The sequence below is a fragment of the Tenrec ecaudatus genome, chromosome 2 (assembly GCF_050624435.1).
Source record: "Tenrec ecaudatus isolate mTenEca1 chromosome 2, mTenEca1.hap1, whole genome shotgun sequence".
Classification (NCBI taxonomy): domain Eukaryota; kingdom Metazoa; phylum Chordata; class Mammalia; order Afrosoricida; family Tenrecidae; genus Tenrec; species Tenrec ecaudatus.
In genome coordinates this window covers 130905101-131026910 of record NC_134531.1, presented here as the reverse complement: position 1 = coordinate 131026910, position 121810 = coordinate 130905101, and the positions used below count along the sequence as shown (strand labels likewise).

The following is a 121810-nucleotide window of genomic DNA, read 5'->3' as shown; positions in this document are numbered from 1 at the left end:
CAAAGAGGTCAAACCCGGGCCCAAGGATGACTAAGGCTAGGCTGCCATCATGAATCTAGGGTCTGCCCATCTTGTCACATGTATACTCCTAGACCTTCCCATTCCTATGGGCACACCCCTAGCTCATCCCCTTCCTGTCCTGCTTATGCCTATCATACATCCCCTTCCTGTGATGTGTGGTTACCTGTAATCATGTCTCCCTAATGAGATATAACCCTTGGTTAGCAATAAAGTTGGGGCTCTCTCCTGCTCTCAGACCCAGGGGCTCTGCTGCTCTCGCTCCCAGGGCTCTTTCCTTCCCTCGTGGCTGGGCTCCCCCCTCAAGGACCACCAATGGTGCTGAGGTGAGCATGCTATCATGAATTGCGTCTGACTCCATTATTTGACTCTCTCCCCGACCTCTCATGCTCTCTATGACTTTACTATACTCTTTACTTATTATCTGTACAATTGTGCCTACCGGATCTGTGATGATTTGTGGGCGACCTTCCTCACCCCACACACCATCAGCTTTCTTCACCGCATTTGCCCATGCACACAGAGATGATTTTTAGTTCTTTGATGTCTGATAACTGGTCCCTCTGCACCTTGTGGCCAGACAGGCTGGTGTGCTTCTTCCATGTGGGTTTTGATGCTTCTCAGCTAGATGGCCGCTTGTTTATCCCCAAGCTTTTAAGATCCCAGATGCCACATCCCTTGATAGCTGGGCACCATTAGCTTTCTTCACCACATTTGTTCATGCACACATTGGTTTTCAGAGATCGTATCAGGAAAGTGGACACCCACTGATATGATTTTTAGTTCTTTGATGTCTGATAACTGGTCCCTTCTACACCTGTGATCAGCCACGCTGGTGTGCTTTTTCCACGTGGGCTTTGATGCTTCTCAGCTAAATGGCCACTTGTTTACCTTCAAGCCTTTAATACCCCAAACGCTATATCTTCCTATAGCCGGGCACCGTCAGCTTTCTTCACCACATTTGCTTATGCACACATTTTTCTTCAGCAATTGTGCTGGGAAGGTGTGCATCCTGGAATGCCAATGTAATAGAACAACATGTTCTTGCATTGAGTAAGTGCTTGAGTGGAGGCCCAATGTCCATCTGCTGCCTCAATACAAAACCTAAAAATATATGCACATCTGTTTCCCCACACTCTTATATAAATATATTTACATATGTACATTCCAGTCTTTAGACCTCTATAAATACCCTTTGTCATCTAGTTCTTTCCTCTATTTCCTTTTACTTTCCTCTTGTCCCACTCCTGTTTTTAGTTTTTAACTCATTTGGAACATCCTTGAATCCCAGTGTGGTACAAGTTGTTTAATAGTTCAAGGTTTTAAAAATTATTATTAATTGGGAGTTAATACATACATCATTCCATAGTTATGTCAAGTAGAATTATATAATTGCTACCACAATCAGTTTCCAGACATTCTTTTTTCTACATGGACTCCTTGACATTGTCTCCCTTGTACCCAAATAGTTGAAGGTTAGAGTTTACCCAGAGGTGCCTGGGAAGATAGGTCTGGTGGTCTGCTTCCCAAATCTCACCTCCTGGGAAGACATTTGCACCCCCATCCTGCTCTGGACCACAAGGGGTTCCCGTGAGTCAAAACACATGCAGTGGCTGTTGTTGTTAACGGTTTGCTTTCCTCTACATGAATCTTCCCCTTAATCCTCAACTCAAGTTGGATGAACACATTTTACTCGCTCCCCTGAGGCTGCTTCTCCCATTTCCCCTGGAGCTGGTTCCGACTTTGCGGTTGGCATGCGCACTGTTGTAGCAATACTGGAAGGATGCAGGCAATTCTTGTGATTTTTCAGATGTATTCAATGTGTGGCTCTGGAGCCCTATGAATAGCATCTGTGTGACCTACAGAAAGCAGTCGACCCTCTCTGCATTTCATTTCCCCCTCTGCTGTAGGGGGTCAAGAGCCCTGGCGGCACCGTGGGTACCACGTGTTGGACTGCAAACTGCAGGGTCAGCAGTTTGAAAGCACCTGCCGCTCCCTGGGAGAAAGATCAGGCGTCTTACTCCTATGAAGAGTTAGCAGTCTCACAACCTACACGAGCAATTCTGTCCTGTCGTAGACGGTCGCTTTGAGTCAGAATTAATTCTATAGCAGGGACTTTGGTTTTTTGTTAATGTGGGAGGTCTGTCTTTGGGCTCTTTTTGCAAGTCACAGAAGGAACAATTCTATATTGGCGAAGACGGGGTGTAGTCAGAAGCTGGCTGGCCAGACCCAATTCAAATCCCTACCACTGGCTGCCCAGGGCTGACCTCTGCCGGCTCCCTTTGGCCCTGCTCAGCACCATCTACATGGCAGTGGCTTGTTTTACGTTTTGAGGGGGGAGGGCAGGAGCAGAAGGTCTGATCAGGAGGTACTCATTCCCCCTCCCCTCTCTGCTAGCCCTTGGTTGGCACTGTTAGTTCCTCTCCCATGGCTTGTGTGCTCTCATGAGATTCTGCATACATCACTCCTTTCTGTGCCCTTTCCTCTGCCAGGCGAAATGGCCTTCTTGTCACGCTGCCTGTGCGCCTCATCTTTCCTCGCTGCGTCCTTACGGTCAGAGGGCTAGATGGCAGAAAATAACCAGCTGCCCTGTCCGGGCACCAATTCAAGGATGACTCTTAAAAATTCCAGTGCCAGAGAGGAAGCAGACAATGGCCTAGCACAGGTCATTTACCTTCCTCCGGCGTGGGGAGTGCAGGACATCAGGACTGATTAACCTAATGCCGACACTAAGGGAGGATAATGCTCCGAAAGGAAATTAGAGTGAGTGCTTGGCTGGTCACAGAAAGGTCAGTGGTTCGAATCCACCAGCCCCTCAGCAGGAGAAAGATGCGACAGTCCTTCTGCAAAGATTACAACCTTGAACATCATACAGGGCTTTTGTTGTGGTTATTTTAATGAAACGTCAAACAGCAAACTTATTGCCATCAGGTTGGTTCTCCCTCATTGTGAGGTTTCCAAGATGAAATAAATCTTCACGGCAGTAGAAAGCCTTATCTTTCTCCCACAAACCAGCTGGTGGCTGGCAGCCCACGGTGTAACTCAGCACCCACCAGGACTTACCTGGCTAAGGAAAACCGATGCTGGTCAGCCCAACTTTCCACTCTCAGAGAATGGCAGTAATACCTGCCGCCCTCAGTTGTAAATGCTAAGGAGGAAAAATCATGAACGTATCATGGAATTACAAAAACCTGCTCAAGGATGTAGAACATGTTGGTTATTGGCCCAACCCACGGGAGTTGCTTTCTTCTTAATCATTTTATTGAGGGCTCTTACAGGTCTTATCAAAATCCACACACCCATTGTGTCATACACATTTGTACATATGTTGCCATGATCCTTTCCAAAATATTTTCTTTCTACTTGAGGCCTTGGTATCAGCTCCTCATTTTTTCCTTCATCCCCACTCTCCCACCCTCATGAACCCTTGATAAATTTTAAATGATTATTTCCATATACATCATATGCATGTGAAAGTTGGACATTGACTAAGAAAGGACAAAGAAGAATGGATGTATTTGATGGTGCTGGTGAAGAAGATTGAGAGTACCATGGACTTCCCAAAGAAGAAACAAATCTATCTTAGAAGGAAATACAGCCAGCACACTCTTTAGAGGCAAGGATGGCGAGCCTTTGTCTCATCTCCTTTGGACGTGTCAGGAGACAGCAGTTCCTGGAGGACATCATGGTTGGTAAAGTAGGCAGTGAGAAAGAGGAAGCCCTTCAACCACATGGACTGATGCAGTGGCTGTATCGATGGGTTCAAACGTAAGGGCGGTTGTGAGGCTGCGCAGGCCCGGGCACAGGCAGTGGTTCCTTCTGTTGTCCACGGGGGTGCTGTACGTCGGAGCCCACTCAGTAGCTCCTAACAACAACAACAACAACAACTGTTCTTTGTTTTTTCTGCATTCGCTTTGCAGTTCAAGGCATTTTATTTATTTTCCTACAGGCACATTTTAAACACTTAAAAATGGTTTTGAAAAAGTGAGTTCTTTGCATTTTTGAATTGGAATTGTACATATCAACAAATTTTGGAAAAATACTTTTATTATATTGAGATGTAAGCTATCTAGGTATAGAGTATGTCTTTGGTTTATTGTGGTTCCTAGAACAATTTTACAGTTTGCTTCAGCATTATCTGCGCACAATTTTCTGTTACACTTGTTCCTCTATGCAGGATTTAGTACTGATGAGAAATAGAATTTCCCTGTTTGTGCGGACAGGCTTGTTGCAGGTAGCACTCCTTTCCCAAGGCTGATGCGATGTGGACTCGGGCTGCCAGCTCCCACAGCTGCCCGGTTGCTTCCAGGGCCACGGCCGGTTCTGCAGCCAGGTTGGGATGGCGATGCTCGTAGACTCTCTTTGAGGTGCCGCCCTTCAGATGCCCTGGCGGTCTCAGCAAACACCAGAGTGTTGCAGGGCAGGGAGTTGTGTGCTGACGTTTTGGTGTCCAGGAGGTCACCGTGGAAAAAGTTTTGTTTCCTCAAGCCGATGTGCTGAGCTCACTGCCCCACTTTGCGGAGCAGCTTCGTGTTCCCACACTGTTGGGCTGCTCCCCAAACCCCCACCCCCCGGAGTTTTCATTGAGGACTTTTGATGGGTGAAACCCTCCAAAATGTTAAAAAGAAAAAGGATTTCGTTACAGTTGCAGATTAGTGTTGTTGTTTTGTTGTTTTTCTTTCAGTTTCTTCTTTTAAATTGAGAACGGTGATTAACTGGTTTTAATTCCGGTCTTTTTCCTGTCTCTCTGAGGGAGGGTGCGTGCGCACCACTCCCGGGCGCCTCTTATTAGTTCCAAGTACCCTTCCCTGTGCGCCCAGAGTCCAGGCGTGATCACAGCGCGTCACGGAGGAACCAAAAGGCCTAACTAACCAGTTGCCTTCACCTCCAACCCCTGGAGACACATGTGTCTCAGAGCAGAACTGCTCTGTAAGGTTTGCAGGGCCTGATTTCTCAGAAGTAGGTATTCAGGCCTATCTTTTGCGGCATCTCTGGATAGAAATACAAACATAGGGTCTTCTCTGCACTAGAAGCAGCTCGCCTACTACTGCCCCTCATCCCCTAAAAATGTACGCCTGCGCCAAATGCGTCTCCACCCCTTTCCTGGTCAGGAGCACCTCCCAGCGGCTGAGCCAACCACTATCTGCGCTGGTGCGGAAAACGCGAGACACTGACAGAGGAGCGCTTCAGCAGCTGGACAGCCCCACGTTCCCTGACCTCACTCATCCCTAGGGGCAGCTTCCAAACCAGCACCCTCTCAAGGGACATGGACACAGCCGCCAAGTTCATTGGGACTGGGGCTGCCACAGTTGGAGTGGCAGGCTCTGGAGCTGGCATTGGGACTGGTTTGGGAGCTTCATCTTTGGTGATGCCAGGGACCCTTCTCTGAAGCAGCAGCTCTTCTCCTACACCATCCTGGGCTTCACCCTCTCGGAGGCCGTGGGGCTTTTCTGCCTGATGGTGGCCTTCCTCATCCTCTTCGCCATGTGAAGGAGCCTGCTTCACTTCCCAGAGTTCTCTGTCCCACGTCTCCTCTGCCCTGTATGTTGCTTTCCCTGCACCTCCCCAGGCAGCTCGGGGAAAGAAATTGGCTCAGGGTTTGACAGAGGGAAGACAAATAAATACTGTATTAATAATAATAAAAAAGAAATATAAACTTAGTTATCTCTCATGCCAATCCAACAAAGTAGGTGCTACTATTCATATTAATTCTATTAGTGAAGTACCGAAGCTATCTAACTTGCCAAGTCACGCAGCTCATAAGTGATGGACCATTTGAACCCAGTCCAATCTTTCTCTCTTACCCACCTACCCACCCACCCACCCACTGACTCACTGCCATTGAGTTGATTTGTTTTCTGCTTTTCAACATTGCAACAAGGTTCTTGGTAATATTTTCCTTTGTATAATTACCGATCCATCTCTGTCTTCCTCCCCCTAAGGATATCCTCCTAGTCTCATTTTGGTTCTAATCAATTAGGCAAGTTTAAAATCCCCCCGTAGAAAAGCTTAGACTGTCTACCTACCAGAGTGAAGCAGTGAATAGCCTTCCAGGAAGGAGCCCGGTGGCATAGTGATTATATGTTCAGTGTTCAAAACTGCCAGCCTCCCTCAGGACAAGGACGGGGCTTTCCAGTCTCAGAAATCCACAGGGGCAATTCTACTCTGTTCTAAAGGACCACTATGGGTCAGCATCACCGTGAGATGGCAGTGAAATAAATGGTCTTAGCTTTATTTAAGATGTTTGAGCTTCTCTCACAGAGACTCTAAAAAATAGAGGGCAAACAAGAGAGTTTATTCTCTCACTTAACAGCCCAGGGTTGACTTACTAACTCCCTGGCCCCTAAAACTTAGGTTTCCTCCATTGTGGTTCCACTTAGTCAAAGATGGCTCACTACAGGACAACTTAGTCCATTGGCATGCATGATTCATAAAGATAATATTCTACATCTGGGGCAGTGGTTCTCAACCTTCCTAATGCAGTGGCCCTTAATATAGTTCCTCATGTTGTGGCGACCCCCCAACCATAACATTATTTTTGTTGCAACTTCATAACTGTAATTTTTCTACTGTTATGAATCAGGTGGCCCCTGTGAAAGGGTCGTTCGACACCCCCCAAAGGGGTCACGACCCACAGGTTGAGAACCGCTGATCTGGGGTCTTAGAAGTTTGCCTGTAGCTACCTAAGAGACAGCTATTGACCTCTACTCATAAGAAGCAAATGAGAACGAAGGGAACCAAAGGCTCAAGAAGAAGCTGCACTAACGGCTCACATGAATCATGACCTTTTCTTACTGAGCACCCTGTCTAACACACTTACTGAGACCAAAGAACAAGGTGCCTTGATACGGCTACTGACAGTTCTGATACAATAGAAGATCTTGAGTGGAATGGAAGAAAAATGTAGTATAAATGTAGAATAAAACTAAAAAAATGGTGACGCTTACTTAACTCAGAGATGAGAAGACCCCCTGAAGTTTGTGCTTTAAGATAATCTTTGAGCTTAATAGCTGAAGCTATTTCTAAGGTTACTTTTCAGGCCAATAGTACATTGTTTATGAAATAAACAGTATTACCTGTGAGTAACGGGCTCCCTTTAAACAACTAGATGAGACCAAACAGCGTTGACTCAGAATCCACGAGGAGAAGGCAAGGAGGGGAAGGAAAACTAGATCCAGGGAAACAGAACCAGCAGAATGTAAGTAATTGTTAGATCTCTCTGGAGATAGAGTTCTATCTCGGTCCTTGGCTCCACGTGAGAAAAAAATTCATGTTGAAGCCTGGTTCGTGATCCAAGTGCGTTTTATGAGAGAAGAAGTTTCAGGTTTACACGGCACCCATAGGTCTCCTCCCGACCACACAGCCTGGCGGAGACTGCTCAGCGTCACGTAGACCAAGTTCTCCTTCCCTGCAACTCTATGTTAGATCTTTCCCTCTGGACTCTAGGCTCCTGCCTTTTCAAGGATTCCACAGGGAGGCATGGTGGATGACCCCTGATCGACCCCATTGGCTGAATTGAATTCACCTGGCCCAGGTGGGCCGATCCAGGTTTAGTGCCCACCCATGCCCACTGGTGGGAAACCTGAGCCTCGGAGCATGTGCAGTGCGCCGCTCTTTGTTCCCGTGTTTGGCTCTCTGGGCATGTGTTAACGGACATTCCCATCCCTGCGCTAATCTGCCTAACACAATGAAAATGCTGATATGTTATAAAAATGTTTACCATCCTCATGGGATGAAATCTGTATAAAACTTTAAAAATGGAAATCTAGTTCACTATGTAAGCTTTCACCTAAAACAATAAAAAGTATATGTGGGGCGAGGAGGGTCCCTCACAAATCATCACAGGTCCGGTAGGCACAATTGTACAGCGATAATAAGTAAAGATAATAGTAAAGGTATAGAGAGCATGAGAGATAGAAGAGAAATATTGAAATGAATGGAGTCAGACACAATTTACGCTCACCTCAGCCCCGCTTGTTGGTCCACGTGGAGGGAGAGAGATATATTTAATGCTAACCCAGGCTTTCTTATTCTCTGGGGACATGTAAGCCCCCTAATTACAGGTGAGGACCCATGTCACAGGAAGGGGCTGTGCTAGGGAATACAGTAATGGGAGGGGGTGTTCTAGGGGTATCTATGCAATAGGAAGAGGAGGGATCGGGGGTACACATGTGGCAAGATGGGCGGATTCTAGATTTAGGATGGCAACTTAACTATGGATGTCACAGAGCCGGTCTGACTTGTTCCCTGGCTCAACTGATAGAGACCATTATCGGTAGGGTGTGAACGCTTGGTCGCAAGCCTCAGGGAGAAATAGTTCATTGTCCCCAGCAGCAGGGGAGGCCTACCCTGTAGTCTGACCTTAGGGAGGATGTCTGTAAGAATCTGACCTCCCCCCACAAGTATATATTTTAAAAGTACCATCATGCCCACATTTCAGTTGGTAGTTAGAGGAGGGCACAACCCTTCCACTCAGTTGTGTGACCAAGAAGCCTCATATGTCACCTCTACTCATGTTACATTGACAGAACGTAGTCATGTATCTTATAGAGTCTAATGAGAGACTGATAAACAAAAAGACTTAATTTTGGGGTGACCAATCACAAGTGGGGAGTTCAAGTACGCTGAAAGGGTACAGAATGGATAGTTTAGCAACACCAACATCCTTCACATAGTGTTTGTTAAGACTACCTCCCTGCCAGCCCCAGTGTTTGGTATATTCCCTGTCACAGGTCAGTTCACCTGTTTACATTAGCTGACATTCTATTAATTAAAATTTTATGTTGATTCTGTGATTATTTCCCAGGGCTAAAGTAAGTCATTCATCACTTTAGTTAAAAAATAGAAATAGCCAGTTTATGAAATCAGTCTGAGTAACATTCAAATTTGGTTAGGGACCAGTGAGAAGCCAGCAGGCAGATTGAGAAGAGTAGGTACCTGGGAACGGTAATGCCAATGACAAAGATGCGGGAAACAGAAAAGGGGCAGGTGACAGGACGATGAGTGTCCCTTAGCATCATCTCTGCCCCATTCCCTACTCTCCAGAATGTGGACTCAATAGATCACGTCATGGTTATTGGAAGACCTGGTTTTGAATCCAAGCTCTGGGAATCTTTCCTAAGCCTCAACACCCCCTCTGGAAAATGGTGATGATCTTACCTGCCAGACCGCCCTACCCGACATTATTGTAGCGTGCAGATGAAATGCTAAAGGGGAACATTTTCTGTGTAAAATATTTTGGGATTGACCTCAAGAGCTGCGCAACTGAACCTCGCTCTGCGGGTGATCGGCACCTGCACGCCCTTTCAGATCGTGTGACTTTTAGCTGTTAACATTGCCCGAGCCGAATGAGGACCCCTTTCCTCTCCATAAGACCCTGGGGGCGGGCTGCTAACGGCAAGATCAGCAGTTCAAAACCATTAGGGAGGAAGATGAGGCTTTCTACTCCAGGAAAGTGTTACTCTAGTTTTGTCCTGTCCCACAGGGTTGCCACGCGGTGGCATCGACTCCATGGCAGTGCGTGCGTGCGCAGACATCCAGCATGAAGCCCGGGTGGAGAGTTAGCAGAGGGGCCTTGACTCACGTTCTCGTTCTCCGCCTGCATGTGGGAGAAGGAGCTGGGCATGTTCTGTGTCCTCCCGGAAGGGTCCATTTGGGGGGCACAAGTGATCCATTGCTTCAACTTTTGGGGGCCTGTGTTGTGAGAGGATGCAACTTGTTCTCTTGTGTCCTGCACACCGGGAGAATCAGATGTTCCTTTTACCCTCCCTCTGCAGCTGGACTGTCAGAGATGCAGCAGAGCGTCCCAGGAAGAATCCAGACGCCTCCGTGCAGTTTCCCTGCCCTGCCCCAACGGAACCAGGCATCATTGCTGCAAGGTTCAGTCCAGACAACAGATGTCCTACAACAGGGCGACGAAGTGACTGTTACCTCCTGAAATGGAAAAGAACTTCTGAAGACAGAGGGGAAAAAAGGGAAATTCTCTGCCGGCTTCTGGGCCTTAGAACCTGTGGCAATGGCTCTTCCTAAGTTTTGTTCGCATAGTTTGCCCTGTGCAAGCAGTCAGACAAGGTCAAGTTGTCTTTCCCTCCATCTTGCCCTGCCTGCCACCTCCACTGCCAGCTTCATGGCAAATCCTTCTAGTGCTTCCTGTGAGCACCGGGAGGCACCGTGCCACCTGGTTTCCACAGCATTGAAGGACTAACTCAAGGTCTCACCACCTCCTCTTCTCCATGAGAAAAGCCCAGGACCACACTGGCTTATCCTTCCCGGGAATCCCAAGCCACAGAGGGCACCGGCCCTTAACCATTTAGATTTTACAATCCGCACACCTCTCGGGCTAAATAGCTGGAGTTATCGAAGTCATACAGTTCTGGGTCTTTATAAATAATCTCCTCAGCTGGCTAGCTTTTTGTCACCCGACTGGATTTTCCCCTGAAAGATGCTCCCTTCAAAGTCAGTGAAAGCTTAATAGTTCCCTCAGATTTGCCTCAACAACTTGAATGGCTAGTATTTTTAGCAACATTCGGAAACAAAAAGAGCTTTCTAAAAACCTGTACAAGCTATTCCCTCCAGCGGAGGATTCCTGGCCGAGTGTCAGCTTCTCATCGGGGAACTGGGGGTCCCACTGCTCGCAGCACTGCGCCAACAGCTACGTCATCTCTGCAGGAAATGGGCTGCAGGGCTATTTCTGGAGAGACTAGGTCTCCTGGTTTCTTGTTTTCTCTCATTCTTGTGTCTGCCCCTTAACCACTGTCAGGAAGCTTCCAGAAAGCACTTCATGACCACCTCCACCTTAAAGTAATATTGATTCTTCCTTGGCCTTGAAGTCACAATGCATCTGTGTTATTTTTTTTCATTAACAAAAGTTTATTGGGGGCTCTTACAGCTCATTTGTTTTAATCGTTTTAGTAGGGGTTCATGCAACTCTTATCACAATCCATACATACATCAATTGTACATTCATTCATTGCCCTCATCATTTTCAAAGCATTTGCTCTCCACTTAAGCCCTTGGGGTCAGGTCCCCTCCCTCATGAGCCCTTGATAATTTATAAATTATTATTTTGTCATATCTTGCCCTGTCCGACGTCTCCCTTCACCCACTTTTCAGCTGTCCGTCCCCCAGGGAGGTCACATATAGATCCTTGTAATCGGTTCCCCCTTTCTAACCCACTCTCTCTCTACCCTCCCAGTATCGCCACTCAGAGCCCTGGTCCTGAAGGTATCATCTGCCCTGAATTCCCTGTGCCTCCAGCTCCTATCTGCATCAGTGTACATCCTCTGGTCTAGCCAGATTTGCAAGGTAGAGTTCGGATCATGATAGTGGCAGGGGGAGAGGGGAAGGAAGCATTTAGGAACTAGAGAAAAGCTATATTCTTCATCGGTGCTACATCGCACCCTGACTGATTAATCTCCTCCCCTAGACTCCTCTTCAAGGGGATCTCCAGTGGCCGACAAATGGGCTTTGGGTCTCCACTCTGCACGTCCCCCTTCATTCACTATGATAAGATTTTTTTTGTTCTGATGATGCCATATACCTGATCCCTTCAACACCTTGTGATCGCACAGGCTGGTGTGCTTCTTCCATGTGGGCTTTGTTGCTTCTGAGCTAGATGGCCGCTTATTTACCTTCAAGCCTTTAAGACCCCAGATGCTATACCTTTTGATAGCCAGGCACCATCAGCTTCCTTCGTCACATTTGCTTATGCACCCATTTGTCCTCAGTGATCATATCATGGAGGTGTGCACCCAATGATATGATTTTTTGTCCTTTGATGCCTGATAACTGATCCCTTTGGCACCTTGTGATCACACAGGCTGGTGTGTTCTTCCATGTGGGCTTTGTTGCTTCTGAGCTAGATGGCCACTTGTTTATCTTCAAGCCTTTAAGACCCCAGACGCTATATCTTTTGATAGCTGGGCACCATCAGCTGTCTTCACCACATTTGCTTATTCACCCGCTTTGTCTTCAGTGGGTGTGTTGGGAGGGTGAGCATCATAGAATGCCAATTTAATAGAAGAAAGTATTCTTGCATTGAGGGAGTACAAGAGTGGAGGCCCAATGTCCTTCTGCCACCTTAATACTAAACCTATAAATAATAAGCACATACATCTATTTCCCCATCCTCATATATGTATTTGCATATGTACACGTCTTTGTCTAGACCTCTGTAAATTCCCTTTGCCTCCCAGCTCTTTCCTCCATTTCCCTTGACTTTCCTCCTGTCCCACTGTCATGCTCAGTCCCCACCTGGGTTTCAGCAATTACTCTTGGTTACATTACCCTTGATTATGTCCTACCAGGCCTCCCACACCCACATCACCTCCCATTTGGATCACTTGTTGTTCCCTTCTCCCTGGGTTTGCTAACACCACTTCCTTTCCCCACCTCCCCCTATCCCATGTTTCCCCCAGAACTGTTGGTCCCATTGTTTTCTCCTCCAGATTGTTCATCCAGCCTATCTTACTTAGATAGACCTGAGTAGATAATAACATGCATAAAAACAAGACAGAGCAAAACCAAGCAACAATATACAACAAAACAACAACAACAAACCACTGACAAAGAACAAAGCAAAACACAACAAGAAAGAAAAGCTTGTAGTTAGTTCAAGGATTGTTTGTTGGCCTTTAGGAGCGTTTTCCAGTCCGATTTGATGGGGTACCACTCCCTGGCCCCAAAGTCTACCTTCAGCATTCCCTGGGGACCTTCCTGCTTCATTCCCTTGCTGTTCTGCTGCACTCCCCCAGTGCTTTGGCTCGGTGTGGCGGAATCAGGTGGGGCACAATCCCCACACTGTGTCTCCCGTGCTGTTCCCCATAGGGCCATGGGTCAGTGAGGGGCGTCATGTCTCATAGTGGGGCATCTGAGTTATTTTAATGCCCTTATCTATTGCTCAAGGAGAGCTTGGTGCGGGCAAAAGCCTTGTCCAGCTCACCTGTTTCTCTAGGGTCCAGCAGAATTCTAATGGAATCAGTGAACATCTGATGAAGAAAGAAATCAATGATGCTGTAATAGTCAGATAATTTTATGTCAACTTGAAGATGTATCAAAGTGTAAGGGGGACAGTGTCCAACCTGTCAGTCAGATCACAGATTGATGGAGCCTCCTTGTGGGCATGGCCTTCTAATAAGGAGGGCCTCAGGAACCCACCCTCTCTGCCTTTCCCTTCCTGCTTGCTGAGAGTTGTTATGTTTGCACCGCCCTGGGATCCACGCCACTCTGGACTCACTGGCCTGTGCATCTTCCCGCAGTCTGCATCAGTTCAGGTGGCCGTGTGAGTCTGAAGAGGGATGTAAGGACTAGTATCAGACATGCATTTGAGTTGGTCTGGCTGTTATGTTTTCTTGATGTGTAATTACTTCATGATATATAAAGCTCTTTCTTACACTTAAATGAGTGTGTCTGCACTTGTTTCTCTAGTCAACCCAGCCTAACACAGAGGCTTTGGCGAGGAGTCCACTTCTTTTTGTATGTTTGGTAGAATTTGGCTGTGATAGAGGCCGCTCATTTCCCACATAGCATCCATCCCCCCCTCACAGTGACTCACGATGCTTGTACACATATTCCCTTAGTGCCTCTGTTAAGTGATTGTGTGCATTCAGGTGATTGTCCTACAAAGTGATCCATGTCACAGAGTGAAACTGCTCTGTGGAAGTGAGAATGCCTTAGAATCAAGGGTGGCAAGGTTTTGTCTCACATACTCTGGGCATGTGATCAGGAGGGAGCAGTCCTTGGTAAAAGTAGAGGTCAGCGAAAAAATGGAAGCCCCTCCGTGCAGTAGATTTACACAAGGACTGGAACAATGTTTTCATGCATAACACGAATTATGAGGGCGGCACAGGCCCAGGCAGTGTTTCCTTCTGTTGTTCATAGAATTACTGTGAGTGGAAACGGACGTAACAGCACTCAGCAACAATGACAACAGCAGGATTTTCACAGCTGTAATTCATGCTAAACCGAGCCCCACTGTCTTGCTGGAGTGGCAAGTGCTTTGCTTAATCTTGTCACTCTCAGAATGAATATTTAAAAAAAAATTCATGACTCTTTGTTGTTGCCTCTCTTTTGAAGTTAGAAGGGATTCCACCTCTACTTGAGGGCCAGAGCTCGTTCACAATACCTGTGTTGGAATGGGGACACGCCTGTATAGACAAGGAGAGCAAGCAGGAAGTCAGACAGACTATCCCAAGCTAGGTTGTTCTAGAACAGGGCTTCTTAGCTTTTCCCATTCTGGACCCCTTTGTGCCTGAGAAATTTGAAATATGGCAAACATTGCCAGAAGCACCTTGAACTCATGTGTTTGATTTTGAACTAGGTTTTGGTCACTAGGTGTTCAGAAACCTTTCATGGCTGCCTTTTGTCCTCCCTCCCGATGCTCAGTTCCATGTCAGGAAGCTTTGCTCTAGGGAAACTTTTATTCTGCCAAGGCCCATTTGGATATTTATAACATCATTTATGGGCCGTAAAAAATTATCAACTTAGTAATTAGCTTGTTCGGTTCAGAGAAACATTTAATCAATTCACCCCTAAGGTGATGGCTGGGACTGCTTCCCTGTGGTGAGGTGCGTGTCCTTGGCCGGCATGACGCATTTCCGGGTCTTACACAGCCTTGGGCTGGAAGTTCCCTGCCTGCTCTAAATCAAGGTCCCCAAATTTATTTGGCCCACTGCCCTCTTCAGAAACAAAACAAAAGAAGCAAACTTACTCAGCAACCCCTTGAAAATGCAAACCTTTGGTACTACAGCTCATAGTCCTGGATAAAGTAGATGCACCTGCTTTTGCAGCCTCCTGGGGCGTCCCAGTAACCCCACCCCCACCCCAAGGCACCATATCATCTGCTGTGGGAAACATGATGCGCTAGCTTTGGTGTGTGAATAAGATTGTGTGTGTGTGTGTGTGTGTGTGTGCGTGCGCTTAGTATGAGTTGTCTATCTGTGAGCATTAGTTTTGTGTGCAGTTAATGAACCTGGCTTGATGTTTTCAGGGAAAAGAACAGATTTGACTGAGAAAAACTTATTTTTTGGCCAATTTATTTCCCTTGCTCCAACAAGTTGGTTTTGGGCATCTCACAAGATCAGAACACATCATGAGAAGTAGAAAACTATATGAAAAGAAAGGTCGAAAGAGCCTATAAGGCAGTGATTCTCAACCTTCCTAATGTGCGACCCTTTAATGCAGGTCCTCAAGTGGTGGTGACCCCAACTATAAAATTATTTTCGTTGCTACTTCATAACTGTAATTTTGCTACTGTTATGAAGTCTAATGTAACTATTTGATAGGCAGGATATATTTTCATTGTTACAAATTGAACATAATGTGATTAATCACAAAACAACATGTAATTATATATTGTGAACTATTTATTTCTAATTACAAATAAATGAAATTTTATCTTGAAGCATGGTGTAGCATGGGTAACAGTTTTAATATAGCAACAGTAAAGTACATTGCTACATTTTGTGACAGTATGCATAAAAAGCCAACGTCAGTGTGAAGGTTGAGACAGCTTCTTTCTCACTGGATCAGAAATTCTCCGGGCAGTCTTCGCAAGAGCACAAGCAAGAACATCTTCCACAAAGAGTCTACTTCTGTATTTAGACTCAAGAACCAACAAGCTGGAAAACCCTGTTTCACAAAGATATGTTGCTGGAAATGAAAGAAGAAGGCACAACACAGTCTCAGACAGAACAGGATATGTCTGCAAACACTTGATCCAGAATTTTGTAACTGACATTGTAGAGAAATTAGTTTTCACTGCATCTCTGTTAATAAGTTCAATGAACTCCTTTTGTGCCATCTCAGGAACATTTTCAGCTTTGACTGTGACTGGGCTTCTGGCAAGTGCAAATGGGGTGTCAGGTACATTTGGAAAGTACGATGAAATGTCGTCTGCAAGCGAGTGTCCTTTCACTGCATTTATCATTGCAATCCTTCGGTCTGGTTCAATGTCATGTTCCTCAAAGAAAGCAGACAAAGCAGGCAACGTGTATATTTTATTTTCACCCTTTTTTTTTTTGCCACAGCTGAAGTTTCATTTGGAATGATCGAATCTTTTCAGACAGATCGAGGCATGTTGCATTTGGTCCTTGCGGTGATAAATTTAACCCATTGAAGATGGCAAAGATGTCAACCAAGTAAGCTATTTTCTACAGTTCACTTTTATCGCTGAAAAATGCTTTGAAAAGACAAAAAGAAAAGAAAGTGCTTCGAACTGTGGTCTTGCTTTCTGATTAAAAAACGTTTTGAGTTCACCACGAAGCTAAAGAACACATTTTAAAATGTTTCCTCTCGACAACTATCTCACTTCAGTGTGAGACAGGAGAGCATTATTCGGTGCATCCAACTTGCTGCGCGGTTGTGAAAGCAGTGCTCGCCTTTACGAAACTGACAGAACTTATGATGCTTTGCATTACTTCTTGTAACTCTTGTGGCAGCATCTTCGTTGCTAATATTTGCTGATGAGTCATATAGTGAGTTCCGATGACTTTTGGTGACTCATTCCGTACCAAACGTTGAAATCCAGATGGACATCCCAGCATAGCTGGAGCACCATCTCTGCAAACACCACAAACCTTTCCCCAAGAGACCTTATGTTCTTTCAGAGATGAACCAACTGTGTCAAATACACAACGTGCAGTAGTTGTCGTTTCAAGAGATTTGCAAAAAGAAACTCATCTTTAAAGTCGCCATCATTAATATACCTCAGGTAAATCAGAAACTGTGAACAGTTTGCAACGTCTGTAGATTCATTAAACTGAATGCTAAATACTGGAAGTGGAGCAGATTTAATTTCCTGGGTTACCTGATCAAGAATATCAGCAGACATGTCATCTATTTTTCTGCTGACAGTGTCGTTAGATAAGGAAATTGCACTTCATTTAGCAACAAATTCGTCTCTGATCATAACTCGAACAATGGCCGCTGGCAACAGTAAATCCTCAGCAATGGTGTGAGGTTTCAAAGCTCTGGCGATTCTGAGTGCCACCAAATAATAAGCTTCAACGGCTGATGCGTTTTGTTTGTGGTACTTGCCACCAGTTTCAAGTCTGGCTTTCTTGAGTCCATCAGCTTTGCTTCTAAAATAGTTGGTATCCTTGCCGGCAAGGCTCGGATGCTTGCTATCAGAATGGCGTTTTAGTTTGTTTGGCTTCATAGATTCGCCCGATAGAACTTCACAACAAATAACACATTGCAGTTTCTCAATTCCAGCTGTAATTATCGATGTAAAACCAAAATGTAAAAACCTCACTATATTTTCTTTTCTTAATGGTCTTCTCTACATGATCCATTGTCATCAGATGGTTTGCTAATGAAAATAATATATAACAATAATTTTAATAATACAAAAGATGATACCTGGCATAGTTCAGTCAATACAGTTAAAGTTTCCTATGAGTTACCATTGTGTTGTTGTTTTTGACATACCTGTTACTGTCACAAGGGGGCAGTATTCACAGCAACCACAGTTGAATATAGAAAGACTGATCAGCATCCAGATTAAATTCCCATTATATATATATATATATATATATATATATATATATATATATATATATTTGCAGTATATGATTTTACAGTATATGATTTTACATTCACTCAGTTATCATAGTTCATGAAGTGTCGTTTTACCTCCAATACTGTTGCTTTCAACACAGCAGCTGCTCTCTACACAGTAGCTGTTCTCTACACGTGTGACTGGTTTGCATGAGTACATTATGGCGCCAACCCTGTCACATACACCTATATTTGTATGGGGTGCATTTGATGGGGTTGGTGCGATGACATCATCATGATGCCAGGTACTCCTATGTGGGCGTATCTGCATGTGGGCAGACCCCCATGCAGATGGATAGAGGAGTGGTGTTTCGGTTCCTAAGACCATCGGAAATGTGTTTTCCGATGGTCTTAGGCAACCTGTGTGAAAGGGTCATTTGACCCCCAAAGTGGCCACGATGCACAGGTTGAGACCTGCGGATCTAGATCCTGAGAGCTGATTTGGAGCACCTGGGTGCCTCCCAGTTCTGTGTTTCTATAATGTGGTGGTTTCAAGGACTGCTGCCCCTGGTTTGGAGATAGAAGCATTTCCTCATCTTGGGAGAAGCTCTCTGTTCACGGTGGACTGCAGATATGCACTGCTGAGTTCCACCAAGGGGAATTTCAGGTTTGGAAATGTGCTCAAGGATCCCTCTGTAGACATTTTTGCTCATCCTCTGTGGTGATGATGGTTTGCTTTAGACCTGCTCTTGCCACAAATAAAACTGGAATAGGCCTGCCTGCTATGCAAGCAAAGCAACATCTTGTCCTGGGGCTAAAGAGAAACCTGGGATGGGTGAAAGGAAACAAGATGTGATACTAACTGTGGCAGTTACATAATCCCCTGTCCACTTGTGAAGGGGTGGAGTCTAGCCTGTCAATCAGGTCCTTGACAGTGAGGCCTCTGCATTGGCATGGCCTTCTCCTGAGGATTCTGGGAGCTCCTGTCTTCCTCTCTGGAGGCGAGACACACACATTCTCTCTGCTTCCTCTCCCTTCAAGACATTCCTGTTGACAAGCCACGTGGAGACCCACTGATGGAGCCAGAGCCCTGCAGCTAGAGGAGTCATGTGGAGACACACGCCAGCACTGAGATGCTTCTGTCACCACTGGGTCTACAAAACCTTCCACCCACTGGTCTATGTCGATCTTCCTGCATTTGGCATGCTTGTATGTGCTGCATGAGTCTGATGTGGAATTGATAGATTGGTATCGGACACTTGGGCTAATAGTGGACTTATGAACTTGATCTAGACTGGACTGGGATGTTTTCTTAATGTACAATTACTCTTTGATATAAAGCTCTGTCTGACACACACATGGGTGTCTCTAGATTTGTTTCTCTAGTCTACCCGGACTAACACACTGGCATAATGGCCGCTCCTTCCTATTTCCTTTTCTGCTTGGTTTCATGGATTTTGCTGTGTCTGCTGCATGACTCTTAGGTTATCAGAGTTCTTGGGAAAGAGTATGACCAGGGTACGTAGTATTTATAATATTTTAAGGTGAGTATCTAAAGATAACCTGGTTTTTCAGAGAGTTGACTTAACAAAAAACGGGGGGTAGGGGTGGGAAACCCCAAACCTAAAACACACTGCTATTGAGTAGAAGCCGGCTAACTCATTGAGACTCTATAAGAGAGGGGTGAACTGCCTCTGCGAGTTCCCCAAACTAACTTTTTATGGGAAACAAGGCTGGTGACCTTGCAGATTACAGCACAATGAGTATCTAACAGCCTGGAAGATTTAGTGCATAGCTAGAAACTGGAAGTCACTTCAAATGAAATGTTGGCATTCTGGAAGTGGATGGGCTGACGCCTCGTGCTGAGAAGCCAGGTTCACCTTTTGCAGAGACCTTGGATTATTTCCTCAGTTTATGGATGGTGACTTTGGTCGTTTACACTGTAAAGAACCACAAATGTCCCAGCCAGAAACTTGTGAAGCACCTTAAATATAAGCATGTTATTTTCTTCTGTTGTTTACTCCCGTGGGGGAAGGGTGCTGGACTCTTAAACCTCCTACTAGAGCTTTCAATGCAGGAGATTTGAGGTTGGTTTCAGGATCTGCCTCGGCAAACATCCACTACACTCTGATTTTGTGGCAGCAGTTACTTGGAATATAAGAACTGTGGTGGTGCACTAGTTTCCCATTGGACTGCGATCCTCATGGTGGGCAGTTCAAAACTACCAGCAGCTCCTTTGGAGACTGAGCTTTCTACTCCTATAAATGGTTACAGTACCGGGAAACCCATAGGGGGGTCGCTATGAGATAGCATGGACCAAATGGCAGTGGGTTTGGTGCGTGTGTGTGTGTGTTTGGTTATTACTTGGAATACAGTTTTTTGGGTCTTTTTATGGTGGTGGTGGTGGTGGTTGGGTGGTGGGGGAGGGGGCCAGGGCAGAAGACCAATGACTTTGAGCCAGTGCAGTAAGTGTAAAGGAATTGACTTCAAAACCAAATGTATGGCTATCACAGTGATCCTATAGGACAGGTTTGAATGGCCCCTGTGGGTTTCCAAGACAGCAGGAGTAGAAAGTCTCATTTTCCTACCTTTGAGCAGCTGCTGTCTTTGCAGGCAGCAGCCCAATGCATAACAAGTATGCCACCAGGGCTTCTGAGGCATTGACAGGAAGAACCAAATTAAGGTGCTTAGCTTCTGACTGGGTTCATGGTCCTGGAACTATCAGAGCCACAATGAGGTAGCAAGGTTATCTCCAGGGCCAGAGTAAAGGAGGAGAGTCACGTGTCTGTGACAGCTTGAAAGGCAGGTGAAATGTCTTAAGCACCTTTGAAAAGAAGCAATTATAACTTCATACGCTTCACCCTTAAGCGGTATGTGTATCTTCATGGATTCAATTAGGATCTCATTAGGGAATTGCCTAATTAAATATGCCATTTGGTGATCCGTTCATTTGGGTGTTGAGTATAACATAAATAAGATCAAGATGGAATAAAAGATGGTTTATGGGATTCACGGAATGAAGCCCTGGCAGGAGAAAGACGAGGCTGTCTGCTCCTGTACAAATTCACAGCCTTGGAGGCCCTCAGTGGGTTTGCTCTCAAGTAGAATCAGCTTTCTGACAGTGGGTTTTGATTCGGGGATTCTCAATGAGGCCTCGTGGCACAGCTGCTAACCAAAAGGTTGACAGTCGGTACCTACTAGTTGGCCATCATGGGAAACCTCAGCAGATGGTTTTATTCTGTCTTACAGGGTTTCCATGAGTCAGAATTGATGGCAAGCGGTTTGGAATTTTGAGAGAGGGGCTTCTACATATTTGCTGAAAATCAAGTTTTCCCAGAGGAGACACTTCGAACCTTGTTGGTGACACATATCCTCTGACCAGGATTGGGATTCTAGAGGTGCATATGACTATAAACATGGGGAGACAGAATAGTGTGAAGTCAGTCCTGTCTGGTAGATTCTGGTTGTGGGCCTCCAGGAAGTTATCGAAGCTGGCTGCCGCAAGGACTATTGGGGAAGTTGGATGCATGGCATGGGAGCAAAGTATTTTGTTCTTTAGAAACGTTACCAAAATTTACCCGTGTCAGGAATTCTTTCATATCTAAAAGCCTGAAGGTATCTAGACAAAGGAGTATTACAGTATTAATTTGGAAACAGAGAAGTCCTTGTTTTATCCAGAAGGCCGTGTGCTTGGTTCTAAGCATCCCCCTCAATAGCAAGTGCGGTCATGGGGAATACGGACTTGGAGGAGACTCAAATGGAAAGCTGATGGCCTTCCACACAGTTTGATCCAAACCATTGTGATGACTCATCTCATGGAAAACAAGTGCCCGCTGTGTTAATGCAGTCTTACAGGGAGCTTGAAAGAGTTTGTGGAAAAATTCAGTTCACTGTTGAGTCCATGCTTCCATGAACCTTTTGAAGCGCTTTTGTATTTTCATGCCATTTTATGGTTTTAAACACTTTACTGTTTTTCTTACTTTATATTATCATTTCCTCAGATGATATTTAGTAAATTTTTACTGCCATTTAGGTCCCATATGAAAAGGGATGATGTGGGATTAATTCACTAATTGGTGTTGACACAACCCTTTGCCTTTGAATGCATTCTGATACACAGTGACCTTATACAGGGTTTCTAAAGTTATACATTTGTACCAGGGCAAGTAGCCTTAATTTTCTCCTGAGGAGCCACTGGTGGACTTGAACTGCCAATCCTGCAGTTACTTAACTGCACCACCATGACTGTTCAGTGCTGACAGAAAACAAAACACCAAAACCAAACTCCCTATTATTGAGCCAATTCTAACTCACAGGCACCTACAGGTGAGAGTAGAACTTCCTATGTGGGTTTCCTGGAACTTTAAATCTTTTTTTTTGGGGGGGGGAGAGGGGGGACTGTAAATCTTTACTGGAGTAGAAAGCCTCATCTTTCTCCTGATAAGCAGCTGGGGGGTTCACACTACCGCCCTTGTGTTTAGCAGCCCAGGGCATCACCCACTACCCACCAGGGCTCCTTGGTATGGACAGAAGAGGGTCTCACAACCTCATGGCCATCTACGTATTGCCAACTCATAGTGACCCTGCAGAACAGGGTGGGACTGCCCCGTGGGTTTCCTAGACTACAGCTCTGTATGGGAGTGGAAAGCCTCGTCTTTCTCCTCACAAGCTGCTGGTGATTTCTGAACTGTTGATCTTGTAGGTAACCACTGTGCCCGGAGGGCACCAGACAGAAAAGGAGAGTTATTCTAAAAGAAAAAAGAGTTGGCTCAAAATCTCCCATTTTTGATGCAAAGGGCTTAAGTGGAGAGCAAATGCTTTGAAAATGATTAGGGCAAAGAATGTACAGATGTGCTTTATACAATTGATGTATGTATATGTATGGATTGTGATAAGAGTTGTATGAGCCCCTAATAAAATGTAAAAAAAAAAAAGGAAAAAAATCTCCCATTTTTTTTACCAAGACAAAAATTCTGAAATATTGTAGAGTGCAATCTACAAAAGAAAACATAAAAAAGACTACAATAAATATCAGAAATAATAGTCAGAATGAATCTCAGGATAGAGAACGTCGCTATCAGCAGGGCATGAACCCTGGGCTACATAAGATGAAGGCAAGATTGAGGAACACATTTTAAAACCTGCTTTGCCAAACCCACTATCAATCAAGTCAGAAGACGGCAGGAGAAAAGTAAAGCTAGGTTTCATATTTCTTTTTTCTTTAATAGCTTTCTTATTGTAAATGGGGTAAAATTTACAGTGAAGATCGACTTCCCATTCAACAATTCATACTTCATTTCACGTGATTGATTGCAGTCTCCACGGAGTCCCATCCCTTAGATCCGTTCTTCTTTGCTCTGCTGCCAGTTTCCACTCTTCCTCTTCCTCTACCCTCTGAACTTTGACCTTGGGTAAATGCTGCCCTTTGCTTTCAAATGCCTGATTATTTTAAGGCGAGCATGCCTCACTAGTGTTACTGTTCCCCCCACAGTCCTGTCTGTTGTTTGGCTGAAAGCTGAACTATGGGGGCGATAAACTCTGATCTCAGAAGTCTGAATTTACTCACATATAAAGAGCTTCCACAACTGAATTGAAAATTGGCCAATGCATTTGAAGACATAACTGAGTGAAAAATAAATACCAGCAGCTCTCACACCAATTACATTCAACATTATCTTGAGCCTTGGGGTGCAGTGGTTACACATTGGGCTGCAATATGCATCACTGCCAGTTGAAACCCCCCAGCAGTTGTACAGAAGATTGGGCTTTCTACTCCCGTAGACAGTGATGGGCTCCGAATCCCACAGGGGCATCGCCAAGAGTCAGCGTCGTCGTGATGGCAATGAGTTTCTTTTCTGGTTTATCCACAATAATCAATTTCAGGATAAAGAGTGGCTAATGAAAACTACAAGATGATAGTGTTTGCCTCTTAGATGATCTAAGATACAAATTCTGGTTCTATGCTTCATTAATGAGGCGGTGAGGGCATATAGGCAATCATGTAAATTGCTGACAGATCTAACATGATATGAACTTTGCAGAGCTCTGTATACATTTTATGTCAAAAAATATTTTATTAAAAATCTCTGGAAGACAATTAGAAAATATATGCTTAAATTATAAATGTCTACTACTCACTAAAATGTCTATGTCTAATAATGTATCCAACAGAGGTACTTGAATTCATGTGCAATAACCAATATTTCATTGCAGCACTGCTTCTACAAACAAAGGACTACTCCAGATGACTATTGAATTCATCTCACCTTTGGAGACCTGTTTTTCCAGCATTTGCACTTTTAAATTAATTATTATTCCCAACGTTAAAGAGAAGATTCAGACCTTTGTTGAGTCCAAATGTATTATGATTTTATTATAAACTTCAATAAAAATTTCATTCTGAATGCAGGATCAATGCCATCAGGAACCTGCAAGCCAGACCTGCCTTGAGCTGAATTTCATGGTAGAGAAAATAGCGCCAGGGGAGAGCATCAGTATCTTATCCTGCTCACTGATCAGATCAAAAGGTGTAAAATACAATGAAAATATCTCGTAATGTTTCCCAAGAGTTGAAAAACAATGATAATAAAAGGAGTTCACGCTGGCCCACAGCTTGTTCAATTCTCTTACCAAGATTGCCAGGAGGCTCTGCACACGGGTGTTGTCTGAACCTGGTCGGAGACCAATTTACTGGGCTTAGCACACTAGGTCATTGTTGGACTGGAAGCTGCAGGTAAAAGCCACCTTGTGTTTTATTACCAAGTTAATCCCCTTCTCCCCTTATTTAATTTTCTTTACTCCAGGGTGACTCTTAGATTTACACAGTATTTTATTCTGTTCAGCAGCCATTCTGCGTTGATTGTGCAATCAGTACTTTGCCTTCAATTTTCTTCTCTCAGTAAATTACTTCTCTGGAACAACTTCCTGGCAAATAAATTGGGTCACAGTATGCTTGTCTGTAGCACTGACAGCTCATCATCTCCCACCCAAGGTTACACAGATCAACCATGCCAGAGAGCAAACATGATCATGTGACTGTTGTCCTTATTGATCTTAGCTGAAAGCAAAGCATAGCAGAAAGGTGTTTACCTGGGTCTTTGTGACTATGCAGAAGCATTCTACTGTGTGGAGCCTAACAAGCAGTGGATAACATCGCAACGACTAGAATTTTCAGAACATGTCATCGTATTTATGTGGAACCTGCGCCTGTCACAGTCCAAGAGACAGTGGTCAAATAGAACAAGATAGTGCTGCTTGGTTTAAAATCAGAACAGGGGAGAGTCGGGGCTGGATTCTTTTACAAATCCTTATTCTGTATGCTGAGAAAATAATTTGAGAAGCTGGACTAGGCGAATACAAACGTGGCATCAGGTTTGGAAGAGGGCTTATTAACCATCTGTGATCTGCAGATGACACAAGTTCACTTGCTGTAAGAGAAAAAACCAAACCAAGTTCACTGCCATGGAGTCAGTGTCAACTCGTAGTGACTCGATAGGTCAGAACAGACCTGCCCCTGCCAGAGGAGAGGACTTGGAACATTTACCGAGGAAGACAATGGCCTTCAGCATGGATGCCATCTCACCGTAAAGGAAACTACAGTCCTTACAGGATAACAAAGAGATTGAAGTTGCCAAGGATTTCAGTTTACGTGGACCTGTAAGGAACACACTTAGAAGCAGTAGTCAAGAAATTGACTGACACGTCACCTTGGGCAAATCTGTTAAAAATGATCTCTTTAAAGTGTTAAAGAGTTTTAAAAAAAGTCACTTTGAGACTAAGATGAGTCACACCGAAGCCACAGTATTTTTAATTGCCTCACGCGCATGTGAAAGTCGGACAATAAATAAGAAATACCAAAGAAGAATGTATGCCTTCCAATTATGGGGTTGGTGAAGAAGATTGAATTTATCATAAACTGCCAAAAGAGCAAACAAATCTGTCTTGGCAGAAGTACAACCAGAATGTCCCTTAGAAGGTAGGATGGCAAGACTTAGTCGTTTTTACTTTGGACATGGGGTCAGGGGACACCAGTCCCTGGAAAACGAGGAAGACCCCTAACGAGATGGAGCCCCACAGTGGCTGCAACCTTGAGCTCCAGCATGGCACGGTGGTGAGGGTGTGCAAGCCTAGGAAGTGCTTCGTCCTGTTCTGCCTGGAGTCGCTACAAGTCAGACTGACTCATGGCAATCACCTGACAACAGTGTTGGTCTTTTTTCTTAGTTTAGCAAAAAATGACCTGGTTTCTTTCTTTTTATCATTTTATTAGGGGTTCATATAACTCTTATCACAATCCATCTTTACATCAATTGTGTAAAGCACATTTGTACATATGTTGCCATCATCCTTCTCAAAATACCTGCTTTCCTTTCAAAATACCTGCCCACGGTATCAGCTCCTCATTTTTCCCCTTTCTCCCCCCTTCCCCTGAACCCTTGATAATTTAGAAATTGTTATTATTTTGTCATATCTTACACCATCCGATGTCTCCCTCACCCACTTCTCAGCTGTCCGTCCCCCAGGGAGGAGGTAATATGTAGACTTTGTAATCTGTACTCCCTTTCTCCCTCACCTTCCCTCCACCCTCCCGATATCACCACTCACACCATTGGTCCTGAAGGGATCATCTGTCCTGGATTCCCTATATTTCTAGTTCCTGTCTGTGCCAGTGAACATCCTCCGGTCCAGCCGGATATGTAAGGTAGAATTGGGGTCATGATAGGCGGAGGGAAGGAAGCATTCAAGAACTAGAGGAAAATTGTATATTTCATTGTTCCTACACTGTACCCTGACTGGCTAGTCTCTTCACCGAAGCCCTTCTGCAAGAGGATGTCCTATTTCCCACAGATGGGCCCTGGATCCCCAATGGCCTAATTTTTTTTAGATGTATTGTTTTTTTTAAAAAATGTTTTATTAGGGGCTCATACAACTCTTATCACAGTCCATACATATACATACATCAATTGTATAAAGCACATCTGTACATTCTTTGCCCTAATCATTTTCTTTTCTTTCTTTCTTTCTTTTTTTACATTTTATTAGGAACTCATACAACTCTTATCACAATCCATATAATACATACATCAATTGTATAAAGCACATCCATACATTCCCCGCCCCAATCATTCTCAAAGCATTTGCTCTCCACTTAAGCCCTTTGCATCAGGTCCTCTTTTTTTTTCCCCTCCCTCCCCGCTCCCCCCTCACTCATATGCCCTTTGTAATTTATACATCGTTATTTTGTCATATCTTGCTCTATCCGGAGTCTCCCTTCCCGCCCTTCTCTGCCGTCCCTCTCCCAGGGATGAGGTCACATGTGGATCCCTGTAATCAGTTCCCCCTTTCCAACCCACTCACCCTACACTCTCCCAGCATTGCCCCTCACACCCTTGGTCCTGAAGGTATCATCCACCCTGGATTCCCTGTACCTCCAGCCCTCATATGTACCAGTGTACAACCTCTGCCCTATCCAGTCCTGCAAGGTAGAATTCAGATCATGGTAGTTGGGGGGAGGAAGCATCCAGGATCTGGGGGAAAGCTGTGCTCTTCGTCGGTACTACCTTGCACCCTGACTGACCCATCTCTTCTCCTAAACCCCTCTATGAGGGGATCTCCATGTCCTAATTTTTTATGGGAGACTTTAACCCTTGAATGGAAAGTTTCCACAACCCTGAAAATGTGTAGTGAAGGAAATTTAAATTGCTTGTTCATCATGGTTGTCTTTGAAAATAGTCAATGTAAATATTTAACACCAAGAAATCTAGGTGTGATAAGTAGGTTTATTGTGTCAAGCAGGCCAATAGGAACATGTGGGATTAATAAATTCGAAGTTTGATTGGAGAGCAAAGAGATAAATGGCCCGGAAAGGCCTGCCCCCCTCCCCCCTCCGCCCCCCGGCCTCTCTCTTGCTCTCTGGTGATCCGACCAGCTTGTGGCTGCTTTAGCTATTTCTTTGCCTCAACTTGTGAGCTATACTACCTGTATGACAGCTAACCCATAGATTGTATAGCTAGGGCTTGAGGCTCCTTCAAGACCTGCTTCACCACATTGCTGGTGTGTACATCGCTTGAGCTTGAGGCTGGTGGATCCTGTTGTCTTGCATTGCTTGAGTTCAATATCCCATCCGGGCTTGCTTCACTGAGTTCCTGAGCTGCTGACTGATGGTGACCCACCCTGCTGTTTGCTGCCTGTGGGCGGACTCTGTCTGCACTGCCTGAGGGAAGACTGAGCAGTCTGCTTCCTTGACCTTGGGCCCTGCCGCCCTCATGTTCCATGGAAGTGAGTTGAACTGAGAGCTCTGTACTATACTGTGTGGACTAATTACCTGCTATATTTCTTTGTGCTGTTTAAATCTATCTATCTATCTATCTATCTATCTATCTATCTATCTATCTATCTATCTATCTATCTATCTATCTATCTATCATCTCCACAACACATGGAACTGTATTAAAGGGCTATAGCATTAGGAAGGTTGAGAACCACTGCTCTAGAGAACCCTGCCTAACACACTAGGGAAGATTTTCACACTCCTTGGACTGTTAGCTGACTTTGACTGTTTTCCTTACTGAACATTCACCAGATGAATAGTAAGCTCAGTGCTGAAGTGGAGACAGACTGGGAACTGTGAATATTTAATCTTTTTTTGAAGTGTGACTGCAAGGGTCAGTGCCCTTGTGCTGTGTTCAATCTAAAAGACCTCTTTTGAATCCTGAATTTTAAGTATGGGATAAATGTGGGTTATTATGAAGTTTTGTTCTTAATTTCAATACACGAATGTCATTGTTACTGTTGAGTGCTTAAACCAGCTGCAACAGAGCCCCATATGTTAACATTTCCCTTTGGACCAGTTGACCATTTGGTAAACCCCCACCACTATGGAGAGGAAAGTGATTTGTCTTCTTTGGAATAGATACATATTCTAGATATGGATCCACTTTCTCTGTCCATATGCTTTGGTGTCATTCATTTGGATGGCAAAGTCACTTCACACTATACTATACTGTTTCTTATCAAGGAACTCATTTCACAGCCAAAAATGTCTAACAGTGGGATGGAATTTATGAAACTGGTCTTACACATACTACCCATTACACAGAAGATGCTGGCTTAATAACAGAACAAAAGAATGCCTACTAACAACTCCATTAGACTGCTATTTGGATAAGCATCTTCAAAGCATGAGGGTCTCCCTTCCAGGATGCAGCAGATGCTGTGTTAGTCTGGGTTGACTAGTGAAACAAATCCAGAAACATTCATATATATGTAAGAGAGAACTTTTTATCAAGAAGTGATTATACATCAATAAAACATCCCAGCCTAGCCCAGGTCAAGTCCATAAGTTCTAGATTAGCCCAGAAGTCTGATATTAGCCCACGAATTCCTCTTCAGACTCATGCAGCACATGCAATGATGTTGAATGCAGGAAGAACTCAGGCTGGTGGGTGGAAAGTCCTGTGGGTCCAATGGCAATGGATGCATCTCCAGGGCTCTGGTTGCCATCAGTGTGGCTAGTCAACAGGAATGTGAGGCAAGAGAGAGTGTATGTCCCGCCTCCAGGGAGGAAGACTGGAGTTCCCAGAATCCTCAGGAGAAGGCCATGCCCATACAGAGGCATCATTGGCAATGACCTATTTGAGAGGCTAGACTCCACCCCTTTGCTCAAATTGACAGGAGATTGTGTAGCCGCCACAGGTACTATGAATAAGCAAGTAGCACGTGTTCACCTCTCCATCCGCTTTGGAGGGAGTAGTAGCCCGTTTGCGGAGTTCTTGCTTTCTGTGCCTCCATTTCTACTAACGGGGAGATTTTAATTCCCAAAGAAGGAGTGCTTTCATAAGGCACAGCAAAACATGCTTCCACTGAATGGGAAGAGTGCCAAATATGCATTTTTAACTACTGTTTTACTTAAAAAACCATTTTATTGGAGGCTCGTACAGTTCTTTTTTTTTTTTTTTTGAGGTAGTCAATAGCAGAGTTTATATGCAAATCACCCACCTCACCTTTCTGAGTCAAGATTGTGGTCAATGTCAAGTATGGAAATAGCAACCGACACCACGGTGTGGTGTTCTGCCCAAAGGAAGTCCAATTGTTTTCTGAAGTAGAATTTCCGTGGTCAGCCCAGGTCCTGGGCTTGTGGTTCCACCTAGGATGTTCGGAGATTAATACTGAAAACCACGCTTTGTCTGGATATCATCAAGAATCTGTTGTAGCTCTTCATCTTCAAACCGCCCTTCCAAGCTTGGTATCAGGGCCTTGGACTCCTCAGCAGTCTCTGGACAAAGATTAGCCAAACACGCCAATTCAAACTTTATGAAGCTTTTTCTGGAGCAACAAGCTGCGGACGCTAGCAATGGTTTCTCTGTTTTTGAAGCGACTGAAGCGGGCTGTGTAGTTTAACGTCTTCCTGAAGACTTCTGAGAGCTCCTGCTCGTCTTCTGCACTCTCGTTCTGCTGCTTTCGATGCTCTAGAAGCATATGGACTTCTGAATTGAGAAGGGTCTCCGCTGTTTCAAACTCTTTGGGAAAGATCAACTGCGAGGCGTCTTCCTCCACATCGCCAGCCCGCGAGTCGCCGCTGCCGCCCGCCGCCATCGCGGCACCGAGCTCCCTCGTACAGTTCTTATTATAATCCATACATACATCCATTTTGTCAAGCACATTTGTACATTTGTTGCCATCATCATTCTCAAAACATTTGCTTTCTACTTGAGCCCTTGATATCAACTCCTTATTTCCCCCTTCCTTCCCTGCTCCCCTCTCCCTCATGAACCCTTGATAATGTCAATTATTATTATTTTGTCATATCTTACGCTGTCCGACGTCTCCCTTCACCCACTTTTCTGTTGTGCATCCTCCAGGGAGGAGGTTATATGTAGATCCTTATAATTGGTTCCCCCTTTATCCCCCACCTTCCCTCCACCCTCCAGGTATCGCCACTCTCACTACTGATACCACTAAACTAGCAGACAATAAAAAATGACAGCAAAACCCGAAAGCAAACAAAAAACCAAGCAAACAATAAAAAGAAAGGAAGAGAAAAGAAAGGAAGATAAGATCCCTGATAATTCACTAAAAGTAAATCAGGAATAAAGATTTGGATCAATCTACTAGGACTGACACCATGGCTGCAACAACGGGCACAGAGTGGGCAGAGTTGGTTCTACTGTGCCTGAAGTCGCTGCGAGTCGGAACCAACTCAACAACACTGCGCAACAACGAGCTACAGAATTGTAACCGGCTGAGGTTCTGTCTGAGGACAAAGGCACCAAGGAGGAAGGAATCGGAAACTTACTATAAAAATGTTTTTGTGAACATATCCAGAAAGGAGGATGATAGCACTTTTGTATATTTTCTCCCTGGCTTAAAAAAAATCATTTTATTAGGGGCCCACACAACTCTTATCACAATCCATACATACATAATTGTGTAAAGCACATTTGTACATTCATTGCCCTCATCATTCTCAAAACATTTGCTCTCCACTTAAGCCCCTGGAATCAGGTCCTCATTTTTACCCCTCCCTCCCCGCTCCCCTCTCCCTTATGAACCCTTGATAATTTATAAATTACTAATTTGTCATATCTTGCCCTGTCTGGCGTCTCCCTTCACCCACTTTTCTTTTGGCCGTCCCCCAGGGAGGAGGTCACATGTAGATCCTTATAATTGGTTCCCTCTTTCCAACTCACTTTTCCTCTACCCTCCGATTATTGCCACTACACCACTGGTCCTGAAGGGATCATCTGCCCTGGATACCCTGTGTTTCCAGTTCCTATCTGTGCCAGTGTACATCCTCTGGTCTAGCCAGATTTGTAAGGTAGAATTGGGATTATGAGAGTGGGGGAGGAGGAAGCATTGAGAAACTAGAGGAAAGTTGTATTTTTCATTGTTGCTACATCGCACCCTGACTGGCTCGTCTCCTCCCGGAGACCTTTCTATAACTCCGCACTCCCCTCTAATTCATTATTGTAAGATTTTTTGTTCTGATAATGCCTGACACCTGTGATTGCACAGGCTGGTGTGATGGAGCCATGTAAGGAGGGCCGTGTCTCATGTCATGTATCTGTCTAGGACAGTGCGCAAACGTCTGTCCTAACTGGTTCTCATAATCTGCTTCCTCACTGCAGACAGTAAGGAATTTGGGGAACAGCTGCCTACAGTGTTCCATGAGATCAGTAAACAGGAGCAGGACGCCCTGAGATACAGAAGTCTATCAAGGCGATGAGAAATTCAAGCGTGGGAAGAGCCAACTTCTCTGGGAACACTGCCAGTATTTAGTAGATAAAAATAAAGCACTGCGGGCCATGAAGGCTGCAGTTTGTACCGTCTCTGTCTGTGTCTATTTTGTGCTGCAGTCCTGTATTGTCTCTCTGTGTGTGCATGTGTGTTATGTTCTTTGTTCATTTTCCCTACTCAGAAACTGCGGTACTGGTGTGCTTCTTCCATGTGGGCTTTGTTGCTTCTCAACTAGATGACCGCTTGTTTACCTTTAAGCCTTTAAGACCCCAGATGCTATACCTTTTGATAGCCGGGCACCATCAGCTTTCTTCGCCACATTTGCTTATGCACCCGTTTGTTCTCAGCGATCGTATCATGGAGGTGAGCACAGAATGATATGATTTTTGTTCTTTGATGCCTGATAACTGATCCCTTCGGCACCTCGTGATCACACAGGCTTGTGTGCTTTTTCCATGTGGGCTTTGTTGCTTTCTCCCTTGCTTTTTACATGAGTGTGCGTGCATTCATGCATATATGGTATATGACGGCGTGACTCTCTTAAAGATGGATACAATGAGTTGAGGGATTTAAGGTCTTGGCATTTTCAAGAAAGGGTGAAAATGTCTTTCTTTGTATGAAGGCAAGTAGACAGAAACATAAAATTGAATATTGAGAAAAGATTCCTAATTACATCCTAATTATATCTGTATTAGTCCACTTTCCACTGCACTTTGATACAAAGGCTATTTGTATGCCTGGTCAGTGGTCAGAGGGAATTCATAGGAACCTTAATCCAAGTGGGGACCCTGCAAATGGATTTTGAGCTTCCATTGTCTTCCAAAGCCTTCTGCGAACTGGGTGCTTAGAATTTGTTTTAGTCTGACTAAACTAGGGAAACAAAGCCACAGAAACTCATATGTATAAGAGAGGGTTTTATATAAATGGTAAGTGAACATTAAGAAAGTATCCCAACCAGTGCTGTCCAAGCCCACAAGTCTAACATTAACCCATATATCTGACACCAATTCACAACGTCCTCCTTCATCTCACAAAACATACGCAATGACACCAACTGCAGGAGGAAAGCTGAATTAGTGAACATGTAGGCATTTCAGCACTGGCAGGGATCTCCACACGGCTGCTCCAGCACCCAGGGCTGCATTGGGGTAGATACATGTGCTTCTCCTTTGGGATGTCTTGCAGGAAGTGAGTCTTGCCAGCTGAAGCAAGGAACTGGCTAAGGCAGCTGCACCCTGGTCTGACCACCAGAAAGCAAGAGACCTGAGAACTAGAAAGGTAAGGCTCACTGAGCCATTTATCCCTCTGTCCTGGCCAGGTTGGCACAATAAACCTTAACTATCTTAGAATTTAAGCTGTGACAACACTTCTTGGATTGTGTCACACAGGGTGGTGTGGTTCACAATTCTTGATATCGATATTTTCCTGGTGTAAGATTTTTATTTCTGTTCAAGATGGAGTAATGGGCTGAATTGATCCTCTAATGTGAAGCAACAGAAAAGTCCAGACAAAACTTATAACAAAATAATTTTTAAGGCTGTAGAAATCAAGTGATGAAAGACAGTGATTCCCCAGAAAAGGGGAACAAAGGAGGTGAACATTATCCAGCTTCCTGCCATGAGAGAGTTTTCAGGGAAGGAGAGTCCAGGAAGATGGCAGGTGGTCTTCTTGAGCTGCAGAAATGGAGCTGGAGTAAAGCAAGGAGGCTAGAGTTTGCAGAGGTAAGTGCTAGAGTGAGAGAGAACTTATGTTTTGAAAAACACGAAGATAATAAGAATGCAAGCAAAACACAGCAACATTGTTTTTCCAAATCACATATCTCTGTAAGGACTTTTATCTAGAATCTGTAGGTTTAGATATTGTGGTAGTGACATAATCTGTTGTCAATTTGAGACTTAAGAGTGAAGGGGTGGAGTTTAGCCTGTCAGTGAGGTTGCAGCTTGATGACCTCATTTGGAGGCACTAAGGAGATTAATAGCTGGCTGGAGGAGGGTCACAGGCTCACTCCCTGTGAGACATTCCTGCATACAATACTCATGGAGCGATACTGATGGCAGCCAGAGCCTTGGAGTTGGAGGAGCCACGCGGGGACCCCTGTCAGCGGTGCAATACTTCCACTGCTACTGGAGCCACAAGACTTTCCACCCAGTGACATGTGATCTTCCTGCATTCGGCTTCATTGCATGTGTTGCATAAGTCTGAAGAGCAATTTACAGACAGGTACTGGACATATGGGCTAATATCGGATTTATGGACTTGATCTGAACTGAGCTAGGATGTTTTCATAATGTACAATTACTCTTTGTATAAAGCTCTTTCTTATACACATATAAGTGTCTATGAATTTGCTTCTCTAGTCTACTCAGACTAACACAGATACAGAATCTATATAAATCTTAAAGATCAATAATAAGAAAATAAGTTAATAAAAGTAGATGAGGAAGATTGTAAAGGGATTACTTCTGGGAGTGGTGGCTAGATTTGATGTGCCCCTTAATAAGGGTGTCAAAAGTTGAAAAACAAACATAAATCAAGATGTTAAAATTATGTAGTTGATAAAACTGCACAAATATTCCCTGTAGCAGCAAACAAAGTCACTTCCCTCCTATTGTCTGAGATGGCATTCTCAATAAAGTAGCTTTCATCTTTCTGAAATAGCTTTATTGAAACACAGTCAGCATATCATACTATTCAGAGTCATATTAAGAAGAGTTGTGTAGTCATCACCACAATAGTAGCTTTCATCTTTGACAAGCAGTGGCCAACCCTAGGGCACACGGAAGACCTCTGTTACTTCCTACTGTCGTATTGTGCATCGGGTCCCTATGGGTCTAAACTGACCTGGTGGCACTTAACAACAACAACCAGGAGCCCTGTTGGTGTCCTGGTTTCCTGTTGGGCAGCGACGTGCATCATTGGTAGTTTGAAACCACCAGTGGCTCCGTGGAAGAAAGACTGGACTTTCTATTCTCGTGAGTCGTTACAGTCTTGGAAATCCACAGCACTTCCCCATGAGTCAGCAGCCATTCCATGGCAGTAAGTCTGGAAATGTTTGGGGAGAACAACAAACCCTGTAGCCATGTGTATGCAGGCAGGACAGAACAGAGTTCAGAGTCATGACTCTGAAATGGAAGAGGAGAGAAGGCAGGATGGGATCCTTAGTTGGTCAGTGCTGAGGATGAGGGGCAGGGGCAGAGTCTACACTGTTTGAGTCAGAGATCTTTGACTATTTTATGATACTGTTAAAAGGGGGGAAAGGAACAAAAATATGTGTACTTACATACAATTGAAAAACTATAAGAACATTTAGTCTAGGTTCAAACAGCAACAGAACAAACAACATTCTGAATACATATGGTAGCTTTCTGGACACTGGTGATGCCCGGTGCCATGGCTAAAAATAGGTGCCAGGTGGCAGAGCAGAGGAGCATGCGCTTTGTGTGTGTGTGTGTATGGCAGGATTTGCATCATGGTTCCAGAAAGAACACTGAAAGTGAGTCTTTCTGGTGGAATTCTTAAAGACTTAAGGAGAATGGGCGTGTAGCTCACTAATGCCAATTAAGGTAGTGGTTTTGTCTGTGGACAGCAAGAGCCATCTTTTCATCCCCACTTTCTGCATATTGTGTACAGCGTAGTACCATATAGATGAATTATTCTTAGGGTGGGTGCTGTGTATATACATTGGTTAAAACATAAAATTGTTAGTTGTCCTCAAGTCTTTACATTTTCAAAGTAGTAAAGGGCTTGGCTACTGCACCCCACAAAGAAGCATTGTTGACCCGGTGATTAAAGGAGGCTTCATTTAATGCCTCTCATTTTTTTTTGTTTTTTGGGTGAGGCATGCACTTGGGAAATTATCATTATTTGGAGTAGGTTTCAGAGAGCAGGAGGGGGAGCAGAATATTACTACACTACTCTTTCTTCTTTTTTTTTCTAGAGGATCAGCTTGTGACACAAAATAACAGCATCGTGATTATTGATCTGCGGAATTTGGGATGTCACAACAGACCGGACCCCAGTGACCTTCTGGGACTCCATGCACTCTTGTTTGTCTTTGTAAGTTAGTTTTGTAGCTTAGTTGGAATTTATGATGAATTAACCTGCCTTTGTTGTTTATTTTTAGAAGTTAGAGATTAAGGTAACTTTTATTGAAATGATTTTAGTGATTAAAGTGATTCTTAGTAAATCAAGTGGATTAAGAATTATTAAGCTTTAACCACTTTAGTATGTTTTTTCTTAGTTTCCTTCATGGTGAAAATTCAATCAAGTAATTAGTTTGTAATTTTAGGCCAGAGAATAGGAACGTTTTTTCTTTTTAAAAAATTTGTTTATTTATTTATTTTAGGAACTTAAAAAAAAAGTTAGATTCAAGCTTGTTCTTTTTAAAAGGTAAGAGAAATCGACCCATAGCGCTGTCACCAGTGAGCATGTTGACACTGAGCAGTGGAGCAGAAAGAAGACATGATGTTTACTAATCAATAGCCTGCAAGTTAGGTACAAGATTATGAATGGTCCTTTCCCAACTTTGTTATAAGATTATTGAGGCTCCTTTAATAATGTATAAAATCCCCTCGATTCTCTATTGGAGGAGACAGTTATTTTGTTGGACTGGGTCCATTCTGTCTCCTTGGATATTGATATACAATAAAATTCCCACTCGGCCTCCCATACCTGTCTCGTGCTTTGGTGTAGCTGTGGCTGACAGACTAAATTACTTGCATTGTGTGGACCTTTTGACTTAAAAAAAAATGCTTACAAGAGAAAATTCACGTGTGCTATTTATAACAGGAGAACCAGGAAAGCAGCACTGGAGTTTCACCATTATTGATATACAACAATCAACATAATAACATACAAGAAGTCACTATTAAGACAACAATTTTTAAAAAGATCCTGGCTCCTTGACTTCATGAGTAGAAACAGGATAAGCTGTGTAATGTAAGAAAAAGGCACCTTAACATTGTGTCTGGGATGGTTTCAACGAGCTGAAACTGGAATACCTGAGCATACTTTAGTGCAGTGGTTCTCAACCTGCGGGTCACGACCCCTGTGGGGGTCGAACAACCCTTTCACAGGGGTCGCCTGATTCATAACAGTAGTAAAATTATAGTTATGAAGTAGCAATGAAATTACTTTATGGTTGTGGGGGTCACCGCAACATGAGAAACTATTAAAGGGTCATGGCATTAGGAAGGTTGAGAACCACTGCTTGAGAGCATTATGGAATCTAGGAAGGAAGGTATCTTAAATATTTACAAAGCTTGAAAAGTCAATAATTGCCTTTCTGGTTTATGTTAGACTGGTAATTTCTATTCAACAAAAATGGTACGTATTTAATATCTCAGAAGATTGACCCTCTGCTAAGAATTTTATTTAATCCTGGGAAATGGAACTTTCAGGAGCCCTGGTGGCATTGTGGGGTAGGCATTAGATTATTAGCTGCAGGGCTCTGGTTCAAACCCACCGATTGCTCCTTGGGAGAGGGATGATGCAGTACTGCCCCATATACATTTATAGTTCTAAAATCCCTACATAGTTTGCTCTGAGCCATGTGGGAAATCACACTTAACACCTATTGCCATTGAGTCGATTTAGATTTGTAGCAACCCTATAGGACAAAGAATTGCTCCAGAAAGTTCTCCAGGTTTGACTGAGGCAGAATGGCATGTCTTTCTTTCACAGAGCAGGCTGCTCTGTCTGCATGGGCCAACCTTGGATTAGCAGAGGAGGGTTTAACCATTGCACCACAGGACTTCTTTTTACGTATTCAATCATATTAAAGTATCAGATTGTATAGAAAGAGCATTGTGATCCCCCTACCCCGATTCTAGACTGTTACAATTCAAGGCACACAGTAAACTTTGCCATTATTTTGGCCATTCAGCATCTGAACCGCCTTCCTCTTAGTGATTTCTCCCTCCTTTTGTGTTTAGGACGTAACCCAAAGCCAAACCCACTACCATCAGGATGATTCTGCCTCATACCTGGCCCTGTAGGACCTTCTGGGATTCCAAAGCTGTAAATTTTGTTGAAGCTGTTTCATTTCCTCCTTGGAGTGGCGGTTGCATTTGAACGCTTTACCTTGAAGTTAGCAACCCAACACGTGTCCTACTAACCCACCCAGGCTCCTTGTCTGGGAAGAAGAGGCACACAATCCCAGACACTTGTCCTATGCTTCTTGATAGTAAACATGCAGACATATGAACTGAACTTCATCATTCTGATCCACCAGTGACAGCTTTCTACTTTGGAGCCAGTAATAAAATCAAATATCCCCCAAAACAGAGCCCCTAGAAATGATAGCATTGGCTCACTCTATAATTTAGCTGTAGTGGTGACTGTAAAGTGCTGGTGTTAGATCTGATTCCCTACGGAAAGTCACCTTGTATCTTTTAAATTAACCCATCCGATATAAAAATAGACAGAAAGAACCACTGTTCTTACAGAAAAGTATGTATATAAAATACCCAAGTGCACATATACATATCGTTTTTATAAAAGAGGAATTGTATGAGGGTAAGCAAAAGTGTATTGTCATTTGAAAGAGGACTTAAAAGATCACCTGTTGATACCCCCCTTTATTTCGAGCAAAGAAGAATGAACTCAGACATACATAGAACAATTAGTCCAATGTGTGAAAGGACATACCAACCTAAGTCTCCATGATCCTGGAAGCAAAAGTACCTGATGGTGCCTAGCTGCCACAACCCGCTGCTCTGGGAGGGATCCCGTTAGAAGGTGCTGGATGGAGTGGGAGAAGACGTGGAACAAAACTCAAATAATAAAAACGATCGGGCTTACTGATCAGATAGAAACTGCTGAACCCCGGACAGTACGCCCCTCAGTCAGTCTTCAGGCCTGGAGCTGAACGCATCAGCATGACTCGGTTTTCAGCCAAACAGACAGGACTGTAAGCGGAACAGCAACATTAGGGAGGTAAGGATTCCTTAGAAAAATCGACTATTTGAGACGTAAAGGCCACCATTTACCCAAAGACAAGTTCAATGGGTAAGGGAAAAAGGAGGAATGAAAACAAGACACACAAGGAGGAAGTTGGATAAGTTATGTTACGTTGTGTGATTGCAATCAATGCGATGAAACAAAATGTGAATAAATTATTGAATAGAAAACAGATTTGCTCTGTAAACTTTCAACTAATTTACCATAAAGTTTAAAAAATAAACAGTTGGGGGAGGGAGGGTAAAAAGAGGATCTGATTCCAAGGCCTCAAATAGAAAGTAAATGTTTAGAAAATGATGATGGCAACATATGCACAAATATGCTTGATACAATTGATGTACAGAATGTTAAAAGGGCTGTAAGAGCCCATGACTAGAGTTCCGGTTCCCAACATGCATAGTTTATTTCAGATAAAACCTACGTAAACATGTCTGTGATCAACGAATGGCGGAAGACAGGTTCGCTCTATGATACACCTATCTTGGCATCAGTAGCGTGCCTTGGAAAAAAGCGCAAACCAAACAGTGGCTTCTGAGTTCTCTGCCGTCAGATCAGTTCAAGGCAGAGAGGTTGGCACAGGTGTTAATGGCAACTGTGTTTTGGGAGTTCGAAATCTTAATAGATTTTCTTGAAAGACACAGGATGAATACGGCAGTTTATTAAGGAGACATTCTTAAGAAATTTAAAAACTGTATTGGTAAGCAAAAGGCCAGCAAAGTCTGTCAATGATTCTTTTTTCTACAGCAATGTAGGTAAAAGGACCGCAAATTTAGAAAACACAGTGTTAGCAGAGCGGACATTTATTAAGGGCTAGTGGTACATCAAGCACTGTTCTTCAAGACTGAACTCTGAGAATTTCTTTGGGAATCTTATCCTATCCACCCCATAGCCCTGAGCTTGCTTCTTCAGATTTCCTTGTGTTCCCAACATGCTAAGAACATGTAAGAAGAACAAGATTTGAGTCCATCGAGGAAGAGTGTTGGATTCTTTGCGGGGTGGGGTGGGAGTGTGTGGATAATGCAAACGCTGCCTTGCGAAGTGCACGGATCTAGGCAAAGGAGACGCTGAGAAACCAGAGCTTCACGGTTGTTCCTTTTGTTGGATTCAGATGTCTTTGATTTTGTGGCATTCTTTTTGGCTCCCTCTCACATGTAATTTATGTCCTCATGTTCTTTGAAAATGTTTCTAGCTAGCTATAGCATTGAACAATAGCCCAGCTAATATTTAGATTCTCTTACTATTTTGTTTTCATACCACCGCATAGCTAATTGGTTTTGCTATTTATACTCTGTATGTCAAGAATATTTAATACCAAAGATTATGGCATGTAAGTCCTTGGCCTTATGTCTGATTATTGCTGTAGGCTAATCTCCTAGTGGAAGACCACTGATTCAGGAAATGAGAAATTTTAAAGTTCTTTATGTAGTTGTAAAATTTGTTCTCCAGAGGTGGTACCCTATCTTGAGCTTCTTGAAATGGGCTTTGAATATCAAACATTGATATAAAATTTATAACATTTGAATGCCAGACACGACGATGTTTTAGAAATGAACCTGGCACCTATTAACACGACTGTACTCATTGACTGACATGGTTATGTGCTTTTGAAACATTAAAACAGTTTACCCTTACGTTTACATGTTTGTAAATACTTCCAGGGAAGAGGGGATGTCCAAATATCTTGCTTAAGATCACACAGCTTGTGCAACATGGACCCAAGAAGCAAACACCGGCTTCCTGATTTCAAAGTTCATGTTCTCCTCATCGTACCATTCTGTGTCAAGAGTCTCAATCATGCTTGAGCCTTGAAGTGAATATGTGGTGGGAGAGCAGGCTGAAGAGTTGGAAGTAGTAGGGAGCAGGTGTTGCATCTTAGTTAAAAGGACTACACACGTTAAAAAGAATTACAAACTGACAAAACACAGCGCTCGCAGGGCATTTTATCCAATGAGCATTTATTAAAAGCTGGTGGTGCACCAGGCACAGTTTTTGCTTACTAGGCTAAAAAATAAAAAATGATGTAACCAACTCAGTTATTAGCTTATCTGATTAAACAAATTACATTTCATAGAAATGATCACAAATTGCATCGCAGATGGAAAACAGAGTATCCTTTTAGACTTATAGATTAATAAGAACCCAGATGGTAAATAGAAATTAGCAAACCACCATTTACATCTTTATTTTCGGCAGCAAAGGAGAGAAACATGCTTATCATTGTGCTGAAATGGATTTCAGCATTCAATATAGACACCCTGTTTTAAAACTGCTAACGTGGCCCACCTATAATTTTAAAAAAATCAATATTTTTTGTCCTTTATTAACTCACTATGATATTTTTTTTGGTATAAAGATTAGTTTTGGTTTCAACATACGTTTAATTCCGTATCTCAGTCCCCTGAGTCACAGATTCCTGACCTGGGGTGGGTGAGAATCACTCTTAAGTAGTCAGAAGACTAAGACAAAACCAAACCAAACGGGCATAGTTTAATTCACTGATATTCTAGCCAATACTGAATTAAGAAGTTAAGATACAGAGACAAGTTAAACCAGAAAATAACAGCAGGTGGGGGAAAAAAAAGGGTAGAAGTTATTTGTTTGAAGCAAGCCTGCCCATTAGCGTCACCTACAGCATTTCCTTTAAAGGTTCTTAACAGGTACATGAAATGCCCCTTAATCTGAAGGTTAGTTATGAGGGGGTTCGACAGAGAAAACCCCCAAACCAAAGCCCCTGCCACCGAGTCACTTCCAACTCCTAGCGACACTCCAGGGCAGAGTAGGGCTGTTCTTCAGGTTTCTGAGACTGTAACTGCTCTGGGAATGACCGCCTCATCTTTCTCTCAAGGAGCTCCTAGGTGGCTGGAACCCCTCTCAGCTTGTGGTTAGCAGCCAACCCTTAGGCCAGGGCACCGTCAAGGCTCCAGGGGAGGAAACAAAGGGTGGCAGAGACGGAAAATGCACGGAGTGGAATATGTACGTACGTTGTCACCTACGCTGTTATTGCTGAAGCATCATCACCCATAATAATCTACCGGGACGTTCTGGGACACTTCCAGAAAGTGCATTCTTCGGGCAGCAGCAGTGTCTTCGGAGTGAAGGTCCACATTTATTGCACAGGAACCAAGATTATTCTTCTTCCCCCTCTTCCTGAGCTGGAGACCTCCACGTGGCTTTGGGTTCCTGTTCATGGGCTCCTCTGACCAGCAGGGGGCACTCCACCAGAACGCCTCAGGAAGCACCTTCTTCAAGGGGAAGTGTGAGGTATTGTGTTGGCCTAAGCAACAAGGTTGTTCAGTCCCCATTCTCAAGCAGCTTTTGTAAGTTGTGTTGTATCTTGAAATAATAAAAGAGAAGCTCCTATTAGTAAGTGGAACGGGTTAGAATCACATACAAAGTTGGAACCCACTCATCAGGAACCAACATGAACCACTTCTCTGCAATGCTCACAATTAACATGTTCTGCCTTGAAGAACAAGTTACCACAGCCACTGCCATCAACAGGTGCCATCTCATAGCACCTAGCAAGTACTGTAACCCGTCACCCCCCTGTCGGCTTGTTGTACTATGATGGCTTGCGGGTTGATGTGAAGCTGGAACCCATTCCATTGGTATTTTTAATACCAGCAAGGTCAGCAATAGCTGACAGGTTTCAGAAGAACTTGCAGATATGACACATCAGGAAAAAAGGCCCAGGTTACATACTTCTGAAAATGAGCCCATGAAAACTGTCTGCGTTTGGATATTATTTCTAATCTTTGGATCACAATGGCTGGTGTCTTTCTTCCTTGTGGGCTTCCTTGATGCCTCACTAGATGGCTGCTTGTTTGAAGACAAGCCTTTAAGACCCCAGGTGCTATTCTGGATAGCTGAGCATCATCTAGTTTCTTTATCACACTTTGCTATCACACCCATCTTTTCAGTGATCTCTTCATGAGGGCAAGCATCAAACAGGATCATGTCATAAGAGCTAATTGTTCTAAGATTGGGGCTAGAATGACGTGGAAATATATCCATGTATCAACGGTTAATATGTCTCTCATTTACTTAGACACATTATTGTTATTTTATGTTAGAAAACATGACCAATCATTTCCCTGTGGTAAAAATTAATTCTATTGATAGTGTCACCAATTTAGCCAATAGTATAACGTTTAAAACACAGTCGAGAAAAGGAAATTATACAAGTATAGGCTGGCTATGAACCACAGTACTTGAATTGCTAACTTGTCCAGATTAACCTCTTAAGTGACTGGACACGATTTGAATTAAAAAAATGGGGGTTGGTGATAGGGCAAAACTTTCAGTAATGTTCACTGTCAGGGGCCGAATGATGTATACCAGTTTAATACAGATCATAAAAAAGCACGGTGGGCATTGAAATAGTTAGTCTATGACTGTATATTAGTCACCACCCACAGGGCACCCTCAAAGCAGGAGATCTGGACCAAAGCCCAATGACTACCAGTTCTATACCCTTTGAAGTAAAGCCCAGTTCATGTTGTGAGGCGTCCACATGGGGTCTTTCTGGTGTGGCCTACGAAGAATGTTATGCACCACAACGAAGAGAGTCTCAAGTCACAGTACAGCACGTGGCCTGGATTACCAAGGGCTGCATAGAAACTAGGTAAAAAGTGTCCAGGAATATTCTCCTCCTTGGGTTCTATATAAGTATTGTTAGGCAATTTTTCCCAATGGGAGGATGCTCCTACCCATTTTCCTACCAACAGAAGTGTACTCTGCCTTGTGTTCATGAAGCATCGATCACACCCTCTATGTGTACATTTGAAAAACCACGTTGACCTCAGCTGGGGTGAAATTGGAGCTTAAACTGTGAACACCTGGTTTTCAGAGGCTATGGACGAGATGGGAAGCGAAAATCCATTTGCAGGGTCCACACACAGATTAAGCCTCTGGCGAATCCGCCTAGGGACACAGTCCAGAGATGTGAACAGCCTTGTCAGCAGAGAGCACTGTGAAGTCACTTAGGGTGGTTGTAGTTAGTTTAACCTGTAGCTTCTTCTCATTTTATCTCCCTATGACCCATCTTGTTGTATTTAGTCTTTTAAAAATTTTATTAAAAGATCATTTTATTGGTGGCTCTTCCAGCTCTTATAACAATCTATACATCAACTGCATCAAGCATATTCCTACATAGGTTGCCATCATTATTTTCTAGACAATTACTCTCTATTGAGCCTTTGGTATCAGTTCTTCTCCCCCCGCCCTCCCCCGCCTCATGACCCCTTGATAAATTATATATTATTTTTGTTTTCATATCTTACCCCGACCGCCGTCTCCCTTCCCACACAGTTTCTGTTGTTCATCTCCCTGGAGGAGTGCGTGTGTGGTGTGTGGTTATGTGTTGATCATTAAGATCAGTTACCCCTTCCAACCCTCCTCTCCACACCTTCCCCCTACCTTTCTGGTGTCGCTAATCGCAATCCTGTTCCTGGAACTCTTATTTGCACCTGTTTACATGCTCCGGCCTAGCCCGCAGGGAAAAGCAGGACTGGGGTCATGATAGTGGGGGATGAGGAAGTCTCAAGGAACCAGAGGAGTATTGTGTGTTTCATCGGTGCTATACTGCACCCCAATTGACTCATCCCTTGCCTGTGACCCCTCTGTAAGGGGATGTTCCATTGCCTACAGATAGATGGGCTTTGGGTCTCTGCTCCAATCCCCTTTCTCAACAATGTGCTTTTTTGTTTTAAAGTTGTTTTAGTTTTGTTAAAAAAAAAAAAAAGGTGAAGAAATCTCCGTGAATTAAGTCTCTGGTGGATCCCCTCTGCCCATAGCCAGTGGCATAAATAGCCTTGACAGTAATGCCGAGTGCATCGGAAAGTGGATTACTTAAGGTGTAGGTAGGTTAAAAATTAACATCTTATCATTTGATCTCCCATTTGACCTATTTAGTTTCGCTCTAGTTTTTAACATTTTCTAACGTTCTTTTTTATTGAGGTTTTTTGCTTAACTTTGTAATTATTGTTAGTTTTTTTAGGCTATGCTTCTCTTTATATAAAATCCAGCATAGATACATCTATGAAGACAGTAACTGGATTAACGTTTTTTGGGGGGTATACGGGAGGTGAGGTCGTAGGGACATGGGAGGCTATTAACAAGGAGCACATAAAACCAAGAAAATGTTTTAAAATCATGCTGTTGATTGTATAACTCTTCTACATTTAACGGAATCAGTGAATTATATGATATGCGGATCAAGTGCCAATAAATCATTTTTTAAAAAAGAAAATAGATTAAATTTTTGGGAATCAGCTGAAAAGAAACAAACAAAGAAATGTACGGTGGAGCACAACAGACTGGCTAGCTTGGTTGGCTTACCCTGGATGCATCATCAAGGGGGAGCAATTGGTAAGATGGGGAGCCAGCAAGGGCAGGGGGCACTCTCAGTGAGGAAGACAGGCACCTGAGTTGTCATGAGGGAGTCGAGCATACCAGAGGTTAGGAGACTATGTGCAATTCACAAGTTTTTAGGGCTTCAGCATCTGCATTTTGGCCCCAAGTCTATTCTTTAATCGATCCCGATTTGGGACGAAGGTGGTCTTTGCTTGCTGAGCAGCTGGGCTCTGTCAAACTGTGCATCAGACTTGTCCAGCTGTCTGCCTGTTCTGAATAAGCCCTTCCGTTTTCTGTTCCTTCAGTATAATATGCGATGTCCTGCTTTGGTCCCCAGCCATTGTACATCAAGAGCAGTCGCCACCTGTCTGTCAGTTGGTGGAGGTATGGGATGTAACCCAAGAAGAAGGCACCCATGTGCTTCCAACCCAAAGGATACTATTTGTGAGTCAGACTGAACAGATTTGAAAATTAATACCAACCCATTCTGGAGGCTAGCATGAAAGCCAAACAGTTGTAAGCATCTCATAAAACAAAACCAAAGATGCTTGCCCTTAACTTCTACTTTCTCTAGGTTGATTTTAAATTTAAAGTGGAAAAGGTTTTCAAGTTTGCCCATAGACACGATTCAATATGGATTCCTTCATGACTTGGTTTAGAACCAAAGTTTGCGAATACCTTGGTTCTCACTATTTCTGCTGTTAGATGCCAGGTAGCATTTACTGCAGCAAGACCAAGATAACTGTACTCATTTGTATTTCATGTGTCTTCCCAATTCAACTACGCTAATATGTTCCGCTTCCGGCTGAGTTGATTTTGACTCATGATGGCGATCCCACGTGTGCTAGGCTAACACTCTGCTTGAAAGGGGGTTTTAATGGCTGTTTTTTGGAAGCTGGTCATCAGGTATTTCTTCTGACCACCTCTAGGGGGACTCAAATTTCCAATTAGTTAGCAGCTGAGCACACTCCCCATTGGCAACAGCAGGCTTTGCACTCTCCGGTAAAGTTACTAAATTCTGGGCGTTTGTGGTAGCAGTTCCAACTGAACAGATGAGTCACTGAACTTGGCCTTAAGGAGTAGGGTAAAAACAAAGCGGTTGTCAACTGTGAAGGAACAGACTTTGAAAGGAGAGGAAAATGAGGCATGCATTGCAGTATCACTTTGGGGACATTTATGGCTCGTTATCTCCTTCACCTTCCTGACCCTCAATTGACCTTTTAAAAGTGACACAAGTGTGAGGATAAGCATGCCAAAGTGCCCTGTCCTCTCAGAGGCAAAGGTGCATCAGTACTCGGATCAACAAGGACTGTGACTGCATTCTGGGAAGCAGTACATCAGAGGGCGTCCAAGGACAACTATGGAATCAGACCTGGCTCAAACTTCAGGTCCAACTTTCTAGGAGTGTCACTGTGAGCAAGATAACTGATTCGGTTTCCAGATCGGATTCGACTTCCACTGACCAACCATGGGTGCGATCAAGATTGCGTGCCATATTTTATGTACGGCAAAAATCAGCCTGATTTGAGTTAGGATTGGTTGGGTCAGTGGGTTTGAATCCACTCCCTCCTCTCTCCCAACACTGAGCCCCAGGGTCTGTGGCTGGCTGCCACTTGTGATTATGATACAGAAATGCTTCTAACTAAGGAAGCAAAGAGTGACCAACCAGAACATCTATTTCAAGGAAATGAGATTAAAACCTCGTTCTTAGTGGGGAAAAAAAAAATCTGTTTCTTATAAGGGGATGAATTCATGCTTTCCTGTGAGACACTTGGGTTTGATTCCCCGCCAAGGGCAACCATCATCTGTCAGTGGAAGCTCGAATGTTGCTACGAGACTGAACAGGTTTCACTGAGCTTCCAACCTAAAGCAGATGAGGAAGAAAAGCCAGGCAATCTCCTTCCAAAGATCAGCCAATGAAAACCCTGTGGAGCACATGGGGCCACGCTCATTGTAGATGGGGTAGTCAGGAGTTAGGGACCACCTTGGTGGCATCTAACAATATTTAATTATTTATAATAAATATTTTATTATATGTATTAAAATATATTTATTATATAACTCTCTAGTCCGAGCATTTAGAGTGCCACCAGCACGCCGCAGGCATTTGAGTGTGCAAGCCTTGGCCTAGGCCAAAGGTCAGGCATTACTGCTATTGTCTCCATGCACAAGAAGCCCATCAATCACCTTTTCCAATTTCATGATGTTAGTTGTAAGCTCTTGGCAAAGGACCTCCACATTTAAGGGCATGTGTGACCCCAGGCCAGATGGTGCTGTCTGTCTGTAAAAACAAAGAAGAGAAGTTATCATGGGCAGCAAGGGCAAAGGAAGAAGCAGACGGAATACATTTAAAATGTATTTGAACAGAAAACCAGGATGTAACAGAAGACAGGTCACTTGCTAACACCAGAGAGCTCTGTACTAATCCACGCACTCCAGGTTCAATGTTAAGGGGACTAGTTCTTTTGATTCTTTAAAATCATTTTATTGGGGGCTCGTACAACTCTCATCACAATCCATCCATCCATCCATTGTGTCAAGCACATTTGTACATTTGTTGTCATCCTCATTCTCAAAACATTTTCTTTCTACATGGGCCCTTTGTATCAGCTCCTCATTTCGCCCCCTCCTTCCCCACCCTCCCTCTCTCCCGAGTCCTTGATAATGTATAAATTATTATTAGTTTGTCATGTCTCACACTGTCCGACGTCTCCCTTCACCCACTTTTCTGTTGGCCCTGACGCTATTTTCATTTAAGTGAGCATGTTGGTAGCCGGGCTTCCAAACGAAAATCACACAGTTATTCCGAAGCACATGGTTTCCGAGAAGCCTTTTACCAGCCATTAACATCCTCTCTTTCCCCAGTGTAGTACACATTTGCAAACATTATTGCTCTTCTCTATCATACACAGATTTCTTTCATTACACAAAAAAACCTTCAGAACGTTTAGGAATATTTTAATTTAATTCATCAATATTCTATTGAGGGTGACGTGTCTGTAGCTGCTTCTTCAAAACTTTCCCTACAAATATAACTTCCTCTGGCTTAGAACCCCAAGATTGTGTTAGTTGGATGATTTTATGTCACCTAGGCCCTCGTGGCTAGGGGTAGAGACAACCCTGTCAATCAAGTAGTAGCTTGATGAAACCTCCTTGGGGTTGGGGCTGGCCTTTTGTATGAGAGTGAGGGATTTTGGGAACCGTGCTCTCTCTGTCACTTTGCCTGACCCATGGGCTTCAATCTAGACTAGACTTACCTGCTTCTACAACTGTGTGAGTCATTTTCTTGCTATATATTTATCTCTTTATGTGTGAGTGTGTCTATCCATCATCTATCTATCTATCTATCTATCTATCTATCTATCTATCTATCTATCTATCTATCTATCTATCATCTATCTACCTACCACTGGTTTTGTATCTCTAGAAAACCTAACATAAATGGTATTAAACAGCGTCTCTCAAAGTGTGGTCTTCAGTCTAGCACCATCAATTAACACCTTGGAACTTGATAGAAATGTACCTCAGATCTACTGAATCAGAAACTGAAACTCTAGGGCCCAGTAATCTGTTTTAACAGCCCTTCCAATTTGAGAAACACTGCAAGACTGGGAAGTCCAGGATCTTTGGAGTCACATGGATCTGCATTTGAATCTTGATTCTATTCCAAGGTATAAGACATTACAATAATTTCTTCTCTAAGCATGTTTTTTCAGTTGTAAAATACAATAATAGCCATTTTACACAATTACGATGAAGTATATTATAATGAGGCAAGATTTTATGTATCCATGTGTGTATGTATCCATTCCAACCCAAGTCATAGCACATGACAGATACTGTGTAAATAAACATCTTTACCTTGAGAATCTGGGATAAAAGTATGCTTTCTCATGTGGGGCAATTTATTTCATTTCAATTTTTAGACAATATGCCCACATCCTCATGTAAGTGGATTTAAAGGAAAGAGCTCATGTGTGAATAGATTTGTTTATATCAGACATGTTAGACATTGTTGGGCTTTACTTTTAATATTAACACAATTTTTTTAAAGTACGTACTCTAAGAAATTGAATTAAAAAATGACTACTGTACATTTATTACAATTGACAAATCAATGCAGATACATGAATAATTAAAGTCTATCATTTACTTATGGTACATAAATTATATATAAATGCTGCTCTAAAAATTGATGTGCATCAAAAGATTATTAAGAAAATAACTATCATGAAATATCTTCACAGGCACAACCAATAAATTACTGGTCATGAGAATTTTCATAGTGATCAATTATTTTGCAAATAAATAAGTTAAAGTAAAGAATGAAAAATGATAAAATATGCGGCGTTGCTGGAATTTCTTTTCAAGGAATGTCTTTACTAAGTGCCATTTTTCTATGATACACATGTCTATTTGAATAAATTTTTATCAAAGGTCATGACGAAGTCTTAGGACAGCAGAGCAAGATCATACAGTCAAGGCCTGCTTCTTGCCGTAATACTGGCAACGCTTTTGCAACCCAAGAAATGCGCAGGGCAGGGTCACGTCGTTCCTTCCTTGTACCCTCCCCCCTCTGGAACTCTCTGCATGGGTCCTTAACAAAATGTCTCCTACAGAACCTGCCCTCAAGGAAAGTTGGCTAAGGACCATGCTAAATTCAGGTCAAATCATGCTGATCTGCGTAGGCGGGAAATGATAGCACCGAGCGATTGGCTTACTCAGTATCAGGGGCGTTCGCAAGGCAGGCCAGCGATCCCAGCTGCTCTTCCAGAGTTTTAATTCTGTAACTCATGTAGATGGTCGAGATGAGGAGTGCACAGATACTGGGCGGGCACAAGAAAGAAGACTGTCTCAGGGTGTTACTGACCAGCACCTGAAGCTAACACAACAAGCTCAGAGCCACTGACGTGACTTGGAAGCAAGGCATTTTCTAAAATAACTGAAATTTTAAAAGGTCTCCTTTCAAAGCTTGCTGTCACAAAGCGAGGAGGGGACTTAACATCCTCTAGCCCAAATCCTTCATTTTATAAGCAATGGCCATTCTAATAGGATTGTTCAAGGTCAGACCCACGTTTGAATACCAAGCTGGTATTTCTCCTCGAGGGGGCTGCCTCTCTCTACTAGACGGGCAGCCTGGTTCTCTCGTGATGCACAAACATCCTGTTTTATTTGGAAAGTGGGACTTTGCTCTTGGAACGGCTCAGAACGGGGTCACACTGTTTTCAGAAGAATATCTGGTTATAGACCAGAAGCTGATGTGGAAGCTTACCAAATCGGTGCCTAAGTTCTCAGGAAAAGGAACGACATTTTAAAGTTACGGCCTCTCTCTATCCAAGGGGCATGTGATAGGAAGTAACAAGGAAAAAGTGTCTCATAATTCACAGTGCTATTTCCCAACTAACAGTATCAACTTAGAACTTCTGCTGGATTTGGCTTTATCAGTTTTCTTTTCCACCCTGCCTTCTCACTGCCTTCTTCGATGAGAGGGGCGTGAATAAGAAAATGTAACCTGTTTTCAAAGGGAAGCGCCCAAGTGGGAGACAAAAACTGTCACAGAAACTATGCGAATCACATTAGAGACATGTGCGATTTGCCATGTCCCTTGGCAACATTTATTCCTTTAAGAGAATTGAGTCATGCAAGTCACCCTTGGTCAATTCATTTACTTACACAACGGTATAAACTATAAGAATGTAGTGGATGGGCAGACATTTCGGAGACTTCACTCTGTGTAATATTCCAATGCTTTCTGACTGACCTGCTGGATACACAAACAGTTATAAAACCACAACACACCCACGCATCCAGCAGTACTCTTGTAAAGAAGAGGCACTTAAAAGAGACATCCCCAGGTAAGGAAAATCAGAAGAAGTATTAACTAAAAGCTTCCAACTAGCCAATAATGACAATTATAATTTTTTAGCCAATAATGGCAATTATTTCTCTATTCATCTAGTAAACATTTACTGAGAATCTTCTTTGTGCCAAGCAGTGTGTTGGAGTCAATGGTGAACAATATAGACATCATTCTTGTTCTCGTATTATTATAACTGATGGCTAATTATTAGGATAATTAGGAAGTAGGAAACAATTCAATACTCTTTGAGTTTTATCAGTAACTTTTGAATTATAATCTCAGAGTATTTGTGGCAGTTCCATAATTTCATGCCAACTTGAAGCTATATAAAAGTGGAGGGGTGGTTTCAATCTATCAATCAGGTCACCGGCTGATGGTGGCTCCTTGTGGGGGTGGCCTTCTCATAAGGAGGCCTGGGGAAACCTCCCCTTCTCTTTCTGCCTTCACCTTCTTGTTCACTGACCCTGATTACTACCAGAGTCCTGGGAAGTTACCACCACCATTGGATCTACCCAACTTTGCACCCACCAACCTGTGCTATTCCTGCAGTCTGCAGCATTGCTTGTGACTCTGAAAAGGGACTTACTTGTGGACTTGAGTTGGAGTGGGCTGGGATGTTTTCTGGATTTAGAATTACTTCTTGATATAAAGCTCTTTCTTACACACAGATGAGCGTCACTGGATTTGTTTCTCTAGTCAACGCAGCTTAACACAGTATACAAACAGTAAAGAGACTCCCCGAAGGTTATCCACATTTGCATATCCACCTTTAAGGGTTGGATACTGTTTGCTGAATGAATACATAAGCTAATTTGCCAAAATCTAAGCCAGGAAGGCAATCAGATACTGAACCATTAGGACCCATAAGTTTACAAACAGATATCCAGAAATAAAACAGAACACCACCACCAAAAACATTCCAGTTCCTTTTACCATGTAGAGTTGGATTCTTTGCTTTTCCTTCAGGCATTCTGTTCCCATGGGCATCTGCTCGAGCTGGTTTTGTTTCCCCTTTGGAGACATTCAGAACCGTCCGGGACTCTGTCAAATGGAAATCTACGAAGGCAAAACAGAGCTAGGTAAGCCTTCTCACATAGCCTCGAACCAAATCAATTCTTTAATATGTTATCATGCCTGACAATAGAAATAGGTATTCTTAAAGATGGATTGCAGTGTTTGGGCGTTGAAAACCAATGCTCAAGCAAATAATCGATCAATAATATAAGGTTAGTCTGTACCCCACTGCTTTACAGGGGTGATTTAACTATTCCAATTATTCCCATTACTTACATAAAAGGTAAGGGAATATATATTATTTATATATAAATATGTATATGTATAAATATATATTTCTCCCAACCACTTTAATATTTAAGAGACAGCTGTTAAGTGTACATAAAGAGAAATAGATTTTCACCACATAAGTACATCCTTACCCTTGAGCATTTAACTTATTGTCTCCAGTTTTCTTTCCCAAATGGTAATTAATTAGTTAAGTGCTTGTTTGTTCTGTTCATTTGCTTTAAAAGGGATAGATTGGGGATGTTTTGTGGAGGATTAAGTTTTATTCAAAATACAATGCTTTCCAGACCTTGAGAGTTCTCTGATTCAGGAGTCTGAGAGCCAGAACTGCTGTATCCTTCTATGTCCTTCCTTCTTTGTTGAAACACTCCATCCAAATCTGAGAATTCGTCATTGAAATCCTGAAGAGGGACAGTGAAAAGAAAAGAGGCCAATGATCCCATAGCACACAGTCAGACTTCTGGAATCTCCGGCGTTTCCACTTGGAGCATCCGGACCCCTAAGGTGCAGGAAAGAATTATCCCATCCGAGTGAGTTTGTTAGACATGTTATCAGAAGAACCCAGCCCCTGGAAAAGGACATGCTTGGTACAGTGGAAAAGAACTCAGTGAGGTGGATGGACACAATGACCGCCACAATGGGACCCAACACAACACCACTGTGAGCATGGCGCAGGACAGGGCAGTGTTTCGTTCTCTTGTACATAAGGTTGCTTTAAGACTGAGCCCATTCAACACCAAACAGCATCAACAATAACTTGGTTCCTCCCAACTGATGACTTAGTACAGGAAAATGATGAAAACTGTGTAAGGGGGACACTTGCCCGAGAAGGAAAACAAAAATATTTTTGATTGAAATGTGTTTTAGAAAGTGGCAAGAGGTATCAGCGAAGTGCACCCTTATGGAGTAGAGCAGCTCGTGTGATCCAAGGATTGTACATAATAAAACCCCAAGACCACAGGAGGAGAAATAATTCTGAGCATCTGGTTTGCAGATGGTGACAGATGACAGTGAAAGTCCCGAACCCATTTGATGAGAGTGTGTCCACTCAGATTCAGCTCCCATTGCATTCCCTCAGCATCCTGAGGAACGATGCCAACAGTCTTGCCCTCACACACAGTGCGCTGGCGAGTGTGTTGCTGAAGAGATCATTACAAAATAGCTCACAGCCATCGAGTCGATTCTGACTCAGAGCAGTCCTATAGGACAGGGTGGAACTGCCATGTTATCATTTGTTTTTCCCTTTCAACCCATTTTCACTTGTTCCAGTTCCTGTCATCTTCTGCTTTCTCTTAGACTGAAGCTTTTCTGTGGTTGAGATTCTTTCCCCCTTGATTTTCTCTGTCTGAAATCCAGGATAGGTAAATCTATAAAGACAATAACTAGATTAATAGTTTCTTAGGGTTATGGCAGGGAAGGTTGGCAGGTAATGGGGGGCTAATAATAATGAACATAAGAATGAAGAAAATGTTCCAAAATCAATTGTGGTGATGACTGTCCACATTTTTTTAAAGACCATTTAAGCCATTGAATTGTCTGGTATGTGAATTACATGTCAATAAAAAGAAAAGAAGAAAAAGTGGTACGATTGCACCCTATCAGCAATGGGAAACTAATGACACCTCATAAGACAAGGCAAATTCTATTGAGTTCCGGTTCTCACAGGGTTCCTTAGAGGTATGTACACTGAAAGTGAGACTTTCTGGGAAGTTAGAATTTTGTCAATGGTGAGAAATTTGTTTAAAAGAACAACTGAAAAAATTGGAATGTCGGTGAATGAAGCTTCGATTGAACAGCCAACGAGAAAATACTGCTGTTGGCAATACCAGGAAAGAGTGGACAGAAACCTCTTAATGCAACTTGGGGTACGCAGGCAGGGAGAAAGGAATTCCTAAAAATGAGGACAGTTTAAATGAAAACTGACAACAGAAGAGGGAAAATGACTAGCAAATTACACTTGGAAAGTTTTAACCTTTTTTTCCCTCAAACAAGAGGAACAGAAAGTAAAAGAGAGTCGGTGTTATCATAGTTACTTGATAGGAGGAGCTTGAGGGGTGGCGGGGGGTGGGGGGGCGGAGGCAGACGGGCTTCCCTTTGCAAGCTGCTGGTTCGCAAACCGCTTAAGTACTAAAGCGACCCAGCAGTGTCATTGCAGAGCCCCGGCGAAGGTGCTGAGAGTCGGAACTCTTCACAATGTCGTTAACTTCCAAACGAAGGGATCATCCTGTTCACAAATGACTCACTTTCCCCTTGAACTAGCTGGCGTTTGGTCATTTCAATTTCAGCCAAGAATTGATAGGGGAAGGAAACATGAACGACTAAAGCCTCTTCCATACAGTAAGAATATTACGCACGCGCCTGTCACATTATGAGGCAGCATGCAGACCACTACACATATGATTGCATGTTATCCTCGTAGCTCTGCGGGGGGGTGGGGGGTGTTGGGCGTTTTCTTGGGTGAAGAAACAGAAGCCGCTAAAGGACATCATCAGCTGAGCGGAGACCAGAGTTGAAACTAGGATTTGAAGGCAGATTTAAAAAGGAAGACGACTCACCACTGAAACCATTTTAAAGTATATAATTCAATGATACTTAGCATATTCACAGTGCTGTACATGCTTCACTACAATCTGATTCTGGAACATTTCCTTAACCCAGAAAGAAGCTCCATTCCCACCAGCAGTCACTCCCCGCTGCCCGTTCGCAGGCCTGACAATGACCCATCTGCTTTCTGTCCTCATGGATGTGCCTGTTTTGGACATTCTATACAAATGGAAACATACAATCTAAGAAGGCGGCGTTCTGAGTCTAGTTTTGTTTTTACTTCGAATGCCTCCATTGTTCATCTATGTTGCAGCGTGTATTTCATTCCTTTCATGGACGAACAGTGTTCCACTGTCTATACGTATCATGCAGTGTTTGTCTTCCGTCAACTGATAGAAATTAGGGTTATTAACACTATTATGAATAATGGTACTATATACATTCCTGCATAAGTCTTGTTTAAACATATGTTTTAAATCCCATTGTTTTAAAAACAAAAATTTTTTGGTTGAATCCCATGACTTTTAAACAACCCTGAAAAGGCCTCTAAATATTGAAACTATGGGCTTGTTCTCTTTCATCATTATTGAGTAATAATCATTTAAATAATTATGACCAAGACTCTCTTGCTCAAACATAGAACACTGCACGTACACATCGTATGTAAACCAGGAGAGCTACTTCCCACCAGAAACATACTCCACATCGACAAAGGAAGAGAATTCAGGGTTCAGTCCCCCTTTCCTTTGGACAGCAGAGCCTTTTTCTTTTATAGTTATTTCTGGGTCTGCGCACATTCTCTGGGGAGCTCTCTGTCTTTGCAGGCTGGAACTAGTGTTGATTTTGCTGGTATGTGTACCAGCATGCACTAGCACAGTGCCTTGAACGTGTCAGACACCGAGTAATTGGTGAGCTGAATCATGTCCGACACTCCACTCGAATGGACTCATGAATCCCTCCAAACAGCACTGAGAAGCAAAGAGAGCAAAGCAATTCCCTAAGTCAGTCAGTCCCCTATCAAGTTTCCTTCATAGGACAAGCTTGAAAAACGCTTCTGGCTTCCTACTATTCCCACTTTATGAGGGCAGAAATGCCCAGTCTTCAACTGTGTCTCAGATAGCAAGCATAGTGCTATATTCCTCCTCTGAAGAATATTCCTAACAATCATTATCAGTGGGCAGTTGACTGGAAGGCAATGCATTTGGGGTTTTCTGGGGGTCTTTCTTTGTGTCTGTGCATGTGTATTGTATGCGTGTCCACATTCCTCCTGCATTCTGTAAGTAAGGAGAAGTGAAATTTCTTTCACATCTATAGTTATGTAGGCAACTCACCAGAGGCAGAGATGAAGGGCGGTCTGCCCGGAAACTGTTCTCAGCAGAAGATGGATTGGGGCTGTTACCGACACTTGTAATCTGAAATTAGTGGAATAAAATGGAAAAAAACCAACAGGTAAACTGCTAAATCACAAAAGATACGAAGAGATACAGTAACCGAGGCTCAGGGAAGTCATACTCACATCTAAGTGCCCACACACAGACTTCAGTAGTTTGTAAGTTGAATCTCGGGAGAGTAAGGAGACAAACATGTACTGAAAAGCAGAACAGAATTGAATAGTTAGAGATACTCTCTGAGAGATGCTAATAAGAGAGGGTTCAGAGTCTAGCAACAGATAGGTCTGTATTTTTCCATTTTCAAATGACACTATCTTGCCCTCCGCCCCCCAAATAATGCTAACATGTTATAATTAGTATAAGAGAAAAAGGCAATGAATTTTGAAAATACCATGAAGTCTTAAAGGAGTCACATTTTACAACTATAATAACCACAGATTATTTAACATTTTGTGGTTTGGGTTTCATTGTTTTCAGAGCTTTGAAGCTCAGAATCAGCCTACAAAGTTAAACTATATCTTTGAAAACTCTTTGCAGAAGCACAGCAGGCCGACCTTGAACCATGGAGTCCATCCTTTCACCTTTTCAGGAACGAGGCTATGTCAGTTTGATGGAGTCAGCGGCTGACCGCAGGGCAAAGTATAACTCGTGTAGGAAAATGTCCCCACGTCACAGTCCATTCTTGAATTTGCACGTTCATTCCGCTCACCAAAAGGGAGACAGTTCAAACCCACCAGCTGATCCAAGAGTGAAAAATGGTGGTATCCTCTCCCAGAAAGATTTACAGCCACAGAAACGCGATACAGACAGGGTCACCAGGAGTCAGAGTCGGCTCCCGGGGGGTGGGACAGGGTCCTCTGAGTCATACGAGTCAGAGTCAATTCAATGGCAGTGGGTTTGTTTTTTGTTTTCCTTTAGTTTTTCGTCATCCCTCTCAGTCACCAATGAGAAAACTGCATGTAATGTGCAAGCAAGTGATGCCTTTCAAAGGGGGCACCATTTTGGGGGCTGGTATCAGATAGACGGGCTGCAAATTTTGGCTTGAATATCAATGAACTTGATGACACCGGGCAAATTGCTTGGCCATGTATTACTTCAATTTTCTTAATAATTCTTATCCCTTTTAATGAAAAAGTAAAAAACCACAGGCATTATGCAACAAGCGATGAGGTAGAACAGAGGCACTAAATAATTACTAGGCCAACTAACTGGGATATTCCATTATTACTGAATTTCCCAATTCACTGTTAGGGATGCTGACGATACTGATGGTTTAGGGTTCTGGTCCTTGGCAAGCGGCGATGAGGCACAGAGTAGAAGAACAAAGCCAGGGCATTCTTGCTCTGCGTATACTCACCCTGTCGGTGACTGTGGCTATAACCAGGGCATTTGGCACCAGAAGGGCAGTTTTGGTTTTCTTTATTAGGGTTACTGAGAAAGCCGGAATGGTGATCTGAAACAGAATCATTGAGTTAGCTCTGGTACAGTTTCATAGAAATGTGCTTTAAATTCTCGTGTTACACTTTAATTTGAATGAAGATAGATAACTAATCAAAGCTCGCCGCAAGTTCTTCAGTTTCCACAGAAAACCCCGAGTCTTAGAGAGTGGCATGAGGTGTGTCCCCGAGTCCTCCAGTGGGTGTCTGCACAGCCACAGGTTCAATTGGGGTCATTGTTCTACTGGAAAGACTTGATAGGAAACATTTGTTTTTAAATAGACATAGAGATAGAATGCAAAATTAACATTTTTTTTAAAAGCTAAGTTTAAGATGCTAAAAGAATTTCCTGCTGTAGTCACCCACTCTAAGTAACTCCTATATCTCACTCTCTCTATTCTCAGGCACGTCTGGGCAGAAAAACACCAAAACACACTCATGGGTTGAAAGCTCATTCCGTGGACAGAAAGTTTGGTACTTGAGTTCTCAGCTCTGTCCCGTTACTCGCTGTATGACCTCTGTCTAAGGTATCGTGGTGGTGCTGTAGGTTAGGTGTGGGCTGTTAACCACAAGGGCAAATGTTCAAACCCACCAGCCACCCTGTAGGAGAAAGATGAGACTTTCCAAGAAACATTTATACGAAGAAACCCTATATAGGGTTGTTATGAGTCAGAACTGACTTGATGGTATTGGGTCTGGTCTTTTAGTCTGAGGGACCCTGGAGCACAGTGGGTTAGGCATTGGACTGCTACCTGCAAGGTCACCAAGTTCAAACCCACGGGTTGCTCTCCAGGGGAAATAGGTGGCTTTCTACTCCTGCAAAGATTTACAGCCTCGGGAACCCATGGGGGCAGTTGCGCTCTGTCGCTTAGGGTTGCTGTAATCTAGACGGCATGGATGTGTGTGGAGGCCTCAGCGGTTCAGTTTGTGAAAGAGCGTTAACTTTATCTACTTTCCGCGATTTTGGGTGGACTGAAATGTTATGTGGAAAATGCCTAGCACTCACTAACATTTCATTCATTTCTTCATGTGTTTCATATACGTCATTATGCATGAAATAAAGGAACTGTTAAGTTCTTTTCAGGTTCAAATAATGAACAGCAAAAATGATAACTGTAGCCTCTACCATTACTAATTCTCATTTACCAGATGAGAATGTAATTTCAATGATGATAATCAGATGAAGTAGGCATAGAGGGACATTTGTTGAGAGAGGTACATACTATGCTGAAGGTCATACAGAGAAGGAGTTATGCAGATAGAATTTGAGCTTACTTGTTACTATTGTGGATTCTTTGAAATATAATATGTTACAAGAGTCTTTCAGACATCACAAAGAATAATGGATGTTCTTGATACTGGAAAATTTTTTTTACTATGGTTTGGGTGAGAAGTTCAAAGAGCAGACCAGTTATCCATTTAACGACGTGTCCACATTTTGTTCCGTGCCAGCACTTGAGATCTCTCAGTGTCACAGCTCTCTTCCTCCGTCCCCAGTCTCTGTTTCTGTTTGCACATCGCCTCTGTCCCTTCCTGCCTTTTAAACTTGGTTTTTGGGCAAATGTTCCACACACTCTGAAATAGACCACCATCCCTGAGGAAGAGGAGGGGCGTCTATAGCCACAGTGCAGATTGACAGATGAAAAATAAGGGTCCCCCCCATGGTGTTTTCTTCCATAATTCTTTAAAAATATTTTTTTTCAAAACCATTTTATTTTGAGCTAATACAGATATATTATTCTATAGTTCCATTACATCAAGACGTATTGTACATTCGCTACCACAATCAGCCTCAAAATATTCTCTTCCTTCTTGAACGTGATATCCGCTCTCCTGTATGCCCGCATCCTCGGTGTAACCCCCTCCCCAGGAATCCTTAGATACTTGCTATCTCTGTAAGCTCATCAATCCCGGGTTTCTTTTTAGTGAATTCATTTATTTAAAAAATAATGTTATTGGGGGCTCTTAAAGCCCTTATAACAATCTGTACATCCATTGTGTCAAGCACATTTGTACATTGGTTGCCATCATCATTCTCAAAACATTTTCTTTCTACTTGTGCCCTTGGTATCACCTCCTCATTTTTACCCCTCTCTCTCCCACTCTCATGAACCCCTGATAAATGATAAACTGTTATTATTTTCACATCTTACACTGTCTCCTTTCACCCATGGTTCTGTTGCTCATCACAGCGGGGGGCGGGTTGTTATACATGGATCGTTGTGATGGGCTAACCTTTTCTCCCCCTTCTCCCCCCACCTTCCGTGTACCCTCATGGTATCACTACTCCCATTACTGCACCTGAGGAGTTTGTCTGTCCTGGATTCTGTGTGTCGAGAGCTCTTATCTGTACCAATGTTCATGTTCTGGACTAGCCAGATTTGTAAGGTAGAACTGGGTCATGATAGTGGTGGGGAGGAGGAAGCATGTGTGTTTCATTTGTGTTCCACTGCACCCTGGCTGACTCATCCCTTCCTTGTGACACTTCTGTGAGGGGATGTCCCATTGTCTACAGATGGGCTTTCAGTCTCCACACTGCCCCTGATCACATTGATCTGATTGTTTTGGGCTTTAAGAAAAACAAGCTTTTAATGCTGAAGTTTGCATGAACACTTGGGCTTATTAAATGGGATTATTCTACTATCTCAAAGTTCTTGTCAGGGATACCAGGAATACTGAGATACTAATCCAGGTTAGACATTAAAAAAGGGAAACAACAAAAAAATTACTTTGTCAGAGAACTATACTAACAAAAAAATTAAAGGGTGAGAGGCAACAAGCTGGGGAGTGAGGAAGGAAACCCACCAAAAAGCGTAAGACACATCAAAACAGAAGAGATAAAATGAGTCGACTTCTGTTTCTAAGGAGGAACACAACAACACAGTGACATGGGAGTAATAAATTAGGGCTTTTTTTCATAATCCAAGACATGGAACACCCTGAAGGTGTTTTCTATGAATTGCTTCATGAATAAAAAGATTATAAGTAGACAATATGTATGTAATGAAGCATAAATCACTTTTCAGTTTGAACCTCAATGTAATGTAATATGTATGTGCTAACTTTTTAAACAGTTGGAAATACAGCTGGACAAAAAGATCTGAATTAAATTAAAACTACACTTTATTAATATTTTCCAGAGACAGGCTGCTTAGAAATTTATTTTTCTTAGAACAATTTTTAAGTGCTTTCAGTTCATAGTGGATTATGTTTAATTTACATTGGTTGACAGTGAGAAAATACTATAACAGATCTGAATACAAATGCTCTCAATTTTGTCCTTAGATTTTTTTCAGTCTCCTACTTCTGTAGATTATTCATCCCTCACAAGACTAATTATTTGTTCACAAATATCTTTACCCCTGCTGCTCTGGTCTGACAGGTAATCGCTCTTTGAATCCCTAAGAGTTATCTTCATCACATAGAACTGGAGATCGATACTACTCAGCCTTCCTCCCCACTCTTTGGACCAACTTTATAATGTAGAAGCTGAGAACTGTGTCACAATACTGTTTCATACGGCTTCACAGTATACTGATTCAAACAATACTGTGGATCCAACTTTGCTTTGAACAGAAATAATACAAAAATACCATGCTTGAGTTAAAGGATGACAGCCAATCTGATTATCCAACCCTAACAAAATCAGGAATTTCCATTATATTTGGTAAGTGGTCTTATAGAAGATTATCAGTGGCTATAGGCATAGCATTTAGTCAAAATACAGCTCCCGCTCCACACAAAACATTCTGTTGGCTGTTAGTTATGCTGAAAATCTAAAGATTGTCAGGAATCAGAACAATTGGAAACTCACTGATTGTCATAGGGACCCCAATAAGGTGCTTTTCAGACCACTAATTCTGTGACCTGTATGAGCTGGAATATTAGTGGGTGGAGTCATCTTTTTCCTTCTTCTGCCAGTGTCTACAGGAAGTCATTTAAGAGGTGCTGTCTAGGGAATGCTACCAATTCCTTTAAGTTCTTCCTGTTGGTCAGCAGTTCATGAACGACCTTTCCTGCAAAGCCGTTTTAATGAAGAGATGTCATAGCAGAGTCTACTCGCGATTGTGGGTCTCTGAGTGCAGAAGACTAGGCCTTCTAAGCTCTAGTGCGGCTCACTTTGTGCTCATACAAAGTACTCTTTGTGCCAGGATTCTTAAGTGTTTAGTTATAGGCCTACCATTGACACACCAAAAACCCTGATTATAGAGGAATGGACAAAGGAACTGTAGGACCTTCATGCAGTAGAATATTATGCATCAATCAAAAACAGTGGCAGCGCTCTGAAACACTACCAGCCAGGGACAAACTGGGGAATGTTATGCTTAGCAAAGTTATTCAATCTTATAAAGAGAAATATTTACTATAAGTATTTACATGTATCTATTATAAGGAAAAATGGAGTAAGAGAAATGTGGTTTTTACACCAAAAGCTAAGTCTTTGATGACAATGAGGAGGCCAGGGATGGGGGTGGGAACAGGGAGAGGGGAGGTATAGGAACTTGTAGAGGGAGGGGAAAAAAGCAAGTGCACTACATTGGTGGGAGGGTTTAAGAGCTATTACTACTGATTTTATTCATTGAGATGGATGATGTAACTATATGGAATATGCTTCTTTAAAAAAAAAAAAGACAAAGACCGTGAAAGCTCACTGCCTTAATAACACCCTCCAGATTCCTCACCTCTTGGACCAAAGCATTGGGCTGAGTGGCTGAAACAGGAGGGAAACGTGTACGGCTGTTGAAGTGGACTTGGAGTCTTAGTGGTCTACAAGCTCATTCCAAACATACAGGGGAAAAGTTAATATTTCTTCAAAATATAGTTTTGGTTTTCATGTATGTCTTTGACTTACATTATAGCACATTCTCCAGGTAAATTACTTAAAATGTCCTTTGGTGATAACTGGGTAAGATAATGAAGAATGTGGCAGTGAAAAGGTATATGTGGAGGAGGGAATGAGTGAGGGAGTGATGTTCAGGGGAAAAGGGAAATTAGTGTCTTCTGGAGGCAATTAGAATCCATCAGAATGGGCTCAATAGTAATGAGAGTGGAGTTTATGTTTGAGACTGCAGCATAGGCAACCGGCATAAAACTATAATGATTAATTTCCTTTATCTATAATATATTCCCCATTACCACTTACACACACACACACACCCCAAAACCCTCATAAAGAACGCCCAATATACCATATATACTTGAGTATAAGCCATCCGAATATCAGCCAAGGCACCTAATTTTACCACAAAAACTGCATAAAAAATGAAAAACTTGGCTTATACTCCAGTAGACACAGTACTTAAAAACACTATTTATAATATGAAATAATTTAGTTTGTTCAAAAATTTCAAACATACAGGGTGAAAAAATTAATATTTCTTCAGTGTTAGTTTTAAAGCATGATACCCACCTTCGTATCTTTTCCAAAGACTTTAGAATGAAAACAAATCCAGTTTTCAGATACAAAGAGCTTGCCTTGGTACAGTATTTCCTTCTGCAAGGCACAGGTAAAGCCTGGGAACATATAAAGGTATGGCATAATTTAAAATTTCACTAAGGGAAAGCTTTCACATGCATATCTTTTGGTGACTCAGAGATGGGAAGAGACAGTACACCACTCTCCCCCTTTTTTCAGTCTTCTTTAGTGGATGAGAGCAGCCAAGACTAGTTTGCTCTTTAATTCAAAATCTTAACAACTTCCTAGGAAAATCAAAATGGAAAGGCAAGTCTATTTTTCTAGGGCAGAGATCAAGAATGGTGTTTTCAAAAATATCCTCTCTTTAGGAAGGGTGTCACCCCTGCCCTTCTCTTCCTGGCATTCTCCCCAATGGCTCCTTATGAAATAAATGGTCGCAGCAGGGGAGAAGCACACCTGCCTCTTTGGAGGGCAGGGCAGGAGTTCAGGGATCCTGAGAGAGGCCCCTTGCTGAACGACTGCCGGGCAGAGGAGCTGCTTAACTGGTTTTGGGGTCTGAGCAGCACACCTTGAGATTGCAGGTCCCCACACGTCTGTCCACTTACCTTTGTGTCCCCTTAGTCTTCTAGGTGGTACAGGAGCTACGTATTTGGCTTAAGTTGGTAATTCAACGCCCCACAAGCCACTCCATGAGAGAAAGATGTAGCAGTCGGTTTCAAAAAATATTTGGAAACGTGATGGGGAGTTCTCCTCTGTCCTATGTCAAGATGAGTGAGAACGGACTTCCTGGCAAGGGGGTTGGGAGTGGCCTCTTGTGCCCCAGGACTGCAATCTTAAAACCCAATCCAATCACATGTACCTCAACAATGAATTTGGAAGGCAATGGTGTCCTTCTGGAACCACCTTAAATTCTGCCAGATCAGATGGAGTTTCTCATCCACAGTCATTTCTCATTGTACTCTTACTTAGCTTTGATGGCTCTGCGTGAGATGGCATTATGTTGACATCATGACCGTCAGCAACTTATTCTCTTGGGTCACTCAATCTTGTGCCCTCCTTCTCCCCACATAGCAGATAACACCTTTTAAACCATTTAGCTGAAAAGAAGTCAAACATGTCAGAACTTACTTTGCCTCAGTGGTTCCTCAGTGGGGACATCAAGAAACAACTTGTGAAAGTGCATATTTGCCTTGTACTACAAGGAGAACAAAATACAGGCGTCATTGTTCTCACTTGTTTGTGAAACACACCAAATGTTCATTTCAACTCGAATCACCAACTTTCCCCGCTGCCCCACTTAACAGAATATTCAGGAATTCCTTCTCTCTGATCAGTCTCTGAGGACTTGATGGAAACGAGTGGAAGGCAGGGCATAGCGGGGGCGGTGCATCCTCCAGTATGACTGAGGACGTGCTGATTGGACATCCAGCTACACTGACAACAGAGCTGGTGGAGACCTAGGGCTGAACAAGAATGTGTCTGGTAGGAAACCAGCTCAAATCCAAGGCAGTCTCACTCACAGGGCAGGGAGTAGTTCTCAGGGCAACAAAGATCTAAGGGAGGCAGAAGAGTATAGTCATTAAAACTTTATACTGGGCAGGGACTGTACAGATGTGCTTTACACAATTGATGTATGTATATGCATGAACTGTGATAAGAATTGTATGAGCTCCTAATAAATTGTTAAAATTAAAAAAAAATTAAAAAAAAAGAAAATGATTAGGGCAAAGAATGTACAGATGTGTTTTATACAATTGATGTAAGTATATGTATGGATTGTGATGAGTTGTATGAGCCCCTAATAAAATGTTTTTTAATAAAAAAACAAAACAAAAAAACAAAAAAACCCCAAAAAACTTTATACTTGGACACATCTGAGTTTAAGGGTTGGTTGTACCTCTTATTGGGAAAAAGAAGAGGCTTCCTACAGTCTCAGAAACCCACAGAGGCAGTTCTACCCTGTCCTATAGGGTCCCTTTGAGTTGGCATTGACTCGATGATGGTGAAGGATAATAAGCATCTCTTCTTTGATGTGCAATCGTGGCCCAGGCACGTACCTCAGTTTCCTCGTTGTGTGTGAGAGGACAAAAACAATACTTGCCTCACAGCCGTAAAGCTTACAAGAGCACGCGTCTAAAGGACCTACATCCTAGGACTCCATCTGGTAACTGGGACTACTACTGTGAGGGCATTTCCTTAGAGGGACATGGCCAGGAGGCCAGAAAGATTTCACACCAAAGATGAACTCTCTGGGGGCAGTAGAGGACTCACGAATCTGAAAGGGTACCATCACTTCACAGTTAAGGCATCTCTTTCCACACTGACAACAAACGTACAGATGGCAATTTACAGTTTATGAAAAATGCTTTCACAAACATCGTCCTCTCAATAGCCCTGTGAACCTGATGTCCCCATTCCAAGAAGGAGGACCCAGGCCTCAGGGACACTGGCGGACTGACTGGGCACCACACAGCTGTTATGAATAGAGCCTCACAGGACACTTTTGATGGAAACGACCTACAAGGACAAGATTCGAAAGAGATAAACACAGAGAGGGAAGCACAAATATACCCTTGTATGTTATCCAAACAACCAGCAGTCTTAACAGAAAACTGGCCCATTATCGCCATAAACCAGAGCTAGAAAGCAGGCGATTCCGATGACAGATGGTCCCTGTAGATGACAGCTACTCCCCAGATGAACACCTTCTGTAGAGAGAGTCGATGCAGGCTATTTATGGAACACATTTTTACCCAGAGAATAGATTCCACTAAAGCGCGGTGTTGTAGGCTTTACTGAGATTCTGCTCTTAATGGCCCAGTGAGCACTTGCTTGCATACTTGATTAATTAAAAAAATTACCCCAGGCCACTATATTACACTATCAATACAGAAAGAGTTTTTAAAGAAAAATTGGAAGGGGGGTGGGTAGCACGGAGTGGGGGAATGGTGTGGACAGCAAACTAATTCAACAAAAACACCAACCAAATGCATGATGATCTTTAACTGTGTCCTGAAGAGGAAAAGGAACTTCAGTAAAGAATATTTGTTCCTGGAAGAATAGTGGAAACTTGAGAATCTGTCCTATATTCCTAATGTTTTTTGTATATTTAATAGTTATTGTGTGTGGCCAAAAGTTCCCCTCCCCCTTTTCAGATTTACATGTTCAAGTATTCAGGTGTGAACTGTCAGAAAAGTATTTCTAGCCCTATAGCCACACTCTGTGATACAGGACAGGACTCGGTACCCTTCGGGTATGTTTCAGGGCAGAACCAGAATGATGATTCTGCCCACAGGTTTGCTTCCTCTGTCTGGCAGGCAGGCGCCTTGTCAGACTCTCTCTATTTAATGCAAAGGTGTTACTCCTCTCCCAAACAAACAAACAAACAAACAAACAAACAAAACCCAAGCTCACTGCCAAGGCTCCATTCTGACTCACAGCCACCTGATAGGGCAGGGTCCTGTGGGACAGGACGCTGAGGACAATGGGCCTGCCCCTGTGGGTTTCTGAGACTAACTCTTCATGGGAGTAGGACCCCTCATCTTTCTCCCGAGGGGTTCCTAAGGTTGCTGTTGGTTTCAAACTGCCAAACATGCAACCACTATGCCACCCGGGCTCCGGACTTTCAGCAGCAGAGAATTTTGCTCCAGCTGGAGGCAGAAGAGGAAGTCAGGCAGATGGAAAGCGTGAGAGGAATTTGATAAGAGCCAGGTGTTTTGTACATTGCTAAGATTCAGGGACCATGGGGCCAAAATCGAAGAATGGCCTCCAGAAGCTGAGAAACACCCTCAGTTCACAACCAGGAGGGCCGTAAGTTCGGAGACTAACTCTTTACGGGAATAGAAAGTCTCGTCTAGTGGTTTCCAGCTGTTGATGTCCTGCGTGTCACCCACTACGCCCCCAGGGCTCTGGGCCCCGGTTAATTATTAGATAAGTACAAGGATCTGGTTTGGTCCCTGCAATCTGGGTACTTGCCAGAGTTTGGGATCAGAACCCAAGTACTCACTGTCCCAGTAGGTGTTGAAAGGTCCCTTGTGAAATGTGAGATTGATGAAAGACTGACTGCAGGAACTGCATCCTGGATTGGTCCTGACCTGCAGGAAGCTGCCTGCTTGGGTTCCTTCTGTCCACTGACCTCAACGCTTCTGTCATCCTCGGAGACAGTGCACATTCCTTTCCCAAATTACCTGGCTGGAGGAGGAAGACTTTTTCCTTTCAGTCTTGGCGTCCGTTTTGCTTTCTGTTTTGCAGTCGTTCCTATCCCCTGGCAAGGATGCCCCATCGAAACTGGACTTGGACCTGAGGAGACACAGCGCAGGGACTCGGTAAGACGGGATGGTGTGTGTGCTATGTCATGCCTTTTTTTTTTTTAAAATCCTTGGAATCATTACAGCAGAACGCAAGAGAGCCGGGAGCTCATTTTTCTCGTCTGGACATCAAGGATCCTTCACCCTGGCATTTCTCATAGCACAGGTCTTAGGAGGCTGGACTGATTGCAGCGGGCCGTGTCAAACTGCAAAAACGGCAAATTGTGGAGGGAGAAAGAAAATCGGAGTCGTGAAAGAAATGGTATCATTTCATAAGTATGTTAATCCGTCTAAAGAAGCGTCCTAGGCGCAAATTATTAAACAGAATTGCCGCTCGAGCTCCATCAAAGGATAATTTTGTTTCAGAATTCTATTAATATTTAACAAGGATTAATTTGAGTAGGCCATTGTGTTGAAATGCCTTGGGGCACACAAGACAGTCTCTGTCCAAGGAGCCTGGGCACAAATCAAATGTTAAAATAAAATAATAAAAAAGGCATTGTGCGCTTTAACAAACAGGGCAACCCTAGAAGTTAGGAGGGGACATATGGACAGTCTGTCTGGCGGGAGGGTACGGGAAGAGAATGGACAATGGAACAGAGCCGATTCACACCCCAGACCTCACAGGATGAGCAGAATGGGTCAGAGGGAGAGAGAGGCACAAACATCCCAGACTGGGGAAATCGCAGAAGAGCCATCAGCAGAGAAGGAACGCCTTTGAAAGTCAAGTCCTTGCTGTGCTTCCTCCGGCATTTCCTACTACGGTTCATTCCAACTCTCCTTCCCTATTTCGTAGCGGCATGAATGTACACATATCATCAGGCCTACAATGAAAAACATCAATTTCAAAGTGGAATGTATGTATGTTTTTTTTAGAGGTACGTAGATCAACCACAAGTTTTATGATAGACCTCCGTGGCTGATTTCTTGTTTGCTGGTTTCGGGGGGAGGGGGGTGCTGGCTCACGGCAATGATTGCACAAGGAGACTTCTAAAATGAGGCTCGTTTAAGGGAACATTCGGTTCAGAGCAGATTTCAGAATTTAAGATTTAAGAATTCAGGTGGTGTACAGGTGTGACGGAGGGGCAGAAATAACTGAGAAATAAAGGCTCAGGGTTTCTCTGCTGTGGCAGGATGGCCCTGACTCTCCTAGACGCCTTCCAGCCCCACAGGTAAAATTCCTCGTCAGTTCAAGGTAAATGTTTTAGGATGTAGCTCTGGGCCATTTCCTCTATCCACAGCTCTCCATTCTTTCAGAACACTAGGGCCTAGCTTATTTTTATTATTTTAAAGAAAATACGAGTGACGTTTGTCCCCTGCTTAAAAATAAAACTGTCTTTACATATATCCGGTCATTACTTTATACTATTTGCTGATTGGAATTTAGCCCCCGTGGTGATTCAAGTTACTGAATGCACATGGCAGGAATTCCGTGTCCCATGACCAATGGGCAAGTGGTCCCATTCTTGTGAAAAGCCACGGGCAGTTAGGTGGTGGAGCTGTCGTTGTTGTTGCCACCGAGCCTGTTCTGGCCCATGACGGCCCTGTGTACACACAGAACAACACACTTCTTGGTCCTGTAACATCCTCACATTTTTTTTTTCATTTTGAGCCCATTGTTGCAGGCCCTGTCAATCCATCCTGTTGAGGGCCTTCCTCTCCCTCCCCGCCTCCCCTCTACTTTATGAAGCCTAATGTCCTTCTCCAGGGATTGGTCTCTCCTGACAATAAGGCCAAACCAAAGTGTGGTGGATTTACTATGGGCAATTTCAAAAGCAACGCACGATCAGGGAGTCTGTCTGCATAGCCCTGACCTCTGAGAGTGGGGTGCATTTTAGATCGTGTTGATTTCTCTGTTTTCTCTGTAGTTCTCCTCACTTCCTACATGGGACTGTAGGTATGCCATGCCCCTTGGGAGCCACTGAAAGGGCGTCCACAGAGCAGTTTCTATTAACCAGGTCCTTCCTGCCCAGCTTCTTTCCTCAAGGATGGACGACAGCGTGGTACAGAAAGGGAGGACAGGGGGAAGGGGCCACCTGCCCTCAGGTGCCCATTCAAAGGGACATTAGACTCAAATGAATTTTTAGGTGCCAAAAATATGGAAGATGCCTGACTGAGGTAGCCAGAGGGGAAAGGGATGTTTTAAAAAGTTTTTCTTTTTTAATTGCTGATGAGCTGCCACTATCAATACCTATTCATCTTGAAGTCAGGAGTGGGGGAAATGCCACTTGGAGATTACCCTTGGGCTCTCATTCCCTCTGTTAGGCTCCCCCAGGGGGGCAATTTCAGTACTTGTCACAGGCACTATTTTCTATAGATAGACCTCTGGGTGCCTGTGAGCTGAGCCAGGGGTGCAGCGCAACATGGAATTGCAGGGCCCTTTATTAAAAAGACGGATTTCAAGACAGTGACAACTGATCATTACACCAAGCACAGGCCCGTCGGGGCGGCACGGCTCACTCTAAGAACACTCTTCTCATCAGGAGCCTGGGCTTGTGGGGAAACCAACAGTGTTTTTAAAGCGCCTGCTGTAACCAGTCCACAGGGGTGGATGATTCAAGAAATGGCATGCTTTGTGCTTCTGCGGGGAGAATCAGCTAGTGGGTGAGGCAAGGATCCGGACGGGAAAGCACTGCTGGAGAAATGGTTAGAGGAGGGACGTGACAAAGCAAACATGCAGGGAACATGGAGGGGTAACTGGGAGTCTCAGTCAGAGAAGGAACAGTTTGGAGAAGAGGAGGAACTTACGCTTGATCCTGAAGGAAGTATAGACTTGGAGAGGAGATATGGGCTGGGTAGCCAGGAAGGAAGTGAAAAGCAGGAGTTATTCAGTCATCCCTTCCAACATCAAAGTCACTGCCATCAAGTTGATTCTGACTCATAGCGACCTTATAGGACAGGGTAGAACTGTCCCTTTGTGTTTCTGAGACTCTAACTCTTTATGGGAGTAGCAAACTCTATCTCTCTCCCACAGATCAACTGGTGGTTTCGAATTGCTAACCTTGTGATTAGCAGTCCAACGGGTAACCCACTAAGCCACCAGGGCTCCTTAATCATCCCTCAGCAGAGGTCAAAGGACACAGAAGAAAGGCATTCTAACAGGTCTGAAGATAGGGGAAAGATCAATGGGTTCTCCACTTGGTAAAAATAAATAGCCACATTTTCCCATAATTGACTATAAAAAAAGGGGTTCCGAAGGTCAGCAGTTCAAATCTACCAGTCGCTTCACTAGAGAAAGGTGAGGCTTTCTGCTCCTAAGATTTACAGCTTCAGAAACCCACCGGGGCAGTTCTACTCAGTTCTATAGAGTCTCAATGAGTCCGAATCTACTCAGTGGTAGTGAATGTTAGTTAACCACTTTCTTCTAAAGCAACTTTATATCCCTACTTCTCCTTTCCACAGGGAAGAAGGCATGTATGTCATGGTGCCGCTGACAGCAAGAGGATTCTAGTATCAACTCCCTCCCAACCCCCTCCGCTCCCAGTCTTATACCCACATTAACCCATCATGCCTCACACCACCACCAGTGGCAGGAATCAGGCAGGCAGCTACCAGAAGTGTACGCATCCTGCCCTAAGGATCCCCAGCAGGCCCTGGGCCAGGCTTCTCCTCCACTCTTTCCAGTGGCTGCCAGGGCAGCGAGACTCCGGGTGTGTGCACACCCTGGGCAGGCCCCAGGGGCCTCGTGGGCAACCTGGCCAGCCCTTCCAGGTGCTTTCTAAATCCTTGGCCCAGACTGTGCCTCCCGGCTCCCTCAGTTAGCAGCATCGGTGTCTCGAGAAAGAAGAGGTGCACCTGGCCACTCCCGGAAGGAGACAAAGCCGCTGCTGACAAGAGATACCACGAAGCTTTCGAGAGGAATCAACAAGTCCTCCGAAGTCTGAGGACACTCAAACAGTAGTTTAACTTAACTCGATTTTGTTTTGAAGTCTGCCTGGAGCATGGTATTCTTGCAAGAAGTGTCTATTCGGGATCAAAGGGACGGCAGGCAGCACAGAGGAGCTTAGATAGACACCGTAGGGGACAGTGAGCACACGTTCCTGGGGGAGGAACAGCTCAGGAAAAGGGGGTGAGGACGGTGGCAAACTCCCAGAATGTAACCAGTGCCCCTGGGTTCTATGCCCTGAAACAACGGGGCTGCTGTGTATATCCTGGCAGTGTATGTTCTCCCCAGCAGCACGGACATCAGCGTCAAACTCTCCCATCTTGAGGGCGAGGGCGGGGTTTGCCTATAGAAACTGTGTGCTCCTTGCAGCAACCATGAAACAGGACACACTTGTCCCCAGCAACGCCGCCTCCTCCAAGCGGCAGGCAGCAGGAAGAGCTACTCAGAGGACAGAGGACTTACCGCTGGCAGACGAGTCTCTTCTGGTCCGGGGACTCAGCCTCGCTAGAGAGGGTGGGGGACAGGGCTGCGGGCGACCTACAGGCCTTCTTTCTCTCCTCCACACCATTCTCAGCCTCTGAGCTGCAGAAGAGACAAAAACGCTTCGCTTTACCCATCCAGAAGGGAGCGGAAGGAAAATGACGGCGTGGATTGATCTGCACTTCTCAGGGCTGGGCTCAGGTCAACGTGGCTGAGGGAGCCCTTTCCAAATTTCCATCCTCACCCTCCCGTGCTAGCACCCAGAGCAATAGCTGCAAGGCAGGCCACTTCACTTGTAAGTGCCCTACTGTGCGGGGCTGCTTTCCTCTTCCCAAAGCTCCTGCTTCCCGTGCTCCAATCACTAGTCTGCGCCCTTGCACTTCCCACTGCCCATTTCAGCTCAGCTCTGCCCTGCCTGGCCCAGGGCTGGGGTGGCACATCACGTGCAGCTTCCAGCCAGGTGTGAGCCTCTGGGCCGGGCACTCCCTCAGCCTTTGTTTGCCCTTCTCTTGTGTCACCCCACCTTTGTTATGGTTCTCTGGGTTCCACTTTTGGTGGCTGTTATTTTAGGCAGCACTACCTTAAGACATTTATAGGCACAGTAGGTTAGGTTTAGTCATTGGACAACATCTGCATGCAAGAGGCTGGGACAACAACCCAGTGAAGATTCAGGCACCCTCCACCTCAGTAAAATTTCTAGGGGTCCAATGGTGTGGGGCATGTTGAGACATTCCTACTAAAGTGAAGGATAAGCTATTGCATCTGGTGCCCCCCCAACTAAACAGGAGGTACACTGCCTCTTCGTATTATGGAGGCAACATAACCCTCATTTGGGTGTTCTACTTCGACCTATTTTTAAGTGACACAAGTGGCCTCCAATTCTGAGTGGGGCGCAGAACAAGAAAAGGCTCTGAGACAGGTTCAGGCTGCCGTGCAAGCTGCTTTGCCACTGGGACCATATGATCCAGCTGCCCCAATGGTGCTAGAGTGTCAGTTGTAGATAAAGATGCAGTGTGGAGTCTTTGGCAGACCCCTATTGGTGAATCACAGCGTAGACCATTGGGATTTTGGAGTAAAGTCTTGCCATCCTCTGCAAACAACTACTCCCCCTTTGAAAAACAGCTGTTGGCCTATTACTGGGTCTTAATCAAGACTAAACGCTTCACCATGGCCACCAGATCACCATGACGCCTGAGCTGCCCATCATGAACTTGGCATTGTCTGACCTACAGAGCCATAAAGTTGCACGTGTGCAGCAACACTCCATTGTTAAATGGAAGTGGTATAAACAAGATCGGGCCAAAGCAGGACCTGAAGGGACATGTAAGCTGCATGAAGAAGTGGCCCAAATGCCCACCGTCTCCACTCCTGTCACAGTACCTTCCTTCTCCCAGTCTGCACCTATGGCCTCCTGGGGAGTTCCTTATGGTAACCGTGAGTAGCACCACTCACTATTACTCCTAGTGATCCACTTGCAGTATTTTTTTTCTGTCCCAGCAACCCTATGTTCTTCAGGCCTGGAGGTCCTAGCCCCAAAGGAAGGAAGTCTCCCACCTGGAAACATAGCCCTGATTCCACTGAACTGGCAGCTGAGAATACCCCCCGGCCACTTTTGGCTTCTCATGCCTTTGGGTCAACAGATCAGGAAGGGTGTCACTGTACTGAGTGGTGGTATGATTGATCCTGATTACCAAGGAGAATTTGGACTGGTGTTACATAATAGAGGCAAAGAAGAATATGTCTGGAATCCAGGAGATCCCTTAGGCCATCTCTTAGTACTACCATGCCCTGTGATTAAAGTAAATGGTAAACTACAACAACCAAATCCTGACAGAACATCTAATGACCCAGAACCAGCAGGAATGAAGGTCTGGGTCACTCTACCAGGCACACCACCATGACCAGCTGAGGTGCTTGCCTAGCGCAAAGGTAATACAGAATGGGTAGTGGAAGAAGGTAGGTCTACCTATCAGTTACAACCACATGATCAATTGCAAAAACGAGGTTTGTGATTGTCAGTTTATCTTCTTTATATGTGCTTATTGAATCTTTCCATTGTTCATGCATGATGTCAGGTGTAAGTGTGATTCCATCAACGCCTGGAAATTATATATGGCTAAAGTATTGTGCGCAGTTGGCAAGTTGGCAAGGGGTGCATTGTGATAGATAGAGGCTTATTGTGCCCACCTGGCCAATAGGACCATGTGGGATTAATAAGGTCACAGTTTGATTGGAGAGCAAAGAGATACCGCATATCCTTGAGTATAAGCCAACCTGAATATCAGCTGAGGCACCTAATTTTACAACAAAAACTGCATAAAAATGTGCTAAAAACTCCACTTACAGGGACTTAATGTAGAGAGGAAATGTTTTCATGATGAAGGCAATGAATGTACAAATGTACTTTACACAACTGATGTATGGATTGTGATAAGAATTGTATGAGACCCTAATAAAATGATTTAAAAAAGAGAGAAAGTGAGGCAGCCCATAGATGCAGGAGATACCTAGATGAAATGGTTCATAGCCCATTGATGGCAACGTTTTTATTCATACAAAAGCACTTAAGGAGCCAGGCATTGTTCTCAGAGCATTATATGAATTTTCTGCTTTAATTGTCATCAATAAAATAAAGAAACAGAAAAAAGCAAACAAAAAATCTTGGCTTATACATGAGTATGTATGATAAATGCTGAGCAAGGCCCACCCCTCTCTCTTGCTCTCTGGTGATCGGAAGAGCACGTGGCTGTTTTAGCTACTTTTCTGCATCAACTTGTGAGCTACACTACCTGTGGGACAGCCAACCTGTGGATTGTGTCACTAGAGCTTGAGGTTCCTTCGAGACCTGCTTTGCCATGTTGCTGGTTTATACATTGCTGTGCTTGAGCCTGGTAGATCCTGTTGTCTTGCATTGTTTGAGTTTGATATCCCTTCTGGGTCTGCTTTGTTAAGCTCTTGAGCTGCTGACTGTTGGTGACCTGCCCTGCTGTTTGCTACCTGTGGGAAGACTGCTTGCATTGCTCTTGGGAAGACTCAGCTGCCTGTTTCCTTGACTTTGGACCTAGTAGCCCTTGTGAATGGAAAGTTTTAGTATATTAAGTGTTCCATGGAAGTGAGTTGAACTAAACCCTCTGTACTGCTTTGTGGACTAATTAGCTGTTATACTCCTTCATGCTGTGTCCATCACTATCTAACTATAAATAAAATCATAAGTGTCCTGGTTTTGTTTCTTTAGAGAACTCTGTCTGACACACACTTTCTAATCTTTATAGCCATGCAGGCTCAGAATGATTAACCCCATTTGACAGATTAGCAATCCGAGGCTCTCAGTTCATAGTATGAGTGTCCATCTGAACTTGGATTTAAACTCATGTCTGTTCATTTCTAGGCCTTAGTGTGCTTTGGACATGTTGGGAGAGACCAGTCCCTAGTGAAAGACATCATATCCGGTAAAGTAGGGGGACACAGCAAAAGAGGAAGACCCCAAATAGATGGATTGATGCAGTGGTTGGGGGCCTTTGAGGATGGCATAGGACTAGGCGATATTTCGTTTTGTTGTACATAGAGTGACTGTGGACTGGAACAACAATTGTGCTAAAGTGTCACTATCACATACACAAAATCTAGGTAGCCACTCCCCCTTGCCTTTGCCAGTTCTTTAATGGGACAACCCCATAGTGGAGTAAAGGTTTGAATAATTTTTATTCCGGCATGGCCCTGTGCTGCGCTAATTGTGTTATTAAGTTACATATGTTTTCGTGTGTCTTGAAGTGATTCCTCAGGCACAGAAAGGTACACCATAAACTAAATACTAAGCCAATCATTTGAGTAATGTTAGACACCAACCAGACTCTACCGTACTCTTCTGACTTATTTACAAATTAGACTGGAAGACAGACATGAATGAATTTCATGTATAGCCCCCATATGAATTAAATGAGACTTAAACACAGACAGGACTGAATCTCATTTGTAGGCTGGGACTGCCTGTGTACGGATACACAAATACGGGCATGTGTAAATAAGACCACACAGTATGCATTTTTGCAACTCGTTTTTCTTCGCTAAGTGGCTTCCTTGCGTTGGGAGCCATCTTGAGAGCAGCTAACAACAATATGGGATAGAACTTTAGTAGCCTCATGATAGTTTTTTCACTATGTATGTTTCAGTGTTCTATAGTTTACTTAACATTTCCCTGTAGCTGAACACTTAAACGCTACTATCTTCTCACTGCTGCAAAATATACACCTGTTGAAAAACAGTACGCACAACTGTGTATTTCTGAAAACTAGGAATAGAACTTCTGGATTCGCCTTTCGTTATGAAAGCTACCATCCACAGTCCTTCAGAGATCTGAGCAACGTCTGTACAAAAATATTATGACTTTTTCAAATTCAGCAATAGTCAGGCATTAAAATACCGCTTTTCTCTTTACAGATTGACAATGGTAATGTATTTTAATGTCTGACTATTACTGAATTTGAACACTTCATCATATTTTCATTTGAAATTTGTTTTTTCTCTGCGCATATTAATTGTCCGTAAAATAGTACACTTTTATTTTTAAAAGTCATTTACATTTTAAAAATTCAAATGAATTTCTTTAATTATATTATAAACTATATGTAATGAATGGAAATATCTATACATATTATAAAGAGGCTAAATGAGAGTTTAAAGCTTTTTCTCTATTGGCTTCATTTGATCGATTGCCACTCTAGAGCAGGCGATACTGTTGTACAATTGAATTCCTCAAGAAGCATTTCATTCACAAACAAGGCGATCCAAGGGTATGTCAGGACTGGAGTTCTGAGCGCTTCTGGGTTGTTTGGGTGCTAAGGGCACTTTGCTGGAGGAGAGGCTCCGGGAAAACTGGACATGCTACAGATAAAGAAGCAAATGAAGGGGAAGAACATCAAAATGGCATGTGCATTTGGAATCACAGCTCAAAGGAGCTGAACCTTTGTGGACCTAGAAGTGAGCTCTCTCCATCAGTTTCAGGTCTCTCAGAAACAAGAACTGCTTGACATTCACTTCCAAAGAACGAAAGGGGAGGAAGGAAGGAACGTAGTGAGGCGGTATGAAGGTGTTACACACAGCTCACATTTGGTTTGGTGTCAGATTGTACTGGGAAGGCCACACAAAATATACTTCTGGGGATGATGAAGACTGTCGTGGTCAGGGTTAGAGTAAGATATAAGGTGGCATTGCTGTGACTGATCGGCTACTTTTAATTTGCAGTGGGCAAATGGACTGCACAAGACCTCTTTAAAGTGTTGCAGGGTGAGGACATCACTTTGAAGACAGAGATGGGTCTGACCCAAACCAAGGGATTTCCAATTGCCTCATAGATAAGTGACTGTCGGACAAAGAATAAGGAAGCCTGGAGAAGAATGGATGCTTCTGATTTAAGGTGTTGGTCAAGAATGATAAAAGCTCTCTGACTGCCAGAAGAACACAGAAATCAGTTTGGAAGTAAGTACAACTAGAAGGCTCCTTAGAAGCTACATGTCTTAGCTTCTAAGACTTGTCTCCCATGCTGTGAACTTTCTTATCAGGGAAGACCAGTCCCTGGAAAAGGACATCGCACTTGGTAAAGCAGTTTAGTGATAAAGAAGAAAGTGGTAAAGGATCTCGGTGGATCCCGGGGCTACAATGAGCTCAAGCACAAACACAATTGTGAGGATGGCGCTGGGCTGGGCAGTGTGTTGTTCTGTTGTGCCCAGCGTGCTGAGTCAGAACCAATTCCAAGGCCCCTCACAGCAACGAGTCTAAAAGGGACAACGTGTTTGCTGCCTTCACCTTCCTGCCTCACCACAGGCAGGAAATGCTATCAGTTAGGTAAATTTATCCTACTCCTTTTCACAACATGTGAAAATTCCAGCCCACACTTGAAGCCCCACTGTGTAGAATTCAAGACCAACTATATTTGGAAAGAGCATTCAATGAAGAATCTCTGTAGATGGTTGGCAATGCCTGGGGAGTGTGAATAGTTTACACACTCTGCTCCTAACCACAAAGTTGAAGGGAACGTGAAAGAAAGGTCTGGCAGTCAACTTTCGAAAAACCAGCCAACGAAACCTCTATGGAGCACAGTTCTCCTTCACCACACATAGGGTGGCCCTAAATCAAAATCAACTCCACAACTAGTGGTTGTTTTGATGATTGGTGCTCTCACTTTGTGGCTGGAATTTCTCTTCTCCTAATTAGATCAATATGTAAAGACCGAAATCTGACTTTAATTCTGCTTTAGTTCTTCTGAAGAGCACTGAAAACACTCGGGGATATTGAAAAAGCTTAGTCAGTAATTGAATTGAACTAGTTCGTTAAATTATATTTAAATATATACATCAAGACTACAGAATTGTACTTGTGAAAAAAAAGATATGTGGATGACCTTGAAATATTATTAGAAAAACACTGCTTTGGCCTGAATGAAAAAATGACTTTATTTGAAGTTAGCACCAAGTTTAATGTATGGACACAGAGGGTGGTCGTGCTACCAGGTGCCGTGGGCATTCCCCTTGCCTCTTCCTCCCAGCCCTCCATGGTGTGTACATCGCTGTTGGTGTTGCTGGGGGTCAGCTAGTTGGTTCCAACTCATAAGGACCCTACAGGCAACAGGGAAACACGACGCAGTCCTGTGCCAGCCCCACCATTGTTCTTATGTTTGAGCCCATTGCTGCAGCCACTGTTGATCATCTTCTCAAGGGCCACTCTTTTTTGCTGCTCTCTACTTTACAAAGCCATGACGTCCTTCTCCTGGGACTGGTTTATCCCGATAACATGTCCAAAGCACATGAGATGAAGTCTCGCCACCCTTACCTCTCAGGAGCATTCTGGCTGTACTTCTTCGAAGACAGATTTGTTTGTTCTTTTGGTATTCTGTGGTACTTGCGGATTCTTCTCCAGCACCACAATTCAAATGCATCTCTTCTTTTGTAGTCTTCCTAGTTCAATGTCCGACCTTCACAAGCACATGAGGCAATGGAGAACACCATGGCTTGGGTCAGGCATACCTTAGTCCTCAAGGTAACACCCTTGCATCTCAACACTCTAAAGAGGTTTTGTGCAGATTTATCCAATGCAATGTGTCATTTTATCTCTTGACAGCCCACTTCCATGAGCATTTATAGGGGATCCAAGGAAGATGATATGCGTTTACATCACTACTATGCTTCAAAAAATAACAGGCAGAAATCTACTTTAAATCTATGTTAAGAAATATACTTTAAAGAGCAGAGGGGGCTGCTCTTTAAGTAGGGGGACACATTGTTCCAAAATCTATCTCAATGTTCACTCAAATGTTGACTGGATTCTAACAAGAGTCAGATGAAGGCTGAGCACCAGAACCATCACTGCTCTTGATGGACACATAAAAAGCCGCCTTCTGTGTACATAGAAGAGCCACCCTCCTGAGAGCCAATCCGAAAAAGGTGTCCCTGTGCTTGGCTGCAGCCACACTGACACGACCTGGCAGAGGAGAGGTCCCCTAGCTCTGGGCAGAAGCAGGGTAGCACCAAGGTGCAAAGGAAGACAAATGTGGCAGGATTTCTGCTCCTCTGCTTGGGCACCTTTGTGTGGTGTACCACGTGCTAGCCACATGTGGTAGTCCTCTTAGGGACCCGAGGTTAGCCCCAACAAGGACCCAGTTGGCCCAGTAACAGAACATACAGGTATGCTCCAGGGAAAATAACTTCTTTCCACGATTCACTGCTCATGCTGAGGGCTGTCGAGCGGAATCTGAGTCAGAGTCTGTCGTGGATTTCAGAGGAGAATCGCTACAGGGTTGTCTGGGGCATTACTGTTATGGGTGCTGACCGCCAGGTCTTTTTCCCGTAGAGCTACTGGTGGATTCGAACTGCTAGCCTCTTGGTTAGCAGCCACGTGTTTAATCAATGTGCCACCAGATTCCTTTACTAGAGATTTACCACCTAGCTTGGGTTTTAACCCTGTGCTTATGCTTCCGCACTGATGCACTTCTAGACGACTCAACTCAGAGCTGGTTACACGCTCCACAAAACTTGCCACCCCACGCAGTCTCTCGAGGCCATAGCTGGGGGCCTTTTCCTGGTGGTGGACTGGGTTATTTGTTGGGCTACTAACCTAAAAGTCAGCACTTGGGAACTCCCAACAGCTCCATGGGAGAACGAGGAGGCGTTCGATTTCCGTCAGGAGTTAGTCACAGACACCTACAGGGGCAGTTTGACCCTGTCCTAGAGAGGGTTGCTTTGAGTCAGAATTGACTCAATGGCAATGAGTTCAGGTTTGGGTGTGAGCAAAGCATCGCTGCCTTGGACAGTACACTCCACCCACTCCCAGTGTCTTACTATCCCACGATTAGACCAAGTTCTTTAAAGGCAGCTAACTTCTGTTTTTGGTCCCTCTCCCTGTACTCGCCCTCAGCCCAGCGTTTTGCTGACATGCTCATTTATGTGTGTTTATAGGATCCATCGTGCAGTGTTTCAATGAGGAACCGAAAGGCATCAATAGGCCAATCCAGCTCTAGGACTTTGCTTCCTTACTGGTGCGACCTAAGCGCACAGCAGTCACGTCCTAACAGAGGCAGGCTAATCTTACACGGTCTCCTTCCTTCTGCAGCATAGGCAGCAGGAGACTGAAACGGTTTAGTATCCACGTGGCAGAGGTGTCCCTCGCTGGAGAGGGCTGAGTGTGGGAGGCAAAAGTCAACAAGGCCTCTCAGTCATTTTCAAGTTGTTGTTGGTGGTGCTGTAAGCGGCCCTCGTACGACAGAACCAAATGCCACTCGGTCCTGCACCATCTCACAATTGTTCTTAGTTTGAGCCCACTGTTGGTGCCACAGTGGCACCCCTCTCCTCGAGGGCCTTGCTCTTTCCCAAGCACGGTGTCCTTCTCCAGGGGCCGCTCTCTCCTGACCACGTGTCCAAAGTAGGTGCGATGAAGTCCTGCCAGGCTTGCGTCTAAGGAGCACTCTGGCCCTACTTCTTCCAAGCCGGGGTTGTCTGTTCTTTTGGCAGCCCAGGATACTCTCGGTAGTCTTCGCCAGCACTATAGCTCAAATAAGCCAACTTTCCTTTGGTCTTCCTTAGTCAATGTCCAACTTTCACGAGCATATGAGGTGATTGAAAATACCGTGGGTTGGGTCAGGCAGATTACTTCAGGCACCAAAGTAATCTCCTTGCTTTTCGACACTGCAGCGGATTTACCTAGCCTTCAAGTTACTGCCAATGAAATTGAATTCTCCCTGGCAAGGGAGATTCAATAATATAGGTTTCATTTAAATCATGAAAAGAAAGAAACCAGAGTTTATTTTAATCAAGAAGACAAAACTTTTTCAGGGATATTAACTAACAGCCAGCTGAAAAAAAACAGAGCCTTCTATTTCAACAAATATTACTGCAACCGTGCCTCCCCACAGGCTGTTCGGAGCCTGGGGAGGAAGGTAGTGAGCTGCGCACCGCTCTTGAATGCTAGAGGGGCAGTGGAACAGCGTCTGGGATCAGGGAGGATCAACCCTCATGTGCTGGGCAGGCTCTTCCTTTTCCGGTCCCTGACCACCCTTGGCATCGGTCATGGGCCCTGCCCGCTCTCGAGCCAGCAGGCTTTCAGAGCAGTGAGAGAGGCAGTCGGGCTTGCACCGACTAAGCCTGATGTCACCCATGAGGAGAGGACATTTTTATGAGCAGTTAGCAAGCGCTGGCTTCCATAACACACTGCCACCCGCCACCCTGTTACACAACTGAGAGACCAAACCCAAACCCAAACCCAAACCAGGTTGGGCAATCCTTTGCGACACTCATATACTCGGCACTGCCCGGAACTCATTAGTCTGATGAATGTTTGGGATTTTCATCATTTTTCAAAAGTGGACCTCATACACGGAGACGTCTACCACTCCCCTGCAGGTGGCCACAGGGATGGCCGAGCTGAAGGTGGGTTCAGCCATCTGTCTCCGCCGATGCATATCTCCTGCCTTTTATGTTCAGCCAGAGTCACATGCACATCAAATAAGCAGCTAGCCGGGCAGTAGTCATAACTACGGTGCATCTCAGGTGAATAACATCATATATCTCATTTAGTCCCGGAAGCTGTGTTTCTTTCTAATTATAGTGACGTCCCTTGTGGTTGAAGTTAAATTAGTCTAAGATAAGATATTTAAAAAGGCCTCTAACTTCCCTTAAGGCAGTAGTGTGGGGGCAGTCTTGGTTACCATTTGAAAAGAACCCTAAGTGATACAAATGGGTGACACAATCAGCTGCTAACTGAAAGGCGGGGAAGTTCTAGTCCACCCAGAAGCGCCTTGAAGAAACTAGAACCAAACCAAATTCACTACCATGCAGTTGATGCCAACACCCGGAGACCCTACAGGGCGGGAAGAACTGCTTCTGTGAGTTTCTGATTCTGTGACTCTGTGCCGGCAGTGGAGAGGCCTGTATCCCCCAGGAGCGGCTGGTGGGGTCCAGCTGTGGACCTTCTGGTGAGCAGGCCAACCCATCAGCACTGTGCCACCAGAGAGGCCTCGTCATCGGCTTGAAGTATTAGCCATCGGCCACCCTCGGGAGCAGTTCCACTCTGGCACTCTCGAGGGGGGGTCAGTTTGATGGCAGTGGATCACTAGTATCTTTTTTTTTTTAGAACCCCGCCACCATTTCCTGAAACCACAGAAGCTTGAGATGTGAATTGAAGATACGAGGACCACTGTATAGCTTAACCTCTGGGAAGGAAATCACTGTGGCCCAAAGACAATTCTGTGAAAGTGAACCGTTGCCGAAAGGTTTGCCCTGGAATCTAGGCCGCACTTGATCTTAGCCAAAAGGGCGAGAAGTGATGGAGTTTAGGCGGTATCTGGATTCTCCGGTTTTCCCCTGCTGTGCTGTCTGCTTCTCTGCTCTCCAGCTGACTGGCAAGGGCTGCAACACCCAGGAAGCAAAGAGTTGCATGGTAGGGACAGGAGATGGTGCCAGGAAGGACTCAGGTGCAGGAGTCAAAGGACAGAGACAGGGAGACATCCTAGTAACTGGAAGAAGGAAGTCGGGCGGGTGTGCCGAAGGCACCGGAGTTGCTGATGGGAACGAGGACTGCTGGGAGATACCGTATCTTCTCCAATTTCACAACCTCAGAATCTCTCAGACAAGATTTTTATGTCAAGAAGCAGAGCCTCCCGGCTACAGTTCTGACACTGTATGTATGTTCATCTGGAATTTTGTTTGCTTATCTAGCTATTTATCTGTTTATTATTTAAATGGTTTATTTCTGAGTGGGTACTATCAACTTCAAAAGTTAGAGACAGAAAACCAAATCTCCCTTCCACTGAGGTTTCAAAGTTGCCAAGTTTTATTCACACACACACACACACACACACACACACACACACACGAGTATGCTAGCTACACCTTGCTTTTATTTATTGATTTTAAAGATGTATTTATTTATAAATAGAAGTATCCATTCATATATTTAAAGCACTCACTTTTGGAGCTCTTTCCTGTCCACACGCAGGGCTTCCTCTTTCTTTCAAATGACCGCATAGAGGTCCATTGTGATGGATGAACCACAATTCAACCATTTCCTTATTGATGGGCAGGGAAGTGGGTTTTGGTCTTTTGCAAATATGAACAACAATGCAATAAATGTCCTTGTGTATTATTAAGTGTATGAATATAGTCATCAGAAAACTTCCTGGAAGTAAAACCGCTGTGTCAAAAGGTGCACAGTTTGACTTTTCTTATATTTATTGGCAAATGGCACTCAGTAGAGGCTTGATGAAGGGCCCCTTGTGGTGCAGCGGGCTGTTACCCATTGGGCTGCTAACTGCAAGGTCGCAGTTTGAAACCACCAGCTACCCAGAGGGAGAAAGACTGGGCTTTCTACTCCCACAAAGAGTTACAGTCTTGGAAATTCACAGGGGAAGTTCTACCCTGCCTTACGAGGTCGCTGTGAGTCGGTATCAACATGATGGTAGTGAGTTTTGACTGTGAGAGGTTTGGTGAGTCATCATGATATAATATATAATACCACATATACTCGAGTATTAGCCGACCTGAATATCAGCCCAGGCACCGTATTTTACCACAAAAAACCACATTTAAAAACTCAGCTTATACATGAGTATATATGGTATTTATATTCAAAAGTGCTTATCACAGGACTGGGCAGATAAAATATGGATTTTGGTAGTGGTCAGTGCTAAATTTTCTAAACTTTACAAATGTATAAATCCTAGTCTAGTTATAATTTAAAATTTTCTCTTAATGAGTAAGTTTGAGTACATTTTTACAGATTGGAGAGCTTTTCATGTGTCCTGCTCTGTGAACTGGTTACTCGTATATTTTGTCAATTTCCCCAATGGCTTGTTGATTGAGATATTTAATTCAAACAATCCTGCATCGCAGATTCTTGGCAATATTCTAGAGTTGACTTAAATAATCTTAAATATTTAGAAAAGTTTAATGGACACCAGCGGTCATCATGACATTAAAGCCAAACCTTAATGATAAACATGATTTCCCGGCTTTGATCGTCTTAGTGAGAGACAGATCAAACCAAACCAGTCTTTGTTGACTTCAGCAGAACTTAATAAAATCTAACAGATTTTCATTTTAAGAGAGAGATCAGAGAATAAATGTCTGCCTCTCTCTTTTTTCATCCTGAAGTCTGTTAAAATGAATATGAAGGAAATAATAATCTCACTACAAAAATGGAGATAAACTATCAACAAAAATGCAATTTCCCCCAATTTTAGAAAATGTCATACTAACTAACCCACACACCAAGAGTTGAGGAAGCTCTGGTCCAGATTATTGGCAACAATAGACACGGTACCTGAATGGTCCTTTCAAGGACCAGACCAAATCAAACTCAGTGCCATGAGCCAGTGCTGACTCAGAACGAGCCCCTGTGGGTTTCTGCGACGGCAACTGTCTATGGGAATAGAAATCCCAGTCTTTCTCCCTGGGAGTGGCTGGTGGTTTTGGACCGTGGGCCATGCAGATGGAAGCCCAGTATATAACCACTACACCACCAGGGTACCTAAATAAAGATGGAGGTGCACATTTCTTTATCACAAAAGGTGAGGATTCAAGTGGATTGAACAAATGATTCAGCCTGATATGTTATTTAAAGATACAAATGTATGCAAATAAGAACTAGAAAAATGGATTTCCTTATTTAAAATTAGGAGGACAAGAAGAGCGACAGGGAGTCAATATAATGAGGTGATTCTTTCCCATAAAAAATTAAAAAGTTAGGGGAAAGAAAGAGTTGCTGATACCAAGGACTCAAGTAGAAAGAAGTTGTTTTGGAAATGTTGATGGCAACATATGTACAAGTATGATTAATACTATTGAATGACGGATTGTTATAAGATTTGTAAGAGCTCCCAATAAAATGATTAATTAAAAAATTAAAAGTCAAAGGATAAAGCTTAAAATTGATAAAAGAAAGCGAAAGGTCAATATTGTTTTTATAGATTATGAACTACTCAAGTATCATTTTAAGTAGTAGTTGAAGTAGGAAGCTTATGAGGTATGGGGGATACAAAGGATTAAGTTCCTTATTAAATTTTAATCTCTTTTATTTTGTAAATGTTTAACAATGAAAAAACAACAGCTTTATTGGTATCCTTTAGAGAGGCAGTAAAATATAGAATGTACAATAAAAACGATGGATTTACTCTCTTCAAATTTTGGTGTACCTACTACATGCAAACCCTGATGGCAGGGGCTATGTTCCCAAGAGACTTTCCTTTTCTCGGGATTTTAGCTTAACATGTAAATGAAGCCCAATATCGGCCATCAGGGATAGCTGCCTCGGGAAGGAAGAAATCTCTTCCTTGGAAAAGAAGAGAATCAGCAAAGCTTTGAGGAAGATCTAAGCATGGTTTTGTGGGAGTGAGAGGGATAAAATGTGTTTTCCAATTCAGCAAAATAATGTAATTGTCAGAAATAATCTCCATACAAGAAGCCACTTGTCAAAGAAAACAATAGAAATAAATAAAACAATTCCTTCTGATGGGTAAACCAGCCCTTCCATTATTGTGGAAGTCATCTGTGCCACCTCTCTGCCCAAAGAAACAGTGTAATTGTGCAATGCTTATTATGGAAGGCTGGACCTCTACACTGCACGCAGCGAGATTTGTAGAGACGCCAAAGAGCATGAGAAGGACAAGGAAGGTCTTAAGCACAATTATGCAGATGAGGAAGAGTCATACATCACACCAGGAACATCTATCACAGTGGTTCTCAACCTGGAGGTCGCGACCCCTTTGGGGAGTCGAACGACCCTTTCATAGGGGTCGCCCGATTCATAACAAAAGCAAAATTACAGTGATGAAGTAGCAACAAAAATAATTTTATGATTGGTGGGTCACCACAACATGATGAACCGTATGAAAGGGTCACGGCATTAGGAAGGTTGAGAACCACTGATCTATCAGGTTTTTGTTTGTTTTTGAACCCCCTGGAGGATAGAAAGAACTTAGGGTTTTATGAACTATGATTCCTAATAAGAGAGGGTTACTTTTATTTTATTTATTTACTTTATTAAAAGATCATTTTATTGGGGGCTCTTATAACAATCCATACATCAACTGCATTAAGCACATTTGTACATGTTTCTGTTATTATTTTCTAAACATCTTTTTGCCCGCTCTCCCCCCTTCCATCCTAGTAGCCCCTTGATAAATTATAAATTATTATTATTTTCATATCTTACACCGACCACTGTCTCCCTTCCCCCACGGTTTCTGTTGTTTGTCCCCGTGTGTGTGTGTGTGTGTGTGTGTGTGGTTATGTGTCAATCATTGCAATAGGTTACCTTGTGATCAGTTTCCCTTTTCTGCCTTCCTCTCCCCACCTTCCCCCTACCTCCTGATATCGCTACTCCTGTTCCTGTTCTTAGATTCCATGTGTTGTGAGCTCTTATCTCTATCTGTGGACATGCTCCAGTCCTAGGAGGGCTACTTTTAGATTGCATATGGTTGGAAGTAGGAATTAGTTGAAGATTTTAAAACAGAAGGAATGAAACTAAGAAATACGACATGCATACCAAGTGTCCACTGTTTCCCATACATACACCACGAGTGGTTGTTGAGATACGCGCTTTGGAAAGATGATCTGTCTTGGTGTGTCAGACTAGGGGAGGGTAAGGCTGGAGATAGAAAGAGATGACCATGGACAGGGTTGGAGGAGCCCGTGGAGGAGCAATGAGGGCATGGAGACCAGGCACGGCTATGATTTGTTCCAGGGAACATAGAAGCACTCCAGAGGAATCACAGTTGGTGGAACACCTTTGCAAACCTAGTTTTAGACATAATAAACACATGTAGAACTGTATTTTAAAACACGAAGGTCCACCAATAGGATTACTGACAAACTAAACAAAACAAAAAAAATCCCAACTTCACTGCGGACCCAGTAGGAGCGGTAGGCTTGCCTTCGTGGCCTTTACAGTTGAAAGCTTCTGTTCTCATGGGGAGTGGCTGGTGGTTTGGAGGTGCTGACTCCCCAGTTAGCAGCCTATCATGTCCCCACTGCACCCCCAGGGCACCATCAGACAAAAAAAGCGTGTCCGGTTCTGAAGAGGAAGGCTTCTGCCGGGTGCGGAGACACAATGGGCTGCAGCTGACAGTACCATGCAAATCTCAGCTGCCACAGGAGGGCTGGTGGATGAGATTCAGTCCCCCCTTTAGATCTACTCCCAGTTCAGCTCGGTCAACTATTGCTTTTCTTTCAAAGCCTAAGGCAAGTCACACAACTTCCAAAAGCATTGAATTGTCAGGATTCTGGTTCTGAAAGGAACAGACACCCAAGTCAAACTAGTTTATGTGACATCAAACCAACAAAACACCACACGGACTTTTGTCACTGCTTTAAGACGGACTCCGCAGGAGGGAATAACTGCATCTGCAGAAACCTCTCTGAAATCCTGGGGACGCACTGCACATCTCCGGGCTCTCCCTCACCGAGTGCTCTGGGATATCAATGCCCAATTCATCCCCCAGAGATGCCTCCGTTATGTCAGGCCACTGCGCCGGAGCAACAATGACTCTCTGTGGAGCATCACACGGAGGCCTCCGACACGAGCCGAGGCCCTCCACGGTCCCACAGTCTCCGCGACTTTTCAAAAGGAACTGCCCACATCAGCCAGGCTGCCTGCCCACCACAGCCTCGTTTAATTACCTCGTGCTCGAGTCTCAATCGATCATTTCACCCCCTCTCATGCTCTCTCAAAAATCAGTAAAACTTTATCCGCTTCTATTCTTTCGCCATTAACAAACAGTAAATTGGAGAGAGCAAAAACGTGTCGTGTTCACAGTTCTGTACATCATTCTTGTTTGAAACCCCCTCTGCTCCTTCCTACGGGTCCACCACTCCAAGTCCAGGCCCAATCCAAACGGCACCCCCTAGCCTGTGGGCTCCTATTGGCTTTTAATGCCCATGTCTGTAGACAAGAAATTAATTGCTGGCGACCGGAAAGCCATTAGCATTTGGTTGAATTATACATGTGAAAAATATTGAATTGACAAATGTTGGGTTTTCTTTATTTTTTACAACAATAAAAGGCAATAAATCATTCCCCTCGCCATCAAGTTGATCCTGATGACCTTTCAGGACAGAGCAGAACTGCCCTCTGGGATGTCCAGGCCTGTGATCTTTATGGATGCCGACTGCCTCTGCTTTCTCCTGGGAGCAGCTGGTGGCTTCCCACGACTGGCCTTTATGCGAGCAGCCATGGTTCTAACCCCTGTGTCGCCAGGGCTCTGTGGTAAATACTACAGTGATAAATAAGTAAGGAAAGAGCTAAGGGCTTGGGCTTCCATTTTGCTATATCAAAACCCGGCAACGCACCTCCTTGTCCATTGTGCTTGGCCAGTCCTGTGGGAAAGGAGGCCAGATTGGGAAAGGAGAGAAAAGTGCGCCAGCCTTGCCATTAGGCCAAGGGGCCCTGATGGCACTGTCCGGTCGGTCCGAGTTGGACTGCTGGCTGCAAGGTCAGTAGTTTAAACCACCAGTTGCTTCGCAGGAGAAAGATCATATTATCCACTCGCCCAAGGATTTACATGCTCGGGAACAATGGTCACAATTAATTGGAAATAGATACGTTGGCAGTGGGTTTTGGGGTTTCCATTTTCCCATCACTGAATCAGCATCGTGTACAAAGTGTCCTTCAGCCCGATCGCTGGCTAGGTAGCAATAATTGGAAACCAGATGGAGATGTGAAATGACGGTGTTCGTTGTTGGAAGAACCAACCATACGAGGCAAGACTATAATCAAGCTAAACAACTTCTCGGCAGTGGCATGTTGAGGCCAAGCACAATTGGAAAACGACAAAGGAGCATTACAAGTGAAGGCATCAAGGAGATAATGGACTTTCCCATCCTGAGGAGAGGCAGGCTGATAGCTCCTTCTTGCTATCTGCACCTTCAGTAAGGACGCAGCACCTCGCCTGCTGCACTTCTCAGCACTAACCACACTTATACAACGTACACTGCACACGTCTCCTTCTAATAGAATGTAAGCTTCCCCTGCACACGTCTCCTTCTAGTAGAATGTAAGCTTCCCCTGCACACGTCTCCTTCTAGTAGAATGTAAGCTTCCCTGCACACGTCTCCTTCTAGTAGAATGTAAACTTCCCCTGCACACGTCTCCTTCTAGTAGAATGTAAGCTTCCCCTGCACGCGTCTCCTTCTAGTAGAATGTAAACTTCCCCTGCACACGTCTCCTTCTAGTAGAATGTAAACTTCCCATGCACGCATCTCCTTCTAGTAGAATGTAAGCTTCCCCTGCACGCGTCTCCTTCTAGTAGAATGTAAACTTCCCCTGCACACATCTCCTTCTAGTAGAATGTAAGCTTCCCCTGCACACGTCTTCTAGTAGAGTGTAAGCTTCCCCTGCACACGTCTCCTTCTAGTAGAATGTAAGCTTCCCCTGCACGCATCTCCTTCTAGTAGAATGTAAGCTTCCCCTGGGCAAGAAGTTTAAACAAGCAGACAGATTGGCATGTCTGTCTTCTTTCCCTTATTTTTTGAAGATTTTCTTTTGCCAGAATATTATTAAAGTCTCTTTACATTGAATGCTTACAAAGCACTAGAGATGATCTATTAGACTAAAGTTTGGGCCTGAGGATATGTTTAGAAAAGAACTGGATTTTAAATATAGAATGAAAAACTTGCCAAATCAAAATAGAAAGATAGGAATGTAAAAGAATAGGGCATGGAGTCCAGGAAAAAATATTTAGAAAAGTGAAATATGAACAAACCATCAGCTACTGGCGCCAACTGAAATGCGCCTCAGACACATTCGAAATAACTAGAAGTTCAAACCTAGGCTATGGAAAACAATTGGATCCTGGGGTTGTTATTATTATTATTGTTTGACGTTAGTATAGAAAAAAGTATGTTATTTTACAGAAAAGTGCATGCAGGTGGATAGATCTGACCTCCTCGGGCTTCCCTATTGCCATGAGACAGGAGTCAGACAAGCCTCCATGCTCCATCCTTCTTGACCCATTCCAACACCAACCATGGCTCCCACACCATCCTACATCAATGCTGGGTTCGAAAATTAGCTGCCATGACCACACAGGGCTACTGGGCAGTACTACTCATAAGTAAGGGTATTTATCAGAGCAGGTAATAGGTTACCACAAGTCAGGATCAGCAAACAATAGAGATATAGTCATTGAGCTCCTCAGCCAGCAGCCAAGTCTTTCTCTGGTTCTTAGCATCTCAGCCACCTGGGTTTGTTGATCATCACAGGCCAGGATTCACCCACGAGTAACTTGGAATAAAAATCCTTGCAGTATCATCCTACTGTGTATAAAATGAGCCCTCTGAGAAACAGGTGAAGGGATCTAGTTACCAGCAAGAGCCAGGAGTGGAGTGTGTCCTCTAGACCCGAGATCTGCAAGCAGTGAACCTCCTGAATCCATATGACAGCTACAAGATCACAGGAGCAGCAGCAGAGCAGAAGAGCCTGACCATGGAGCACAGTGATGGACTTCCCAACTCACGGGCAAATAAAGCTGGTGCTTCTGTGCAGAAGGCTGCGCTGTGGAGTAGGGAACCCTAGGCACTTAATTGGGGAAGGTGGACTTGCTGACCCATGGACATGGAGCTGAGTACCTTCAAGCTGAGATTAATTGGAGTGGGGTGTTTCTGGACACTTAATTCAGGGAATTAGGGTGGCTGATCTTAGGCAGATGCCTCTGGTTGAGGCTCATAGCAAAGTGGTATGCCCTTTGGACATTTATGAGCAGCCTGGACAGAACTTTCTTTCTATTTTTCTTAAGAGCTACACACAAAATAGTTTTTATTCTGGATTGAACAAAATTTAAAGTCTAAACAAGCACTGCCCATAAGATCCAAGGTCATGATCTTTAAACAATTTTTTATTAAAAGATCACTTTATTGGGGGCTCTTACAGTTCTTTTTTTGCTCTTACAGTTCTTTTTTTTAAACATTTTATTAGGGACTCATACAACTCTTATCACAATCCATACATATACATACATCAATTGTATAAAGCACGATCTTTTCCAATTACTGCTTAATAGCTGCGGCAAAGTCTGAGTGATCTTAAATGTGTCGGCATGTTTGGCACTTACAGACAATGATGAAGACGTACAAACAAACGACCACGAGTTCACATTGGACAGACTTCTGACATCTGACAACCCCTGGATAATAAAGCCCTCTAATGAAAACCCCAGCACAGCTGCCTTTAGACAAAGAAATGCCACAGGAACTTGTGTTCTACGAGGTTGGAATCGGGGGAAGAGACTCAGGGTAAAATAAGTCGTCGCCAGCAGGTCAAAACTGAAATCCATCAGAAGTTTTCATCTGGGCGAATGTGGGACTGAGGGATTTGATCTGGACTGGATTGGAAAGTTTTCTCAATATTCAACTGCTATTATACATAGACCTCTTTCTTAGATGCATATGAGTGTCTATGGATGTGTTTCTCTAGTCTACCCGGACTAACACAAACCCCCTACCCCCACTCAGTCGCCTACTTCTTGTCTCTATGGGTTCATCAATCCTGGGTTTCATATACAGGAAATCACGCAACAACAATTCAAGAGGGCTACCCAAAATGACAAAAATACATCAGAGATTAAACCCCAATATGAAAAAAAAGACAAAAGTATTGAAAACCAGATCAGGCCCAACATGCATCAGAGGGGGGATTAAGCGGCCAGGTTTTCACCAGTCACATCAGGTTTATCATTTTGATCTCCTACAGTCTTCTCTCTCTGTTTGCTAATCAGTTTATTCCCATCCCTCAATTATAGACAGAGGGAAATCACTTACTTCCTGTGTAGATCTCACCCATGTATATTGGGCTTCTGCTGTCACCCATTGTCTTCTACACACCAGAATCTCACAATTTAAGTTCTGATATGATTCCTTCTTTCGGCTATGGCCTATGTCATTTACAATCCACGGGTCACAGATGGTGGTGTGCTTCTTCCATGTGGACTCAGTTGACATCTCACTTAGATGGCAGCTTCTTTGGAAACAAGCCTTTAAGACCCCAGATGCTATATCTAATAGCCAGGCACCATCTAATTTCTTCACCGCACTTTTCTCTAGCACCCATTTCTTCTGTGTTTCTTTCGTGAGAGTGAGTATTCAGCAGGGGCATGAATTGTTCTTAAATTAGAGCTAGAATTTAGTGTGAGCCCAAAATCCATCCCAGGATCTATTTTTTTTTTATCTGCCGTTGGCTCTCCTTAGAGAGTTTCTTGTTAATTTACAGTAGTGAATCCTATCGATAATCTCCGTGGAGCATAAGGATCTTCTGTTACTAGTGCCATTGATTAGCCCTTGGTACTACTCTTTAAGACACTGTTGAGGGAGGGATGGGAGAACATTATTAAGGCACCACAGGTAACCCACAGGCTCAGTGGTACCCTGCTGAGTCTGTGCATATGGAGCCAGCAGCCTGGCCTCCACCACTTCTGATGGAGATCTTGAACATGCTCTTCGGGTTTCTCTTTTCTCAGCTACTGCTTCAAAGATGGCTCTCCCCACCCCCTCCCTGTAGCCCGGCAACACAAACAGACCAATCCCCTCTCAGTGTTACACAGGCCCTGTTCTCACCATCCCAATGAATCATTTGGTGGACGTTACAGAGACTTGGGTAGAAGAGCCACAGAAAGACATTTCACTCCACATACGTGATTGATGAAAACAGACATTTGGGCATAAAGAGAGCTCTGACTCATGAAATGCAGCAAAACAATCTCATAAAGCAGGTTTGCAATTGGTTGAATTCAGAGGGGCACCGATTGCCCAGAGCAGGAATTTTAGAATGTACGAGTAACGAAGACCTTCGTCCTTCCAGCTTTGGGTAAGGCCACATCGAATAATTTCAAATGGGTACTTTGTCTCTTTTTTTTCCCCCACTAAAAGAGATAGATCCTATACGTATGAAAAATAGTACCTCATGCACATTTGAACTTACCAGCTGAGCACGCAAGAGAAGGGAAGAACAAACACTCCGGGGATCCCCTTTCCGTGTTTTCAAGATATTTACAGTGGAACTGAAGAGCTGAACTACATTTAAGAAGCAAAACCCACTCTCAGAGTAACGCCATTAAAACTCGGAATGGAAAATGTTAATGTGTCAAACTTGGGTTTCCCAGAATTAACAGGTGGTGCTTGAGGGTGACGATCATGCCATCTGCTCCCATAAAGATCTACAGCTTCGAAACTCTACAGGATGGCTACAAGTGGGAATCAGTTCGATGGCCGTGGTTCAGTTTTGGTTTGGATTTTGTACTGTACAAGTTCTTGCAGTGGTGCAGTGGGTTGAACACCAGGCTGCTAATCCAAAGGCTGGGAGTTTGAATCCACCAGCTGCTCTTCAGGAGAGAGATGAGGCAATCTAGTTCTATAAAGATTTATAGTCGGGGAAACTCTGTGGGGGAAGTTCTCCTCTTCCCTATAGCGTTGCTACACAATGAAATAAATTTCACAACAGTGGCTTTGGTTTATTTTGTTTGTTATATATCATATCCTTTGTGGTGGTGGTGTGGTGGTTAAAGCACTTACTCACTAACCGAAAGGTCGGTGAATTCAAACCCATGGGAGTTTAAAGGCAGTCTCAGCGAAGCGATGGGACCTACTCTGTCCTATGTTGTTATTTCTAGTCTTAATCAATATGACAGCAATGGGTTTGGAATGGCACCCTGTACTTTCGATGTGTCATCAGGACTGACCAATCACTGGAAAAAGATGACAGGTTGATGAAGCAGAGGGTCAGCAAAAACAAGGCAGACCCTCTATGAGATGAGCTGACACAGTGATACAACTGTGGGCTAAAACACCCCGCCACCTTCCTGAGGATGGTCCAGGGCCAGACATCGGCATGTTCTGTCAGATATAAGCTTGTTATAGGTCAGAATCGAATCCCCAGCATCTAGCAACAATAATCACTGGGAAGATAGATCCAATTGGAATTCCATTTAAAGGATAAGGATGGTATACAAATAAGAAGGATGAACATTTCAGTCAAAAGTCATAAAAAGTTACAGTACTCACACTAGGGACAAGAAAAGAATTTGTGAGTCAGGAATGTCAGAGACAAGAGCATGATTGTTTATCAGCACCTGATACGTGAGCATAAATATAAGGAATCAAATGGCTGACTTGGGAGGCTTCTACTTGCAGAGAAGATGGTGCCGCTGAGCAGAGGTGTTCTGAATTTACAAGAACCAAAAGGGATTTCCTACAGTTTCCAGAGATGGGACTCAGTTTTATTTAGATGATATTGTTGAGAAAATTACTGTCTTTTCTGAGAGAGGACACGAGGACCAGGTAAAGAGGATCAGTTAGAAAGGAAAAAGGGAGGAGATGCGAGACGCCCAGAGTGAGGCACTACTAATAAACTTTATGGGCAAAGCATTCCTTATTGTTCGTAAGAATTTTTCTTGAATCAAATTTCATTTCTCTTGTCATGCCTTCAGTGAAAGTGCACCTATCATCAGAGGCTTTATTTAGAGAGTCAGAGTTAGAGGGCATGTCTCATGCCAGAATACATTTATTTGACCAGAAGGGGGTATCTTATTGATTAATGACACCAGAACAAAAACTCATATCACTGTGAATGAGGGGGAGTGCGGAGTGGGGACCCAAAGCCCAGCTGTAGGCAGATGGACATCCCCTTATGGAAGGGTTGCAGGGAGGAGACGAATCAGTCAGGGTGCAGTGCAGCAACAATGAAACACACAACTTTCCTCTAGTTCCTAAATGCTTTCTCCCTGCCACTATCATGACCCTAATTCTACCTTACAAATCTGGCTAGACCAGAGCATGTACATGGGTACAGAAAAGAGCTGGAAACAAAGGAAATCCAGGGGAGATAAACCCCTCAGGACTAATATTGAGAGTAGCCATACCAGGAGAGTAAGGGAAAGTAAGGCAAAAGGGTGAACCGATCACAATGATCTATCTATAAGCCCCTCCCAGGGGAATGGATAACAGAAAAGTGGATGAAGGGAGACATCAGTCAGTATAAGACATGAAAACTTTTTTTTATAAATTATCAAGGGTTCATAAGGGAGGGAGGGGAAAAGATGAGCTGATACCAAAGGCTCAAGCAGAAAGAAAATGTTTTGAAAATGAAGATGGCAACAAATGTACAAATATGCTTGGCACAATGGATGGATGTATAGATTGTGGTAAGAGTTATACAAGCCTCCAATAAAATTATTTTAAAAAGAACACCATAATATTTAAGGTTCAAAAACCCAACAGACAGCGTTTGCAGCAAACTTTGAGGGAAGCAGTGCTCGTTCTTGTTTGAAGGAAACCGCCCTGCCCTCGGGAGCGAGCTGTGCCTCTCGGACTCCCCGCTGCTGCTGTGAGTGAGCATCTGGACTCTATGATCCCAGAGTGGAGCTTGCCACCTGGCTGCCGTGTGTGATGACGACAGCATTTTCTTTCCTCGGACCCTATTCATTTCCTGAAACACTGTCTTATGGCTCCAGGTGGGAGGAGGGAAAAACAAGATAAAAAGTCAGAGAGGTTAAAGACCAAAGTACACGGACACTGCAGCAGAAGTCAGAGCTGTCACCGGAGTCCAAAATAGAACAGAGGTGCCCCAGAGTCCGGTCTCTCCTTTGTTCCTCCTCCACACCCTCACCGATCAAAAACTCATGGTCACTTCCTCCATCGCCTGCATTCTGATCTCACTGTGCAGAATTCCATGTGTGCGAGGGCAGCTTTGGGCGTCACAGGGCTGCGCCATTAGATCTCGAGCCACACTATCCCCGCGCTCCATGATCGAAATACCTATATGAAGTATAGGTGCCATTAGCACACATGAAAAGGCTCTTCACTTAAATGCCATTTATTATTAAAAACTCAGGATTCCTTTCCTAATGAAAAATGAATGCGTCTCCACTTCCAGAAAAGAAAGACACTGTCACTTAAAAAAACAAAACCAAATCCCCGGGAATATACCATACACTTCAGAGAATATGTTTTTTGGGTTTTTTTTTGGTAAAAGGGTTAGCCAAAGTCCGCCAGAACCCGACACATTTAAGTAAAGACCAGTTCATGTAATCCTATACTTCCCACCAAAAAGAAAGTACATTTATAGTTATTTCAAATGAGTTTTAAGGGATGCTTCAAAAATGTTCATGTAAATTACTTAAGAAAGTAAATATAGCTTTAATGGCTTCCTTCGTTGGTGTTGACTTGACAGTAATTATTCCACCCCGTCTTGTTTTTTTGTTTTGAGATCTGTATTTTATTTTCTTCAAAATGTATCCCTGTATTTTTAATTATTACATTTGTATTAGTACATCTTAGTCTAAAAATGTGAAAGTATACCATACTCTTTATATCATAGTATATTATATATCGCTTATCATATAATATTATAATAGCTATCTATGTATACAAACACACATATATGGAGGAACTATGGAATTAAGAACTCCTTACTCCTATTGAAATCAGATGTTTATCCTAGTTGAAAGGCATCTCACTTGTATAGGATAGTGGAACCAGAATTAATGCAATCTATACTTGACCTGAATGGTGCCTATGGCTAATGTGCTGGGCTGCTAACTGAAAGGTTGATGGTTCAAGTTCATCCAGAGGCAGAGGGAAGAAAGGTCTAGGGCTTGCTGTCTGAAACATCAGGCAATGAAAGCCCGGTGGAGCACAGGGGACCTTCTGGGGGAGCTGGTTTATATATCACTGGCATCTTCTCCAAGGAAATAAGTGATACGTCTAAAAAGATTTCGGTACATTTTATATCTGACATCCTTATTTCCTGTTACTAATTTCTCCCTCTTGGAATATGCATTTCTCCCTACCTGCACTTGAACACGTGTTACTTCCAAAAAGCACCTCCTCTCTGCCTTTTCCTGCTTCCTCGCCAATCTTTCCCACAGGGTTTCCCCGATGACTCTAAACGTGTCCTGTGCGTTGTTCTCCTGCCCCTGTAATTCTGTTTAAGCCTCGTGTCCACCTCTGAGATGGGTACATAAGATCAGTATTATTTCATAAATAAGGAAACTTATGGTTATTAGAACTCCATCACTCTATACTCAGATTCTATTTCCCCCACCCAACCCAGCTGGGTAAAGCTGGTAGAGTTTTAACTTCTTAGTCTTTTCTTCATTGCCTAATTCTGTCGGTATAGCGAGGGTCCTCAATGTCTCCCTCCGGGACCTCTGTACCACCCAGCTCACGTCTCACATCTCCTTCCATCTGTTTTTGATGTTCTTGGCTAAAGTTACCTGAAAATCCATCTCCTGCCTCCAACTCCCTGTACCTCCCACACTTAAGACCCTTTAGTTCTCCATGACCTACCGATAAAGCTGAAGAAGAGTACAGTAAAGAAGCCTCCTTACCGGAAAAACCTCCTTCCATCTCTGGCTCTTCTTACTGTGCTCCCCTCATGCGCCTTGGGCTTGCTCATGCCTTCTCTGATGCTCCCTAGCAAACACTGTTTATCTCTCACGACCTATCCCGGGCTGGACTTACCTCCCCACTAATCCTTCTCCAATCTCTTTTTGTTCTGAGGGGTGGCCCCTGCCCCCTCCCCTTTGTCTGCCCCACCCCAGTACATTTAAGACTTGCTGTAGGACGGACTGCTGCCTGCTGGTCTTTCCCCTCCTTAGAGGGAAATAAACGCATGTATCCCGAGGAAGGCTCTCTGTATCCCGAGGAAGGCTCATTACCCTAACCACTCCATGGTCACCGAGCCCACATTAGAGGTCAATCCCATGCCCTTTGGGGCTGTGCCCGACAGAATAACAACAGACAAAGGTATTGGAGTTCCTGGATTTGGGAAGGCTGGCAGGGGAAAGGCCAGAATTTTCTGGTGGATGTTGGATGACATACTGGTGATCCTAACCAAACTTCTAAGAGATGGTTTTTGTGAAGCAACAGCCTGCTCTTCAACTTCTGCCAGACAGAGAACACATGAATCAACCCCCCCAAAGGGTGTGAGTAAAGAGGAAGATATTCCATGCGTTCCCATAAAACTGGGTGAATGGTGGTGGAGTCTACCGTAGTTACTCAGCCCAAACGATTGCATCATAACTGGGAGGCGCCATGACATTACGTTTGCTTTGCTTTGTGCGTGTTTAAAGGACAATCCTTAGATACTGAAGATTCCAAGACTCTGGAAGAAAACAGGATGGCTTTTCTTTACACTTTCTCCAAAATGGGAAGGCTCAAGGAGAAATCTCTGTTCTGTGACAACTCTGGCTTCCTAAGAGTGGCCAAATGACAGTCTGTGGGAGTGCCGTCACTACGAGAGATACCTACCATTTTCTGCATTTTGCTAAGCGTCTGACTGCCCTACCTTCATACCAGGTCCCCTCTCACTGCTCTTGCTCTAGGATTCATTTGTATGCATTCTCTACCTGGACAAGGAAGGCAGGCGTGGCTGATGAGGGCAATGACTGTGATGTCGGGAAACCAGTCACGATCACGGCTGGATTTCATTACCAAAACCTGGACTAGCCTACCTTTTTCAATTAATGTTGAATACAGCATAGTTGATGGAGGAGTTAAAGGTACCCACTGATTTTCAAAAGTGATTTGAAAGAATTAAGTATTTACTATGGAAATTTTATAAATTGTACAAAGTAGACAGGTATTAGTAACTCTTATCCATACAGCACACATCCTGAGTGATTTATCCCCTCCCAGCCAATCCTCTTTTCATTGCTATCCCTGTCTACTTTGAAGCAAGTCCAAAACAACATTCCTTTCATCCGTAACTACTTTGGGAGTAACTATCTCACTTCAAAAGGATTTCCCCCCCTGGTTTGTTTTGTATTCTCATTGTGAATTAGGTGAAGATGTACAGATCATCAGTTTTCCATTCAACAATTCATTGTCTCAACTTATACACTGTAATCCCCTCGATGTTCCATGACTCATCTGGCTTTCTCCCCATGTTAAAGGGCTTCGTTTTTGTTGCTTTCAATAAGTATAACAATATAAGACTAAAAATGAATAACTGTTCCTATGACTTCTTAAAAACCAAACAAAACCAGAAATCTAGCTGTTCTTCAGGAAAGACATTAGTACTTTATATCAATATTCAGAAGTGGAATGGACTAAGGCATCTCTAGGCACATTGCTGGATACATAGACAACGTATGCAGGCAACATCACAGACTGCACAAAGTCCACAGCTACCCACTGCGTTTGCCCCAGGTGCCAGTGTCCAGTTTCTCTTATGGATCTAGCTTCTCTGGCTATTCCAGGGAGAGGAAGAAATAGATATGGCATCCCCAATACGTGCGTCAGATTAGGTTTTTATGAGGGATGTAGAAAAGAAATCCCTTCAAGGGATCCCTAGTAACTTCAAGGGCCAACATGGAGCTAGTTATAATTGTAGATGACGCATCAACCTAGATGGGCGAGTGCTATGACTGCAGTGGGGACGATGGAGACATGCCTGTCTGTTGTCTGCACATGCTGCGGCAGCTGCTTGCCTCCAGTCCCTCTCCCACTTTGGCTTGCACTCAAGGACAGCCTTGAGAGAAACCGAGTATCAGCAGATACAATGTTGCCGTGAGAGCAAAGCAGCCTTTTCTTCCGGCTACTCTCTTGCTGCCCATCAGCCAACTGTATCACACAGTCCTCAACCCGTGCCGAACTCGGGATTATTGAGATGGTCACACCAAATGTTCCTTTGAAAATGTTCAGGGTTAGAGCAGAACTCCCTGAGCACAGAAAAACAAACAATTCAGTACCCATCTAAAAAGTGAGCAGTATGTGGGTTTGAAACAAAATATGCAGACCTAGGTGCAAAGGCCAGCTCTCAAAAGAATTAGATTCTCAGAAAGAGTGTGTGCACTGACGTAATTATTTCATATGGCTCTTCTAGCCATAGCTTTGTTACTCCCATCAAAGAACCTTTTTCTTGAAGGGTCTTAGGGGAGATATTGACTAAATTATATGATTCAGCTACGAGTGATTAACAGTGTGAATTGTGATGGCTATCCTGGGCAGGATGCTATCCTGCCATCTCAGAAACAGGAAGGAGGGTTTCACTAGTGACAAGAGAGAAGAACCACCAGGTGTGGACCCCGAAATCCCTGCACATTCAACCTCTTTCTTCCAAGAGGCTGTTTTGACACCAAGCGAGTGACAGAGGGGCAGCAAGAGCAGAACTGGGAGCCAGGGCTTTAGAGAGAGTGGTGGACTTCCTAGCTCATGAGCAAGAAAAGCTGAGTGTTTTGGGGCAGTTGGCTGACTTGCTCATGAGGTGTCTCTGGGAGCTTTACTGGAGGAGTTGGTTTTGCTTAGGCTGATGGGGGAGTGGCATGCCCTTTGAGCACTTACTGGCAGCCTTACAAGAGTTTTGAAACATTGCCAGAGCAAGACAGAGGCCAGGTCAGAGGCTGAGGGTCCGAGAGTGGCCTGCTTATGGGCACAACAGTGAAGAAACTGTCCTGACTAAACAACTGTATCCTAAGCAGTTCTCACCTGAATTGTAGCTAATAAACTACATAATTGTATCATCTCTGAGTTTTGTGTGGCCAATGCAATGTATTTTCAAACCCAGCAGAAAAGTAGAGTGTGGGGGGTGAAGGGAGATGGGTAGGAAAAGAAGTGCAGTGGGAGGAAATGTGTCAGACACAGTTAAAGAAGTGTGGAGGGTGGAAGTATGTTTGACACCTGCCTTGTAGTAATCAGCCTTGGAAGCCCAAGAGGTCACATGTGGCCCGTCGGTGTTCTCAGTTTATAAATCATAAATAATGCCAGAAGAGTACCTGCCCACTGTTCCTTTTAATAGGACCTTAGAGCACGCCTCTATGGAACTTATGAAACAGATCTTACAAAACAATTCTCATCCTGTCATATGAGTTTAAATATTCAAGAGGCGGGTTAGGTTAAAAGGCCCCGAGGAAAGAACTGGAGTTCTTTTCTGGGCCCGACTGTGTTTAAGGTAGCTATCTGCACGGGATCGTGACCCTGGTGGTGCGGTGGTTACGCACTGAGCTGCAATGTGCATGGTTGGAAGCCACGAGCAGCTCCCGGATATACTCTACACTCCCATAGACAGTGAATAGTCTTCGCACAGTATTGAATCAATGGCAATGAGGAGGATGAGGGGAGTTTTGGGGAGCAAACAATGTCTGTGGGAGGGGCATGGAGCATTAGAACTGATAGTGATGTAGATGTAGCTCTTTTTAAGAGTGGCTAAACTACCAATGTTACTGGAAATGAAAGAATGTTACTTGAATGTGCGCTTATAATGAGTTAAAAATGTATATTGTAAACTATGTAACTCTACCTGAAAATGTTTAATGTCTAATAAAAATGCTTAACATAAGTAAAAAAACAAAAACCAGATAAACCCAAACAAAATAAAACAAGGTTCATAGAAACCTGCTGCCATTGAGTACATTTCTACTCAGAGTAACCCTATAGGACAGAGACCGGCTCCCTAGTCTCTGAGACTAAATCTCGACGGGGAACGTGGCCTTATCTTTCATCCATGGAGTGGCTGGTGGGTTGAGTGACCAGCCCTGTGACTAGCTGTCCAACGCTTAACCCACTGTGCCACTATGGAAGTTTTATTCATAGGAAAATCTTCTTGAAGGAACTCTTCTCCTTAGAATTTATAAAAGATAATTTTATACAAAGCCTTCTCTAATAAAGCCTTTAAAAAGTTCATAAAAAATTTGGAATACAAAGACAATGGAATTTTGCCACCAACATTTTGTATATGGTTTTTCTAAGTAGGCGCAAGGCCTTTACATTGCATTTGGAAAGTAGGTTCCGGGCTAAGAAGTTCTAAGAGAAGCTGGACGGTTACTCAGAAGGTTGGAAGTTCAAACCCACCAACTGTTCCTCTGGAGAAAGATGTGGCAGGCTGCTTCGTAAAAACTTGCAGCCTTATGAACCCCAGGGGCAGGTCTCTCTCAGACGGAGTAGGAAGAGATCTGACAGCAATTTTTAAAAAAAGAAATCCTCTACAATGGTATTTTAGAAATGTTACTGTATGTCACCATTATAATTTATGGTTCTCCAGCCCAGGTATGGAGGAAGGGCATTGGAAAGAAGAGAAAGTTTTGGGAGCTGCCCCATCATGGTTGATTGAGCCCCAGTATAACATTACAGGTATGTGAAAGATCAGCGAGGCCATCAGTGACCCAGTAAAAGAGAGTGACCCTGAGCGAATCCTGGAGACAGTCCCAAAGACTCTGCTTCCCTTCTTAGCACCCACAGAAGCAGTTCTGAACAACACACGGCCCACAGGTTATCTGTGGTGTGCCCTCAAGCAGAGTCTGAGTCCTCTGGACCCTGCACAACACAACAGAGCTGCCTCACAAGGCTCCTCGGCTGTGATCTGCACAGGGGAAGCCGGCCAGGTATTTCTCTTGTGCGGTGCTGGTAAATTTGAACTGCCTCTCTTTCAATTGGAAGGCTGTCTACTCTCATCGTCACGAAGTTACAGTCTCAGAAGCTCCCAGGGGGTCACGATGAGTTGATAGCGACTTGATGGCAGTGAGTTTGGTTTTGATTTCCTTTCTTTCAATCAGCAACCAGGTGCTGTACCCTATGACCATGGCTCGTTCAATATCACCTGATTCTACCTGAGACCTAATTTCAAGATTAATGATTAGAAATTTAGAACGTTGCCTTCTGGTTGTTACATTTCAAAAAAAGAAAATCTTTCACAATGTGCTAAGGTCTTTATTTCTTTCCTCCATGAAACAGGGGATCTAAAAGTTACACTTTTATATTTAATTCCTCGCTGGGGTTAATAAAACTACTTTTATTGTAATTGGTGAAAAAGGCAAATATTTTAATTTTCTTGAGTGAGCCTTTTTGAGAGGTGGGGTGTATGTAGTATTTTTTACTACCAGGAACGGGAGCCCAGTGGCATAGTGGTTCTGCATTCTGCTTTGCTCCGCAGTTTAAACCCACCAGCTGCTCTGCTGTCTACGTGTGTAACCATTTAGAGCCTCGAAAGCCCTGGAGAACAGTTCTACTCTGCTCTTTAGGGTCGTGACGAGTCAAGATGGACTCCATAGCAACTAAAGAGAACAGCAATCTTAAGGAAGCCAATCACCGGTCTTTCTCCCTTGTTGCCTTTGAGCGGACGCGTACGGCCTTTTGTGCTGCCCAGGGACCTATAGTGAAATGCATAAAAGAGTAGTTTCTCAGAAAATGTTTGTGAAAGTCTATGTGCTAAAAACACGCTGATATAAATACAAGTGCTATGAAGAATATGAAGTTCTTTTAAAGATGTGAGTATAATTATTAAGTGGAAGTGGAAAACTAGCATGCCTTAGACCTTCCCTGACTTCATCGGAGAAAAAAGTCTTCTTAACCTTTAAATGGATTCTGTGTTCAGGTGCAAAATGATTATTTTTCTGATCTTAATTATAACAGAGAAGCTTTCAACTCTACTGCTAACGAAGCTGGTTTAAGTTAAATGCCCTGATCTGGACAATTCTACAAGATCAATGCAGAAAGAATCACTCCTGTTCACTGCAGCCAAAGAAAGGGCAGTCAGGTTGTTGAGGTGCTGTGAGAATTCTGACATGGATCTGAAAGTGCCCAGGGTACAGTGAAGGTATACATACACTCAGTATGTTCTCAGCGGAATCTACCGTGGCTTTGAGGACTAAGGTGTGCCTGGCCCAGGCCGTGGCATTTTCTGCTACTTCATCCATGTGTGAAAGTTGGACACTGAATAAGGAAGAACAAAGGAGAACTGATGCCTTTGAATGATGGGGCTGCCAAAAGAACAAAGAAATCTGTCTTGGAGAAGGACAGCCAGAATGCTCCTTAGGAGCAAGGATGGTGAGACTCACTCACATGTCCTTTAGACATGCTCGCAGGAACGGCCAGTCCCCGGAGCTGCGCAGCGTGTTTGGTACAGCAGAAGGGGAGTGAAAACGAGCTCCATAAGACAGACTGACACAGCGGCTGCAACAAAGGAGCAATTGTGCGGATGGCCCAGGGCTGGGCCTGGTCTGTTCTGTTGAGCTTAGTGTAGCTGCAAGTTGGATCTGATGACTGGAGGGCATCTAACAACAAAAAAGGGAAAAAGCAGGGGGTGGGGTGGGGGTTGACCGAGGCCAAACCAAGTTAGAAAGCAAGGGTTCTATTCATATTGAAAAAGCCTTTCTCAGTTTGTTGAGTTCAATGTTTGATAGAATTCTTTAAACAAAGGCTTTAGAAGAGCACAGGGAAGTAGGGCAGTTTCTTCAAAGACTAGCCCTCTTCAGGATGGAAGGGAGCTAATAAATCAGGTCACTCAATCCTCTCTCTTTACAGAGCAGGAAACTGAAGACCAGAGTGAAGAATGACTTCCCTAACATCGCAGAGTCGAGCCCACACCGGAAGTGCAGCAAAGTTAGCGAGCAGGGAGCAGAATTCTAAATATGAGGCATCAAGCCCATCCTCTTTCTGCTTTCCCTGCGTTTCCCCCCAGCCCCAAGCAATCTACTCATACGAGATCCCGAAGTGTTCAGAACAAACATCATTTGAACTTATATGATTTTTATTGTTATTCTTCCCTCTGCCTGGAATACTTTCTCCTTGCCCATTGAGTCTAAATTCTACCTCACTCATCAGCCTCACATCAAATATGTCTCAACTGTGCCAACATCAAGAAAAACAAATCACCTATGTCTCTGTTCCCTGGCCACTGATCTAATCATGGAATTCTTATCACATGGTATTAGGTATAAATTTATACATCTTAATCCTTTCCGCGAAGTACTATAAACTCTAGCCCATTTTTTTTGGGGGGGGGAGTTTTCTGTTACGCCAATGGATAGTATTAAGGAGGGATGTACTGTGAGTTTACACCTTAGTAGAGTGTGTGAACCAGGCCTGACTCCTTAGGGGTCTGGTCTGATGAAAGACAAAAAGCACACCTCCATCAAGCCATTCCCCTGTCCTGGGTATAAGAGCCATCTCAGAAACAGAGAAAGAATTTCCAGGACCACCAAGGAAGAGCTACCAGCAGAGCAAGTTCATGATCTCTGACCAAAGTGGTGGAGGCCGAGACCAGAGGCACCACAGACTGAGGCATGGAGATCACGGGACAGAGCAATGGAGACTTATGAGACAGAACAGAGGTGTAGTTGGGAGATTGTGAGACTGTAAGGCAGACCAGTGACTGTGTCCTTAATGTCTGCCGATCCTAACTTGTGGTAACCTGCTCACTTCCCTGATAGACCTCATCATTGTTGAGTGTATCTGCAAGTTCTCTTGTCAGTTTTGAACTGTGTATGTGAACCCTGGATGCTAGTGTCATTTTAGGTTTCATGTGTTATTTGGTATGATGTAGTAGATTGTTTTGGGGGGAGAGCCTGGGAACACTAAAAAGGTTTTCTATATAAATGATAATGACAATCATTTCTTGGCTTTACGCCATGGCAGCTTCCAAAAGTTTACAGCTGCGGTCTACTTTCAGATAGTGGGGGAGACCTGTCAGCCGCATTGAAAAAGTGTGGAAACTGGTTTGCAAGCGTTACCACTATCTCAGTCTTATCACTGTAGAGTCACATCTTTGACCAAGAATGGTCTTAGTTATAGACTAGCTTAAGTTATTTTTGTCCAACTCATATAACTCCAGCCTGCTTTTTAAAAATCCACCCCAAATAACTCCACCCCAAATAACTCCAGCCTGCTTTGTAAAAAATCACCCACGAAGGAAGCAGATTTGCCAACCTTCTTCAAAGACTGGACTCCAAAAGGACTCTGCCAGAAGAATTCTAAAAAGATTTTGCCCAGCGGCAACACGATGAGAAAGAAGTTCTTGGGTTGCTTCAGTGACGACTTTTAAAGAGCTAGAAGTCACATTTTTGTTTGGTTGTGTGTTCAACAAACTGTCACATTATTTCACAGTAACACTTCGCACCTGCACGAAGACGAACCCAATTATGGTTTTGAAAAAAGAGGAAGCTATGTATGACTGTTGAGCAAGGTGCTGTGTAAAGTGGGGACTGAAAAAGAAATTTCCCCATCAGCAGGTTTCTAGAGTGAATGAGAAGGGTCCAGCAGTTGGGGCCCCGCAGGCCCCACATGGCAAAGGTGCCAGTGCCCAACTGAGAGTCAAGGGTTCTCTCTGTACTCTTGCATCTACAGAGCATCAGAAATCCCTTCAATGTTAGAATCACAGACTGGAACCTGTTGCCTAGTTGAGAAAGCAGACCTGTGAAGGGAGAAAGACTTACTCCCACTCAGTGGGAGACACTGTCTTATGGCTTTGTGTTCTTTCATCGTCACATTGGGGTGGCAACATTTAGTGCGGCCAGGACTTGGGTTCAAGAGCCCTGGTGGCACAGCGGTGATGCGTTGGACTGCTAACTGCAAAGTCAGCAGTTCAAAACCACCAGCGTCTCCACAAGAGCACCATAGTGCTTTCTACTCCTGTAAAGAATTAGTCTCTGAAAATCACAGAGGCTGTATTACCCTGTCCTGTGGGAATCAACTCGATGGCAGCGAGTTTTAGGTGTTTTGCTTTTGTTTTATGTTGGGGATTGGAGTCCAGATTAGCCCAGTGGTGTTTGATGTTTTTGGCTACAATACCTGACCAGTTGTTAGGACCCTGGCCACCCATCATGTTTCTGCGTCCTTCTGGGTAACAAGGTAACGATAACAGTACCTACCTTATTACCCATCCATTTCTCAAGTGCATCGAGCAGGGCATTGTTTACAGTCATTACAATGCCCAATCCCACTTAGGCTCTGGCTTCGTTTCTGGAGTCACCGAGTCTTTTCTTTGAAGGAAAAGCCAATCTCAGAACAAAATATATCTCCTATGTGCTGATCAAAGATTTGCCATTTTGTGATTTTAGAATGGAGCTCAGCAAAGGTGCTATGATTCTTTGTGCAATTTCCAGAAAAGATTCTGATCCAATTTTGAACAAGCTAAAGAAATCCATTACCAAAATGTCAAAAATCTATCCAACTTTTTATACTACTGCACTTTATTATTGAGGAAGAAATGGAGAAAGGGAAAACATATATTCTGGGCATTCCAAGCTGAATGCTATTCTAAAATAAGATTTTTGGTCAAAAACAAGATGTGACTATAACATGCTAAGACTCAAACACCGACTATACTTACAAGACTGTTTCTACCTTTAGGTCTACAAATTTCCCCCCACCATCTGAAAGTAGAGCTCGGATCTAAAAACTTATAAGCTGAAACGGCCCAGAGTATAGAAATGATCACCATTAATTTATATAGCTAACATTTAAAAAATGTTTCCAGATCCCCCTAAACTATCTCACACACACATTATGTAGTCCAAATGGCATCTAGCACATCTAAGCTGCTAGAATCAAACAAAGGGTTGGTTCTCAGGGCATTAGAAAAGCAGGGCAGTGATCGTGAAAGCTGACATGATAAATTCATAGTCTGTCAGCACTGGTGACATGGAGTAACTCATACAATTAGCCCTTTACAGTGGGACCCCTCAGAACTGGACGCCAGATGAGATTTCAAGATTAATAAGAGCTTTTCCCTTGTTTTCAGATCAGCAATGCATGACCTATAAAGATGAAATGATCAAACAGCAATCTTTTTGTTGAAAGCGATATAAAAGAGCAAACTGCTTTTTTAAGCTGTGAAGGGTTAAGCCAGCTGCTTTCCAGTCAATTTAGACTCCCGGCGGCTTGTTGGTTTGAGTCCAACTGTGCTCTTCAGGGCTCTCAAGGGCTGTCCCACGCTCGTCAGGACTTCCTTCTGAGCAAGGATGTCCTTTCCTGGATGGATGTGAACCTCCAGCGTTTGGGCAGCGGAGTGTGTGACTGTTTGTACCATTCAGGGCCTTTGTGAAGAAATTATATTCCTACAAAACCCAGTGCTACTCTTCAGTGCGGGTAAATTATTAACTCATATCATTGCATAGCAGAGGTTTCAAAATAATTTGTCAGGTCACACGATAACTTTTCCGTGAATGAACTTTAAGAGTAAAGGACACAGGCAGGAGCATAGTTCTGAGATTTTTCACAGTTACAGAGCTATGCAAAACATGTTAGACAGGATTTGAAAACCCAGCTAGATTACATACGGATAGAAGCCTAGGAACTAGGATCTACCGAGTACCTTTGGGCTCTAGGGAAACGGGGCAGTGTGTCCATTAGAGAAACAGCCGGTCATCTCCTTGCGAGAAACTCCCTGGCAGGACAGTGAGAGATATGAGGGTGGCCATATTCCAGGACAGGACAGGAAGATCATGTAGGTTCCTGAGAAATCAGCATATCTTCATTTCTTTCCAACAGAACTCAACGTTCTTTCTGCGCTCTGCTGTCTTTTCCTCGCTCCTCGCTCCGCCCCCAGTTCCTTACTCCTTCTTCCCAATTTTACGTGTTTACTTTGAAGGCCTCTTTTTTCAAAAAGGTCTCAACAGCCTCTATCCAGGTACTCAGAGGATGACTCAGATACTGGGTCTGCCTAGGACCACTCCAGCTGGAATAGGGGACGAAGAGGCAAGAAGAAAATGAGTAGATCCCTGGGGGATAATTCAATCAGAAATCAATCTTTATTCCACACTAGGAGTCCACTTTAGCATGATAAAGTGTAAGGCGCCAACCCACAGTTTAGATGCTTACAATATTGTTTCCCTTGACCTGAATACTACAGAAGAGGCCCTTATATATTGAAGATGGAATTATAAAATGGTATAATAATGTTGGGGGTGGAAAAAAGGCAATTTTAGTTAAAGCCTAAGACTACCATATGATTCAGCAAGTCACTCCTGGGTAGAATATGCTGAAGGGGGAAAAAAAGCATATTCCCATTCAGGAATTTGTATGCAAGCTATTCATAGCAGCATTGTTTGTAACAGCCAAGGTTTGAAACAACATAAATGTCAATCAGATGCTGAAATGATGGTTGACAAACGAAGGTAAATCCATACAATGGATTAACACTCAATGGTAAGAAGGAATGATTACTGACACATGCTATTCATGGATGCATCGCAAACATGTCATCTTAAAGGAAATAGAGCAGACATAGAAATCACAAAACGTATACTTCCATTTCGATGCAATGGCTAGAAAAGGTCAGTTTAAGATGGAAAGTAGATTAATAGTTGCCTGGGGCTGGGAGTAGGAAGGGAGATGAAATGTAAATAATTTGGACACTGGGGGCCTCAGTGTGGAGGGGGTGGGAATCAAAAATGTTGTAAAATTGAGTTAAGGTGCTGGTGTCTAAAACTTACTGCGTTGTTAAACAAAGGTAAAGTGGGTAAAATTCTGTGGTGTCTAAAATATGAGAGGGCTTCAAAAACTGGAAGATGGAATGAAAAGATAATGGAATTTTTCTATGACCTTCTGGAAGCCCCTTCCTACATTTAATAAAGGTGTTTTTAAAAATGAGCATCATGGGGCAGGGTGAGCTGTGGGAACCAGGCAGGCACTGAGTGATCAAGAAGAGCATGTGTTAGTCTACCTGAGAGAAAGCATCTTAGCTGGCTCTGCTGAATATCTGAGAGTGAAGTCACCAAGCTTACGTGTGGATAGAAACACCTCATGTCTTTGGGGAGAAAGCAGGGGTCATTATGGAAGCTGAGCAGGTATCTCCAGGAAGTTTGCTTTATTCCATTTGAAAATATCCCAAGTGCCTAAAACTGAGCATTTAAAGCGTTAGTTAGTTCTAGGGGGATTTTGCAAAGAGAAAAATCTCACTGGTTTACAGATGAGGTGCGAACACACGTGTGCCGGAGGCAGAATTTAGAAACCGATGACTCAAAGACAAAAATTCTGGGCAACAGATGTGATAACAGCAAACAAAAGTATTGAATAAGTGATACTCACCGAAGCTGCTAGGTCCTAAAGCCCTAGTGACGGCATGAGCTGCATTCAGATGAAGTAAGACCAGAGGGGACGTACTGGAATTACAGGAAGGCTTTAGGCCAGCGGTTCCCAACCTTCCTCACGCTACGACCCTGTCACACAGCTCCTCATGGTGTGGTGACCCCCCAACCGTAACATTATTTTCCTTTTACTTCATAACGTAATTTTGCTACTGTTATGAATCATAATGTAAGTATCTGGCATGCTGGATGTATTTTCATCGTTACAAATTGAACATAATTAAAGCACAGTCATGAATCAATAAAACAATATGTAATTCTATATTGTGAAATATATATTTCTAATTATAAATAAATGAAATTTTGTCTTGAAGTATGGTATAGCATGGGTAACAGTCTTCACGCCGGGTACTTGTAGGTGGGCGTATCTGCATATGAGTGGACCTGCCGGGAGATGGATAGAGGAGCGGGGTCTCAGTTCCTAAGACCATCAGCAATACGTTTTCTGATGGTCTTAGGTGACCCTTGTGAAAGGGTTGTTTGACCCCCAAAGAGGTCACGACCCACAGATTGAGAACCACTGCTTTAGGCCCTTGCGGTCCAGCTGATGGAATGAAGGCTCATTTAATAGAACACGAGTATGTAATTTGTCTCACATGTTTTAGACATATGATCAGGAGAGACTAGACCCAGGAGAAGCACCTCATGTGTGGTGAAGTAGAGGGAAAGTGAGCAAGAAGCCTCCCAACCAGAGGAGTGTCACAGTGGCTTCAACAATGGGCTCAACTCTAACGACTGACGGTGAGGATGGCACAGGACCGGACAGTCTCACGTTCTGTTGTTCACAGAGTCACTGTGAATAGGAACCGACAGGACAGCCCTAACAACATGACTGGGGAGTCATGCTGCTGTCAGAACCTAGGCTTCTTTTAGCTACTTGTTTCGTCATCACCACCCGCCACCTCCCAGGCTGTCAACAGTGAGGACTCCCATAGCTACAGTTCATGGAGAAGTGAGGATATGTCAGGGGCCAGGCAGAAATGCCAGGGCAGTGGTGGTTGAGTGGGAGGATTCCTACTTTGCACATGGGAAATTCAGGTTGGATTCTTGACCAATACACTTCCAGAGCATCTACACCTTAGTACTGAGAACTTCCAAACTAAGCTTGGCTAGCCTCTGAAACAGCCAGTGAAATGGTCCCCAAGAATTTGTCCCTTGACTCAACATCCGTTAATCATAACTGTGTTTATTAAATTTCTCATTTTAAACTACAAAGCAAGTCTATATGGCACAGTTGAATTAATTATTCTCCTAGATGATGACACTGAAGCGCAGAGGTGCTAAGTAATTTGTCATGATCATGTGTCTAAGAGTCGGCAAATTAAGAATTCACTTCCTACTTTATTAGGACCTGTGTTCTAAACACAGGAGCCTTCCTGGATGAAGCGTTGGGATGCTAACTACAAGGTCAGCAGTTCAAACTCACTAGTCACTCCATGGGAGAAAGATGAGGTTTTCTGTTCCTGTAATGACTGACAGGTTCAGAAACCAGAAGGGGCAGTCCTCTGTGTCCCATAGCATTTCTACATGTCAGAATGGACTCAGTGGCAGTTTTGTTGTTCTGTTTTGGGGGATCTTAACTTAAGGAACCCTGGTGGTATAATGGGTCGAGTACTGGGCTGCTAACTGCCAGGTTGCAGGTTCAAACCTCTGCAGATGAAAGGTGAATCAGTCACCTGCGGTAAGGGTTATAGCCAGGAAACCCTAAGGAGCAGTTCTACTGTGTTCCACAGGGTGGCTCTGCGTTGGAATGGCCTCAATGGCAGTGGGTGGGTTTCACTGATGAATCTGCCTTGACAAATCAGCAACTTTCTTTATGATACTATGCTCCAGCCATAGAGCTGCTTGATTCCGTATGAGTCTTCTCAAAATATCTCAAACCCGAACACACTGCTTATTTTTCTCCATCTTTTCAAACTCTTCGATTGTTTTGTTTCAATATAATTTATATATCTTCTAATAGGCTCTATTAGGAGGCCTAAGGAGGTGTTGCAGTGGTTATGTGTCGAGCTTCTTGTGAAGCACAAGGTCAACTGGTGTGAACACCGGCCACTCCAAGGGAGAGAGCCCAGGCTTTCTACTTCTGTGGAGAGTTACGGTTCTGGAAACCCACAGAGGCAGGTGGACTCAGCCTCCTGGGTCTCTATGAATCTACTCAATAGCAGTGGGGATATATTACATATAATTTCTTCCTTTTTACCTCAAAGTTTATATTAAAGAATGAATTAGCCCCGTCAGATCTGGTGACCTGAAAATAAAAAGAAAAAGTACACATATGTACAGATAGACAACTTACTATGTAGATAGAATATAGGGATTCTCAAAGTTTGGAGTCAAACACTGAACTATGAACAGTAATTTGGCTTTTCTTATTTGCTTCCAATTCAAGAGCTGTGAATATAGTTAAAAACACTAAATTGTCCAATTTAAATGAATCATGTCCTATGAATTATATCATTAAAAAGCTGCTAAAAATTAAAAGAGTGCACACATTTTACTATAATTCCTAACCTGAAATATGAAGCAAGTGAGTTGTAACCAGGAAATATAGCTGCATTAGTTTTAGACATTTGTGGAAATTCATCAAAAGTAACCTGGCTGCTACTAAATCAAATCCATAAGAGACATTTTGAAAGAAAAGCACAATTCAGAAAGTGTGGGTGTAGAAAGTTAGGCTATTGTCTCTGTACAGGGAATGTGAAATTAAGACTCTCAAACAAAAAAGGAGAATCTCCGGTGGGGGGCAGGGGGAAGAAATATGCAGCGAAGTTACTTTTGGTGGGTGGGGTGGGGTGGGCTGTTGGAAAAAGGGGTATACTAGCATGAAATGAATACATAGGTTCCAGAAAAAGAAGAGGTTCCTCAAAATTACAGTTGCTTCTGATGGAAAATTTGATTTAGAAATTTAAAAAGTAGAATTTAATGTCACCTATGATCTTATCATATACCTCAAACAGAGGGACCTATGGTTTCACCCTCCCCAGCCCACTAACAGATGGTATTGAAAATAATTATTTGCTAGGCATTCTGAGAAGCTCAATATAGTACGATATGATTAAAGTTTAGAACCTATTTGAGGAAAGATATCTAATATACTCTGGACCTGCCTGAGAGTCAAGATAAGTTAACAATTTACAACAGTACTTTGTACATCCTAATCATTCAATACAGGCTGATTGTTAATAACAGTGATAATCACAGCTAAGTTCTATGGAGATCCACATCTGTACAGTGTGAATGATAATAAAGAAGAGGCGAGTTTGGCCTGAAGCTAAAAAGGAGACTTTAAAGGAATAAAAACTTGATTTGATTTTCAGAGCTATATTAAGAAAAAGAGTTTTTAATGAAGACAGAGGCAAGGGGAACACTGCTCCTCCCTAAACAGAATCCAAAGCAAACCATTAAAGGTCAAGAAGACCGTGCACACACACAGAAAGAGCCACATACCACCGACCTTCAGGCAGTCTCAGACAGCGGCTAAGAAGGCAGTCCATATATCTTCAGACCGTCCCCAGGAGAAACAAGCTTGCCACTATCCCATCATCAAGTTCCCCATGACCACAGTGTCCGCCATGCAGAAAACGGAAGATGACAACACACTTGTGTTCATTATGGAGGTCAAGGGCCACAAGCACCAGATCAAACAGGCTGTGAAGCAGTTCTCTGACATTAAGGTAGTCAATCAAGGTCAACACCTTGATCAGGCCTGACAGTGAGGAGGCATATGTTTGACTGCCTCCTGACTATGACGCTTCACATGTTGCCAACAAAATCGGAATCATCTAAATTGAGTCCACCTGGCTACTGCTAAATATAAGGCTTTTCAACATTAAAAAAAAGAAAAGAAGAGGGTGGGAACTAAAGGGAGAGAGATTGGAAGAGGCGAGAGGAAGGGAGAAGGGAACTGCCATTCATTACTACCTTTACCATGTTGTTGTGTATCTTAGCATTGATTCCAATTCATTGTGATCCCATGGGACAGAATACAACTCTCCCAGAGGGGGTCTTGGGTTGTAATTTTCAGGGGAACAGATTGCCAGGAAAATTTAAAACCATTATGCCACCAGGGAACTTTATCTGTGGAATGTGTTTATACATTCACCCCCTGAAGTATAGGGCTGCTAGTATGATTGCGTGGCTATAAAGTATGTGCGAACTTGCTAGTACACATTAGAAAACGAGGTTGGAATGGTTTATGTCTCTTTAGATCATTAGGATCTTGAAATTTGCTTTGTAGAGTAGGCCATGGGCGATCGTCACAGATTCTTGAGCAGGGGACCAGGACGAAAGTCCAGTGCACAGGTAACAAGTGCTCAGGCCCTAGAGTGAGAGGACTGGGGCTTGCTTTGAACCATTCTCTTATCATCGTGTGTCCCTGCCTAGTTGTGAACTTCTCGGCGCTTCAACTGTCTTCTCGGGAAACAGAGAGAGAGCTCACAATGGCACCTGCCTCAGGTAGTGAGAAATGCATGCAGAGTGTTGAGAACACTAAGCGATCTCAATAAGTACCTGATAGTACTATCTAGGGTCGTAGTCCTCGATGATGAGGCTGCTGTAATATGGCCACAGGTGGGAGAGAAATGGAGGAGTGAGCCATCCCAGTACTTGTAGAAGAAGCTGTCCTGGGGAAACCTGGACTTCAACAAGACTTGGTGTTTCATGATAATGAATCTAAACTATAAAGTTGAGGACAGATAGGTTAGACTGGGTTTCTAAACATACTCACCTGGCAACATAAAATTGATTTCAAATATAGAATTGCTGCCTTACTCTGCATCAGTATGCTCTTAAAATCACTCTTATTCTGATACCAAAACAAGAGAGTCAACACTCAGGTGTAGAGGAGGTCTAAGAATTTTAAATGATTCAGAAGTGACCTGGGTTGGCTTGGAAAAAGGCATTTGTAGGGAAAGACATAACAAACAAAACCGAAATTTTGACAAATTGGTATAAACAACTGTAGAGAAGACTCGGGTTTATGTAAAAGCATATGGTACCCGATCTGCGTATTTAGTATGGCGTTGGGCACCTTGCCACCGGAAGTGTAACAATACAGGTATGTGCCTGTCACCCTCTACTCCTACAACTGTTCCAGGAGTCCCAGAAGGGTAATGTTGTTGCTGGTATTCCCCACGATGACGTCACAAAGAACAGGTACCCAATATTGATCTGAAACGAATCTGTGAAACTGGTCCGTTCTTGAGAAGAGTTGTGTTAAGGCCCTGAGTTTCAATGCATTGAGGGTCATTTTGTCGACAGTTAATGAGTTTTGAGTTAAGAAAATCAGTGTAAATGCTCTAATAGACATTTAAGTCAATCAAATGGATTGTAAGTATTTAGATGACTGAAAATGTGATCATTTCAACAGTTGGTAGTTGCTGGGTTGGCTAGAATCAATTAGGTTTGTGAAACTAGAAATGCCCATTGCCTTCGGATGAGCTCTAGGCTAGGAGTTTAAAGTTCTAGCCTTGCCCCAGCACTCAACACTCACGATACCTCCACTATCTGTACAGTGGTGATAAGACCATGCACCTTATCTACTTGTGATCCTCCAGAGCGTATGATAAAGTACATGCAGGAATGAGTAAGTGAAATGGGCACCACAGATGTCATTAGACAGTCCATCTTTTTGTGAAACTGAATTGGTATTATAGAGTCAGGATTTTATTCTTGGATGAGAAAAAATAACATTGTACGGGGAGGAGCCACGGTCCTGTAGTGGTTAAGCATTGGGCTGCGATCTCAATGGTGGTCAGTTTAAAACCACCTCAGGAGAAAGATGGGGCTTTCTATTCCTGTAAATAGTTACTGTCTCGGAACCAGAGGGGGTCCTTATGAGTCAGGATTGACTCCGTGGCAGTGTCATACCTGTATCAATTTTGTCTCAATCATGGTGTATCTGTCCAAGAAATAAAGAATATCAGCATACATGGACAATGTTGGGAGTCGGGAGAGGAGGTTAAAAGAGTAGCCAAGCAAAGCAGAAATACAGGGAGAGAATATTTCAGAAGTACTAGAAACTACAAATCAAAGTAGCTAATAAACATCTAAACCTTCAGCCCAAACTTCAACAGACGCATAGCTGGAATATGCTCACATCCTTGTGCAGACCCATACTGTGACTTTTTTTAAATGAGTAAAAACTATAATAGTGTACAAAGGAGATTAATTCATTGCTATTAAAAGAAACATCATTTTCTGTAGGCTGGCTCATAGGCACCCCGGTGGGTTTCTGAGATTGAAACTATTCACAGGAGTAGAAAGCCCAGGTTTTCTCCCCAGGCGCTGCTGTGGTTCCAACTGTGGACCATGTAGATCGCAGCCCAACTCGTAACCACCAGAACACCTCTGTAGTATACTTTAAGTGTCCCCAACTACTCGGAATGTAATATTACAGAGAGTGATGTGATATTACAGAGATATAACATGCAAGTTATATTCTTAATCTTATTCTTAACCTTTTAAAGCAAGAGTGTTTGGGAATAATGAAATGTAAATATTTCTGGATTAACGAAGTCTAGGGAAGGTAATACATTTTATCACAGGAAGCTAATTTTTATAGTCAAAGTATGTCCTTTTCTCCTTTAACCAGAAGCGTTTCCAGGTTAATGTACAATTCCTCCTTTGACGCACATTAAACTTATAAAAGGTTAGTGACAACCCAATATTTTACTTTATCTGAATAGTCATCTGGATCTCCCCTTCTCACTCAGCTCTCTCTCTCAAAACAACAACAAAAAAAGTACAAGATTGTGTTAATTATCCAACTCCAAACAGGCGGTCCTTTGGGGGGAAAGTGGAGGAGATGGGGGGGAGAGAGATCTATCAATCTCCAAGCTCAATCAAATGACAAAATACACATCCTTGTGAAGCTAGCAACCAGATGGCACCAACCGGACAGCTGAATCGTCAGACGACTGAAACTAGTGGGGGACCATCAGTTTCTGGACACGGCCCAGGGATTTGAATAGTTTCCCTAGATTTCCTTTGGGATTTATGGAAGACCAATTATGCGTTTGGCTCACAAGTTCACATTCCCACCAGACATCAAGCTACAGGACACACACTCCTGCAACGCAGCTGTGCCTTTCTCCACGACCCCGAGCGAAAGAGAGATCGGGCTCCACAGCCAGAGTTACAAGCACAACGTTGTCCACGTAAACGTTCCAGACACTGTGTCCATACAAAAACTCGTCTCCCACCCCCCCACCCGAGGGACTTTGGGCAGCGCGCGCTCCACAGCCTTGGATGGGTCCCAGCAGAAAATACTTACTGGATCGAGCCAGCTTTGCTTTCTCTTTTCCCGAGAACTTTTGCAGGCTTTGTGTCTTCCACTTCTTGCTGTAGCTCAGTCATCAGGGCCGCGTCGGGAGGGCACCTTCAGTCAGTCCTTCGCACTCTGCCAGTCTGTCCTCCCTGTCCCGGGCGCAGGCCAAACGAGCCGCGCCGCGCCCTCCCCCGCGCCCTCCGCCCCGCGCCGCATCCAGCTCAGGCAGCCTTCCCGGTCCGCCAACCTGGACGCCGCCGAACTGGCGCGATTGGTCGGCCCGAGCGTGGAAGGGCCCGGAGGGAGGGACGGGGAGGGCCCAAGCGAAGTGACAGCCTCTTGCCCCAACCCAGCAGCCGGAGGACGAGAAAAAGGAAACCTGTTCAACTCGTCTTTCTGGGAGAGGACGCTAATTGGCTAAGCAGGTGAAAACATTTGCCTAACAAGTCTCAATATAGTTACCCTCCTGCTACGTGATGCATTAAGCATTTTTAAAAAAAATCCTGATGGTAATGATGGGATTTAAGTATTGGGCCGCCAGCTCTTGACACAAGGAAAGGAGTCGACTGAGTCGGACCTCCAGTGCGAACCTACCGCGTGGGCTGGCCGATGTCCCAGCCTAAATTATTCAAACAGGATGTTGTCTCCTTGGGGACTGTCCCCTGTTGCTTAAACAATAGGTCTGCTCAATATTTGATGTGGGATTAATAAAGGCAGTGGGAGGTAGTTGTCTTTAGTGGTTGCTGGTTAACCCTTCCTAGTTCGGCGAGGGAGAGGCAATCATCCAAACCTCATTGCAACTCAATGACGGCACACCCAACTCCAGCACGGTGCCTCTTCTTCCAGGCTTTAGTGGACTTGACACGCGGCTCCCTCCGAGGTTAGAGACGGAGGCTCCTTTTGGCTTTGGGGTTTTAAGTTCGCATGGGAAGCATTCCTTTAGCCGTTCACACGTTTTCGAGTTACTATCTTCATTCGATTGTTAGCCTCCCCCGCCCCTCAAATAAACATTTTGGTGGTCCTCTGATTTGCAATACAACAATTGAGACTAATTACCAATATGAAACCTAATGCTGGCAGTCTACTTCAAAATGATTCCAAAGAGCAGTCATTGAGTATGCCTGGGAAAAAATTCAGCGCCTGGACACAGCGGTTAAGGGTCCGGTGCTGTCCAAGAGGTCAGGAGCTGCCAACTGAAAGCAAGGCGGGCCTGGCCCTCACCGGCTGGCTTGCTGCAGAAAGAGGACGGTGTTCATAAAGATTCGACTGGGCGCTCTTTGGGGACAGTTCTATGCTGTCCGATAGGGTCACTTCATGTAGGAGTAGGCTCAGTGGCACACAGGTTTGCTTTCTTTTGTTTGGTTTTTATTCTTTGGGATTGAAAGTCCTTTTAAAATTTCTTTTAGAATTAAGCCTAATCGCATAATCATAATATGTGTAAAAGCATTATGATTAAAAGCAAAGGCTTTTAAATCCATGGGAAAAATACAAGCATACATGTATACCTGCGGGGATGTAAGATGAGATGAAAAGCTCATGGAATGAGTCAAAAAGTGTTTCTACTCGGACTCCAGTTCATATATGCATAGGTGTCGTCCTCCCCCCCACCAAGAACACACGTTTGAATGTCTCTGTGCTCTGTGGATGGCTACAGACAAGTTCTCTCATTAATTTATCTTCGTCTCATGAATCCAAACACCAAATCCCCTGCCACTGAGTTGATTCGGACTCACAGTGAGCCTGTAGGGCAGAACAGGAACTTTCTCTTTGGGTTTCTGAGGTTGTCAATTTTTACGTAAGCAGAAAGCTCAGTCTTTCTCCTAAGGAGAGATTCATGATGTTGCAGTGAGCAACTCAGGGTGTTACCCAGTCTTTTAGTCTTTTTCCAAACCAACTCACTGCTCTCAAGTTGATTCCAGCTCAGAGTGACCCGATAAAGGGCTCCTGAAGCTATAAACCTTTACAGGAACAGACAGCCTTCAACTTGAGGTTGTCTACCAACACTTAACTGACAGGAACACTGGGGCTCATTTTCAGTCTCTTTACAAACTCACTGCCATTGAGTCAATTCTGACTCATAACGAGACTATAGGGCAAGGTACAACTAGCCCCTGTGCGTTTCTGAGTCTGTAAATCTCTACGGGAATAGAAAGTGTCATCTTTCTCTGAAGGAATGGCTGGTGGGCTCAAACTACTGGCTTTGTAGTTAACAGCTCAACGTGTAATCTGCTATACCACTAGGGCTCTTTAGTCTCTTTAGGTGCCTTAAAAAAATAAATAAAAGGTCCTATCGAAATAGGGGTGGCTGACAGGATCTGCTAGTCTAATTCCTTTCAAGGGAGAGAATTCATCACAGAACGTTATGCTTTTTGGGCTCCAGGATGTAATCCTGATAGATTTTCTCAAAAGACACAGGATAATCATAGGGATTTATTAGGAAGAATATTTTCCCCAAACCATTTTATTAGGACATCATTCACACATCATACCATTCCAGAATTCAGTCATATAAAGCAGTGTTGTGCAATATCTACCACAGTCCATTTAAAAACATTTTTCCTTCTTGTACTCCTTGACATCAGCCCCCTATTATCCCTCGATTTCATGCCATTCCCCCTCCCCTCAGGGACACTTATTGTAGTTATTATCTCTATTATTCATTCATCCTGAATTTCATAAACAAAATATAACATTAAAAATATGAAATGTACTTTGGGCATCCACTATCATCCATAGCATCCTCCAAACCAGAATTTCACAGTTTAAGCTCGGATACCATACCTTCCTTGTGTCACAGATCTTGGTGGGCTTTTTCCATGTGGACTTAGTTGATGTAAAAAGAATTTTTAAAGAAAATTGAACATTGTATTGGTGAGGGAAAAGCCAGGAAGTTTTGTCAAGGAACTTCCCCCACTCACCCCACACCACCATGGACCTACTTATTTTTCAAGGACAGCAAGAACTGTCCTATGAGGATTTCATTAGGAAACTTTCCCCCTCCACCCTACAGCCCTAGCCTTGTTCTTGATATTTCATTTGATTTTACAGACACATAGAACAATTAAAGGAAACATGATCTGGGTCTGCCATTTGATGTGGTGCAACTCAAAGAATGCAGAAATCGTTGGAAAACATTAGAGAGATTGAATATTAAACCATAGGCATATAAACCTAGATGGAGGATATGTGGAAAAACAATAGCTTCACATTTTGATATTTTTATTGAATAAATGTTTCTGTGGAATTGTAGCATTACTTTTTGACTTAGCTTCTTATAGATGACTATATCTGAAAGATTGGAAGGCCAAGCCCACCAGTCATGATGTGGGAGTAAAGACCTGTGAATATGCTCCATTTGGCCTAGGAAACATTGCAGCCTAGGAAACCATATGGGGCTGACTTACACTGTCCTACAGGGTTGCTGTGGGCACACAGTAGTCCTTTGTCGTGTGGAGTCCTAGTGATGCGATGTTAAGTGCTTGGCTGTGAACTAAAGGCTCAGAAAGATGCTTCAATAGAAATCACAGAGAAGAAGCCCACAGGGTAGTTCTACTCTATCATATGGGGCCACTATGAATGAGCCAGGATCAAGCAGCTAGCACCTTGTCACACTTCTAAATAACTTACAAAATATTGGGAAGCACAAGCCATTTTCCAAAAATTGTTCTTTCCTCTCCCATTTTCTAATTTTCATCAATTATACTGAGAGAATGAAAGTATATTTTTGTGGTCACTGTGGCACCCCTACCCTACCCCCAATCCAAATGGATTTTTGTGACACTTGAAAAATAAGTAAAAGTTAAAAAAAACAAACTTGCTTAAATTCCAAGAGTTGGTCCCATCAGACTTGGTTCCATGCATGAGAAAGGGCAATTGTGCAGAGCTGTCTCAGCACAGATTTACCAGTCAACCCCAGAGAAGCTCAGCCTGACATGTGGTTTATGGGACAATCACCATGGTTCGGAGCTGAATAGAGGGACGGGGTGGAGAATCCATAAAAGAACCCTCAATGCAATGGGGTCCATGTCGACTCCTAGTGGCCCCTAGAGGACAGGGTAGAACTGCCCCCTTGAATTCCTGAAGACTGTAACTGTTTATGGGAGCAGAAAGTCCTGTGTTTCTCCCATGGAGAGGCTGGTAGTTTCCACTGCTGACCTTTCAGATCACAACCCATCACTAACGACTTGGGAAAAAAATAGCAGCAAGACCTCAAACAAGCATCCAGAAGAATATGTCAAGAAACACTGCAAAGGATGAAAAAGGAAATCACAGCCTCAACAATTATAGTAGGTGACTTCAATACACTGCTCTCTGAGAAAGATAGATCACTCGGAAAGAAACTCAACAACGAGACTAAAGATCTAAACACTATAATTAGACAACTTGACCTGATCTCCACCCAAACAAAAAAGAATTCACATTCCATTCAAGCCCACATGGCACATTTATGAAAATAGACCACATGCTAGGGCATAAGTTGAATGTACATAATGCAAGCACGTTGATATCACACAGACTTCTCTCTCTGACCA

General features: G+C 43.6%; 1 protein-coding gene and 2 pseudogenes across 2 annotated transcripts; 1 reads left to right on the top strand and 2 right to left on the bottom strand.

The window, feature by feature from the left end:
* Positions 1 to 5085: 5085 nt before the first annotated feature.
* Positions 5086 to 5508, top strand: LOC142440964 (ATP synthase F(0) complex subunit C2, mitochondrial pseudogene; annotated as a pseudogene).
* A 23942-nt stretch (positions 5509 to 29450) lies between these two features.
* LOC142440963 (DNA-directed RNA polymerase II subunit RPB4 pseudogene) lies at positions 29451 to 30116 on the bottom strand (annotated as a pseudogene).
* Positions 30117 to 40694: 10578 nt separating this feature from the next.
* On the bottom strand, positions 40695 to 117523 carry GRAMD2B (GRAM domain containing 2B). Of its 2 annotated transcripts, none has more exons than XM_075541468.1 (14): positions 117285 to 117523; positions 71665 to 71784; positions 67197 to 67308; positions 64138 to 64204; positions 63004 to 63107; positions 57515 to 57610; positions 56283 to 56354; positions 56098 to 56178; positions 52512 to 52623; positions 51854 to 51976; positions 50734 to 50824; positions 49782 to 49886; positions 47248 to 47341; positions 40695 to 42039 (listed from the first exon to the last, which is right to left on the bottom strand). In XM_075541468.1, the coding sequence occupies exons 1-14, from the start codon at positions 117365 to 117367 to the stop codon at positions 41998 to 42000; spliced, it is 1302 nt and encodes a 433-aa protein (XP_075397583.1). In that variant the 5' UTR covers positions 117368 to 117523; the 3' UTR covers positions 40695 to 41997. The 2 variants fall into 2 exon arrangements, with proteins under 2 accessions (XP_075397583.1, XP_075397584.1); XM_075541469.1 differs by having other exon boundaries at positions 50734 to 50821.
* Positions 117524 to 121810: the final 4287 nt, after the last annotated feature.

Excerpts from the sequence above, each read along its gene's own strand:
- GRAMD2B (XM_075541468.1), bottom strand. The coding sequence starts at position 117,367 with ATGACTGAGCTACAGCAAGAAGTGGAAGACACAAAGCCTGCAAAAGTT. Across the intron at positions 56,355-57,514 it reads TAGCCACAGTCACCGACAGG|TACATGTTTGTCTCCTTACT; the intron begins GTGAGTATACGC and ends TCTGCTTTTCAG. Across the intron at positions 49,887-50,733 it reads CTTATAGTTTATACCGTTGT|TATCTGTGCACTCCTCATCT; the intron begins GTAAGTAAATGA and ends GTGCCCGCCCAG.